This window comes from Ahaetulla prasina, chromosome 1, assembly GCF_028640845.1.
Source record: "Ahaetulla prasina isolate Xishuangbanna chromosome 1, ASM2864084v1, whole genome shotgun sequence".
NCBI classification, from domain to species: Eukaryota; Metazoa; Chordata; class Lepidosauria; order Squamata; family Colubridae; genus Ahaetulla; species Ahaetulla prasina.
The window spans coordinates 24,651,587-24,795,765 of NC_080539.1; the positions used below are offsets into that span (position 1 = coordinate 24,651,587).

Consider the following 144,179-nt stretch of genomic DNA (forward strand, 5'->3'; position numbering starts at 1 on the left):
CAAGAAATGTACCCCATTGGCTGTCATACTCCCAGGGGCGGGGTGGTGGTGGTCTTAGCTAACTTTGTAGGTTTGCTGGCTGATGTAATCTTCCCAGGTGCCATGTGGTGAGTTTCGGTTGCTAGATGGGTCCTAATATGCCCTGGAGACCATGTCTTTTGTGTTGCGAATGAGCTGGTTCAGGCCTTAATGGCCCATTAACAAAGGCTGAGTTTCTGCCTCACTTTTAGAGGAAATATTCTGCCCTTTTAATATTTCCTAAAGTATTTCACTTTTCCAGGAGAGGGGTGGGTGCTAACTTCCTACAACAACATGTGGCAAATTACCAGCCAGAACAAAATTGTCAAATCGTTTTGACAGGTGGGTAGACTGACAGGTTTAGCCATATCTCAAAAGTTGCTCCTAATAAGCAAGTTTTGACTGTTCCCACTCTGCTTATGCAAACCTGTTCAGCTTTAAATAAATTTGTGAACTTCCTTGACACTTCTAGGGATCGCTACTTTGAGATTTCTTGTCTTAAGCCTCTTACGATGTCTGCAAAAGATGGGAGATGTAAATTGAATCAGAAAGTGCCTTTTAGATCATGTTTTTTCTTTTTTTTTTCTAGGATGAAAAACCAAAGCACCCAGTCACAGAACGTCAAGGTTAGGGAGGGGAACCAAGATTATCTAGTCCACCCTTCTGCCAAATGAACTAATCCACTTTACAATTGTTTGTTTTTAATTCTAGTTTCCTCATTTTCCTTCATTACATTTCCTAGCCTTTCGTTTTGTGGAGAGTTATTGTTATTTCCCCTTTTCCAGACCAGGTTTTCCTAATTTCTTTCAAGTTCTAGATTTGCCCTTGTGCTAGCTTCTAAATTTAACAATCAAAATAAAATAGAAAAGGGGAAACAAAATTTCAAAAAAGCAAGGATAGTAAGGCTTTTTTATTGCTATTCCAAAAACAGTACAAGGTTTGCTTTTGGGAGCAGCTGACTACAGACTGGCACATCAGTAATAGTTTACATATCGTTTTGAGCCCTTTGTGTAAGACGTGAGATCACAAGTGTGGTATGAGTTTTATGACCACAGATAAACAGGAAACACAGGTGTAATATACTTTTATGGTCAAAGAGACTTAGGAAATTTTTTTGTCTGTTATGTCCCTAATCAGGAAAGATCTTCCTGGCCAGGCAGAGGTGCTAAGTTCCCAAGACTTCTAAAAGTTGAGAGGCTCCACCGCCAGATTCCTGCCTGTCAGTGATTTATTGCCTTTAAGAAAACTTTGTATTTTATGAGTGCAGACGGGTTTCTCTGACTCTAGATCAGAAGGCTGTTAAGAGGGGGAGTGGGGCAGATCAAAAGCTTTTAAAACTTTTATCAGTCTTTTTCAGACTTCCTTTTCCAGACTTGTCCTTTATTTTTCCCAAGAAAATACGGTCACTGTATCTACTATGACCCGCATTGCAATTTCTGGAATTTCAAATACACAGGAATGTGCACAACCACGTCCATCATTTTTCAATATGCAATAATTTAGAACACAATGGGATTTTCTTGTTTTATCCCTCCGAGCAATATTGGAATTCAACATCGAGCTGAATATTCGTTTTGTCAACATCTTCCTCCCCGCTGAGGTCAACGATCATTTCCAACCCCCCCACCCAGGCGGCCTCTCTAGGCTTAAATCTCGTTTCCCTTCGCTCTTTAGCTCCACCCCACGTGGCCCCGCCTCCTGGTTGCCAAAGCAGCGAGGCAGCGGCCAAAGGCTGGAGGGGGTGGTTCCTTCCTTTGGCCCCGCCCACTCAATCCATTCTAGCCGAGGCAGTTGGAGCCTGGCCTTCGCGGAGGAGGAGGCGCCGCCGTGTCGCGGAGGTCGGGAGTGGAGCGTCCTCGGTGGTGAAATGTAAGAGGGAGAGAGAGAAAGTAGAAAGCCGGTCAGGAAACGGTCGAGAAATGAGAAGAAAATCTCCTTTTCGGTTGCTGCTTTTAGAAGGAGGCTGCCCTTTTAATATTTCCTAAAGTATTTCACTTTTCCAGGAGAGGGGTGGGTGCTAACTTCCTACAACAACATGTGGCAAATTACCAGCCAGAACAAAATTGTCAAATCGTTTTGACAGGTGGGTAGACTGACAGGTTTAGCCATATCTCAAAAGTTGCTCCTAATAAGCAAGTTTTGACTGTTCCCACTCTGCTTATGCAAACCTGTTCAGCTTTAAATAAATTTGTGAACTTCCTTGACACTTCTAGGGATCGCTACTTTGAGATTTCTTGTCTTAAGCCTCTTACGATGTCTGCAAAAGATGGGAGATGTAAATTGAATCAGAAAGTGCCTTTTAGATCATGTTTTTTCTTTTTTTTTTCTAGGATGAAAAACCAAAGCACCCAGTCACAGAACGTCAAGGTTAGGGAGGGGAACCAAGATTATCTAGTCCACCCTTCTGCCAAATGAACTAATCCACTTTACAATTGTTTGTTTTTAATTCTAGTTTCCTCATTTTCCTTCATTACATTTCCTAGCCTTTCGTTTTGTGGAGAGTTATTGTTATTTCCCCTTTTCCAGACCAGGTTTTCCTAATTTCTTTCAAGTTCTAGATTTGCCCTTGTGCTAGCTTCTAAATTTAACAATCAAAATAAAATAGAAAAGGGGAAACAAAATTTCAAAAAAGCAAGGATAGTAAGGCTTTTTTATTGCTATTCCAAAAACAGTACAAGGTTTGCTTTTGGGAGCAGCTGACTACAGACTGGCACATCAGTAATAGTTTACATATCGTTTTGAGCCCTTTGTGTAAGACGTGAGATCACAAGTGTGGTATGAGTTTTATGACCACAGATAAACAGGAAACACAGGTGTAATATATTTTTATGGTCAGAGAGACTTAGGAAATTTTTTTGTCTGTTATGTCCCTAATCAGGAAAGATCTTCCTGGCCAGGCAGAGGTGCTAAGTTCCCAAGACTTCTAAAAGTTGAGAGGCTCCACCGCCAGATTCCTGCCTGTCAGTGATTTATTGCCTTTAAGAAAACTTTGTATTTTATGAGTGCAGACGGGTTTCTCTGACTCTAGATCAGAAGGCTGTTAAGAGGGGGAGTGAGGCAGATCAAAAGCTTTTAAAACTTTTATCAGTCTTTTTCAGACTTCCTTTTCCAGACTTGTCCTTTATTTTTCCCAAGAAAATACGGTCACTGTATCTACTATGACCCGCATTGCAATTTCTGGAATTTCAAATACACAGGAATGTGCACAACCACGTCCATCATTTTTCAATATGCAATAATTTAGAACACAATGGGATTTTCTTGTTTTATCCCTCCGAGCAATATTGGAATTCAACATCGAGCTGAATATTCGTTTTGTCAACATCTTCCTCCCCGCTGAGGTCAACGATCATTTCCAACCCCCCCACCCAGGCGGCCTCTCTAGGCTTAAATCTCGTTTCCCTTCGCTCTTTAGCTCCACCCCACGTGGCCCCGCCTCCTGGTTGCCAAAGCAGCGAGGCAGCGGCCAAAGGCTGGAGGGGGTGGTTCCTTCCTTTGGCCCCGCCCACTCAATCCATTCTAGCCGAGGCAGTTGGAGCCTGGCCTTCGCGGGAGGAGGAGGCGCCGCTGTGTCGCGGAGGTCGGGAGTGGAGCGTTCTCGGTGGTGAAATGTAAGAGGGAGAGAGAGAAAGTAGAAAGCCGGTCAGGAAACGGTCGAGAAATGAGAAGAAAATCTCCTTTTCGGTTGCTGCTTTTAGAAGGAGGCTGCACTTTTTTTTTTTGGGTAGTTGGGTATCTAAGGAATGGGGTGTGGAGGAAGATATGGGAAGCTGAATGCGATAGAAGCCACGGGCTATGTAAAAGTCCTGTTGAACTCGGGAGAATATACTTTCAGAGTAAACATATTTCGAAGAGAGGATGATATGACACTTCCTTGAGGTTTGGCTTGGCTTTTTTCGCAGCCCCAGCTATTTTTCTCCAATCTGTTGCTCTCCAGGTATGTTGAGTTACAGTCCAGCTGCTGCAGCGTGCCGTTGCAGACGGACGAGCGTTGTAGTTCAGCTCACCAGGAAGGCTGAGGAAGTTTATTCTCTTGCAAATGTTTCTCCTTTTCTTAGAAAACAAAAACACACTTCTTGACTGTGTGTGTGAGAGAGAGGGTCAAATAGCAAAGGCGGGGAAAGCCCCGCAAGCAAAAAGACATGATAAGGCTATGTGGTGATAAAGGTTATTATTATTATTATTTTATGAAAGCTGAAATGTTGAAAAACATGATGCTTTTGTGAACAAACAGGGCTTGCAAGTAAATTTATTTATACTTCCAGCCTTACGTGGTGTGGTTCTACAGATGGGCAGGGTCTATCCGAAAGCCAAGCTAGCTAGGAAAGCTTGTGGCAGCTGGAGAACACCAGGCTGGGAAGGGTTGGTTGGTATGCACTGCCTTCCAGCTGATGTCATCTCTGGTAACCGACAGGAAGATCCCTAAGATCCCGTGCAAGCCTAGCTTCTGTTTACTGTGCTGGTGATCGAGTTGAGACATTTTTTTTTGCAACCCTGTTCATTTGCGTGATGCTTCCTAGTACAGTGAAAAAAATACCTTTTGAAAGTTTTTTCTGGATTGACGATTAGTTGGGTTGTAGGTAAAACTGTATCATATTTTATGTTAGGATTAATAGTAAAAATGCTAGCTTTCTTAAATCCCTCAGCTGCTTTCTTATCTCCTCCTGCATCCAGCCTAAGCTCCTTCTAGATTTCAAAATCTTTATGGCTCTAAGCCCATTTTACCTTGTTCATTTCTTCTGCAGTTCAAAGGTTTCCCTTCTCTCAGGAGATTTGCCTTTTCCAGCATTACTGCCACTGGGCTTGGAATTGTCCCTACAAAGAGTTGTATCATACTACTGCTCTCATTGTTCTCAGAATTAATGTTTTCCACGATGTTTTTAACATGATATGCATCTTATTTCCAATGTAAACCTGTAATTAAACCCCACCCCATCTCCAATATACAGAGATGAAACAAATTGTTGTGGTTAGGGACCAGGGAAAACTGAGGTTCAGAGTCCATCCTTAGCCATGGAAACGTATTGGGTGACTCTGAGCTAATCATAGTCCTGCAGCCCAACCTACCCCATAGGATTGTGGAGATAAAATCTAATTCGCAGGATTGTGGCGATAAAATGGAGAGAGAGCTTGGTGTAAGCCCCCTAGAGCTCTTGGATGAAATGTGGGATATAAATCTAACAAAATAATTTTTTTTAAAATTTATGTAACCTCATTTTCCTTTGTTTTTTATATAGGACAAACATTTTGGGGACTTTGGATTTTGAGGAACAAATTTTGCTCCATGAATTACCCCCCAGCGAAACTAAATGACCCAAAGAGTTTCCTTGTGAATGAAATGAAGGACTTAACATTTTTGCAACGCTTCTTCATTTTGCCATTTAAAATTCTCATTCCTCAAAAAACAAAACAAAACCCTGAAACCCAGATCAAATGGGTCCCTTTTTGGAGGGAGCTTTTTAGGGCCTCAAAATAGCTAGTGGAACCTGCAGTTATCAATTAAATGCTATTGCTACATGATTGCTCTACCTTAATTATAATGTATAGATTAATATTTCAAACTGTGTTCTCCAAATTGCCCCAAATCCATTGTCATTATATGATTGGTCACATCTCATGTCAGCTCTAGGCACTTTGACCAATTGGTAAATAGTGGACATTCATATCCAAAATACATGGGAAATAGTATGTTGGGAGAGATACGTTCACCTCCTATGTCCTTCTTAGTTTCTTAAAATAATATAAAGTGATTTGTATTTTTTTTTCTGGGATATCATCTGGGATATTATCACCAGTTTGCAGTTGAATACTATACATTTCAAACAGATATGTATTAAATACCATGGTGTAATTTAATATGTAGGTTGCTGTCAGACTTGTGAAGTAACACAAGTCTTTTCTTCCCATTTTCTATCTGACATAAATAAGGAACAAGAGGAAATTGCTTAAATTTCAGCATTCTCCCGAACTGTGCTGTTACTTAGAAATATAACACAATAACAGAGATGAAAGGGACCTTGAAGGTCTTTCAGTCCAACCCTTGCTTAAGCAGGAAACCCTATACCACTTCAAACAAATGGTCGTCCAATATCTTCTTTAAAATCTCCAGTGTTGGAGCATTCACAACTTCTGGAGGCAATTTGTTCCATTAATCAACAATTTGATTAATTGTTCGTTAGAAAATTTCTCCTTAGTTCTAGGTTGCTTCTCTCCTTGATTAAATTCCGTTCATTGCTTCTTGTCCTGCCTTCAGGTGCTTTGGAGAATAGGTTGTTCCCCTCTTCTTTGTGGCAACACCTAAGATATCAGAACACTGCTATCATGTCACCCCCTAGACCTTCTTTTCAATAAACTAGACATACCCAGTTCTTGAAATTGTTCTTCATATGTTTTATCTCCAATCCCCTAATCATCTTTGTTGCTCTCCTCTGCACTCCCTCTAGAGTCTCAACATTGTTTTCATATTGTGGCTACCAAAACTGGACGCATTATTCCAAGTGTGGTTTTACTAAAGCATTATATAGTAGTACTAACACTTCGCATAATCTTGATTCTATCCCTCTGTTAATGCTTGATTCTATCCCTCTAAGATTGCATTGGGTTTTTTTGGCAGCTGCAGCATATTGCTGGCTCATGTTTAAGTGATTGTCCTCTAGGACTCCAAGTTCCTTTTCATAGTTACTACTACTTAGCCAGGTACTACTTATTCTGTAACTATGTATTGGGTTTTTTTGCCTAAATGTAGAACCATACTTTTCTCACCATTGAATTTCATTTTGTTAGATAGGACCCAGTGTTCCAATGTGACAAGATTCTTCTGTATCTTGATCCTATCTTCTGGAGTGCTGGCTATTCTTGCCAGCTTTATATCGCCTGCAAATTTGATGAGTTCTCCTTCTAAATCATTAATGAAGATATTGAAGAGTACTGGGCATAAGCCAGAGCCTTGGGGTACCCCACTGCATACTTTCTTCCATGTAAATGCAGTTTCATTGAGGACTACCCGTTGAGTGTGGTTGGTCAACCAGTTATGAATCCATCTGGTGGTGATGCTGTCTAACTCATATTTTTCTATGTTATTGAGTAGTAGGTTGTGATCTACTTTATCTGCTTTCTCAAATCCTTACTGAAGTTCAAGTAAATTATATCTATAGCATTTTGCCTGTCTGCTAATTTTGTCACTTGTCAAAAGTTTTGTCTGGCATGATCTGTTTTTGACAAATCCATGTTGGCTTCAAGTTATGACTTTGTTTGCCTCCTGGTGTTTGCAGATTAATGTCAGGCTGATAGGTCTGTAGTTTCCTTGATCTATTTTTTCCTTCCTTTTTTAAAAGATGGGAACTACATCAGCCTTTTTCCAATCCTCTGGTAGTTTCCTGGTGCTCCAGGATCAGATATAGTTCAGTGGTTCTGAGGTCATATCTGCCAGTTTCTTCAGAACCTTGGGGTGTGTAATCTATCTGGTCCTAGTGATTTGAACTCATCTAGAGTGGATGGATGTTTTGGTGTTTTCTTGTTTATTCCAAGTAATCAGTTTAGAAAACAATATTATATTAGCTCCAGTTGAGATCCAAATTGATCTTTGAGATAATCTCAACTGGCTTTGCAATGATTTTGTTGGAAGAAGTTGCATGGGTAACAGGAAATATACACGTTCCATGAATCAGCTTGACTTGTACATTCTTCTTGGGTGTAATGAGATCTTGATAAAAATGTAGCCAGTGTTGCATGGTGACTTGTGATAATCAATAATGTAATTGCCCAGAAGAAACAATCCACAGAGATGGTTTTATGGTAAATGTATGTTGTTTCCTAAAGCTCTAGAATATTGTGATGTCATACAACTTAATAGACTTGGTGCAAAACAGAACATTGAAGCATCAAAGATCTTCACTGTTTACCATGTACATACAAGTATGAGAATGTTTTTTTCTTTTTAAAAAATGCAGCATTTTTAAAGGTCTGGTTTAGGTAGCTGGATTCTCAAACTTATGGAAATTATCCATTTTTAAAATGACACAATCTTTCAGACAATAGGGGGAGAGTTATGTTAATTTGTGGTAGTACTTTTTCAGACTAACACATTTTATTAAAAGGAATAAACTTTCATAACTGTAGCTCACATCATTGAATGAAAACTTAATACCCTGTAATAAAATTTTTAACTGAAAACACAACGTCTTTTGATTTATGACATTTTAGATAATCTAATCAAGGTATTAAATGAGCTTTTTCCAATTTTCTGTCTCCAAATGCATTGGGGCTGCTACCATCTTCTTAAAATAGCCAGGGCTCTCTAAGGATAATGGTAGTTGTAGTACATCTACCATTAGGAAGCTCAGTTGGGGAAAGATATGTTAGAGAAATATGACTTCCTAGATAACTTGGCTTGTTAGTCTCACAACAAAAACAACAAATAACTTACTGCTGTTGCATGACTAGCACAATTATTTTTGTAGAAACTTTCACGCATCATAATCTATGATGCGTGAACATTTATGCCACCAGTTTGCTACACAGGGACAACACAAGTTTCTAGGTACCCATGATATTCTATATAATATATTACCTGTAGAACCCCCAATTTTTGTTTTAACATTTCTTTTTAAAATTAGATGAGCAAAATTTGGGCATCAAATCTTTGAGGTAAAACAGCTGGAATATCACTTTACTGTTTGTATTTTTTGTATTAGAATACAAATACCACCACCCCCCCACTTAAAAATTTGGCATTCCTGTCCTTGTATACAGTCATACACAGCACGGCATCCTTCTCACCTTAAAGCTATTTTTAATATGTTATTTTTGCTACTAGACAATTTCTTCCATTTTTGTTTGTGATATTTTGGTTGAAATGTTAAGGAATAAATGGTAACAAAATCTTACAATATGGAATACATATGGTCAGAATGCTAAGTAATTATTTCATTATTTAGGTGACTCCAGGTCAGTGGTGAGATTCAAGTAATTTAACAACCGGTTCTCTGCCCTAATGATTTCTTCCAACAACCAGTTTGCCAAACTGCTCAGAAAATTAATAACTGGTTCTCCTGAAGAGATGCGAACTGGCTGAATCCCACCACTGCTCCAGGTCATATATTAACCCTCTCTTCTGATGTTGTGTTTTTTTTTAACCAAAATTACAATCTTCTTTAGACCAACATGTTCCATCCTCATTTTACTAGGGTTTTTTTTTTTTGCTACCTTAATTTTTTTAAAAAGATACTTTATGATCCCACCTAAGCCCTACTAAAACTTTCTTGGTTGTTGAAAAGTTGTATCATACAGCACTATTTTTTGAATTAACATACCTCAATGGACTAATGTAAAGAATGAATCCAAATTTTAATTACTCCTATGGGATGGAAATTTAACAAAGTTGTGGCCACTTCAGTGCTGCTGCAGCACTGCTGTGATTATGTGATTGCCATTTCTGGCACTCCCAGTTTCCCACAAGGAAGGTTAATGGGGAAGCCTGCAGGAAGTCAGAAGTCATTCTGGCACCCACTGCTTTTTTAACTGTTTGTGGTAATTCTGTTTCTCTGTTTAGGTAAGGAAATATCTCTAAAATGATGACCTAGTGGGTCACAGATTGTTTAATGTCTTCTGATTTGTTTACCTCTCATCTGTTCCTTTAGTTATTTCTGTTTGTAAAAGTTATATAGATATAGCTTATATAGCTGAATATTTTCTATATATCTTTTTCTTTCTTTGTGCCTTTTCCCATTCCCCACAAAAGGACACACATGTACATTTGTATTTCCCAATTGTGTCAGTTTTGGAAGGCAATTTTCTTTTTGCTTCTTAACTGCCACTTAGCTGCCATATTTTAGCTGGGGAAGTTGGGAGGGGGTTATTGTTGGAGTGGTAGAAAGTTAGTCATAATAACATTCCATATTCAAGGACTTTTGCCTGTGTCTTATGTAGACTGCCTGAAGACTGTATCCAATTGAGTGTGAAGAGTTGATTGGACAATGTGATGAACTTGTGGGTGTGGGGCAGGGCTGTGAACTGTCAACCAGGGTGGAAAACCTGTAAGCTTTCAGTTTCGGGTTTTCCCAGCTGTGCCAACATGACATCTCTAATAAATTGGAACTTTGAGGAACCTCAAGCCTCAGAGCTTTATTTCGTTGGGGGTGTTCCTTGGAACCCTGACAACCTGTGGAAGTCCTTTGGTTCACTAGAGCACCTACAGACTTTTTTTTGAGTATAAATATGTTTATACTACTTAACCATCATTGTGGGCTCCTGAGTTTTGTTACTGATAATATATCACATACCTCACTTTCCTTGAGGATTCTGAAGAGCTCCAGTGCAGTGGTTACTAGAGTAGGTTTTCTTTAGAAGAAGATATTGGAAGTTTACAGAGTCCTGAAATATTTGGTATACTTAAGAATTTATGGGTAACAGGTACAGACCAGCACATTCAGTTCTTTGTCTCTCATTTTCTGATGCAGCTATTAAACAAGCCCAAAGCTCTGGACAGCTATTACCTCAAGGCAACTTGCACATACGTGGATAGGACAACCTCCACAACTTTCACATATGTGGATAGGACACCCTTAACAATGGGAATGTTGATACTGCATAATGTAATGGGAGATGAATGGTACATCTGCTCCATATACATCAGTTAAATAAGTAAACTATTGAAGATTGTAAGTGAGGTAAACAGTTTTGGACAAAGTTGTGTGCAGTCCCAAATTAAAGATAGTGTAATTTTGACACCTGAAATGTTATATTTGTAATTGCTTGGTGGCACTGACATGAAATATAAGTTAGAGGAGAATTACTTAGCTCATTAAATTTATCATATAAAGCCCCTAAGGATTTCTGTTAGACAGATAATTAACGGACATGTTTTGGAGCCCTAAATACTTTTAAGATCTGATTTTTGCTTTACAGGTTAATGGAGAATACAGGATAAATCTTAGTTTAAGGCAGGTTTCCTTGAATTCACATTGAATTTAATAGAATTTACTTTCTAGTGAGCTGAATGGTAGAACTGTATTCCAGTTTTGAGTTTAAAACATTACAAAGGGCCTTAAATTATTCTCCTGATTACCTATTAGAGAGCACAGCGGTTAAAATGGTTTTTGAGGGGGCGGGGGAAAGGGGAAAAAATACTTGTCGTTATGTGTAATTAATACTACCAATTGATCAGAGAAAGAGGTGCTATACTATATATGTGATAGTTAAAAATAATCCGAGGTTTCTTTTCAAATGGAATCACATTGTCTTGATGTAACAACCAAGACACTGGATAATGTAAATAAGGAAAAAGCTCTTTATATTGTTTCATCAGCGTTTCATAGCTTTCAATTACTGTCTTGGTTGATACCTTTGGCTTGGCTATGAGGTGAGAATTGTGTTTCCTATCCTGCTGCAGTTTGTAAGAATACCAGTGATAACCGCACAGTTTTCATTATTTGACTTGAGGCTGCTGGGAGTAAGCAGCATCTGAGAACCACAAGTTCTGATGAAGCTGTTGTTCCAGCTAGCCCGGTATTATTTGCTTTAAATGCAGGACCAGCTAGCCCAGTATTCTCTGCTTATTTATCAATTGGCTTTTGACAAGTGTCATAGAATTGGTCTAGTAAATTCTAATGGTGCAAATAAATTTCCCTTCCATATTGAGACATTGTAATCGTTCATCAATTCCTACTGCAGTTTCCATCTTTTATGATAATTTATGATCTTGCATGATGTAGCCCATGTATGCTCATATCCTCTGGAGCCTCAGCTCTATGAGGAACAAAAAAGCTCCAGAGGATATGAGTATATATGGAGTGTATTATGTTGAGTGTTCACATTCCTAGGGTGGAGGACTTGATTGTCAATGCTGGCTGGGGAATTCTGGGAGTTAAAGTCTACCCATCTTAAAATTGTCAAAGATGTATTAGTTCATTCAGTCATATTTCTGTTAAATGTGGAATATGATTGAAATCCTCAAAGAACAGGTTTAGCTAAATTGCCTTATATTGGAAAAGTTTGTGTGGCAAAGCAAGCATAATAGCCTTAGCAATGAATAAACAGTATGCTTATTCATGCCGCAGTGGTTATATCTGCCTGCTTTTCTTGAAGTTAGGCACAGCTAAGAAATCATGGACAGCTCAATGGATAGTTATCAATTAGGGAATCTGGCATCTTTTGAGAACAAGTCATAGTTTTTTATTCTCATAAAACACTAAAGAAATGGTGTTTGTTAGCTTCCATGGTTTGTTAGCTGCATCTTCTTGGAAGAAGAATTGATGCTGTCAGTTAAAGCAACCAGCATTGACATGCCCCTTGTTAGCCATATTACATTTTGTGTGTGTGTTCTGCAGTTAGTTCACCTAGTTTAGGAAAATCAACAGAACATCCTAAAAAAAGCATATGTTAAGACCTTTGTACTTTTGTATCATTCTAAGAAAACTGCATAGACATGTCCACATAAGTTATAAATCTCAGGTGTGATTTTTTAACATTTTAGCTCTGTGTAATATTTTCACTAACTGGCTGTGGAGAATCAGAGTTTAGACAAGTGTCTTTTGCCCCGCTACCTGGAGTGATTGCTTTATAAGGCCATTTTTTTAATACTACAAGTATTAGTTTTGGTTTTTGAGAATTAGGAATATCGTGCCGAATATCTGACATTGCTGATTAGCATTTCTCAATAACGGAAAGCATCCATATTTTGAAAGCCAATTTCTATATTGCAGAAATAATGTTTAATCATTTATTTTAGTAGTTAATGCAACATTTGTGGGTTACTCTTCCAGGATGAGGCAGCCTTTTACATTGCCTGTATATTGCTTTTTCTTACTTCCTTAAAAACATTTATGGGATTTGTTGGATTTATTTAAAATGGTCTTTCTAACATTTTGTAAACCACTTTGAGCTCCTTGGGAGAAGAACAATATTGAAGTAATTATAAAAATGCCAGTGTCTATGTATAGGCAGGGCATTAAGAGTTTCTGAATAATTTCAGGTCACAGCATATTCTTAAAGGAGCTTTTGTAAACACTAGAGCAGGTGTTCAGATGATCACTATAGCAGCAGTCCCCAACCTTTCTGACTTGGCGGACCAGCACGGGGAAGAAGGGATGGTTGTGTGTGAGCTGCAGGCGTGTACAAATGGAACTGCACATGTGTATACTGTGTGGCCTGATTCTAAACAGGCTGAGGCCTGATAGTAGGCCACAGCCTAGGGATTGGGGACCCTTGCACTATAGTAATCAGAATCTGATTAGATGTAGTTTGCGCCAGCATGAATTTTCGAATGGTGTCCATGTTTTCCAACTAGGAACTTGCTGGTGGGAAACCTGTATCTTGCTAATGTTGTTTTGGGAGCATTTGCAAAGTACTGGCATGTGGATCCATGTTAGATAGACAGAAATGTGCTTTATACTTTATCTGCTTTTAACTGTTGATTAATCTTCTGCTTCATAAGAGCAGGCAAGGTAAAATGTTTGAGTCCTGTGACCTCATCTATGTTGTAGTGGCTTGAGGCTGCGTAGAACTCACTAGTAGCGCTTGAAAGAACATCTTTTCTAGCCATGTTAGCCACTATATTTAGAGGTAGGTGTTTCAAATGAACTGAGCATTCCTGCCTGCCCAAAATACAGTAGCTGTTTTCAAATATCACACGAAGCCTTAATGTAATATGCTTGGGTTTTGGCTTAACACAAACTATGAACCAAATTCTTGTTTTTTAAACCATCATTTATAACTTATTGTTATATGGGCACCAAATCATAACTTACTGTTATGAATGAACTGAAGCAAGCTATGATTTAGTATTGCTATTGTAGTACAGCTTGTGTAGCTCTCAGGTTGGATGCAACCCTTTCTATGCAATGATGGAAGCTTGCTGTCAATAAAAACTTCTGGCAAGGATTCAGGATGTCAACCTTTGTGTTGACTTCAATGCACAATCATGGTGATGGCATAGCCATATTTCTCCCACACAAAGTTTTTTTTTGCTGGTGCATCTTAAAGCCAGTGGTGGGATTCAAGTAATTTAACAACCAGTTCTCTGCCCTAATGATTTCTACCAACAACCAGTTTGCCAAACTGCTCAGAAAGTTAACAACCGGTTCTCCTGAAGTGGTACGAACTGGCTGAATCCCACCACTACTTAAAGCTTTATTCCATTTATATTCTCCAGTGGCAGCTGATATTTCAGTCATTTTGCTGTTTAACCAGGGTTCAGGATTTGTAGAAGAAACTTGCCAGAGGAGAATGTTTTTAATCTATGAATTTGTTTTATAGGTTGAACAGGAGAAAAGGGTTTGTAGTATTAACAAAGTCTGGTCATTTGCTGCTACCATGTACAGATCTAGGCTCAGACTCCCTGGCAACATAACTGGTTACACTGAGACTACTATCTCAGGTAGTTAAACCTTGTGTTTATCAACATTATCTGTACTGTGTCCTAGGCCAGATGGTATACTGCTATTTACAATGGGAACTTTAGTTCTGGGTCTTATCAGCAACAGGAAGCTATCTTTACAAGATCATTAGAGACAGATTTCCCAAAGACAGATGTTTGAAGTGAACGCTTATTCCAACTTCATGAGGTTAGCATGAGGCATATATATTTGCTGATGAAAAACTGAATGCAATAAAAACTACATATTTGCCATAGTCCTTTTAGAAGGATTTATGGTAGACAGTAAGTGGGCCAGGCTATCATATCCTTGCTTGCTGGACTACATCTGCTGGAAGGTAGAGGGAGATGCAGGAATGGATCCATCAGTCCAGACCCAGCATCCAACCTGTGGTCCTGGACTGCTGGTAATGCTGATAATGATTATCTCACAAGATAATAAAATATAAAAATAAATTACATTTGTTATTTACATACATAATATATAACTATATATATATACTATATACAGAATTCCACTTCACTCAATGAAGCCCAGGCAAGCCAAAGGTTGGACAATCATGTTTTAAAGTATGGCATGGATGACCTATACAGTGTACATGGATAGGCTAAATAGGGAGTAGGAAGTTTATTGTTTAGAGTGTTTATTTTTTAGTAATTTATATGACTGACCATCTCACAAGAGTGATTCTGGATGGCATATACTGTAGATCCTAAAATAAAAACTATAATATAAAACCAAAGATTCCTCAGATTAAAACAGTAAACCTCAGTCACAGCAAGAAAGCACATCAACAGCAGTGGAGCTAACCTGCTTTCTTGGAGAAACATCTAGGCCAGGGGTGTCAAACTATTTCATTGAGGGCTGCATCAGGGTTATATTTGACCTTGGGCTGGGCTGGGCTGGGCTGGGTGTGGTCAGGGTGGGTATGGCCAGCTTGACATCATTCGTGTCGGGCGCCTGTGGTGGTCCAAGTGCTCTGCCACCACTCCGTTTTCGCTGGCAGAGGACTGCAGGAGGCCGTCCCAGCTGAAAATGGACCTGGGGAGCCCATTTTTGCTGGCAGTGGCACCACGATCCTTCACTCTTTCCAGGGCAGCCCCTTGGGCCGGTCTAAGCACCCCATGGGCTGGATCTGGCCCCTGGACCTTGAGTTTGACACCCCTGATCTAGGCAGTCAGAGTTTTGTGAAAGGTTAACAGGATTGGCGTCATCTGGATTTCTTAGTAGATGCTGTTCTTTAGGGCAGGTGTTGCCAGTGAGAAGGCACAGCTCTGGAGTCCCGCAAGATGACACTGTTCAATAGAAGAGACCCCAAGTGTGCCTTCTTAGTAGATCTGGCAATGCAAGCAGAAACAATAGGAGGGAGGCAGTCCTGCAAATAGCCTGGCCCTGTGCCATCTAGGATTTAATAGGTAAGAACCAGAACCTTGAGGCACACCTGGAAGCCTCCTGGGAGCCAGTGCAGCCTGTGAAGCAGCACTTTATATGTGTGTAATAAGAAACACCAAATACCGATCATGTTGCTGCAGTCTGAACCAGCTGCAGCCACGCTCTTCAAGGGCAGCCTGATATAGAGTGCATTATACAGTACTCCTAACAGGACATGAGCAAGGCATGAGTCATCATGTGCAATGCCTCTTGGTTCAAGAATAGGCCCTGTTGGTGTAGAAAAAAAATTTGTGCAAGTATCCTTCTTGCCATGGCTGCCACCTACTGTTTTGCATAGAAGCTATGAATCCAGGAAGACACCCCCCCAAACTACACACCAATTTTGACTGGGGAAGTACAGTCAAAAACCCGAGAAGAGTTAAAGAGACTCTTTGGAGTCTGGGGATGGATCTAGGATTGAACAGAAACCTGTCCCCCTCCACCCTTCCCACCTAAGATTCTCACAGCCTCCAGGAATTCAGGAAGTACTTGCACAGCATCACTTGTTCAACCCAGGGTGGAGATGTACAAATGGGTATCATCTGCATAGTGTTGATATCACACCCCATGCTGACCTCACCCAGCGGCTTCATCTAGATGCTAAATAGGAGCAATGAGATGGTAGAGCTGTAAGGCATCCCCACAAAGCTGTAGTAAGCCAGCTATTAAGTAGCATAATTTGTGAAGTTGGTCATCACTTTAGATTACAGTGTGATTTGGACTTTACATAATACCAACAGTCCTCACTTAATGACCACTTAGCATAATGATTTGAAGTTAACGATGGCCCTGAACAAATGGTACTTATGACGAGTCCTGAAAAGTTGAGGCTTGCCTCCGTAGCCCTATGGTCGTGTGATTGTGATTTGGGTGCTTGGCAATCTGTTTGCCCTTACAATGGTTGCAGCGTTCCACAATTGTAAGCAAAGTCAATGGAAAAGCTAGTAGGAAAGGTCACAAGTGGCTCCTCCTCTCGTTGCCTTTTCTCTCAAGAGAGCTCTGCTATGGTGTATGAGATCCCAGGAATCTTGTAATCTGTAGCGCATGGCCGCAGCACCTGCCCAGCCATGTTTGCACCGGGCTGCAGCACTTACCTGTGCATTCACCTGTACTCTGTGGCACTCATCTTCCCATCCCCCTGCACTCACGTTGTAGCACCTACCTGCTGCCCAGCCTACATTCTGTAGCACTCGCTCATCTGCTAGCCTGCTTGTGAATCTCCTAAGGAAAAGCTTGCCTTGACCGGGGCTTGCGGTTTCCTGCTGGTTTCCCCATTGGCTTTGCTTGTTAAAAGCTGGCAGGAAGTATCAAGTTGTGGTCATGTGAAGTCCTCGCTTAATGAACCGTGACCCTTGTTTAACATCAGTGAGGACTGCTAGGATGGCTGTCACTAAGCAATGTTGTCACGTGACATTGTGCTTAACAATGGAATGGAAATTTTGGTCCCGATTACCCTTGTTAAGTGAGAACTACCTGTATATTGCATTTTGTTAACTGGGATTTAAGGTTAAGGATTTAATAGTTTTCTTGGGCACGGTGGCCTCAAATTCGGTTAAGAAACCTAGCTTTTGTAATTTTGGAAGAGACCAGGAGAACTAATAACTCTTTTTTCTTCACGCATCTTTCCTTTGCAAGCTGTTAACCTCCTGATTCATGATGCCATTTTGTACTTTCATGAATGCTCTGAAGAATTCTTACTGACAAAAATAGGAGAAATTTGCTAGCTTTGGTAAAGAAAGCAAAAGTTTTGTACAGAGATTTGTAACTGCAACTAATGAGTTGGATTTGGTCTGTTTAAATTAGCATTGTTTCCCCGTATATTTCAGGAGGTTTGGGAAGACTTTTCTAGTGCTGTATTTAATGATTTTCCTAAGAGGACATTCTAGAGATTAACTTCGTGACTGTGCTTGCCATGGAGAGATATTTTTTGTTTGATATTAGTAGTCTTGCTTCTTTTATGGAAATGCATTCTTCTAGGTACATGGAGAAACTGTTGTGATAAATATCAGCAGGTCCTTCTAGCTGAAATGTTTTGAAGCAGCCACAGAGAAGGAGATTGCTTAATGCATTGACAGGAAGTATTAAAACGTACATTGACTTGGATTTACATGGAACTGTTTTTACTCCACTACTGCTAATGTAGAGTTGCTTGTAACTGTTTAAAAAATATGTCGGCGTAACTCCTGTTCCAATCAAACAACATGCCTATAAAGGCTCTGGTTGGGGCATAAAGTTGATAAGCTTGCAAAGAGCCTTATTCAATTCTGTCCACTAAAAAGCTCCTTCGATTAAGTCTCATAAAAGGGCTTAAAAATAAATGAGTGTGAAGCAGAAGGGTCTTGGAAGGTCGTGTTTATGTTAGTGGGATCACTTTGCCCAAAACAGTGAGATGTTTGGACATCATTGCTGCCTTGTCATATATGAGCTCTTAATTTCTTCTGAGTGGAGGAGGGGATGTTTGGTATATATTTATTATATTTTATTTAGTCAATTTTGAGGTTACCCAACTCCATAATGCCTCTGGGTCCTTCACAGTTAACAATGTAAAAGCTCATTCAGCCAATTCCTTATTTAATGACTATGTTGGTTAGTGACTGTTCACAAATATAACAGTAATATATGGTAGTAAATGGTAGTCATTTTGTGTGTATTGGTGAATGGTCATTAACCAACATAGTCATTAAATAAGGAATGGTTTAATGGGCTTTTCCCCCCCAACCAATATGTGCACTATCCTGTGCCTGATAGTTTTATTTTTAGACAAATTTTCATGGATAAAATGAGGGGAAGCAACTTCAAACTTTCAAGATGCTATGACTGTAGCTGTTACTATAAAAGTAGTCCTATATGGCATTAGTTTCTTAGTTTGCTCTACTGGCTGGTCTGACAGCCTCCCAGTCCAGAAATGCATATAACTGGCACAGCAGATGAACCTGTGCAAAGGTCCGCTGGCCACAGCTGTCTTATCTTTAAGCAGGAGCTGTGAATCCAAGATGACCCTAGATTGTACATTAGTCTTGCATGGAGAAATGCAACCCCATTAAAGACTAAAGATGGGATATTTGTCCCCATAACCAGGGGAACCAAGCATCTGAGTCTTGTGAGGTTTGACCCACGGTGACGCAGTGGTTAGAGTGCTGTACTGCAGGCATCTTCTGCTGCCTGCTGCCTGCCTGCAAATTGGCAGTTCAAATCTCACCAGCTCAAGGTTGACTCAGCCTTCCATCCTTCCGAGGTGGGTAAAACGAGGACCTAAATTGTTGGGGGCAATAGGCTGACTCTGTAAACCAGTTAGAGAGGGCTGTAAAGCACTGTGAAGCAGTATATAAGTCTAAGTGCTATTGCTATTGAGGCTGGGTGTTTCTCTCCCCATTCAGTCCTGCATAACCAGGACTTCAGCAGCGTCGCTTGGTTAACTGGAGTTAAGAATTATAATTGAGTATTGTCAGTATGCTGATCCCAAACTGATGGCTTTCACCCAGTGGTTTTATGTAGATGTTAAGCAAAAGGGGGAAGAGAGTTGAGTTTTGCGCCATCCCACAAGTGAGAGGCTCTTACTCATCAACACTGATCGAAACTGGCCAGAGAAAGGAAGTTAACCACCGCAAAACAGTAAAACCGCTCCTAAACCCTGAAACACGTCCAATTGGATACTGCGGTCAATGGTACTGAAGACTTGTTACCTCAAGGATGCACTTCTGCCATCCTAACTTGACCACAGATCATCGGCAATGTTGTCTCTGTACTCATCCCTGACCTGAACCCCAAGTGCATTGGGTATTTATTTATTTATTTATTTTATTTATTAAATTTGTTCTCCGAAGAACTCAGCGGTTCACAATAATAAAACCACAATACATATGATACAGATTAAAAAGTATAAAAACTAATTCAATATATGGCCTAAAAATTTTTAAATACAATTAAACCCCATTAAAGCCCCAATTTAAAACTACATTAAAGCTAGTCCTGCACGTCAAAACAACAACGTCTTCAGCTCGCGGAAGGTCCTGAGGTTAGGGAGTTGACGGAGCCCGGAGGTAGCTCATTCCAGAGTGCAGGAGCACCCACAGAAGGGCCTCCCTGGAGGTTGCCAGCCGACATTGTCTGGCTGACGGTATCTCAAGGAGGCCCTCTCTGTGAGAGCGCACTGGTCTGGAGGCTACTGGTGGCAGTAGGCGTCCTGTAGATATCCCGGTCCTAAGCCATGGAGCGCTTTAAAGGTGATAACAAGCACCTTGAATTGGACCCGAAGACCACTGAGCCAGTGCAGACTGCGCAGGAGAGGTGTCACATGGGAGCCACGAGGTGCTCCTCTATCACCAGCAGCCGCATTCTGGACCAGTTGAAGCCTCCGGTACCCTTCAAGGAGCCCCATGTAGAGAGCATTACAGTAGTCCAGGCGGGATGTAACAAGGGCATGAGTGACTGTGCACAAGGAAGCCCGATCCAGAAAGGCGAACTGGCGATCAGGCTAACCTGATAAAGCCCCTGGCGACGGGCCATCATATGTTCTTCTAAAGACAGCCGACATCCAGGAGGACGCCCAGATTGCAGCCCTCTCGTGGGGCCAAGACTCCCCCAACAGGTCAGCGATGGAGTTAGCTGACTGTATTGGGCTGCCGGCATCCACAGCCACTCGGTCTTGGTGGGATTGAGCCTGAGTCTGTTTCTCCCCATCCAGACCTGCACGGCCTCCAGACACTGGGACATCACTTCAACAGCCTCGCTAGTGGTTAGGTGGAAATATACAGCTGTGTATCATCAGCGATAGATGACAACTCACCCCAAAACCACGGATGATCTCACCCAGCGGTTCATATAGATGTTGAACAGAAGAGTGCACCACATAGGAGGCGCCTCTGGGCTGATCTCTGCCTCCTGTATCCTACATTCTTCCATAATGAAATCAGAACAATGTATGTTGTGATGCAGTGTATTTTTCACCCATAGCTGGTCAGATCCAGGTCACCTTATCTTCAATAAGAGGTTTCATTATCTAACTTCAGATCAGATATATTACAATAGGATGGTGTTTAAAAAAGGAGTTTCTTCATTCAGAGAAGGCCTGGGCAATCCTGATGCAACAACTTTGTACTTAATGTTGTTATATGTCCTGGTATAATCTAAATGCTTCAGGCAAAAAATTGTGGTATATAGGAAATGGTTTGCCCATAGCTGTGGCTTTGTGGGTGTGTATGTGCTTTAAGTGTCATTAGGAAGAAGAGTGCTATTAGAAACGGGACCCAGTCTTAATCTTTATTTTTGCTTAATGTGGTAGGTGACTCCCATCCGTTGAGCTCACATGTTTGCTTGCTATTTGTTGATAATAAAATTTGTTAATTTATGTATATAATTCACAAACTGCCAACTTCTCAAAACACGCTGCAAAGAAAAACAACAATTAAATTCATCATCAACTAACAAAGAGTACTATCACACTCAGCAGAATAAAAAATCTGTCAGCTTAACCATCTTTTTGACTTTGTGAGAATGATGCTGTTGTTCAATGCTCATCAAATTTGCAGATGACACCAAGCTGGCAGGAAGTATCAAGTTGTGGTCATGTGAAGTCCTCGCTTAATGAACCGTGACCCTTGTTTAACATCAGTGAGGACTGCTAGGATGGCTGTCACTAAGCAATGTTGTCACGTGACATTGTGCTTAACAATGGAATGGAAATTTTGGTCCCAATTACCCTTGTTAAGTGAGAACTACCTGTATATTGCATTTTGTTAACTGGGATTTAAGGTTAAGGATTTAATAGTTTTCTTGGGCATGGTGGCCTCAAATTCGGTTAAGAAACCTAGCTTTTGTAATTTTGGAAGAGACCAGGAGAACTAATAACTCTTTTTTCTTCACGCATCTTTCCTTTGCAAGCTGTTAACCTCCTGATTCATGGTGCCATTTTGTACTTTCATGAATGCTCTGAAGAATTCTTACTGACAAAAATAGGAGAAATTGCTGCAGTCATTTATGTATGCTAGCTTTGGTAAAGAAAGCAAAAGTTTTGTACAGAGATTTGTAACTGCAACTAATGAGTTGGATTTGGTCTGTTTAAATTAGCATTGTTTCCCCATATATTTCAGGAGGTCTGGGAAGACTTTTCTAGTGCTGTATTTAATGATTTTCCTAAGAGGACATTCTAGAGATTAACTTCGTGACTGTGCTTGCCATGGAGAGATATTTTTTGTTTGATATTAGTAGTCTTGCTTCTTTTATGGAAATGCATTCTTCTAGGTACATGGAAAAACTGTTGTGATAAATATCAGCAGGTCCTTCTAGCTGAAATGTTTTGAAGCAGCCACAGAGAAGGAGATTGCTTAATGCATTGACAGGAAGTATTAAAACGTACATTGACTTGGATTTACATGGAACTGTTTTTACTCCACTACTGCTAATGTAGAGTTGCTTGTAACTGTTTAAAAAATATGTCGGCGTAACTCCTGTTCCAATCAAACAACATGCCTATAAAGGCTCTGGTTGGGGCATAAAGTTGATAAGCTTGCAAAGAGCCTTATTCAATTCTGTCCACTAAAAAGCTCCTTCGATTAAGTCTCATAAAAGGGCTTAAAAATAAATGAGCGTGAAGCAGAAGGGTCTTGGAAGGTCGTGTTTATGTTAGTGGGATCACTTTGCCCAAAACAGTGAGATGTTTGGACATCATTGCTGCCTTGTCATATATGAGCTCTTAATTTCTTCTGAGTGGAGGAGGGGATGTTTGGTATATATTTATTATATTTTGTTTAGTCAATTTTGAGGTTACCCAACTCCATAATGCCTCTGGGTCCTTCACAGTTAACAATGTAAAAGCTCATTCAACCAATTCCTTATTTAATGACTATGTTGGTTAGTGACTGTTCACAAATATAACAGTAATATATGGTAGTAAATGGTAGTCATTTTGTGTGTATTGGTGAATGGTCATTAACCAACATAGTCATTAAATAAGGAATGGTTTAATGGGCTTTTCCCCCCCAATCAATATGTGCACTATCCTGTGCCTGATAGTTTTATTTTTAGACAAATTTTCATGGATAAAATGAGGGGAAGCAACTTCAAACTTTCAAGATGCTATGACTGTAGCTGTTACTATAAAAGTAGTCCTATATGGCATTAGTTTCTTAGTTTGCTCTACTGGCTGGTCTGACAGCCTCCCAGTCCAGAAATGCATATAACTGGCACAGCAGATGAACCTGTGCAAAGGTCCGCTGGCCACAGCTGTCTTATCTTTAAGCAGGAGCTGTGAATCCAAGATGACCCTAGATTGTACATTAGTCTTGCATGGAGAAATGCAACCCCATTAAAGACTAAAGATGGGATATTTGTCCCCATAACCAGGGGAACCAAGCATCTGAGTCTTGTGAGGTTTGACCCACGGTGACGCAGTGGTTAGAGTGCTGTACTGCAGGCATCTTCTGCTGCCTGCTGCCTGCCTGCAAATTGGCAGTTCAAATCTCACCAGCTCAAGGTTGACTCAGCCTTCCATCCTTCCGAGGTGGGTAAAACGAGGACCTAAATTGTTGGGGGCAATAGGCTGACTCTGTAAACCAGTTAGAGAGGACTGTAAAGCACTGTGAAGCAGTATATAAGTCTAAGTGCTATTGCTATTGAGGCTGGGTGTTTCTCTCCCCATTCAGTCCTGCATAACCAGGACTTCAGCAGCGTCGCTTGGTTAACTGGAGTTAAGAATTATAATTGAGTATTGTCAGCATACTGACAATACCTGATCCCAAACTGATGGCTTTCACCCAGTGGTTTTATGTAGATGTTAAGCAAAAGGGGGAAGAGAGTTGAGTTTTGCGCCATCCCACAAGTGAGAGGCTCTTACTCATCAACACTGATCGAAACTGGCCAGAGAAAGGAAGTTAACCACCGCAAAACAGTAAAACCGCTCCTAAACCCTGAAACATGTCCAATTGGATACTGCGGTCAATGGTACTGAAGACTTGTTACCTCAAGGATGCACTTCTGCCATCCTAACTTGACCACAGATCATCGGCAATGTTGTCTCTGTACTCATCCCTGACCTGAACCCCAAGTGCATTGGGTATTTATTTATTTATTTATTTTATTTATTAAATTTGTATACCGCCCTTCTCCCGAAGAACTCAGGGCGGTTCACAGCCAATAAAACCACAATACATATGATACAGATTAAAAAAAGTATAAAAAACTAATTCAATATATGGCCTAAAAATTTTAAATACAATTAAAAAACGCATTTAAAAGCCCCAATTTAAAACTACATTAAAGCTAGTCCTGCACGTCGAAACAACAACGTCTTCAGCTCGCTGCGGAAGGTCCTGAGGTTAGGGAGTTGACGGAGCCCCGGAGGTAGCTCATTCCAGAGTGCAGGAGCACCCACAGAGAAGGCCCTCCCCCTGGAGGTTGCCAGCCAACATTGTCTGGCTGACGGTATCCGAAGGAGGCCCTCTCTGTGAGAGTGCACTGGTCGATGGGAGGCTACCGGTGGCAGTAGGCGGTCCTGTAGATATCCCGGTCCTAAGCCATGGAGCGCTTCAAAGGTGATAACAAGCACCTTGAATTGGACCCGGAAGATCACTGGGAGCCAGTGCAAACTGCGCAGGATAGGTGTCACATGGGAGCCACGAGGTGCTCCCTCTATCACCCGCGCAGCTGCATTCTGGACCAGTTGAAGCCTCCGGGTACCCTTAAAGGGGAGCCCCATGTAGAGAGCATTACAGTAGTCCAGGCGGGATGTAACAAGGGCATGAGTGACTGTGCACAAGGAAGCCCGATCCAGAAAGGGGCGCAACTGGCGTATCAGGCGAACCTGATAAAAAGCCCCCCTGGCAACGGCCGTCATATGTTCTTCTAAAGACAGCCGTACATCCAAGAGGACGCCCAAATTGCGAGCCCTCTCCGTGGGGGTCAAGGACTCGCCCCCAACGGTCAGCGATGGAGTTAGCTGACTGTATTGGGCTGCTGGCATCCACAGCCACTCGGTCTTGGTGGGATTGAGCCTGAGTCTGTTTCTCTCCATCCAGACCCGTACGGCCTCCAGACACTGGGACATCACTTCAACAGCCTCGTTGGGGTGGTTAGGGGTGGAAATATACAGCTGTGTATCATCAGTGTATAGATGACAACTCACCCCAAAACCACGGATGACCTCACCCAACGGCTTCATATAGATGTTGAACAGAAGAGGTGAGAGAACCGACCCTTGCGGCACCCCACATAGGAGGCGCCTCTGGGCTGATCTCTGCCCTCCTGTATCCTACATTCTTCCATAATGAAATCAGAACAATGTATGTTGTGATGCAGTGTATTTTTCCACCCATAGCTGGTCAGATCCAGGTCACCTTATCTTCAATAAGATGGTTTCATTATCTAACTTCAGATCAGATATATTACAATAGGATGGTGTTTAAAAAAAAGGAGTTTCTTCATTCAGCTCTATTCTTTTCAATGCTTTGCCCAGAAGGCCTGGGCAATCCTGATGCAACAACTTTGTACTTAATGTTGTTATATGTCCCTGGACCTTACAATATATAATCTAAATGCTTCAGGCAAAAAAAATTGTGGTATATAGGAAATGGCTTGCCCATAGCTGTGGCTTTTTGTGGGTGTGTATGTGCTTTGCTTAAGTGTCATTAGGAAGAAGAGTGCTATTAGAAACGGGACCCAGTCTTAATCTTTATTTTTGCTTAATGTGGTAGGTGACTCCCATCCGTTGAGCTCACATGTTTGCTTGCTATTTGTTGATAATAAAATTTGTTAATTTATGTATATAATTCACAAACTGCCAACTTCTCAAAACTTGAGGCAGTGTACGCTGCAAAGAAAAACAACAATTAAATTCATCATCAACTAACAAAGCCCGAGTACTATCACACTCAGCAGAATAAAAAAAATCTGTCAGCTTAACCATCTTTTTTGACTTTGTGAGAATGATGCTGTTGTTCAATGCTCTTCTATTGACCTTGGAGCTATTGGCAGCGGCAGCTGTACAGACACCCCCCCCCCCCCCCAGTGACCACAAAGCCAGTGCCATCAAATTCTTTTGGTAGATGCTCTTTGTTTGCTAGGTCTGTACAAAACACTGCTTCTGCACTGTTGTTGATTCTGTCACTACCATCCAGGTTCTAGCAGAAATCACATGGTAACAATCTTCAAATCTTCCACTTTTTTCTATCTACTACATGCTTCCCTTTACCATCTGCATTGTTCTTCAGTTGTGATAGGGCCCATTCTTCTGCTTTTATCACCTTTAATACAGTTGCATAGAAGCAAATGGAAGAAAATCTGCAATTTGAGAATGACACGTTGGTACATTTTCAGGTGCCAGAATTAACACTCCAGGATGGCTGGACTGGCTAGCCAGTGGCCATTTAGTTTTGTCCAAACCATAGTTTATGGCACGGTTCATATGTGTGAACTAGATCACTTATCCAAAATTTATAGCTAAGGTAAACTTGTTTGCATTATATTGAGTCCAGTCACTATTGAGGTATGTGAAAACTGAGCTGATTTTAACTCTTTGATCTAGTTCCTACGTTTTGTTAAACCATGGTTTGATTAAACATTCATCAAGTAAACACAATTGGCTGAGTGCATACATTACACCTTAAATTTATTGGCAGAATTATCATAATATGGTAAGCCAGTATCAAACGAACTGCATTATAGATTAATAATGTGCTATGTGAAGCTGCTCTATGATTGCATAACCATGTGATGTTAAATCAGGATTTAACGTTACATGTATGACTTCTGGAAGTAAAGCCTTGAGATTGTAAATCATGTGGTCTGACTCTGTTTTTACTGCAGAGTTAGAAAGAAAATTCTTGCTGTGTTCTTGATTTAACACTAGTCATGGTTTAGCACAAAGTCTTGTTTGTTAACTAAGCCATTTATTTTTGGCTTTGTTAGCAAGTGACTAAGAGAGCCAGTTTGATGTAGTGGTTAAGGCAGGGGTGTCAAAGTGGCGGCCCGTGGACGAGATGCGTCATGCTCAGGCCACCTCCACCCCAGTTCTGTGAAGGGGGAAGAAAAATCATGAAACGTCACATGACAGCAATGTGACACTGCTAATTTGACACCTGTGGCTTAAGGAATCAAGCTAGAAACTGGGAGACCATGAGTTCCTGTGCATGTTAAACGAGACGGGCGCGAACCCTGGGACCTCCGGGTTGAGCGCCGAAAATCCCCTCGATATGGGGGTCCTGATTGGACCATAGCTGCCCTGCAGGGGCAGCGAAGAAAGAGGGAGCCGCTGGAGCGAACAGGGAAGTTGCAAATTCCCTGCAGCTCCGGCTTTTTTCCCTCGACCCAGCGAGGTGGACTGCAGCCATGACAAGCTGCCAAAGTCAGGACGGTCACTCAAAAGCGTGCAGGAGGTTGAAGCGGTGAACTGGACTGGACATTAAATTCGGGTGAGTGAACACCAACTCACGAGAGGCACTTAAATGATTTCTGCAACAAGATCTTTAAAAAAATTAGGAACAGCGGCTAAATTGAAAAAGATTGTATCGCAATTGGAAGGAAGGAAGAAATGGAAACAATACCTAAAACCTGACAAGAACTTGGCTTGGAAACGAAATCTAGAGCCTTCAAATAGTAGAACCTTTAATTAAAAATGGAATGTTGGACAATCTTGGAAGTTTTTAATAATTGATTAAGGACTATAAACAAGAAAGAAAATCAAGGTGGATTTAAAATGGGACTTAAAGGGAGTACCTCTGAGCTCCTCTATTTTTTACAGATTTGGATTAATCAAGATATTAAATTGAAATTGTTCTTTTAAATTGGTTAAAAAGGGGGGAAAAATTGAAACAATTGAGGCGTGGCTCTATCCAAAAGAAACAAAATATTAACTATGTTGTTAACTATGAACTGCAACTGTGGACTAAAGAGTGACATCTAAAGGTGGAAGTGTAACTAACAAGCATTTGGTCATCATTGAAGTCTATATGGCTAAGACAAGAAACTGTGAGAATTTTAAAGGAGGCTTTTATCAACAAGCTGTTTGACCTTTAAATGAATAAGACTTACAACTTCAAAGAACAAGGCAGAGAACAACTGATAATAAGAGAAATACACAAACGACTTTTAAGCAAAGAACACAAGAAACAACTATATGGCTGGAATAATAAGAAAAAAAAGAATAAGAGCTGCTTCTTGAAGTATCAGCGAATAAAGAATTTATGATGTTGAACCGTATACTTAAAAGAATATACAGAGGCTATAGGAGTGATATAAGAAGGGTGGGGGGAAGAGGAAAGGAGAGTTAATAGATAATTTAAGAAAATAAGGAATTATTAAGTGTATACAATTAAACTGTAATGATCTGAGATTAATACTTCTAAGAGAATATATAAGCCTGGATGAAACTGTCTATCTAGACCCGTTCCAGTCCGGTTTCCGGCCCGGTTACAGCACGGAGACGGCTTTGGTCGCGTTGGTGGATGATCTCTGGAGGGCCAGGGATAGTGGTTGTTCCTCTGCCCTGGTCCTATTAGACCTCTCAGCGGCTTTCGATACCATCGACCATGGTATCCTGCTGCGCCGGTTGGAGGGTTTGGGAGTGGGAGGCACCGTTTATCGGTGGTTCTCCTCCTATCTCTCTGACCGTCGCAGTCGGTGTTGACAGGGGGCAGAGGTCGGCCCCGAGGCGCCTCACTTGTGGGTGCCGCAGGGTCGATCCTCTCGCCTACTGTTTAACATCTACATGAAGCCGCTGGGTGAGATCATCAGTGGTTTCGTGTGAAGTACCAGCTGTATGCGGATGACACCCAGCTGTACTTTTCTACACCGGACCACCCCAACGGTTATCAAGTGCTGTCCCGTGTCTGGAGGCCGACGGGTCTGGATGGGGAGAAACAGGCTCAAGCTCAATCCCGCCAAGACAGAGTGGCTGTGGATGCCGCATCCCGCACAGTCAGCTAAATCCGCGGCTGACCATCGGTGGCGAGTCAGTGGCCCCGATGGAGAGGGTCCGCAACTTAGGCGTCCTCCTGGATGAACGGCTGTCTCTAGAAGATCATTTGACGGCCGCTCCAGGAGAGCGTTCTACCAGGTTCGCCTGGTACGCCAGTTGCGCCTTTCTGGACCGGGATGCCCTATGCACGGTCACCACGCACTCGTGACGCCTCGCCTGGATTACTGCAATGCTCTCTACATGGGGCTCCCTTGAAGGGCATCCGAGGCTACAGTTAGTCCAGAATGCGGCTGCGCTGGTGATAGATGGAGCCTCGTGGCTCCGCATGACACCCATCCTGCGCAGACTGCACTGGCTACCTGTGGCCTTCCGGTGCGCTTCAAGGTTTTGGTGACCACCTTTAAAGCGCTCCATGGCATTGGGCCGGGTTATTTACGGGACCGCCTACTGCTACCGAATACCTCTCACCGACCCGTGCGCTCTCATAGAGAGGGTCTCCTCAGGGTGCCGTCAGCGAGGCAATGTCGTCTGGCGACGCCCAGGGGAAGGGCCTTCTCTGTGGGGGCTCCCACCCTCTGGAACGAACTACCCCCCCGGACTTCGTCAGCTTCCCGGCCTTCGGCCCCTCCGCCCCGGGCTTAAAACATACCTATTTAATTGTGCAGGACTGAGCTAGATTTTAAATTTATGGGTTTTAATTGGGTTTTATTTTTTATATTTTAATAACGGGCTTATAGAATAAGTTTTTTAATTGTTTTTATATTGTATTTATGTGTTTATGTGTTTTTTAAGTGCCTGTAAACCGCCCTGAGTCCTTCGGGAGATAGGGCGGTATATAAATATGATTAAATAAATAAATAAATAAAATAAAATAAGCATAAATATGAAACTTTTTGTAATAAGAGAAATTTTGGCTCCTTTTCACTTTGGTTTTTGCTTATTAAGAATATTATTATTATTATTTATTATTATTTATTAAATTTTTATACCGCCCTTCTCCCGAAGGACTCAGGGCGGTGTACAGCCAAAAGATAAAAACATAAGAAATATACAATTAAAACAACAATTTAAAACCGAGCATATTAGAAAAAGGCCAAATAAAAGATTTAAAATTTAAAAATATTAAAAATATTAAAAATATTAAAAATATTAAAAATATTAAAAATATTAAAAATATTAAAAATATTAAGCCAGTCCCGCTTGAATAAATAAATGCGTTTTCTGCTCACGGCGAAAGGTCCGAAGATCAGGCAATTGACGCAATCCAGGGGGAAGTTCGTTCAGGCGTGAGCTCCCACAGAGAAGGCCCTTCCTGGGGGCCACCAGCCGACATTGTTTGGTGGACGGCACCCTGAGAAGACCCTCTCTGTGTGAGCGTACGGGTCGGTGGGAGGCATGAGGTAACAGCAGGCGGTCCCGTAAGTACCCGGGCCCTAAGCCATGGAGCGCTTTGAAGGTGGTAACTAAAACCTTAAAGCGCACCCGAAAGACCACAGGAAGCCAGTGCAAGCCGCGCAGGATCGGTGTTATATGGGAGCAACGAGTTGCTCCCACTATTACCCGCGCAGCTGCATTCTGGACTAGCTGCAGCCTCCGGGTGCACTTCAAGGGCAGCCCCATGTAGAGAGCATTGCAATAATCCAAACGGGAAGTGACAAGAGCGTGAGTGACCGTGCATAAGGCATCCCGGTCAAGGAAGGGGCGCAACTGGCGAACCAAGCGTACTTGGTAAAAAGCCCTCCTGGAGACGGCCGCCAAGTGATCGTCAAACGACAGCCGCCCATCCAGGAGGACGCCCAAGTTGCGCACCCTTTCCGTTGGGGCCAATAACTCGCCCCCGACAGCCAGCTGCGGCTGCAGCTGGCTGTACCGGGGTGCCGGCATCCACAGCCACTCTGTCTTGGAGGGATTGAGCTTGAGTCTGTTTCTCCCCATCCAGACCCGTACAGCCTCCAAACACCGGGACAGCACTTCGACAGCTTCGCTGGGGTGGTCCGGGGTGGAAAAGTACAGCTGCGTATCATCAGCGTACAGATGGTAACTCACCCCGAAACCACTGATGACCTCACCCAACGGCTTCATATAGATGTTGAACAGGAGAGGCGAGAGAATCGACCCCTGAATAGATAACTTTAAACAAGGTTGAAATATTAAAGAGATGAGAACTAAATATATAAGAAATTTTTTTGAAATATTAAAGAGTGAGAATTAAATGAATGAGAGATTTCTTGAAATGTCAGCTGACACTATTTTGTTTTTTCTTTTTTGTTACTGTTCTTTCTTCATTGATAAAATTAAGAATAATTATCTTTATGTTTAATGAACTGTATGAGTAGAAATTATTGAAATACAAGAATATAAGATTTTAAAGCAAGAAATTTTAAAATGTAACAAGAAAGGAATTAACACAGATTGAGATTGAAATACTAAGGAGGTGAGAATTAAATACATAAGAGATTTCTTTTTCTCTTTCTTTTAATACTAAGATGAGAATTAAATATATGAGAGATTTTTTGAAATAAGGAATGCTAGTTGTATTACCTTGTTTTTTATTTTTTGTTATGGTTTTTTTCCCTTTTTTTTTGATAGTAGAAGGTAGAGATGTGAAAGGGGGCAAAGAGTGGGGGGGACTAGATTTGATTTAAGAGTTAAATTCAGGGTAGAGGGGTAGAAAGAATTTTATGTTAATGGTATGCAAATAATGAAATTTAAAGAGGGTAGGGGAAATATATTGGATAAAATATACATTGAGGGTGGTGGGAAATGGAATTGGGGTTGACTATGTACCTGATTGATGTTTTGTTCAAAAAAAAATGCTGTATGTGGTTTGTTCTAAAAAAATTTAAAAAATTTAAAAAAGTCACCTTCTCTCACAAAAAGAAGGTCTGCCTTTATATTTTTTAAAATCAGACATGCCCCTTCTTTTGAGTACCTGGTGTCAAGATTGGCATTATTTTATGACTTGTGTGGACTACAAAATCTGTGCTGTCCAATTATGGCCCCCTTGCGTATGTGAATCTTTCTATACATTAGGAAGAGTATTAGAGGCTGGACTTTGCTGGACAATAGATGATGGACATGCCTTTCTCCTTGTAGCAGTTACATGGTAGCCTTGCTTCCTATGGAACCTCACAGGTGTTAAGTATTGCTTTTCTCCACTGTGCTGGTCAGAGAATCCAAGGCATAGGCATGGGTTTCTCAACTCTTCTTCGGTACTGATTCTGTTCATTCCTGGACTCAAGACTATACGGTCACTAAGGTGGGGTTGGAATCTCTTCCCAGCACAATGAGAACAAGTGTATCAGGTAAGACCAGTGCCCCTTCAGCATTGTGCTGGTCAGAGAATCCAAGGCATGGGACATACCAAAGCCAGCAGTCCTAAGGGAGGGTAGCAGTTCAGTCCTGAGTCCTCCCCCCCCCTTCCATATGCACCTTTGGAGCACCCTCCTGCCGAAGGCTGCTTCTGCCGAGGTGAAGATGTCCTTGTAGTGTCTTATGAATGGAGAGGGAGAGGACCAAGTTTCTGCCCTACATATTTCCTTGATAGAGGCTTGTGTATTCCATGTCGCCGTCATGGCTGCACTTCTGGTTGAATGGGCTTCATTCGCTTGGGTGGCGGTAGGGCTTGGTTCTCGTAAGTCTTGGTGATACATGCCCTAAGCCATCAACCTATGGTTGATGGTGTCACCCTGTTACTCAGCGTGGATGGTTGGAATGATACAAGGTTTCTGTCCTTCTAATCGAGGCAGTTCTCATGTAGATATGGAGGGCCCTCCTCCTGTCCAAGGTGTGCCATTTCTTTGTCAGTGTGTGCGTTGGGCTTGGGCAGAAGTCCAGCAAAATTAATTGCATCCTGTGGAACGACAAATTCACCTTGGGGAGGAAGGAGGGATCCAACCGCAGGACCACCCTGTTTGGGTGGAATATGCAAAGGTCGTCTCTTATGGAGAGGGCCACCAGTTCGGATATTTGTCTGGCTGAAGTGATGGCCACTAAGAAGGTCACTTTGAGGGTGAGAAACCTTAGGATGCTCGATTTCAGCGGCTCAAATGGCTCTGAAGTGAGTTTTTAGCTCCAATGTTTATTTTTGTGACTTGTATATGATCTCTTGATAGGATTCTGTGTGTTTTATTGGGTGGGTCTCCTTAGTAGAAAAAAGACTCCTTTCCATTGAGTTCAGGTGGTAGCAATATGAGAGACACTTGCTACTATCTTTTTGTGCATATTTTTTAAAATTTGAATTAGGACTGCAACTCTAGGATTTCCTAGTGATCTCATCTGTATGCTCACTTAATCCCAACTTGTTTAGCTTGTTGGGATTTGCCAAGTTCTTTCTGTATTTAGAGGGATGTGTAGTGGGTAAGACGCTGAGCTTGTCGATCGAAAGGTCGGCAGTTCAGCTGTTCGAATCCCTAGTGCCGCATAACGGGTGAGCTCCCGTTACTTGTCCCAGCTTCTGCCAACCTAGCAGTTCGAAAGCACATAAAAAAATGCAAGTTGAAAAATAGGGACCACCTTTGGTGCGAAGGTAACAGCGTTCCGTGCGCCTTTGGCATTGAGTCATGCCGGCCAAATGACCACGGAGATGACAGTGCTGGCTCTTCGGCTTTGAAATGGAGATGAGCACCGCTCCCTAGAATCCGGAACGACTAGCACGTATGTGCGAGGGAAACCTTTACCTTTTTTTTTTAATTGAAAAAGTTTTAACGAACAAAAACATTTTCCCCCTTTTCCCCCCTTCCCTTCCGGCTTCCCGGTCAATCACAAGGTATTGTTATACATAAACCAAACATAGAATAAAATTTTCCCTTCTAATCCAATTAACCTCATCCAAGTCTTTTCATTTCCTAACCCCCCCATTATATAAAATACATCCTAATTATTCAAAGGCAATCTGATATCTCTTAATCTGATATGTTTTGTAAATAATCAATCCATTTTTTAAATAATCAATCCATTTTTTCCATTCAATTAAATATCTTTCCTGCGTATTGTCTTTCAAAAAGGCTGAGATTTTAGCCATCTCAGCCAAGTTAGTAACTTTCAATATCCATTCTTCTATTGTAGGTATTTTTCTTCCAATGTTGTCCAATCAACAGCCTTGCTGCTGTTATTAAGTTCAAAATCAATTTAATCTCAGTCACTGTACAATCCGTTATAATTTCCAAAAGGAAAAATTGCAGGAACTTTATCTTCTTCTTCAGGACATTTTGAATAATCCACCAAATTCTTATCCAAAAGGCCTTAATTTTCTTGCAAGTCCACCAAATATGAAAATATGTAGTGTCATCACAGTCACATCTCCAACATTTCGCTTGGATATCAGGATACATACATGATAATTTTTTGGGATCTAAGTGCCATCTATAAAACATCTTATAAAAATTTTCCCTTAGATTCTGTGCTTGTGTAAACTTAACATTTCTAACCCAGATTTTCTCCCATGTTACCAAAACCTTTACCTTTTTATAGAGAGGGAATATATAACTGGCCTTGCATGTTTCCAAGCTATGGCTTGTATAACAATAGTTTATGAAATAAATCACAGTTCCTAACCTATTAAAACCAAACCAAACAAATCATATTTTGGCTTCAGCAGTGTATGTACCCAGACAATTTGTCTTTATGAATGATAGTGATACTGTTTTTGGTCTTATTCTGTCTAACATTCAACTACAATACAGTACCTACATTCAACAGAAACAGGACAACTTCCTGCTTTTTAATCTGCATTAATGAATTCATGAGCTTCTACCAAACTAAATGTTTATTCTGACAAGCCAAACAATATGATGCCAGGGAATACAGTTAGGTCACTATGTGAAAATTGGGGTTAACCTCTTCCCCACCAAAATCTGAAACACTGCACCATATGGATTTAACATTGGTCTACCTCACAAGCTGCCTATAAGGACTGGTAAAAGTTGCCTATGAAGTGGACATACATATATTCACGTCACTAGTGGGTACAGTATCTCACATTAGACATCATTTTAGCTTTAAAAAGATTCCTGCCAGGACAAATGTAACATTTTAAATCATAGTACAATTTGCATTCTGAAAAATGACATTTTCTACCATTTGAAAGCTATGATAATGATACACAGGGTAGAGCTAAAGCAGCATTTTATAGTAGCTTAAATTCAACCACTAGGTTTTTTTCCTTGCCCAATTAAAAAACAGGTTTTCCCTGTTAATTTCTTATTTAGACTCTACCTTCCGCTTTGTGTCACTAATTAGAATACAAAAGATTGTTTTGATCAAATTCCAGCTGCATACAACAAATGCTCATGAATAAAAGGAAGTGAAACAATTTTCATTTCACTTAGTAGACAAAAACTGAAGTAACTCAAAATATATTAGTTTGTTGATATTGAATTTAAACACATAAAATCCGCATTACTGCCAGTTATCTACAACTTCCCGTTTTCTCAGTAGAATACCATCTTTCCTGTGTTTTGATAGCTGCTTAAGAGTTTTGTATGGATTTTGTGTTTTGCTTTGAGCAATCCAAACCCATCCCTGGGGAGTTGGTGAACCTGGTTATGCACTCCAGATCAGCGGTGCCCAGGCGCCAAGAATGTCTCGTAGGGGATTTCCTTGAGCTACCGCTTCCCATGATCCTTGGAATGTAAGGCTCACTTTGGCTTAGCTGGGTGGTCCCTCCTACGGTTTTCAGAAAAATGGTTCTGGGAAGGACTTTGACTCCCTTCTGTCGAAGTATGGGCCCCTTCGTGTTAAGGGAGCTCCGTTTTGGATCAAAAAGGTGATCCCAGAGGACCTACTGCCCCTCCAGCAGGTACGAGCACCTTCTCCTTACTCTACTTCCTGCTTTGCTTTCTCTAAAATACACTAGTAATCTCTACTCTTTTAATTGTCCCCTTCACGCTCACTTTTCTTTTGCTCGGTTTCCGTTCCTAATAAATACAAAGTTCCACGTTTGGCTTCCCCCTCTTGCTTTCTCTAACCTAGCAGTAGGCAGAGGCTAAAGGTTGCTCAAAGAGGCGGAATCAGACTATTCTCAATGTCGGGGGAAACGGCAGTCAGGATTGGGAGAAATCCTCTGGCTTGCCGTAGGACCGAGTCTGCAAAGCTTAACGAGCCACGCCTCCTATCGCTGTGCTCAAGCTTTTCGACTCGGTCCTTGCAAGGACCAGACGCGTCGTGCCTTGTTTCCCATTGGATTTGACAGTTGTATTTACAGTTAGATTTCTCCAGACTGTTGGTCTTTCTGTGGTTAAGAAATGCACAGAGGAAGCAAGATCCAGCTGTGATTGGGAGAAGGGCCCTCTCACTCACACATATGCAGGCATACACATATTTCCCATGGTTTTCCATGATTTAAAATTAAAATTTAGAGGTACTCATCTTCTTTCCAACCAGCCTTTGAGCTCAACACTCAAAACCCCTTTAAAACCTAGTTCCACATGGCCAAGGTCCAGGAAAACTTACCCACAGACTCAGTGGGTCTGCTGCTAGCAAGGGAGGCTTACCTGGGCCAGGTCCATTGGTTAGGTTAGCTTGGAGTCCCATCTGCGGGGCCAAATTGTTGGAAGAAAATGTCCATCTGGGTTCAGTTCCAAGTAAGGAAAAAGACACTGGAAACATGGAGACTGCTTGGAAAAATGGTTTAATGGTGGTCAGGTTCACATGGCTTGAGTTCCTGAATAGAAAAGGGCGAGGTGCTGTGCGTGCCCTGGCTTTATGCTCTCTCTAAGCTTGAACTTCCCGGGGCACAGGAAGAGTGTCCTGATTGGTTGTCAGACTCTCAGGGGGTGGGGGTCTTAACTAGCCTTGCTGGCTGATATAATCTTCCCAGGTGTCATGTGGTGAGTTTTTGTTGCTAGATGGGTCCTATTGTGTTGCAGATGATGGTCCCATTGACAAAGGTGGGAAGAATGAGTTTCTGTCTCTGGCCCATTGACAAAGGTGGGTGGGGGGAGGCAAGAAGTTGCAGAGAGCTGCTTTGTCTTTAAAACATGTTTCTCCATTTCTCATCCAGGGAAATATAATATTCTGCCTTTTTTAATATTTTCTAAAATATTTCATTCTTCTAGGAGAGGGATGGGTGCTAACTTCCTACACTTGGAAGGAGCTATTCCTTTCCTTGAGTGAGGGGCTGTCTGGTTTAATTATAGAATAACCAGAATTTAACTGAAGTAAGTCAAGTGGACCTTTTGGGGCTTCTGAACTGGCTTCTGAGTAAAACTGACCCCTCACAAAAAAATTTGTGAGCTTGCTTGTTTTCTTGCAAACGTTTCATTACCCTAATTAGGCAACATCATCAATGCTAGTAAAGAGTGCTGAGATGTCAGTTTATATTCTGGTGTTTTGTCTGTGCCTGTAGGAGGGGATGGTCTTAGAGATTCTTTGGTTGGGCTGTTACTGATGGATCTTTGGCAGTTTCTTGATTGTTTACTTGATTGTTGGTCTGAAGTTAACCTTGAATTTAATCTATGCTGATCTGGGTGCTGATTATCAGTGGAGAAGTGCTGGAGCCTTTTTGTTATTTGTTGGGCTGGTGGATTATCTCTTTTGCATATTCTGTAGATGGTTAATGTTTATGTGTCTATTGCAGGCTGATTTGTCAGAGTTCCAGGCTTTTAGAAATTCCCTGGCAATTTTTGCTGCTAGTCATATGTATGCATTGTGAGATGACTCATCTGACCTTTCATATAGTTTTTCCCTATTGCAATTACTTCCTTAATTAAATGTAGCAACAGCTGTCTTAACTTTCACTTCTTTCTTCCTGATGCTTTGGCATCATGTCACTATGAAATCTTTATCGTAACAATAATTGTCAAAAAGCCAGAACATTTGAGGGTTTAGGAAATAATAGGCTAGAATTCTAGTTGATAGTAGTTGCTACTACCATAATTTTACTGGGCAGTTTACTTATTACGCCCTCTTAATATTTCCACAATTTATATCTAGATTGCAAAATTTCTCTTTGCTCTTGTCTTTTGTCTTTGATGTAAATGCAGAGAGTATGTCAATGGGTGCAAGAACTTAGGTCCGAAATATAATAGCTGCTGATGTTGGCCTCCTTCCAAAGCTGCTTGTTGCTGTTATACTGTTGGAAGAAATATCCATCTGGGTTCAGTTCCAAGTGGGGACAAAGACACTGGAAACATGGAGACTGCTTGGAAAGATGGTTTAATGGTGACCAGGATCACATGGCTTGAGATCCTGAACAGAAAAAGGGGCGAGATCCTGTGTGCTCCCTGGCTTTATGCTTTTTCTGAGCTTTGAACTTTCTGGGGCACAGGAAGAGTATCCTGATTGGCTGTCAGACTCCCAGGGGGTGGGGGTCTTAGCTAGCCTTGTAGGTTGTCTCTCAAGCTTGCCTGAGCCTTGCCATGTGGTGAGTTTCTGTTCTATTGTGTTGCAAAAGATGGTCATTGACAAAGGTGGGGGGGATTGAGTGAGCTTGGCTGAAGCCTTAATTGCCCATTGACAAAGGTGGGGAGAATGAGTGAGCTTAGCTGAGGCTTTTAATGGCCCATTGACAAAGGTGGGGTGGAGTCAGGAAGTTGCAGGGAGCTCCTTTGTCTTTAAAACATGTTTCTCCATTTCTCATCCAGGGAAATATATTCTGCCTTTTTAAATATTTTCTAAAATATTTCATTCTTCTAGGAGGGGGGTGGGTGCTAAATTCCTACAATACAAAGGGATTGGGTATATTTCTGTCATCAAAGTCTTATTGAGAGTGATTTAAATTTATTTATTTTATGCCAATTATGGGTGATGCAATCAAAGAGATTTTATCTACAAAGCTATGAGACCTACTCAAAGTTATGAGTCCTTGAATTACAATCATATAAGAGCTTGCCATTACAATTGCAAGTCGTAATGTTCATAAAACAGGTTGGCCCTGTGGTCTATTCAATTTTACAACTTTTTTGCAGTGATTGTTAAGCAGACCCATTGTTCACTGAGGCGCAGTTTTGGCAAAAATTAGGAATAAGTGTGCAAGTAAGAAACGTGACCATGGGATGCTGCAGAAGACTGTAAATGTGACCATGTTGCTGAGCACCCAATATATGATCACATAACCATGGTGGGTGGGGACGGACGACCTTGGAACTTTGGATCTGGGTCTTCTACTTTCTCAGGCAGGTCATAATGTTGAATGGTCGCTAAGTGGCCAGTCGTAACTTGAAGACTACCTTTACTTCAATGCCATTTTCTTGCATTTGGAATTGTTTCTAAACTCATTGTGGGGTGCATGGAGCAGGCGTGATATTGCTGTTGTATTAGCACCAGGAAACCTAAGGAAGCAACTATTGCTTTGTTATTGCCATATTGACCAGGATATCTTCGGGACCGCCTTCTGCTACCACATGCCTCTCACCGACCGGTACGCTCCCATAGAGAGGGTCTCCTCAGGGTGCTGTCAGCCAAACAGTGTCGGCTGGCGACCCCCAGGGGGAGAGCCTTCTTGGTGGGGGCACCTACCCTCTGGAACGAGCTTCCCCCAGGACTTCGACAACTTCCTGACCTCCAGACTTTTCGCCGCGAGCTGAAGACGTACCTATTCTTCCAAGCAGGACTGGCTTAATAGGGGGTTTTAATTCGTTTTTAAATGGGGTTTATTTTTATATTATGTATTTTACATTTAAATTTAGGCCATATGGAATAAGTTTTTTAAATAGTTTTTATTGTAATATATTGTATTGTTTTACTTGGCTGTTCACCGCCCTGAGTCCTTCGGGAGAAGGGCGGTATAAAAATTAAAATATTATTATTATTATTATTATTATTATTATTATTATTATTATTATTATTATTATTATTATTATTATTATTATTATTATTATTATTATTGCTTGGCAGCTGTTCTTCATAGGCAGTGTTTGGCCAATAATCCAGTGACAGAATTCTATTGAAACTCTGTTTAAAGCAGCGGTTCTCAACCTGTGGGTTGCGACCCCATTGGGGGTCGAATGACGATTTGCCAGGGGTCGCCTAAGACCATCGGAAATATGGGAAGTATACTTGCAAGTCGAAGAATCGCGCTCCAATGGTTGACTCCACAAGCCAGCTGCAGGCTCTTCAAATCGCTAGCCGAATTCGGCTTCAGGCGCGATGAATTAAAAAAGAGAGAAATCTTTGCTCTGATGTCCCCCTCTCAAGCCAGCTGCAATCACTCCCAATCGCTAGCCTAATCTGGCTTCAGATGCGATAAACTTAATAGGGGAGGAGTCTCTGCTTTAATGCCTCTGTCCTCAAGGCAATCACAAGCAGTTCAGATCGCTAGCCAATACGGCTTCAGGCGCAATCAATTCAAAAAAACAGTTTGCTGCTTTTTTCCCCTTTCTGCGGCTGCTGAGGCGCGCTGAGATCGCTGCGATACAGTTGGGGGTCGCCACATCGTGGGGAATTGTATTAAAGGGGTCGCAGCACTATAAAGGTTGAGAACCACTGGTTTAAAGGGACAGCACGAAATGGGATAGGAGGGGAAGGCAGGTAAACCTATGAGCAAAATTGAGATATCCTAGCCTTCTTTGACTTAAAAGAGAGAAGTACGCTCAAATCTTAGGTGACTTGTGAAGTAGACAACTGGACTATTGTCAGCCCAGGAGACCATCTTTATCTTTGGATCTTCAGGGCTGCCACACTTAGTGCTGGGGGAAATGGGGGGGGGGCGGTTTGCATAGAGCGGTGGAGATATTTAGCCATAATACATTCCTTTCTTTGAGAGTCAAGGATATTCGGCCCTGCACCTGGAGTGGCGTGACTGGGAGGCATCTCCAGTTGAGATGGTGCAATGATTGGACCATGTGTGGACCATGTGATGGGATTTGGACTTTTGTTTGGGTGGGGAAACCTGGAAGCTTTTAGATTCGGGTTTTCCCAGATGTGCCGATATGACATCTCTAATAAAATGAAACTTTGAGGAACTTCTAGCCTCGGAGTCTTCTTTCATTGGGGGTGTTACTTGGAACCCTGACAACTATAGTTTTAAAAATATCACACAGGTGCAACCCTCTTATGAAAAGTTGGCAATATTATCATAGTATTGTTATATGAGACAGGCTAGTATAGTCCTCGATTTATGACGATTGAGCCCAAAATTTCTGTTGCTAAGCAAGACACTTGTTAAATGAGTTTTACCCCATTTTATGACCTTTCTTGCCACAGTTGTTAAGTGAACCACTGCAGTTGTTAAGTTAGTAACACGGTTGTTAAGTGAATCTGGTTTCCCTTTGCTTGTCAGAAGGTTGCAAAGGGTGAGATTACGTGACCCTGGGACACTGCAACCGTCATAAATATGAATCAGTTGCCAAGAATCTGAATTTCGATCATGTGACCATGGGGATGCTGCAGCGTCATAAGTGACAAAAAAGGTCATAAATCACTTCTTTCAATCCCATTGTAACTTCGAATGGTCACTAAAGGAACTGTTGTAAGTCGAGGATTATCTGTATTTCCAATTAGCTCAGATTTGTAGCCAGTCTGATGAATTGATAGGTTTGGGGAGACTTGAACAAGGGACTTGTGAATTTGTAGCTCAGACTCTGATCCTTTACTAATTTATGAGATTTGCATTGTCCTTGCTTCCAAAAAACAGCATTTGGATACTGACCACACATTGGTTTTGTTTATATTTGGAAAAAATATTTTGGAGCACAGGAGTGCTATGGCTGTTTCTTCTGTGCACAACTTTTAAAAAATTGGGAAACTCATCTTTCCCTAGGATAATGCAGCTGCCTTCAGCTGCATATAAATGAAAAATATAAATATAAATAAAAAAAATATATTTTTCCTCTGGTTGGTTTGATTTCAGTAGGTAAATTTTATTTAACTGTAGGAAGTTAGCACCCATCGCTTTCTTAGGAAAATAAGATATTTTAGGAAATATTAAAAGGGCAGAATATTGCCCCAAAAAGGGAGACAGAAACTCAGCCGCCCCCACCTTTATCAATGGGCCATTAAGGCCTGAGCCAGCTCATCTGCAACACAAAAGGCCAGGACATAATAGGACCCATCTAGCAACAGAAACTCACCACATGGCACCTGAGAAGATTACATCACCCAGCAAACCTACAAAGTTAGCTAAGACCCTCCCACCGCCCCTGGGAGTATGACAGCCAATGGGATACATTTCTTGCGCAGGAACAGGAAACTAAGGTGGGGCCCAACAGAGGACATAAAACCAGGGCACTCTCAGCATCTCGGCCCTTTTTCTTTCTTCACCCAACATTAAGGCATGTAATCCTGTCCACCATTATAACCATCTTTCCAAACAGTGTCTTTTTTCCCCACTTGGAACTGAACCCTGAAGGATATTTCTTCCAACACAACAACAACAATAACAAAAAAGCCTGATCAGGAAAAGTCCATTAAGGGTTATCAGAGTAATGTATCTATTTTAACCTTCATCAATTAAACTATATATTTATTTTACATTTAGAAATCTTGATTTTTAATCTCTTCAAATAAAGTCCTAGAATTTCTTTTCATTTTTTTCCTTCATTCTCATAAAATTCTTCAAACCTTTAAAAATTCTCTTATCAATCCTATATAAGAAAGTTATTCGGGTCAGTCTTTTGATTTGTTATTTGTTTGCCCCTTTTCTATTCCATTTTGTTATTGTAGTTATGTTTAAATCCATTTTCAGATCAGTCTTAGTCTTGTCCAGTAAAAGTTGTTCCTTTTCCATAACTTCTAATTATAGTCTGTCTATAAAGCCAGACATTATTAAAATTAACTTCTGTGCCCATATCATTCAATACACCCAACTTGTAAATATTTTGCTCCATTCTGTATTAATAAATTTAACTATTCATCTTTTTCAATTATAATCCTTAGTTCTTTCTGGTTCCCTCTAGTAATAAGTCTTATCATGTTATTTAAAAGAATTCAAAACATCAGCATTTTCCCATGGGGAGGATTCTTATAATTAATTCCAAATTTAGAATCCTTCTGAATTTCCATGATGAAGTTTTAAGGTTTTGTTTATAGATAAGAGATGGGATATGGGAAGAAGATCGTAGTTGTATTTTAAGGGAAAGTGATATCTTACTAAAATTGTTTGTACTTGTGATGAAGTTGGTTGTTAATAAAATGACTATAAAAAAGAAAGAGATGGCTGAAATTATTCCACTTTCCTTTTATTAAAGGGTATTTTTTTATTGGTTGGAAAAGTGTTTTTTATAAGAGAATTAACTGTGTAAGTAGATGAGGGTGTACAGATTGGCCCTTTAGAAGCCTTATAAAATGCCACAACAATCTCAAATGAAATTACTTTAGAAGGCGCACGTTTTGATTGTTTTGTTTTGGGATTTAAAACAAATACATTTTAACTGAGAAAAATATATTCCCCCAGATATATTTCCCGTATATTCCCCCATTACTTGAGAACAGCTGAGCTTTAGATCCCTTGTGTGTGTGTCTGTATGATAATAAGGAGGTGTAGTACCTCTTTGCTCCTAATGAGTCTGATCCATTTTTGTCATGCTGTAAAATGAGATCATTTACCAGATTCACCTTTGTAAAAGGAGAATTGGACTCTTTAAATCCCAGAAAAAAATATTCTGTGCCTTGGTTGTCTAGCTCAGGGGTCTCCAACCTTGGCAACTTCAAAACTTGTGGACTTTAACTCCCAGAGTTCCTCAGCCAGCTGGGAGTTGAAGTCCACAAGTCTTAAAATTGCCAAGGTTGGAGACCCCTGGTCTAGCTTCTTGCTTTCTTTGCCGTCACTTGATGTTTTGTGACCTTTTTCCCTTTTGTGGAGTGGAGTGGGCATGGCCTGCATGTGAAGCATCTGGCCGCCAGTTTGACACCCCTGATCTAAGGCAGGTCTCAACCTTGGCAACTTTAAGACTTGTGGACTTCAACTCCCAGATTCTGGGAGTTGAAGTCCACAAGTCTTAAAGTTGCCAAGGTTGGGGACCCCTGTTCTAGCTTTTTGCTTTCTAAGGTCTTATTTCAAGGCAAGAAAACTGGCTTCTTTCATCCTGTTGACTGACTTTCATGTGAAAAATTCACAGCTATCATGTGGGCTGCATGTTGCAACTGGTTTTGCCTGAATGGACAGCCTGAAGACATGCCGCACTGCCCGCAGTCAGGAACCCGAGCATACTCCAATGCTGGCTACAGCTCCTTCCCATCTCCCACAACTTCAGAGCAGAGTTGCAAAGCCTGCGGGGTGCCTTTCGGCAGCTCCTTCCTTAAGGTGAGTGATGAGATCCTTCGGGACTAGTTATTGTACGGAGGGCTCTTTTTAGCCTTATTTTAGTGTATGTAGCACTCAGCACTCCTATGATTTAAAACCCTTACATCGGGAGGGTGGAACAGATCAAGCTGCAAAGTAGAAACGTCAGGGGCTTCTTTTTAAAGAAATGTTTGAGCTGCATCTCATAAGATTTAAAGATTAAATTTAAATCAGAGATTTGGGCACGGGTGAGCTTCAAAAATTTTAGCAAAGGGTTCTCTGCCCGGTTGCTGGGTGGGCATGGTCATGGTGGGTGTGGCCTAGTTGGCCTCCTGCACGGTAGGGGGAGGGTGGTTTTGCCATCCCTGGGCTCTGGAGACTTTCCTCGAGCCTCCAGGAGGGTGAAAACAGCCTCCTCTGGAGGGCCTCTACTTCCAGTAGGCCCGTTTTTCTCCTTCCCTGAGCCTCTGTGCACGCCCTGCACTTAGTTGCATCCAAAACAGGCCACGTGGGGACTCCTGGGAGGGGCGGGGTGGAGTGGGCAGGGCCAGCCAATAGTGGGATTTGGGGGTTCTCCAAACTGCACAGAATCTTAGCTAGAGGTTCTTGTGAACCTCCAGTAGCCCACCCCTGGATTTGGGACTCCCAAATTGTAATCTGAGTTGGTCATGCTGATTGGCACTGATGGGAATAGTTCACAGGGATAGAAGACACAATTCCTATTGTTGCTTTAATGTTGGTATGTGTAGTTTCATGGAAGTTAAAAGCATAAAATCCTAGAGTTGAAAAACACAGCAGAGAACATATAGTCCAAGATCCTGCCCAGGGCAGATCTCCAAAATATTTTGGGCAGATGCCTACCTAGCTTCTGTTTGAAGACTTCCAGGAAATTCTTCCTAATACCTAAATCGACTTCATGCACTTTTCAGGGACGGACCACCCTTTTCAGACCAATAGCCATGCTTAGCCACTGAGTAGCGTAGGCAGGCCAGAGGGAAGACTAAATTTGACTTAATTTATATTGAACGCTAAATTAAATATTGCTAATAATTTGATTGACTGATCATTCATTTTTGACTCCTAACGACCACATAGATAGATCTTCTCCATAACCTGTTATTTCAAGTCTCCCAATGCTGTACTCCTCATCACTTAACTGAGTCCATCCACTTTCTTGCTGCTCATCCTCTTCTTCTCTTTCCTTCCACCTTTCACATGTTTAATAACTTTCCCTCCTGTCACAGTAATAATTAAACCGGTGGCAACTTTGTAAGTGTTTTTGAGGCTTGACATGCTGGTCTGAAATCCCAAGATTAGGTGCTCCTACTCTGTTTATAAGGTGTGGCAGTTTTCATAATGCCAGAAGAGAAAGCTTTGGGTTTAGAAAAAGTTCCTGAGATATACTAATTAATATACTAATACCTTGGAATTCTAGTCCAAGTTCACAGACCCTCCTTTTATCCTGCTCTAGGAAAAAATTAAAGCAAAAAAAAAAAAGTGTGTTCTAGATATACCGCCTCAGACATATAGAACAAGTTTCAACTGTTCCATATGATTTCAAAATACCTCAACTAAAAAAATAGCCATACAGCTCTAAAATAGAAAAGGTTTTAGAGGGAATTACTTTTAAGACCATGCTGCCAAGTGCCCAGCTTCAAAATTAGAGACAAAACTAGGGAATGCAATCATTACATATTGGATTCCAAACAGATTCCAGCACATTCAGTTCAAGATGATCCTGCAGATTTATTTTTTTCTCTACTTGAAAACAATGCTGAATTTCAGAGTATCTGCAGAATGAGGGATCCTTGGTGCTCTCTGAGCTTGGCTGTTTTCTTGTAGACACTTCATTACCTAGCACTGATGATGTTACCTAGTATGGGTAATGAAACGTCTGCAAGAAAACAGCCAAGCTCAGAGAGCACCAAGGACCCCTCACTTCAACCCTGAGTACAAATATTCTCCTTTATTGATATCTGTAGTATCAGTGATGGGTTTCAAATTTTTTTTACTACCGGTTCTGTGGGCGTGGCTTGGTGGGCGTGGCAGGGGAAGGATACTGTAAAATCTCCATTCCCTCCCCAGTCCAGGGGAAGGTTACTGCAAAATCCCCATTTCCTCCCGATCAGCTGGGCCTTGGGAAGCAGAGAATAGATGGGGGTGGGGCCAGTTAGAATTTTTACTACTGGTTCTCTGAACTACTTAAAATTTCCGCTACCAGTTCGCCAGAACTGGTCAGAACCTGCTGAAACCCATCTCTGTGTAGAATGCCATGTAGTAAGAAGGACTGGAGAGAGAGTCCATGATTGGATTCTTAATTAGTTGCTTCGTGTAAAAATCATTTGGGATGAACTGCTGTCAGTGGTATAGCCAACCAGTTGAGATTTTATATCAACCCCATTTCAGCACCTTCTGGATTTACTGAGACTGCCGTTCCCAGAATTCTTCCACCTTTCCTCCAAGGATTAGAGTTGCAGTCCTAATTTCTCTGAAGAGTGCAAAGTTTTGGGAAGAGGTTATGTGGAACTAAATCAGCCTTTCCCCTGATGAAAGAGTTACTGATTCCAATTGGAACAAAAGTAAGATGCGATGTATGTTACTGAATTCCCTGTGATATTGCAGGGATGGGCAGGCAGCTGCTAAAGTTTTAGATTACAGCTTTCATCTTACTTTATCTCTAAGAAAACAGGCAGTGTGGATAAAAATGGAAATGCAAACAACATAGAGGGCTCTTAGGTTGCCTATTCCCTCTTGATGGGTCAGTGTTAATCTATATTACAATAGAGGCGTATATCACAGTAAATAAGCGCTGCTATTTCAAAACCCAAACAAGATGTATTGTGATCTTCTTCCAAAGGGAACCAAACCCAGATAAATTCTGCAAACCCCACATTCTATCTATTTATGCACCCTCTCTTCCAAGCTGTAATGAACGTTTGGTCATACTGGCTATTAAATTTATTTGCTGTCCATCTCATGATATGAGCCGAGTCTGAGCTGAGCTACAACTGAGACAAACTAACTTTGTGTCTGAGAAGAGAAAGCACGAGGGCTCCCCTGTTGCTGTTGTGAGGTTAGACCTACAGCAGCAGTCGTTCTCAAACGTTTTGTCTTGGGGCCCCTTTACCAGGGGTGAAATGTAAAATGTGCTACTACTGGTTCTTTGGGTGTGGCTTGATGGGGGGTAATGTGACGGGGTGGGTGCGGCCAACTTTTTTTTTACTTTTAAAAGCATTTTTTCTACAATCTCTTCGGCTGAAGAGGTTGTAAAAAAATGCTTTTAAAAGCCTGTGATAATCAGGCAACTCAGCTGGGATCGCCAGAGAAAAAAATGCTTTTAAAGGTTCTGATGATCCTAGCTGAGTTGCCTGATCGCCAGAACCTTTTAAAAGCATTTTTTTTACAACCTCTTCGGCACACAGTCAAGGCACCCAGTGCCAGAGGCAGCAAAACAACCCCAAAACATCATTGAACGTCCACTATATTTCACTGTAGGTACTGTGTTCTTTTCTTTGTAGGCCTCATTCCGTTTTTGGTAAACAGTAGAATGATGTGCTTTACCAAAAAGCTCTATCTTGATCTCATCTGTCCACAAGACGTTTTCCCAGAAGGATTTAGGCTTACTCAAGTACATTTTGGCAAACTGTAGTCTTGCTTTTTTATGTCTCTGTGTCAGCAGTGGGGTCCTCCTGGGTCTCCTGCCGTAGCGTTTCATTTCATTTACATGTCGACGGATAGTTCGCACTGACATTGATGCTCCCTGAGCCTGCAGGACAGCTTGAATTTCTTTGGAACTTGTTTGGGGCTGCTTATTCACCATCCAGACTATCCTGCGTTGCAATCTTTCATCAATTTTTCTCTTCCGTCCACGCCCAGGGAGATTAGCTACAGTGCCATGGGTTGCAAACTTTTTGATAATGTTGTACACTGTGGACAAAGGCAAATATAGATCTCTGGAGATGGACTTGTAGCCTTGAGATTGTTGATATTTTTCCACAATTTTGGTTCTCAAGTCTCAGACAGTTCTCTTCTCCTCTTTCTGTTGTCCATGCTTAGTGTGGCACACACAGACACACAATGCAAAGACTAAGTGAACTTCTTTCCTTTTTATCTGCTTTCAGGTGTGATTTTTATATTGCCCACACCTGTTACTTGCCCCAGGTGAATTTAAAGGAGCATCACATGCTTGAAACAATCTTATTTATCCACAATTTTGAAAGGGTGCCACTAATTTTGTCCAGCCCATTTTTGGAGTTTTGTGTGACATTATGTCCAATTTGCTTTTTTTCCTGCCTTTTTTTGTTTTGTTCCAATACACACAAGGGGAATAAACATGTGTATAGGGCCGCGGTGTGGCTCAGGCTGTAAGAAGCCTGTTATTAAAACACAGCTGCCTGCAATTACTGCAGGTTCTAGTCCCACTAGGTCCAAGCTTGACTCAGCCTTCCATCCTTTATAAGGTAGGTAAAATGAGGACCCAGATTGTTGTGGGGGCAATAAGTTGACTGTCAGCCTCCACTCCAATTTTCGTATACTTTTGTACAATTTATATCAGTAGATAGAATGTGAAATGTTTATTTCTGTATTATAAAACAGTTAAGGAAATGAGATGTATCATAGCACCATACAGGGTAAGGGAAAGGGGCCTATTAAGAGTGTCGGCTGACATAACAGTGTGGGAGGGGTGATTAACGGCTGAGTGTTAGAGCACAGGCTTTTCCAACAGAAACTGCATTCCTAAGATGATTGACAACTAGAGACCTGTGGAAGAAGATTACCACGAGGGGCCGAGAAGGAGCTGGCATTGGACCAGACCAGCCTGACCTCCTGAAGGAGGAGGGACAATTGGGGGGATATGATATGTTAGCCATATTTTGTCTCAGATCCAACTTTACTAAGCTGCTATCAAGACTGTAACTAGTAAAAGTACTTTTCTTTATTGCAAATGAAGTCAAGGTGATTTCTTTCCTAGTTATAATCAGAGGCAGTCTGACATTAAGTTGGATCTCACCAGCATGTCAACCAACCAGGATTGCAACCGCAATACCGAGGTGGGAGATAGAAAAAATGTGATGGAAGGCCAGCTGCCGGCTGAGCCGGGGGAGGCGTCTGGAGGAATTTCTGTTGACACTTTTTACCCTGAGCTGGAAGATTGCAGAGCTCGGTGGATAGAGCAATTAAAGCTGGAAGAGAAAAGTTGGAAACCAGACACAGAAGAGCTTCCCTTTGGAGTGACAAAAAGGAAAAAAAAGGGGAAGGAAAGACTTTCGGATTGGAAGGAGGAGCAAGAGATAAGGGACCAGCTCCAGTTGGAGACGGCCTTGCGCCTTTTCCGTGAAGTGAAAGAAAGACAAGCAGCTCGCCAAAGGTATGAATCCTCTATTCGGTCCTCCAGGTGGGAGGGAGAAGAGGAGGAAGATAATACAAAGGGGCTAGCTGGAGGAGATTCCCAGGGCGGAGAAATTTCTGAAGTCCCAGAGCCGGGAACCCTCTTCCCAGAGGCAACTGAATTGGATGGGGGTCGCACGCCACCTGCTGATCAAGCAAGGCTGCGAGGGAAGGAAAAGCCAAAATTCCCCCCATATCAGAGAAATTTGATGGAAATGCTAAGGAGCTGGTACTGTTCCTGGCGATAGTGAATGACCACATGTTAGACTGGGGGGAAGATTATTGGTCACAGGCGGCACAAGTTAGAGCTGTGACCCACAACTTGACCGGAAGAGCAGCTGTATGGTTTGTGTCACTATATACCAACCACTCCCCCTTACTGCAAAACTACGAGCATTTTATTACTGCACTGAGAAGGAGGTTTGAGGACCCCCTGGCAGAGCAGAAGGCCAAAGGTCGAATGAAAACCATCAGGCAAGGGAGGAGACCGGTGGCTGATTACAGCCAAGAGTTCAGTGATTTAGTTCCCTTGATGAGAGGGTGGTCGGAGGTGACCCTTGTGGATATTTACAAAAACGGTCTGAATGGAGATCTCTATGAACTGTGTCGGGCACGAGCCTCTCCAACCACGTTGTACGGCTGGTACACCCTGGCAGCGGAGATGGAAATCGAACTAGTGAAGGACCGTGGCAGAAGGCAGCACACTGGAAGACCGTACCCGGCCCATTCTCCTGGAGGCCCTTCTAGGGACGCCCCTAGACCGGAGGGAGGGAGACAACGTTCGACTGCGTGCTACAGATGCGGGAAGGAAGGCCACCGAGCAGCCGACTGTCGGGTGAAGTTGGTGCCAAGCACGACCTCTGGTGGTGAAAAGGAACCAGTGAAACCAGCTGCTAAGGCGCGAAAGCCGGCAAAAGTGGGGGAGGGCATTGCCAAGAAGGGCACGCCCATCAAGGAGGATTGCGAAGCGTCGACCGATACTGATGACAGCAAAACCACGTCAGAGTCCGATGAAGACCTTCTGGTGAGTTGGACACGGGGCCCCTTGGACATTCCAGTCAACCTGTATGTACCCTCTTCGGGTAATAAGGGGGAAATGCTAGCACTACTAGATTCTGGATGTACTAGATGCATGATCAGTCCCGAACTAGTAGAAAAAATGGAACTAAAATTGAGAACCCTAAGTAGGCCCATAGCGTTTGCCCATTTGGATGGCTGTGGCAGGGGGAGGACCCGCCCATTTCGTAACAGAACCCATAGAAATGATAATAGGAGACCACCGCGAGATTCTGAACTTCATAGTAGCCCTAGAATGGACCAACCCTTGTTGCTAGGCCTGTCATGGTTGCGAAAATGGAACCCCCATATTAACTGGAGAACGGGAGTCTTACGTTTCCGCTCAAAAACATTAAAAGGGGAAAAGGGGGAACCCAAGGAGGGATCTACCGTGGCCATGTTCCAAGATACGTTGGGGGCAATGATCGAACGGATAGACGGGGAGGAGAGGATACCTAAGGAATACTGGGACTTGCGAGAAGTCTTTAGTGAGAAAGCATCAGACGTACTTCCTCCCCATAGGCCTATTGACTGTGCCATAGACATCCTTCCGGGGGTAAAGCTTCCAAAACCAAAAGCTTATCCCATGACCCAAAAGGAATTGGGGGAGCTACGCAAATTCATAGACAAAAACCTAGAGCGGGGCTTTATCCAACCGGCTAGGCCTCGCGTGGCTGCGCCAGTGATGTTCCGGGAAAAGAAAGATGGCTCCTTTCGTCTGATAGTTGACTATAGGAATCTAAATGCGGTGTGCGCCGAAAACATATACCCCATGCCGCTCATGAAAGATATGTTAGCACATTTAGCGAAGGGAAAGTTCTTCACCAAATTGGACCTGCGAGAAGCTTACTAGAGTTCGTATAAAGGAGGGGGATGAATGGAAAACCGCTTTCAACTGTCCACTAGGATGTTTCCAGTTTCGAGTACTGCCCTTTGGACTGCAGGGGGCGCCCGCAGTTTTTATGCAACTAATAAATGAAATACTCCATCAGCATTTGTTCAAAGGGGTTCTTGTCTACCTTGACGACATACTTATCTATACAGAAACAATGGAAGAACATATTAAACTAGTAAGAGCTGTTCTCAAAAGGTTATTATCTGCAGAACTGTATTGCAAGCTATCCAAATGTGATTTCCATCAAACTAAAATAGACTACTTAGGGTATCGCATTTCAGCTGATGGATTAGAAATGGATCCAGAAAAAGTGAAAGCTGTCTTGGAATGGGCCCCCACGCACATAAACAGCTGCAAAGCTTTTTAGGATTTGCAAATTTTTATCGTCAATTCATCCCCTCCTTTGCTCAGATTGCTTTACCAATAACCAACCTCTTGAAAACTAAAGGAGACACAAAACCCAAACCATCATTACCTCTCGAATGGACAATGGAATGTCAAGCAGCGTTTGAAAAGTTGAAACGACTGTTTGCCGCTGAACCTATTTTAAAACACCCCGACATGGATGTTCCTTTTGTGATACAAGCGGATGCCAGTGATGTAGCAGTCGGAGCCGTTTTACTCCAAAACAATGTTGATGGTAAACTACAACCTTGTGCTTTCACTTCTCGAAAATTGACTGAAACTGAAAGACGGTGGGCTATTTGGGAAAAAGAAGCATTTGCAGTTCATTGGGCCCTACGCACATGGAGACAATTCTTAGAGGGTTCAAATCATCCTTTTGAAGTTTGGACTGATCACAAAAATCTAGAAGCCCTGAAAACTCCTAGAAAACTTTCACCTAAACAAGCCCGCTGGGCTCAATATTTTAACCGCTTTAATTTCACTCTACATTACATTCCTGGGGGGGAAATTTTTTTAGCGGATGCTCTCTCACGTTTGCGCCAATACAATTGCACTCGCTCCGACGTGGTTCGGCCAATACTTCCCGTTCAATAGTTAGCAGCCCTGGCTATAACTCGAAGCCACTCCAAAGCCGAACCATCACTCCCAGATGAACTGACCAAGTCGTTTAAAGAAGCTTTAAACTCCGATGACTGGTACTTGGCGCATTCCCATGAATGCACGCTCCGTGATGGACTAGCTTGGACTGGAACGAAACTATATGTTCCTCTATCACTCAGAGAAACCATCCTACAACGATGCCATGATGCCAAAATGGCAGGACATTTTGGATTTGTAAAAACCTTGCATCTTCTTAAAAGACAATTTTGGTGGCCAAGTCTTAAGAAAGACATCCAAGCATATGTAGCAAGTTGCCCTGTTTGCGCATCATCCAAAAGGCCTCCAGGAAAACCTCCTGGGCTACTTCAAACGGTAGCCAGGCCAGGAACCCCATGGAAAGAAATATCCATGGATTTCATAGTGGAACTACCTGAAAGTTCAGGCAATACTGTTATATGGGTTGTGACTGACCTTTTCTCCAAACAAGTCCATTTTATTCCATGTTCAAAAATACCCTCCTCAAAGACTCTAGCAAAGTTGTTTGTACAACACATTTATAGACTACACGGAGTTCCTGAGCACATCATTTCAGATCGAGGAGTTCAATTCACTTCTCAATTTTGGAAAGAATTTTTACGACTCATTGGCTCCGCCCAAGGATTAAGCTCCTCTCATCATCCCCAAACTAATGGAAGTTGTGAACGCTCAAATTCTGTACTAGAACAATATCTACGATGTTATGTTAACTACCAGCAAGACAATTGGGCAGACCTCTTACCTTTTGCTGAAGTTGCCTACAACAACTCAATTCATAGTAGCACGGGATTTACTCCTTTTAAAATAGCTTCAGGTCAAGATTTTGTTCCTATCTCTGAACTTCCAAAGGAAGAAACCACTGTTTCCTCTTTGTCAGAATGGATAGATCAAATACAAAGCACATGGAAAATGACTCGCAAGGCGATCGACGACGCTCACCGTGCACATAAAAAACAAGCGGATAAAAAAAGGTCCCCTGAGAACAAATACCAAGTGGGCGATAAAGTTTATCTTTCCACCAAATATTTACAAACCACTCAGAAATCTAAGAAACTTGGACCCAAATATGTGGGACCTTTCCCCATAGTAAAAATCATCAACCCCGTGACAGTACAACTAGAATTACCAAAAACACTTAGGAGAATTCACCCCGTTTTCCATGTGAGCTTGCTAAAACCAGAACACACGTCTACTTTCCGTACTAACCATACACCCCCTCCTATACCAATTCTCATAGAGGGCGAACAACATTTTGAAATAAAAGAAATATTAGATTCAAGAAAACATAGAAATAAAATTCAATATCTCATTGCTTGGAAACACTTCCCTTTATCCCAAGCTGAATGGGTGAACAAAGAAGATGTTCGTGCTTCGGAAAAGATAGCACAATTCTATAAAAAATATCCTGACAAACCCTAACTTCTCTTTTTTCTTTCTAGGACTGACGTCCTTGTTGCAGGAGGGCCGAATGTCAGCCTCCACTCCAATCTTCGTATACTTTTGTACAATTTATATCAGTAGATAGAATGTGAAATGTTTATTTCTGTATTATAAAACAGTTAAGGAAATGAGATGTATCATAGCACCATACAGGGTAAGGGAAAGGGGCCTATTAAGAGTGTCGGCTGACATAACAGTGTGGGAGGGGTGATTAACGGCTGAGTGTTAGAGCACAGGCTTTTCCAACAGAAACTGCATTCCTAAGATGATTGACAACTAGAGACCTGTGGAAGAAGATTACCACGAGGGGCCGAGAAGGAGCTGGCATTGGACCAGACCAGCCTGACCTCCTGAAGGAGGAGGGACAATTGGGGGGATATGATATGTTAGCCATATTTTGTCTCAGATCCAACTTTACTAAGCTGCTATCAAGACTGTAACTAGTAAAAGTACTTTTCTTTATTGCAAATGAAGTCAAGGTGATTTCTTTCCTAGTTATAATCAGAGGCAGTCTGACATTGACTTTGTAAATATACAAATAGAATGAGACTATTGCATTACACACTGTAAGTTGCCCTGAGTCTTCGGAGAAGGGCGGGATATAAATGTAAACAAAAAAAAAAACATGTGTTACTGCAATACTTTTCTGTGAGAAATACTTGATTTTCTGGAAAAATTTCTGGGGTGCCAACACTTTCGGCCATGACTGTACTAGTCCACAGGGTGAATTAGAAGCCCAGCTGATACTTTATCCTCACTTCTGCACTTTGTAGCAAAAAGTTCCTAGTGCCTTATGCTTTGCTGATCAAATTTGTCTTCTTTGTGAACTTCTGGGCAGACAGCTCTTTCTTTGGAAAATCTTGAGCTCAAATGATGGTGGGAGATTGCTCCGATCGGTGAAAGAGACATAGTTCCATCTCCTTAGGTAAGAGGTACTCACTTAGCAAGAGTATTGTCCATAAAAATACATTCAGAGGTTGAGCAATGGAATTACCTCAGGCACCTATTCTTTTATTGCCTTGGTGTCCCAAAAGGCAGAAGCAGAAGCTGGATTTTCTAGCTATCCTTGACTTGTTTACTGAATTCTTATGCATCTGACCTCTCCAGAATCACCAGGATCCTGTGGAACAAGACATAATCCACATTCTTCTCCCAAGAGATATGTATGTATTTCAACAAGGAGTTTTCCCAACTGTTTTCTCCCTTTTCTGGGAAATCCTTCCAAGAAGTGGCAGGAATCCAAGTTTTTAGTTTCTCAGCAAAAGTTTCTGACCTGCTCCATGTTCCCAGACAAAATGTGGTGAGGAAAAGGGGGAGGTGAATGTCTGAATGGGCATATGGCCTTTTGCTCACACCGCCCCCCCTCCCAACACACACAAAGAATTGGGACTGACTTCAGCAACTGACAGCATTGGGCAACTGCCAGGAGCGCCAGTCCCAGTGCCTTATTGCAGCCTCTTGTTTGTTTCTTGGATTTATGGCCTGCTATTTGTTCAGGACCTCAAGATTGTGCACTTAGCATTCCTTTCTCCATTTTCTTCACCACAACCCTAAATAGATTGGTATGAGAGACAGTGGTCACCTAGCGAACCTTTGTAACTATGAACTTCTGGGTTTGCCTGAAGCCAGGACAGGTAGTCCTCAACTTACAACAATGGAGCTCAAAATTTGTGTTGGTAAGTGAGGCATTTGTGAAGTGAGTTTTGCCTTATTTTATGACTTTTCTTGCCACTGTTGCTAAGTGAATCATTGCAGTTGTTAAATTAGTAATATGTCTGTTTAAGTGAATCTGGTTTCCCTGTTGACTTTGCTTGTCAGAAGGTCACAAAAGGGGATCACATGATTCTGGGACGCTGCAGCTATCATAAGTGCGAGTCTGTAAATCAAGTGCCACTGTGGCTCAGACTGCTGAGACAGTCTGTTATTAACACAGCTGCCTGCAATTACTGCAGGTTCTAGTCCCACCAGGCCCAAGGTTGACTCAGCCTTCCATCCTTTATAAGGTAGGTAAAATGAGGACCCAGATTGTTGGGGTAATAAGTTGACTTTGTATATAATATACAAATGGATGAAGACTATTGCTTGACATAGTGTAAGCCACCCTGAGTCTTCGGAGAAGGGCGGGATATAAATGCAAATAAAAAAAAAAGTGACCATGGAGATATTGCAATGGCTGTAAGTGTTCATAAGTCATTTTTTTCAATGACTGTAAATGTTCATAAGTCATTTTTTTCAGTGCTGTTGTAACTTCGAAGGGTCACTAAGCAAACTGTTGTAAGTTGAGGACTACCTGTTGTTGTTTTTTTTAGTTGTAAAGTCGTGTGTGACCCATGGACATCATTCCTCCCGGCCTTCCTGTCCTCTACCATCCTCTGAAGTCCATTTAAGCTCATGCCTACTGCTTCAGTGACTCCATCCAGCCACCTCATTCTCTGTCATCCCCTTCTTCTTTTGCCCTCAATCTTTCCCAGCATTAGGCTCTTCTCCAGAGAGTCCTTCCTTCTCATTAGGTGGCCAAAGTATTTCAGTTTCATCTTCCAGGATCTGGCCTTCTAAAGAGCAGTCAGGGTTGATCTCCTCTAGGACTGACCTATTTGATCACCTTGCAGTCCAAGGACTCGCAGGAGTCTTCTCCAGCACCAGAGTTCAAAGGCCTCAATTCTTTGGCGCTCAGCCTTTCTTATGGTCCAACTTCCACAGCCATACTTTGCAACTGGGAAAACCATAGCTTTGACTATACGCACTTTTGTTGACAGGGTGATGTCTCATCTGTACAATATCTTAACTACTGTGCCCCATAGCTTTTCTTGCCTGCTTTCTAGTCAGCATCAGGCCCGCTAGATCTTGATGCTGCCACCCAGAACAGAAGCCTCCCATAAATGGATTACTTGGACTAAATAAGCCCTTGGTATAATCCAGTTGGGCTCCTAAAGTCACCATTTAAGTTTCCTGCAGCTGTACGTTTAGAATAGAATAGAATAGAATTTTATTGGCCAAGTGTGATTGGACACACAAGGAATTTGTCTTGGTGCATATGCTCTCAGTGTACATAAAAGAAAAGATACGTTCATCAAGGTACAACATTTACAACACAATTGATGATCAATATATCAATATAAATCATAAGGATTGCCAGCAACAAGTTATAGTCATACAGTCATAAGTGGAAAGAGATTGGTGATGGGAACTATGAAACGATTAATAGTAGTGCAGATTCAGTAAATAGTCTGACAGTGTTGATGGAATTATTTGTTTAGCAGAGTGATGGCCTTCGGGAAAAAACTGTTCTTGTGTCTAGTTGTTCTGGTGTGCAGTGCTCTATAGCGTCGTTTTGAGGGTAGGAGTTGAAACAGTTTATGTCCAGGATGCGAGGGATCTGCAAATATTTACTTGTTTACTGAATTCTTATGCATCTGACCTCTCCAGAACCACCAGGATCCTGTGGAACAAGACATAATCCACATTCTTCTCCCAAGAGATATGTATGTATTTCAACAAGGAGTTTTCCCAACTGTTTTCTCCTTTTCTGGAAAAATTTCTGGGGTGCCAACACTTTCGGCCATGACTGTATTAGTCCACAGGGTGAATTAGAAGCCCAGCTGATACTTTATCCTCACTTCTGCACTTTGTAGCAAAAAGTTCCTAGTGTCTTATGCTTTGCTGATCAAATTTGTCTTCTTTGTGAACTTCTGGGCAGACAGCTCTTTCTTTGGAAAATCAACACTAATCTTGAGCTCAAATGATGGTGGGAGATTGCTCCGATGGGTGAAAGAGACATAGTTCCATCTCCTTAGGTAAGAGGTACTCACTTAGCAAGAGTATTGTCCATAAAAATACATTCAGAGGTTGAGCAATGGAATTACCTCAGGCACCTATTCTTTTATTGCCTTGGTGTCCCAAAAGGCAGAAGCAGAAGCTGGATTTTCTAGCTATCCTTGACTTGTTTACTGAATTCTTATGCATCTGACCTCTCCAGAACCACCAGGATCCTGTGGAACAAGACATAATCCACATTCTTCTCCCAAGAGATATGTATGTATTTCAACAAGGAGTTTTCCCAACTGTTTTCTCCCTTTTCTGGGAAATCCTTCCAAGAAGTGGCAGGAATCCAAGTTTTTAGTTTCTCAGCAAAAGTTTCTGACCTGCTCCATGTTCCCAGACAAAATGTGGTGAGGAAAAGGGGGAGGTGAATGTCTGAATGGGCATATGGCCTTTTGCTCACACCGCCCCCCCCTCCCAACACACAGAAAGAATTGGGACTGACTTCAGCAACTGACAGCATTGGGCAACTGCCAGGAGTGCCAGTCCCAGTGCCTTATTGCAGCCTCTTGTTTGTTTCTTGGATTTATGGCCTGCTATTTGTTCAGGACCTCAAGATTGTGCACTTAGCATTCCTTTCTCCATTTTCTTCACCACAACCCTAAATAGATTGGTATGAGAGACAGTGGTCACCTAGCGAACCTTTGTAACTATGAACTTCTGGGTTTGCCTGAAGCCAGGACAGGTAGTCCTCAATTTACAACAATGGAGCTCAAAATTTGTGTTGGTAAGTGAGGCATTTGTGAAGTGAGTTTTGCCTCATTTTACGACTTTTCTTGCCACTGTTGCTAAGTGAATCATTGCAGTTGTTAAATTAGTAATATGTCTGTTTAAGTGAATCTGGTTTCCCCGTTGACTTTGCTTGTCAGAAGGTCACAAAAGGGGATCACATGATTCTGGGACGCTGCAGCTATCATAAGTGCGAGTCTGTAAATCAAGTGCCACTGTGGCTCAGACTGCTGAGACAGTCTGTTATTAACACAGCTGCCTGCAATTACTGCAGGTTCTAGTCCCACTAGGTCCAAGGTTGACTCAGCCTTCCATCCTTTATAAGGTAGGTAAAATGAGGACCCAGATTGTTGTGGGGGCAATAAGTTGACTTTGTAAATATACAAATAGAATGAGACTATTGCATTATACACTGTAAGTTGCCCTGAGTCTTCGGAGAAGGGCGGGATATAAATGTAAACAAAAAAAAAAAACATGTGTTACTGCAATACTTTTCTGTGAGAAATACTTGATTTTCTGGAAAAATTTCTGGGGTGCCAACACTTTCGGCCATGACTGTATTAGTCCACAGGGTGAATTAGAAGCCCAGCTGATACTTTATCCTCACTTCTGCACTTTGTAGCAAAAAGTTCCTAGTGTCTTATGCTTTGCTGATCAAATTTGTCTTCTTTGTGAACTTCTGGGTTTGCCTGAAGCCAGGACAGGTAGTCCTCAATTTACAACAATGGAGCTCAAAATTTGTGTTGGTAAGTGAGGCATTTGTGAAGTGAGTTTTGCCTCATTTTACGACTTTTCTTGCCACTGTTGCTAAGTGAATCATTGCAGTTGTTAAATTAGTAATATGTCTGTTTAAGTGAATCTGGTTTCCCCGTTGACTTTGCTTGTCAGAAGGTCACAAAAGGGGATCACATGATTCTGGGACGCTGCAGCTATCATAAGTGCGAGTCTGTAAATCAAGTGCCACTGTGGCTCAGACTGCTGAGACAGTCTGTTATTAACACAGCTGCCTGCAATTACTGCAGGTTCTAGTCCCACCAGGCCCAAGGTTGACTCAGCCTTCCATCCTTTATAAGGTAGGTAAAATGAGGACCCAGATTGTTGGGGTAATAAGTTGACTTTGTATATAATATACAAATGGATGAAGACTATTGCTTGACATAGTGTAAGCCGCCCTGAGTCTTCGGAGAAGGGCGGGATATAAATGCAAATAAAAAAAAAAGTGACCATGGAGATATTGCAATGGCTGTAAGTGTTCATAAGTCATTTTTTCAATGACTGTAAATGTTCATAAGTCATTTTTTCAATGACTGTAAATGTTCATAAGTCATTTTTTCAATGACTGTAAATGTTCATAAGTCATTTTTTCAATGACTGTAAATGTTCATAAGTCATTTTTTCAATGACTGTAAATGTTCATAAGTCATTTTTTCAATGACTGTAAATGTTCATAAGTCATTTTTTCAATGACTGTAAATGTTCATAAGTCATTTTTTCAATGACTGTAAATGTTCATAAGTCATTTTTTCAATGACTGTAAATGTTCATAAGTCATTTTTTCAATGACTGTAAATGTTCATAAGTCATTTTTTCAATGACTGTAAATGTTCATAAGTCATTTTTTCAATGACTGTAAATGTTCATAAGTCATTTTTTCAGTGCTGTTGTAACTCAAGGGTCACTAAGCAAACTGTTGTAAGTTGAGGACTACCTGTTGTTGTTTTTTTTAGTTGTAAAGTCGTGTGTGACCCATGGACATCATTCCTCCCGGCCTTCCTGTCCTCTACCATCCTCTGGAGTCCATTTAAGCTCATGCCTACTGCTTCAGTGACTCCATCCAGCCACCTCATTCTCTGTCATCCCCTTCTTCTTTTGCCCTCAATCTTTCCCAGCATTAGGCTCTTCTCCAGAGAGTCCTTCCTTCTCATTAGGTGGCCAAAGTATTTCAGTTTCATCTTCCAGGATCTGGTCTTCCAAAGAGCACTCAGTGTTGATCTCCTCTAGGACTGACCTATTTGATCACCTTGCAGTCCAAGGACTCGCAGGAGTCTTCTCCAGCACCAGAGTTCAAAGGCCTCAATTCTTTGGCGCTCAGCCTTTCTTATGGTCCAACTTCCACAGCCATACTTTGCAACTGGGAAAACCATAGCCTTGACTATACGCACTTTTGTTGACAGGGTGATGTCTCATCTGTACAATATCTTAACTACTGTGCCCCATAGCTTTTCTTGCCTGCTTTCTAGTCAGCATCAGGCCCGCTAGATCTTGATGCTGCCACCCAGAACAGAAGCCTCCCATAAATGGATTACTTGGACTAAATAAGCCCTTGGTATAATCCAGTTGGGCTCCTAAAGTCACCATTTAAGTTTCCTGCAGCTGTATGTTTAGAATAGAATAGAACAGAATTTTATTGGCCAAGTGTGATTGGACACACAAGGAATTTGTCTTGGTGCATATGCTCTCAGTGTACATAAAAGAAAAGATACGTTCATCAAGGTACAACATTTACAACACAATTGATGATCAATATATCAATATAAATCATAAGGATTGCCAGCAACAAGTTATAGTCATACAGTCATAAGTGGAAAGAGATTGGTGATGGGAACTATGAAACGATTAATAGTAGTGCAGATTCAGTAAATAGTCCGACAGTGTTGAGGGAATTATTTGTTTAGCAGAGTGATGGCCTTCGGGAAAAAACTGTTCTTGTGTCTAGTTGTTCTGGTGTGCAGTGCTCTATAGCGTCGTTTTGAGGGTAGGAGTTGAAACAGTTTATGTCCAGGATGCGAGGGATCTGCAAATATTTACATGTTACATTTGTCAGTGACATTAACTGTCAGTTTTTTATGCATGACTCATAGCCTGAAGTAGTCAGTAACTCCAAGAGTGCTATGAACTTAAATTTAGATTTGGTCTGCTTTAATGAACTGAAGAAGCTTGGACCTATTGAAAAAGATGGGGACTGGAACAACTCTGGAGGAGGTAAACCTACGATAAGCAAGACTGAATTACGCTAGAAGTGTACTGTCGTTTGGAACTGACTTGCTTATTTCCTTATATTAACTGTGTCAAGCCAAGATCTGTAATGGAATCTTCCCTCTCAGCAGTTTGCCTTTTCAAAATTTGGAAGAAGTGGACCAAGAAGACTTGAGAGATGTTGTGACTAAACTGTTGGGAGAATTTCTTGGGAGAGGTGTTGATTTTATGAATTGGGATGTGGATCGAGTTTATAGAGTTAATTCACAATATGCACGCACGCATGCAGTTCCTAGAGAGGTTCATGTCAAATTTGTGAAAAGAGAGACGAGAGATGAAATTTTAGAAAACATAGGAGTAGGGCACTGACTTATAGGGGCAGGGAGATAGCTATTCTGAGGCAGATTCCCAGACAGGTACGTGAAATGAGAAAGAAATATTATTTTTATCAAAATTTGTTCCAGTTTGCAAAGGTTAAAAGGAAGGTGAATCTTTTTTTCTTCTGGATGTGAGCTTTTAATTTTTAAAAGCTTCCCTGGGAGAGAAGTTTTAAATCTTCAAAAGCCACATGTTTATTCTAAGGAGTGCCTACTCTACACTCCTTAGCTTGAATAGGTTTAAAGCAGTGGTGAAATGTAAAATTTGTTACTACCAGTTCTGTGGGTATGGTTTGGTGGTGGTGGTGGGTAATGTGACTAGGTGGACTTGGCTAACTTTTTTTTTTAACTTTTAAAAGCGTTTTTTCTACAACCTCTTCAGCCGAAGAGGTTGTGAAAAAATGCTTTTAAAAGGCTCTGACGATCAGGCAACTCAGCTGGGATTATCAGAGTTTTAAGCGTTTTCTACAACCTCTTCAGCCGAAGAGGTTGTGAAAAAATGCTTTTAAAAGGCTCTGACGATGATTGGACGACTTCCGGTATCCGGTGGCAACGGACGTCTGGAAGGCTTCTCCTGCCTCCAGTGTCCGAATCCGGCCGCCGCCCGGGCCCTTAGGGGCCAGGTGTTCGAAGGACACCTGCCGCACGGACGGCTCGCCAGGGGTCTCCCAGCCGATATACAGGACTGGGGGACCGATGCTGGCGCGCCCTAGGCTCGGCGGGGTTCGAGGCCACAGGCCGCGCCATTATTTTGGTCGCCGCCTGGGCCGCTGTGCTCGTGACACCGGGCTTTGGATTTATAATTGCAGCAGCCTGGTGGTGAACAGGAACGGAGAAGAATTGAGGAATGAAGAAGGAAGGGATATCGGCAATGTGAGTGGAGTATTCCGGAGTGCGGGGGGGTTTTTTCTCCCCTGCGACTGGAAGGAGTACGAATCACTTTGGAGAGAGGAGAACTTAAAATAACAAGATTACCGGTTTTGTGGAGCTCTGGAGAGAAGAGGTGATGGAGAAATTTAGGAGGGAGGGTTTGAGGCCCCCCCTCCCTCTGGGGAACAATGGTGGCGTCCAGCTTCCGCCTTCACTATGAGAATCTTGATGACATCACTTCCCTTCGGCTTCCTGGTTGACTAACTGTACTCTGGACTCGTTGCTCCTGTGAGTGCCCCCTGGTGGATCCGGAGGAAATTATAAGGATACTGTGCTTGCCTGAGGATTTTAAAATTTTTTTTTAAATGGCAAAAGGTCAGAGACCAACTGCTGGAGAAATGGAGAGAATTCTGGAAAAGTTATCTAATATGGACAAGAAACTGGATGAAATAAGAGCAGAAATTGTGACTATCCAAAAGGATTTAAAGGATACTCAACAAGTCTCAGCAGAAAATAAGCAGAAAGTGGAAGGTCTGGAGGGTGAGATGCGGGCAGTGCAGAAAAGAGGGGAGACGACAAGCAATGCTGTGCTTGGACTACAGATGGATAAAATGTCTTATTTCCTTAGGTTTCAAAATTTGGAAGAAGTGGACCAAGAAGACTTGAGAGATGTTGTGACTAAACTGTTGGGAGAATTTCTTGGGAGAGGTGTTGATTTTATGAATTGGGATGTGGATCGAGTTTATAGAGTTAATTCACAATATGCACGCACGCATGCAGTTCCTAGAGAGGTTCATGTCAAATTTGTGAAAAGAGAGACGAGAGATGAAATTCTTAGAAAACATAGGAGTGGGGCACTGACTTATAGGGGCAGGGAGATAGCCATTCTGAGGCAGATTCCCAGACAGGTACGTGAAATGAGAAAGAAATATTATTTTTTATCAAGCAAATTGTACCAGAAGGGAGTGGGCTTCAGATGGCTGATGCCAGAGGGATTGATGATTTTCCGGGAGGGCATTACGAAAAAAATTAGTACAATTGCGGAGGCTGCGGCCTACGTGGAGGAACACAAAGCCCTCCTGGATTTAGATGACCCAGGAATTGAAGAAGGGGAGGTTATAGACCATGGGGCGGAGGCGGCTGCCGCTGTTGCGACCCTGGAGTTGGGTCAGGTTGAACCCAGAGTTCTGAGATCCAAAACTAGGAAGTGACAAAGATATTTGGTATTGTGTTGGCTTTCCTTATTCTCTTTCGTATGATATTCTGATTATTTTTGACCCTTCCTTATTGTGTAAGATTGAAACTTAGCTACTCAGATCACCTGCTTGCCATATGGCTGTTGTATGTGTTTAAAATTTTGAGTAAAATTCTTATCATGTATAAGAAAAATGAAAATTTACCATACCTGATATGTATTTGCATAAATTTTTTTTGACCAATAAAAACTTTTTTATAAAAAAAAAAAAAAAAAAAAAAGGCTCTGACGATCAGGCAACTCAGCTGGGATTATCAGAGCCTTTTAAAAGCGTTTTTTCTACAACCTCTTCGGCCGAAGAGGTTGTAGAAAAAATGCTTTTAAAAGGCTCTGATGATCCCAGCTGAGCCGCGCGATCATCAGAGGCTTTTTTTTACTTTTAAAAACATTTTTTTGGCCAAGAAAAAATGCTTTTAAAAGTAAAAAATAAACCCTGATGATCGTGTGGCTCAGCTGGGCATGGGGGCGGGGAGAGGGATTTTTGCTACCGGTTCTCCAAACCACCCGCCATTGCTACTGGATCACGTGATCCAGTTCGAACCGAGAGCATTTCACCCCTGGTTTAAAGTAGTTTTTTTAAAGCTTGGCAACATTATGTTGGCAAGGGAATTCTGGGAGATAAAGTCCAGTTCAGCCCAGAAGACTCTGATCTGGGGTTATTGTCTCATTGGGGGCATATAAGCCTGTATTATCAATAGGATACTGTAGTTAAATTGGATTAATACTGCCATGGCATATATATCTTGAGTGGACAAATGGACTTTGAAATTTGAAAAAGACTGCTTTAAAGCATTACTTTTGGCTCTAAAATATGGATTATTTAAGGTGAGTTCAGTGTAAAAGTGTATAAGTCATGCCATTAGTCATTAGTTGTGGCATAGCTATAATTTAACATATGATGGGGTTAGCACAATAAAGCCTATGTTCTTTCTGTATCTTGGGGTTAATCTTAAATTAGGAACTCATAACAGTTGATCTATTTTAATTTTGTAGTTTTCATGTGTGACAGAAAGCAAAAATAAAGGAGAGGTATAATTCCTTCCTGCTTTTAGACAAGCCCGGATGTGTTGCAAACCTCTAAAGGAGGTGTTTTCCCCTTTGTTTATCTGCCACTTTTGTTGATGCATCTACATAGCCGGTCTTGATAGCAGATGCCAGAAGGGAAATAATTCACACTGATGACAGGATTTATCTTTATTTATCAGCTTTAATTTCTTCATAAGAGATGATAACAAGGATTGGTATGGCTATGAACATAATTTAATAAGATTAAGTTAGCTTGGACTCTTCTGGAGCAAAGATTATGCATGGCATGAGTCCTGTTTGAACTGACAAGGAACATAATTTTCTCATTTGTCATGAGAAGAGGTTCAAGCAGAAAGATTTTGCTTTGCTTGTTCTTTAGCCAAAGCAGTGATGCCCTGATGAAGATGCCTTGCTCAGGGAAACTTGTGGGATAACAACACTTCCTTTGGTTAATTTCCCATGTACTTAAATTGGGAAACAATTGACCCAAAGTGACCAGAACTTTCTGAGATGGGAAAGACATAATTACTATACGTTTTTCAGGCTATGTTTGTTTTGGAAGCATTTTTTAATTATTTGTTAAATTTATTTACCGCCTGTCTCGCTGTGGGGCTACTCTAGGCACCTTGCAACAATAAAACTGGAGAAATGAAAAGGAGTATGGACATAACAGTAGCAAAGCAATGGAACAATAGAATAAACACTAAAAAGAAAACAATGAGAACACAGCTAAGTGAGAATAAAAGATGAGCAGGAGGGGAAGCTGGGAGTGAGGGGGTAGGTGGGGTTTGCCATCAATCTAGTAGCCATCTTCAATGTGGTATTCCCCCATTTAGGTCCTGAGTGGGGAATTTTTTTTTATTGGGAAATGCTTTTATGGATGTAGGGAAACAACACTTTTTGATTACTTTGTGCTCCTGATGAATCAAGTGCTTAATTTCGTTTCATGAGAAACAAAGCGACTTTCGGGACCGCCTTCTGTTACCACATGCCTCCCACCGGCCGGTACGCTCCCATAGAGAGGGTCTTCTCAGGGTGCCGTCAGCCAAACAGTGTAGGCTGGCGACCCCCAGGGGGAGAGCCTTCTCTGTGGGCGCACCTACCCTCTGGAACGAGCTTCCCCCAGGACTTCGACAACTTCCTGACCTCCGGACCTTTCGCCGCGAGCTGAAGACATATCTATTCTTTCGAGCAGGACTGGCTTAAATAGGGTTTTTAAATATGGATTTTATTGGGGTTTATTTTTTATATTTTGTATGGTATTTTAAATTTAGGCTATTTTGAATAAGTTTTTTAAAATGTGTTTTATTGTAATATATTGTATTATTTTATTTGCCTGTTCACCGCCCTGAGTCCTTCGGGAGAAGGGCGGTATACAAATTAAATTATTATTATTATTATTATTATTATTATTATTATTATTATTATTATTATTATTATTATTATTATTATTATTATTATTATTATTATTATTATTATTATACCCACAAAGCTCTCTGGCATTGCCTTGCACTAGAAATAAAGCCACACTTCGGCAGTTGAAAAATTTGCAAGAGTTCAAATTCGGCAAAGAGTTCTAGACTGCATGAGACTTTTGCATACGTGTTATACCTATGATCACCCTTGAAACTTTGTATGTGAGGCACCGAGTGGAAAGTTGTAATAGGCATGTGCCCTGTACATTATGTGAGGTAGAGCAGGGGGTCTCCAAACTTGGCAACTTGGCTGGGTGAGGAATTCTGGGAATTGAAGTTCACAAGTCTTAAAGTTGCCAAGTTTGGCGACCCCTGAGGTGGAGGGTGGGCCAATGGTAGAATAAGCGCCTAAGGAAAGAATTTGATGGAAGGCAGACAGCAAGACACCAGAAAGAGAAGCTGGAGAGAGTTTATGCAAAATAGCAGGAATGTGCCTAATGAATTTAATGAGCTATAATAATTAAATAAAAATAGCATAACGTAAAATAACAAAAGTAAGAGGATAAGTAATATTGCCAGGCTCTGAAAGTATTCTTGAGAAGACAAAGGGGCATCATGGTAGTAAGTGTAGATACTTTTATGGACACTGCAAGTTTGTTTGCCGCTCTTAAAAAACAACAACCAGTAATGGAATCCCACGTATTAACTGAATTCCAACCCATATATAGTGATAAATATGTCTCAGTCAATAGCAGCCTGCTAGTTAGTTTTTTCAGTGTAAGTGTTCCATTGCTGTTTCTGTCTCAGCACAGGTCTTCTGTCTATTGCCCTGCTATGCTGCCTCCTGCCTCATCCTTTTGGTTTTTCTCTATGTTCTCTCTCCTCATTCCTCTGCTTGCCCTTCAAGCTACGCATAATCAAGACAGTTCTGAGAGCTATACAATTTGAGTAGAGTTTACTTCACTTTTGATTTAGTTGTGCATTTCTGCAGTTGGATCTAATATTGGTGTTCGCTTGTGAGGTGCTAAATGTTCCATAAGGATATATTTTCAGATAGCAGCAGCAAGCAACCAATGTTTACCGACTATCAGAGTAGCTAGACTGGAATATTGAGCAGGCCTCCCCGCACCCTTCTTGCCTCACAGAAGGTGGGTGCTGTGAAACTGGCTTCTCATGACTTAAATCATGCCAAACCAGAATGTGGGAATCTGATGTTTCTTTTCTCTCTCCCTCTCTCTCTCTCTCCCTCTCTCTCTCCCTCTCTCTCTCTCTCTCTCTCTCTCTCTCTCTCTCTCTCTGGATTGATGGGAAGATGGTTAGCTTGCCTGCGTGTTTCTGATGATTCACAGGCCGCATGCTCTCGATATTCACAAGGATGGTGTCACAAGAGAATGCAGGCATGTATTCTGTGCTGTGGTTTTTCTCCTCAAAGGTTTTCCCCCTGACGTTCTTTCTCCTCCCCCTCTTGAGCAGCGCGTCTGCCTGGATTGCAAAAAGAACTTCTGCCCTTCCTGTTCGCACCAGCCCGAGAGTGGTCTCTGCCTCTGCCACCTCTGTGAGCGATTCCGAGCTACAGCTTTTCAGCGGGAAGAACTCATCAAAATGAAAGTGAAGGACTTGCGAGATTATCTGGAACTCCGGGAGATCTCCACGGAGATGTGCCGTGAAAAAGATGAGCTGGTGTGCTTGATCATCAGTCAGCAGCCCTTGGATCCCCAAAGGGAGAGGGCACCCCGGGTTCCTCACCCAGCACCAGTTTCTGTTGCCCAGGAGGAGTGTACAATGACGCCAGATTCACGGGATTATTCTCCTGAGCAAATTCCCACCAATCCTGCCTTACAGACTGAGGAGCATCCACAGGTACGGATGCGTTTGCTACTCTGGTCCAGGTACCAGGATACTTATTTACATGTCTTAGCTCAAGGTCCTGTTGGCTGCTGTTGTCCGATGTGATGATGTTGCTTGAGGATGGAGTTTGAAAAAAAGGGCTTCTATAATGTAGTGGGAGAGGAAAATAGGCTGCAATAGGATTCAGACTTACTGTATATACCACTTTACAGTGCTTTGCAGCCCTCTCTTATGTGGTTTACAGGGTCAGCATATTGTCCCCAACAATTTGGGTCCTCATTTTACCCAGCTTGGAAGGATGGAAGGCTGAGTCAACCTTCAGCCTGGTGAGATTTGATCTGCCAAACTGCTGGCAGCCAGTGATCAGCAGATCAGTGAAGTAGCCTGCAGTACTGCACTTTAACCACCATGCTACTATGGCTCAACATAGATAGCTGGAATGTGTACTTTTTGTGCAGAACTCCCAGGTTCAGTCTCTTGCCATTTTCAATTAAAAAAAGGGTAATTTATAAGAGGCATTTGCTGTAACACTGGAATACTTTAGATATTTTAGATAGCTTTGCTGGCTGAGGGATTCTGGGAGTTGAAGTCCACAAGTCTTAAAAGTTTCCAAGGTTGGAGACCCCTGCTTTAGATCAGGGGTGTCAAACTGGTGGCCAGGTGCTTCACATGCAGGCCATGCCCACTCCACTCCACGAAAGGGAAAAAGGTCACAAAACATCAAGTGACGGCAATGTGTTTGACACACATGCTTTAGATAGTTTTCTTAATTTTGAAATGCTCTTAAAATTGGTCTTCAACTTAGCCAGGTTTCTCTGATCCCTGTTGGCCTAGCCATTACCTCTCTCCTGTTTTTAGAGCTGAGGGACTGGGAAAGGCTCTGCTGTGTCTACTTTTCATTTTAAAAGAATTAGTAATGGCAGAGATATGGGAAGTCTAGCACTTCAGTATTGGGTGGAGTCTGCCTCTCCCCCACCCCATCCTGCTCTTAATTATACCTCCTAAGGTGTGTTTTTTTTACACTTCTAAGAGAAAATAATGCAAAATCATCTCCCATCCTGGGAATGAGATGCAAGCAGGTTTGAGAAGCTTATGAAGAAATTATGTTTCCGACAAGTGTTTAGTCTTAACAGAGTATATTTGTGTTTGTGTCATCTGCGCAAAATTGCTTCCCCCCTCCGTAAAATATCTGTCCAGTTTTTATGGGTTTATTATTATGAAGGCCTATTGCCAACAGGAGAGAAGCTTGCATTGAGTTTAGAACTTCCCTACAGAAGACTTTTAACTTCCCTTTTACTTTTCCAGAGAGTAGATTACATAAAAGTTAATCTTCCCAGGCCAAGTGCAGGAAGGGAATTACAACTTTTATGATTTTCATTTGCCCAGGTCATGTCAAAGTTTTCCCACATTCTGCAACTCCTCTCATCCTCCCAATTTTGATTAAAACGACTTTCTTCTGTTCTAACCTTGTTTGACTTCACGGTGGCTTGAAGGACACGCACGTGGCTGGATGCTTTCAGTCGAGGGAATCCTAAATAGGCAGGCCTTCATTCTTTTCAGACCTTGGTGTGGGAAGTGCATGCCTAACCTTCCAGAGAAGAGAGGGCATTTGTGGGGCTGTGGTATTGTGCCATAAAAAAAAATACCTTGCATTCTCCATGATGTCACGTTGTGTCACAATGGAAGGCAGCAGAGCAGAGCCAGGTCTTCATAGCACGTCTCTTGCTAGCTCCCTACAGCTCCATCATGACTGTCCTGGCTCTGCTTCCTTGGAGATACCACCCAAGGGCTTTCCTACGTGAGCCAAGGCAGTCCTAACAGGGCTTAGCCAACAACAAGGTGAGGATCTTAACCTAAAGCAAAATTCCTTGTCCGGTTTGGAAGTGCTGAGGATTGTCTGCCTTCTCACTATTGCCTGCGCATTTTCTTGGGCTCTTGATGATCCTTTGAGTCAGCCAAGTGAAAGCCAGCTGAATGAATGCCTCTCTCCCCAGCCTCCTCCCCAAATTTTCTGAACAGTTCAGTTACACTTTTTCTTCCTAGGCAAACGGGCATGTGCTGCCGAGCCAGGACGATATGGCAGAAGTTGAGAGTGCAGTGCAAAACCTGCCTGAGGAAGAGACGCAGGTAAGAGAAGGTCCCGGCCTGCTTTCCAGGGATGAGAGGCCGAAAAGGGGAAAGCTGTATCTTGCAATGGCTGATACAGTCTGAGTCAACATTCCAGTGCTAACCGTGGTATCAGAAATGGGTGAAATCCCTTATGTGCAGAGAATGCTATGGAAATAACTATATGCTTTGAAATGAAAAGAAGTGCAATTCTGTTAGGAATAAGTGCAATCTATTAGGAGCTGGAAGACTGATAAAAGAATATTTGTAGCTCAGGGTTGAACTGGGGGGTCCTTGGTGCTCTCTGAGCTTGGTTGCTTTCTTGCAGACATTTCATTACCAGACTAGGTAACAACATCAGTGCCGTCATGGAGCTGGAAGAGGTAGGATCTGCTCCTGATTCTCTTATGTGACTTGAAAAAAACACCCCTGAGCAGCTTAATTCCAGCAGCAGGATCAGCTACGAAGCACTTAAATTGCCCTCTTCAGACATGGTAATCCCAGTACTCCCCTGCATTCTTGCTCCCCATTTACTGAACCCCAACAATGGAGCATATTCTGTGCTGCTCTGATTTCAACATGCTAGGCGAGATGTATGTCCATTTACAGACACAGCCCTTGGTAAAAATAGTACTTTTTAAAGCCAATATTGACCCTCAAACCAAGTCAAATTTTACCATGTAATATAATAACATGTTTTTTTTTTGTTATTGATTTATTTATCAATTTCTACACCACTCAATTCCAAAACAATTTGCGGGTGGGGGGGATTTCACAAAGTTAAAAGAAACAATATTACATAAAATAACATCCATACATAAAACGTTAACCATCTGAGGGAACAACAACACATCCTTGCAGTCCAATCCCCCTCACAACCCTTACTTAAAGGCACACACACCCATCACCTGAAACAGAGGCCTGGGGGAAAAGTCTTTTTTTTTTTAAAAAAGAAGTTGGGAAAGGTACTGGCGCATACAAATCTTCAGAGGGATGCTGTTCTAAATGGCAGGAGCAGTGACAAAAAAGCCCTGGGTCCCATTAGATCAGTGATGATTAACCTTTTTGGTGCTGAGTGCCCAAAGTGTGCGCACACGCATGGGAATGCATGTGTACGTGCCCCAACCCCCAAAATGCAATACGAGTGCCCCCGCGCATGCACACACATTCCCTGTGCATGCGACTTCCGTGCATGCACCCCGGCCCCCATTTTGGCTTCCAGGTTGGCGCAGGAGGCTTTTCAGGCCCAAAACAGGGCCGGGGTGGTGGTGGCGGCGGCTTGCGATTTCCACAGTTTCTCTACACACACACACACACACACACACACACACACACACACACACATCCCAGCGCATCCTAGCTTTCTCCTGTATTCCTGTCACGGAGAGGCACCTGTGGAGGGTGGAACCTACAGAGGTCAGGGAAGGCCCCACCCACATGCATGCACAACAGAGACCTGAAGACCAGCTGGCTGGCAGGAGGCGCGCGCACATGGGCAGTGCAGCTGGGCTGGGGCAATGGCTGGCATGCCCACAGAGAGGGCTCTGGGTGCCACCTGTGGCATGCGGGCCATAGGTTCGCCATCATGGCATTAGATGATGTGGCACTATCTAAAGGCAGTCCTCGACCTAAGACCACAATTGAGCCCAACATTTATGTTGTTAAGTGAAACATTTTTAAGTGACTTTTACAACCTTTCTTGCCACAGTTGTTATGTGAATCAGAGGTCTCCAACCTTGGCAACTTTAAGACTTGTGGACTCAACTCCCAGAGTTCCTCAGCCAGCTGGCTGAGGAACTCTGGGAGTTAAAGTCCACAAGTCTTGAAGTTGCCAAGGTTGGAGACCCCTGATGTGAATCATTGGAGTTGTTAATTTAGTAACATTTAATTTAGTAACATGGTTGTTAAGAGAACTTGGCTTCCCCCCATTGACTTTGCTTGTCAGAAAGTCACAAAAGGGGATCACTTGACCCCCGGGACACTGCAACCGCCATAAATGGATGAATCAGTTGCCAAGCGACTGAATTTTGATCATGTGATCATGGGGATGCGGCCATGGTCGTGTGAAAAAATGGTCATACGTCTCTTTTGTTCAGTGCCATTGTAACTTCAAACAGTCATTAAATGAACTGTTGTAAGTTAAGGACTACCTGTATTGGGAGTTGTTAATTTTGTTGGGACATGCAGGATGGGACGTCCTTATGGGTGATGGGCAAGCCCTCATTTGTGGATATTGAGCACAACGAAGAGATTGTTGCTATGGCTTACTGTTGTGGCTTTATTATTGTTGTTATTATTTCTGTTGTAGCTTTTAATTGTTTTTTTTTTTTAATTCAAAAAATTGTGTTTAATTCTGGTCTTGGTTGCTTGACTTCATCCCTGTGGTGAATGTTTCGTTTGTTCTATTTCAGTCCACTGATTCAGAAGATAACCTAGTTACGGGACGGAGGGCATCGCTCTCTGACCTGACAAGCGTGAGAGATATTGATGCCCTCTCGGTAAGGCAGTTGAAAGAGATCCTGGCTCGCAACTTTGTTAACTACAAGGGCTGTTGTGAGAAATGGGAGCTAATGGAGAGAGTGACCCGCCTTTACAAAGAGAAGGACCTCCAGCAGCTGGGTATGAAATGCCTTCCTTCACTGTTTTTGATTTGTATATATATATTAATGACAGTTAGGTGGGATTAGTTGGAGTTTAAAATTACATAAAATTATGGAGAAAGCAGTTCCTTTGGTTGATTTGTGTTCATTGACATGGAGAGAGCATTGGCATCGTAACAGCTCAATAGCTGTGTTGATACAACATGCTTAACCAGGTCAAGCAACCTGGCGGATGCTTTTGTACGTCTGCTAGACAGATTTAAATCTGATAAGCTTGGTTAACCTTCAATAGGTTTTCATGCCGTATAATTTAACTTAATAATTTAAATATAGTGGAAAATCAGAAGAAGAATTCATTGTTTGGGTTCAGGATGTGGCCTGAATGTAACCAGTGCTTCTTTGGGCTCTTGCAATATTTCACTCTGTTGCCTCTTAACCAAACAGAACGGTAAAGGTTTGTTTCTCCTTTGACAGTCACAAATACAATAATAACCGGTGTTCTCCTTCTCCCAAGTAACATTTTTCACCTTTTATCCAATCCAGGGGTCTCCAATCTTAGTAACTTTAAGGTTTGTGGACTTCAACTCCCAGAGTTCCTCAGCCAGCAAAGCAAAGCTGGCTGAGGAACTCTGGGAATTGAAGTACACAAACCTTAAAGTTAACTAAGGTTGGAGACCCCTGCCTTAAGAAGTGGAAAATGGAAAGGTAGAAAGTAGGGTGATGGTTGGAGTGTAAGACGGCAGCCCATTAATTTTCCTTTCATCCTGTGGCAAATATCTCAAACTCATGGTTTTTTTTTCTTTTCTCATTCAGTTTCAGATACTGATGATCAAACTGGTAAGCATGTTCTTTTTCATCTTCTCAACATTGTAGGCTGAAACTATTTAAACAGGAACACTTACTGTCTTCCAGGAAAATTGGTAGTCTTAAATCAATGTAATTTGGTTTCTTTATTTGAGCCAATAAATATATGTATGCTTTAGTGTTTCTGCTGCTAACACACACACACACACAGTCATATGTAGATGCATTTTATGTACATTAATATTGTGTACTTTTGTATTAGGAGAATGGAAAACCATAGACAAAGTATTTCATGAAAGCTCCAGAAATTACTTTAGATGGGTCACTTTTTCTCTGCCTGTGGAGCAGTTCAAAATTATATGACAAATGCACAGCAATTAGTATAATAGCATTTTAGACAGACGAAAAACAAAACAAATGCATGGTACTCTTAGCATTACTGAATTAATCCATTTTCTAAGTTCACACAGTGCATTGAGTCGTAGATTAAAAGGTTGGTTTTCCATAACAAAGCAAGTCTCAAAAAAATCAAACTCTATGAACTGTAGATCAATGGAACAGGCTGCCATAGGAAGTAATGAGTTCTAGAGGTCATCAAACAGAGGCTGAAGGATCATCTGTCAGGAATGCAGAGGTAGCTCTTATATTAGGCTGAGGATTGAAGTAAATTTCCATTATACATGATTTTATGAACTTTATCAAAATCAACTCTAATGGAGCTTAGTATGCTGCATGAGTTCATCTATAGTAGAGATGGTTAAGCATGTCTTTTATAAGCGCACATGCTTCTCAGTTTCCTGGGTATATGGCCTTGTTCAAGAACCGTGCCATATAGTCTTGAAACCGTTACAGAATGTGGAGATAGCAATAGCACTTAGACTTAGACTTCATAGTGCTTTACTGCCCTCTCTAAGCAGTTTACAGAGTCAGCCTATTGCCCCCAACAATCTGGGTCCTCATTTTACCTAACTTGGAAGGATGGAAAGCTGAGTCAACTTTGAGCCTGGTGAGATTCAAACTGCCAGATTGCAGGCAGTCGGCAGTCAGCAGAAGTAGACAGCAGTACTGCATTCTAACTACTGTGCCACCACGGAGATAGTCTCAAAAGAGAAATACATGGAAAAGGAGAGGCATTGTGTATCTGTGTGTCATGCATATTCCTACCCACTTTTGTTCTGAAGGGGGAAAGACATGCTGAGGAGCAGGGGTGCACCTAGGAGAAAATAACTGGAAAATAAAGAAAGCAGGCTTCTGAGTTGGTAGCATGCAGTCTTTCCTAAAGCAGTAGGTAGAGACAGAGGATCAGCATCACAAGCAGGGTACACTTTATTACTGTTTTGTAATTGTTTTTGATGTTCTAAGTCAAGTGTTAGTTTCAATTTTATTGAGGGCCACATCAGGGCTGTGGTTGACCTTGGGTGGGGGGGAGCAGGTGGGCGTGGGTGGGTGTGGCCAGCTTGACGCCACTCCCCAGACTGCTGGCCTGATGTTTCCTCTTCGCACTGGGTAGACCGGGTCGAAGCCATGCTGGCCCGATGTTTCCTCTCCACATTGGGTAGACCGGGCTGAAGCAACATGGCTACACCAGGCCGAAGTGATGCGGGACGGCCCTGTGGGCCGGATCTGACCACATCATGGGCCGGATCCAGCCTGCGGGCCTTGAGTTTGACACCCCTGTTCTAAGTGAATCAAACCCAGTCATTCCTTATTTCTTTTGCTTCCTGCCAGAAATTTTAAGTTTACCATGCTAAAAAAAAACCCTTTTCTCTTCTTGTCATTCTAGCGCCATCTGGTAATGCCACCCTCCCCGGTTCTGAAGAAAATCTCTGCAAAATCTGCATGGACTCCGTCATTGACTGTGTCCTATTGGAGTGTGGCCACATGGTGACTTGCACGAAGTGTGGAAAACGTATGAATGAGTGTCCCATCTGCCGGCAATACGTGATAAGAGCTGTCCACGTTTTCAGGACTTAAGCAGCACAGGAAGCAGGACTAATGTTCTTCCATTGTGACAGTGAGCACCAGTCCCAAAGCTACTCAGTCCCCATTCTTAAGAAGTCCACAGAGGATAGGTGAGATGAAGGATGGAGGGCTGCGAAGACTTGAGCTGTGATTGGCTGCCTACCCTGACTAATACTGTGCATTATACCACAGTGCCTGGAGAGCTGGACATCCTCAGTAGATCTAGAAAGCAACATGCCTTTTCTTTCTTTGTCTGCTTTCGACGGGGCATAAAGGAACTCTTGATGTTTCCAAGACATTGAGGCTCTTACCCTCTGGAGTAAATAAACAAGGCGATCTAAAGAGGAAGAGAGATTTGCTTCTCTCAATTCTCCTTTCTCTTTGACTAAATCCTTGAAGGGGAGAGTATATATTCCTCTCTCTTTTTTTTTGATATGTATTTTTTTTTTAAAGAAAAAACTTTTTATTAGCTAGCCTTGCGGGTCAGGCTGAAAGTTGTCTCTTCTATTGCCTTGGATTCTTGTATAGAGTAAACCTGTGTCCTACCGCAGTGGCCATGATGACCTGATGAAGGGGGGCTGCGGGTGAGGAGAGGATTTACAATGATGGAGATGAAATTTTACCAGATTTGTAGCGAATGAGTATCTCAGGGATACTTTCTATGTTTCTGTTTGTTTATAATTTTGTCATGATCAAAATGTGGTGGCCTTTAAGACAATTAAGTTGCATTATAATTGATTTGTTTTGTATTATCATTAGGGAAAACTCGTACATTTGTTCTGGATTTTGCTTATGGAATTAGCATTTGGGACAATAAGGAGGAACCAGTTGTATTTTTAAAGGCCACTGCCAGATCATAAATTACATTACCTAAAATTCATTAGGGCCTATCCTTGACAAAGGATCCACTTTATTTCACTCTTTCGTTAGCATTTGTTGCCTTTCTGCTATAGTATTTCATACTGAGATGAGTCCAGATTGCTTTCTGTAGAAGTTCAACTACTTGATTTTTTGAAGTACGTATTTTGCCTTTAAATGCCAAGCGTTGGCATTTCATTTGCTTTTGTTGTAAAAAAAAAAACTTCGGTTCTTTATAATAACTCTTCAGTGAAGTGCGGAAGTGAAGAAATTGGATACATGGGGTCAGAATGGGTCTTTTCATTAGTAAAGGAAGGCTGCTGAAGATGGTCTTTTGCCATGTTCTTCTCAAACCATTTTTTGAGTGACTACGCAAATGTGTTAGCTATCGGACTGCAGTCCATGAATCCCCATGAATCTTGGACTGAATCCTACTTTTACAACTGACAAGAGAGGACTGTTTTAGGAAGAACCATGGAAAAAAGGTAATCAGTAATTCTAAAAAAATGGTTTGGAAGAAATCCAGAACCATTTAGTTGTTTACATACTATCTTCTTCCAAGGGCATTTCAAAAAGAGTTTTTCTCTCCATGTTGTATAAAAGCCTTAAGAAACGTGACACTTTCATATCAGCTGCTTCCTTCACTGTTGTGTCTTAATTCCCAGTCAGCCCAAGTGCTTTCTTAAATTTTGGCTGTTTCCCAAATTGTTAAATGCCTTGCAAGTTGAAGATGCCTTAGTTTGCCTTAAGCCAATAGTACACAATCTGTGATCCGTATCTTCCAGATGTTTTGTGCTGCAGTTCTTTTTAGCCTTAGCAGCAAGGGAATTGCATTTCAGAACATAGGAAGAACACTATCCCTGCCTTAAGTCCTGAGGTGTGTGTAAAATAAGAGTAACAGGCAATTTGTTTATAGGTTGCATCGACAGGTAGATAATTTTTATTGTGGAAAGGTTGCATCACAAATCTTTCCTCCTCCTATTGAATTTCACAGGTGTTCAAAAGAAAGGGTTTTTTGTTTTTTTAGAAATCAGTTTGCACATGCAGTATATATTACCTTTTCCTTCATTATGGTTTCCAAAGATTTAGCTTCAAAATTGCACTATTGGGCCTGGCAATATCCCAAATGCCTGGCACATTATCCTTGGTCCTTGTTTAACTTCTGTCTCCTGCTTTTTTGTAAATGCTTTTGATAACAATTTGAGAGATATAATCCCTACATGTATATCTGTAACCTCTTCAATCAATATCAGTTTGTGAATAGTAAAAAAAGCTTTTTTGGGGGGTGGGGTGGAGGCTTCGATGCATTTCTAAACAACATGGATTGGCTGTGTATAAAGCCAATATGGGAAACAATTTGTAACCCATTTCTTTGGGATGGTGGGTAACAGAGGGGGAAAAGAATTTTTTTTTCCATGTAGGAAAAATTAAAACTTCAGTTAATGTTAGAAATCTTATTTGAGTCACTGCTGTTTGGCTCTTAAATTTCCTTTTTCCCCTCTTAGGAAGGACTTTTAAAAAAACTTTACATTCCAATAGGGGACACGTTAATGAATAAAGGGACATATATATATAGTGAACATTGTGAACATCAGATGTTGATCATGCATCAAAAAAAATTGCTGGTACGGGTAATAGTGGGGAAAGAAGAGGTAGCAAACCTGAAGAAAATAAATACCCAAGTCTATCTTGTAAGTTCAATGTGAACAAGTTAGACAAGGCTTCTTTTCCCAAAGAATAGAATAGAATTTTATTGGCCAAGTGTGATTGGACACACAAGGAATTTGTCTTGGTGCATATGCTCTCAGTGTACATAAAAGAAAAGATACGTTCATCAAGGTACAACATTTACAACACAATTGATGATCAATATATCAATATAAATCATAGCGTTGGGCTATTCCAGGGGTGTCAAACTTGATTACATTGAGGGCTGCATCAGGGATGTTTTTGACTTTGGGGGGCCGGAATGGCCATGGCCAGCTCGACATCACTCCTGTTGGGGGCATCTGTGGTGTCCCAAGCGCTCTGCCAGCAAAAACAGGCTCCCGAGCTCCATTTTGGGCTGCCACTGCCTCCTGCAACCCTTTGCTAGTGAGAACTGTGCTCGGGAGCTCTGAGCTGTTTTCACTGGCAGAGGGTTGCAGGAGGTCCTGGCAGCCAAAAAATGGAGCTCGGGAGCCCGTTTTTGCCGGCAGAAGCACTGCGGGCCAGTCCATTGTTTCCAGGATGGCCCCGTGGGCCAGATCTAAGTCTCCCCCCCCCCCAGGCTGGATCCCGCCCCCAGGCCTTGAGTTTGACACCCTTGGGCTATTCTGATCTTCCCCATGAAAATGGGGATGAAAAAAAGAAGAAGTTGGGATGGCAATAATGTAGCAAGTAGCTTGTTCCTTTCTTTCTTGGTATCACTTGTGTAATGAAGTTCCCGCTGCCACCGTATTTTGATTCAAAAATTGGTATTTTCCATGACTGTGATTTGAATTTTGGTGAAGCGAAACCTTCTCCATAGTGATGCTGCTTTGTGACTGATAAGACTGCTGCTGCTGCACTAAGCTATGGAGGATTTGTTATTCTGCCAGAAAATTAATATAGCAATGTATGCTTGTCTGAACAGTGGGAAAGTTAATTTTGACTGTGAGAAACTGTGTTTCAACAGGTCTCACTAGCACAGAGTCCTGCTTTATAATTTTATAATAAAATGGAAATGTGTTATTAAATTATGCTCCTCTTTTCTTTTTAAACAAAGAATGTTTCAGGTGTAATATGAGTTACTTGATATTTGGCAAAATATTGTTTAGACTAATAATGAAAACTGGAAACCTATCCTTTTGTTTGATCATGTCTTGATGGCAAGAGCCCGTTGTTTCTGCAGTGTACATGAAACTCCCAAGGAGCATCCTTCCTCTATTAGCAAAGAGCAGTTTAAAATTTCCTTTGGCCATTTTTCCTGCAGGTTGGTTATTGTAAAACCTCACTCTTGTGGCCCTCTGTTGAAAAACTAAAGCTTGTTTTGAGTTTCATTATATCTGACAGAATGCTCAAAATGCTATGGAATGAAATGCTCCATTTTGTTCTAAATTTTGGGGGGGGGGGGAAATCATCAGTGTTTGATTTTCAGTTCAGAAAATTTCACAACTCCTGCAAAACATTTTCATTTTAATTCAGTATGTAGGACTGGTGAATGTGAACTTCCATGAAACTTCCATGACACATGGGCTTCCATTCATTGATTTTTGTGGTACTCATGGGAGTTCCGGAAAACAAACCCCCATTGGAAGATTGGTATCGTATCTGCCTTTAGTCTTCGCCTCTTTAGGTTGAACATGCCCAGGTCCTGCAAACATTCTTCATAGGATTTAGCCTCCAGACCATTATCTCAGTTGCTTTTCTCTGCGTCCTTCTTGGATCATGACAGAACTCACTGCAGTATTTCACGTGTGGTCTCACCAATGCAGCATCGAATACAGCACTCATCTTCAGTGATTTTGACACTGTACCTCTGAGGATGCAGCCCAAGTTTGCACTGGTGCTTTCGGTAGCAAAACACACACTGCTGTTGGCTCATGTTTAACCTGTTGTCTACCACAGGGGTCTCCAGCCTTGGCAACTTTAAAGATTTGTGGACTTCAACTCCCAGAATTAGCCAGCTGCAAAGCCAGCAAAGGTTGCAAAGTTTGGAGACCCTTGGTTTACCAGGACTCTGGGATCCTTCTCACAAGTACTACTGCTGAACCAGGTACCAGCTATATTGTACCTAAGCACATTTTCCCTAAGTGTAGAACCAAAAACAGATAGCCCTCACTTAACCATTTGTTCAGTGACCATTTGAAGTTATGATTGTGCCAAACAAATTACCATTCAAAGGTCCAACTTGTCCTTCAAATTAGGACTAGTACAGTGTCTCTGGAATGACCAAAATTCAGCCTCTTGGCAGCCCAGCTGCACTTATGATGGCAACATAGGCTTTAACTCCTTTTGGGTGTCCTGCACTCTGCTACCCCCCACAAGGTGTCACAAAAGGGCCAGCAGCTGTCTCTGCCAAGCGTGCCACATTAGCAGGAGGAGGGAGAAGACAGTGAAGGTCAGCTGGGAATGGTGAGGACAGGTAGCAGCAGAGTGCAGAATGGCCAAACGCAGAGATGACAGAGAGAGGTGGGGAGTTGAAGGAGAGGTGAGCTTGGTAGGGCAGCAGAGACTCTATCTGCAGAATGAAGCTCACTGAACCCAGCTGGGGAAGAAGCGGCGGGATGGAGCCTGCAGTTCACACATGGCAAGAGAAGTGTGAGGTTCTTGCCTAACAAGCACAACTGGGACTGCCACAACTACCATCGTTAAGTGGTGTAGACACATGCTATTTCACCCAACAACAGCTTTGCTCAGTGATGGAAATTCTGATTAGGTTCATTAACCAGGATCAATCTTGGGGGTGTCAAACTTGTGGTGTCACGTTATGTGTCGTATCACAACTTTTTTCCTTTGCTAAACCGGGGGTGGGCGTGGCCAGCACATGATGCATCCGGCCCACGAGTTTGGCACCCCTGGTTGGTCTATAGATCTTGGCATTGAACTGCAGTTCGCTGGATAGGGTCCTATGTTCAAGTCTATCCGTATCCTTATGAATCTTGAAGCTGTCTTGAGATTTAGAAATCTCCACCAGCTTTGTGTCACCTAAAATTTGATAAGCATCCCTTCTGTCATTTTATCTAAGTCAGGGGTGTCCAAACGTCCACAAGTCTTAAAGTTGCCAAGTTTGGACACCCTTGATCTAAGTCATTTATGGAAATACTGAGCATTAGACCCAGGACAGAATCTTGAGGTACCCCACTGGATACCACATTCCAGATTGTCATAGTACTGTTAAAGATCATATAGCAGGTATGGTCGTTCTACCCTGAAAATGAGACCATCCATCCATTAAAACATTCTATCCAAAATAAGCAGCTTTTCACTTCAAACAAAACATAATAGATAAATGCATGCTAGTAACTTCTCTAAAAACTCCCAGACACAAGGATAAAATAAAATGTCAAGTAGTGAAGGGCTGAGAAATAGAAACGAAATAGAAACACATGGTTATGTAGTGCCAAATTGATCTTTAAAAAGTTATATACAAAATTTTTGCACATTATGATTTATGGCACACGATATGCGGAGTCCTTAGTTTCTCTAAGCTTGATTGTTTTCTTGCAGATGTTTCATTAACCAACTAGATAACATCAGTGCTATTACTGAGTGAAAATTAGGAAAAGGAGCCTCCAGATAAGGTTTATCTTCCTATTCATTAAAAAAACCCCTACACATTAAACCCAGTGGAAATATTCATTTTTTCATTAGGTACTTGATTCATTCCAGATGGTGCTCATTTAATGGATGCAGTTAAGAAGTCTCTAAATTTAATCATTTTCCCCACTGGGAATTTGCTTACAGCAGATAATCTAGCATGGAGTCACCAGTCTTCTCTTTCGGATGCATTCCCAAATCCACTCAGGGGAGACATGCTTAGCAGCTGGGTTGTCTTCCATCCTCTCCATCACATGTGTTGCTGAAGTGGCATCATACTCTTGAACCAGGTCTCCATCATAGGCTACGAAATAACGCTTGAGTTTCCTGAAACCCTCCACGGAAGGGGGAAGGTAAAGCTTAACCCCAGTGAATATGTCCAGTAGCATCTGCTGTTTTGAGGTAGGAAACACAAGAGGATGATGAATAGTCAACAAGAATTATGTTTTTAAAAGGTTCAGAAGGAATTCAGAAGGAAACAGGGCTATGGCAATCTGTGGTAACAGCGTTCATTAAGAGAAACATACTTCAGCATTTAGGGGCTGTTAAAAATTATTAACCAGGTCTGTGGAAGATTCTGGAACTACATTTCCTGAAAATGCTAAACTTGGTTAGAATTAATCTAGGGCTTTATTCTTGCTTTGCATGCTGTGGGAGCGCAGACTATAAGGTAGTCCTTGACTTATGACCACAATTGAGGCCAAAATTTCTGTGATTAAGCAAGACAGTTACCATATTTTTCGGACTATAAGACAAACTTTTTTGTCTCCCATAAGGGAGTGAAAATGTTTTTGTCTTATAGACTGAACATTGCTGAAGCCCCACTCACCCGCCAGCCATTTTTTTTTTTTTTGGCCTCTGCATGCCCTGTTTTTGGGCCTTTTTTCGGCCTTTTTGAGGCTTTTTCTGGCCTGTTTTGGGGGCTTTTTTGGCTGGTTTCTGAGGGCTTCTTTTGGCCTGTTTTTGAGGCTTTGGGGGCCTGTTTTTGAGACTTTTTTCGGCCCATTTTTGGGGCTTTTTTCAGCCTGTTTTCTCTGGAAAAATTTTTTAGAGGCCAAAGCCTCAGAAATGGGCCGAAGAAGCCTCAAAAACAGGCTAAAAAAACACTGGAAAAGGCCTGAAAAAAGGTAGGCCAAAAACTTTTTTTGTTGTTTTTCTCTTCTAAATTTAGGTGTGTCTTATAGTCAGGTAAGTCTTATGGTCCGAAAAATACGGGTGAGTGAGTTTTGTCCCATTTTATGATCTTACTTCCCACAATTGTTAAGCAAATCACTGCAGTTGTTAATAACACTGTTAAATGACTTTGCTTCTTAGGTGGTCACAAAAAGTGGTCACATGACTGCAGGGCATTGCAACCGTCATAAATGCATGCCAGTAGCCAAGTGACTGAATTTTGATCACATGACCGAGGGAATGCTGCAGTGGTCCTGTGAAAAACAGTTATAATTCACTTTTTTCACTGCCACTGTAACTTCAAGCGGTCACTAAACGAATGGTATTAGTACCATAGCTACCTGTATTTGGTTAAATGTGCTGCGTGCACCCAGAAAATAAATTATTTTAATGAGATGATGAAGTTTATGTGTGAATGCAGTTAGTGACAAAACGTAATTCTGTAGCTACTTAGGAAACAGAATTTTAAAAAAAGTAGAATAATTCAAGAACCTTGCTTTACTTTAAGAGAAGGAAATTCAAGGAAACAGTAAACGAGAACCCAATTTGTAATGCATTAATGACCTGTGACAGCCACTAGGGAAAAAATAAACAGCTCCCACCCCCATCAGATGGAGAAACCACCCTTCTGGCAATTATACTCAATATTGCAAATGTGTTCACCGGATGCTTGCTAAAATGTGAAATGGTTGCATCCAGTCTTTTCTTCCTCTCTTCCCACATCCCAGACAATTTTTTTATAGACAGGGGTGAGGGGATGCATTCATACAGGAGTGCAAAACTACCAAAATTCAAATTAATTGACCAACCGGGTTTTTTGTGCTTTCTTTGTTTTGTTTAAGTGAAAAGCTTTTAGAATTTGTGAATAAGAGTAGAACAGTCTGGTTTACTGCAGTCATTTAATGGCTAAATCTGAGATGGTGTTTTGAGAGTATGTTACGAGGTCTCAGATAGGGCCTGGTGTCCTCACTGCCTTCCATTGAACAAAAGAGAAGTGCTAACTCTCCAATTCAGCTTCTCTGTAAGGAAAACAATAATTGTGCTGAAGAACTCATAGTTTTGTGATGGGCACAGGGAGTGCTTGAAAAATCCAACCGTCTCCTTGTCAAGTTCATATGTAGTTCAATATTGTTTCTAACAAGGAGGAAGGTGAAGTTGCCAAAAAGATGCTTCTGGAAGCATTCAGCTCTGTTCTCAGCATACCCTAAATTGGTGATTGGCAACCAATTATCTTTTAATGGAGAAATGCAATTCAATTACAATAGCCAAATGCTGATCAGAAAATACTGTCCAACTCCCCTCTAGAACAATTCCAATTTCTGTAGTGCAGACTACATTTCTTGAAGAAATAGCTGAAGTTAAAGAGAACTTTGAAAATCCAGACTGGCTATTCTGTGAAAGTCCTCAACTTACAACCATTTGTTCAGCAACTGTTTGAAATTACAATGATACTGAATGAAGGGACTTGTACCCAAAGTTGCATCTGTTGCTGCTCCCCCATGGTAAAAATCCAGATGCTTGGCTGTCTGCCCACCCACACTGTGACTGTAGGGACGCTGCAACCCTCCTCTCCCACCTATCTCTTTCCCCATCTCACCCACCCACCCATGCATGCAAAGGTGCTGCAACCCTGTAGGCCTGCTCTCCACCTCATCACACCCAGGAGGCCCAAGCTTGCTCCCCTCCCACCAGGTCTAGGAGGCCTTAATTGGTTACAATTCCACAGTGTGCAAAATTGTCCCACTTAGCTTTGCAGTTTTTCTACAGCTGCTGACAGGCGCACCCAACCTATTTGGCAGGGCTACCTTCCCACCAAGGTGGCCCTGCCCCAGTTTTTAAGCAGGCACTATTCTTGCAATTATTTGGAAGGCGGCTTCTCAAAATCACATAATAGGCACCCTGGGACTGGTGGGGAGCAGCCACGGAAGGTTTCCACATGCTGATGAATCCTGAAGTCTGTGTGTGCCAGGCTCCCAGTGCCTACTCCAATCCCCTCAGACACCAACATACTCCTTACATCAGACTCTCTACTTACCGACCTGAGAGACTGCTTATGACCACGATTGGCAGTACCAAGATTGTGGTTGTTGAGCAGAATGGTTACATGACAACTCACTTAATGACTGTTTTGCTCAGCAACTTGAGATTCTGATCCCAATTGTGACATCAAGTTGAGGACTACTTGTAGTATGAAATGCTTGGGAACTGGAACAGACTCGAGTAACATTTACTTGGGGTATGAAATTTAGTTTTCCATCCTTATAAAAAGCTTAGAATGTACATTATAGATGATGAGGAGGTTCACAGAATTTTCTAATTTGTTTGCACTGAGATTCTTACCTTTCTTTTGTCCTCCTCCATCTCGGGTGCTTTTCTTTTTTCTCCTCGCTTTCCCTCAGTTTTCTTCAGTGGAGATTTATCTACCAGTTTGCTGGCTAATGAGAAAAAAACCGACATTTCTACATCAATCCTAAGGAGATGGCAAAAAGCAATGGATTCATATAAGAAAGACTATCCTGCCTATGCAACTATAGACAGAGGACACCTTCAGACAGGGTCTGCAGCCATTCCTGCTGACTGATGTTTATATTTGAAAATAATGAAGCTTTTCGTCCTGATTTTATAGCTTGCTTCATCGTAAGATTCAAAGTTGGTAACAGGTAATTGTTTCTGCAATGACTGGAATGCTGTATGTACCTTCTCACACTGACCACTGAACCATCTTTTATATTATACTCAAGAGCATTTTGAACATTGGTAGCACAAATCAGAACAGAACTTGATTCAGTTTCTAATGGACCAAAGTTGCCCATAAGAAGTTAATTTTCATTGCTGAAGACAGGGAATGGCCCAAAAACATTTGAAAGCTTTCAAAATATATAATGGTAATTAGCCCCACCTACCTACCAAATAGTAGTAAAACAATACTTTTATACTGTTATAAAATATAATTGATTTAATAGATTACCTAAGCACTTGGCAATGTAAATAGGACCCCTGAAAAAACATGTTTAAATTGGAAAGAAGGTGTTGCAGTGTTTAAATCACAGTGCAGGAAATCACTGTGTACATGGGGTACACAGCAATTATTCCAAAAATTCTTGTCCTCACAACCATAATCCTCTCTCTCTACAGAACAAGATCTTACTGGAAGAAATTAACTGTGGGGGGCGGGGGGAAGTAAAAATGGATCCCTAGAGACTTTTTAATATCTTTTCTCCACTGCTCACCTTCAGGCTTCTTGGCTTTCGCAGGGGATTTCCTGGAATGCTGTTTTGCAGCCTTCAAAGGGGAAGATAATTTGGGCTGGCCCTCAGTTTCTCCACTGCTGCCCGCTGTGGAGTTCTCCTCTTCTGCTGCAACTACCAAGAAGTCCATTTTTTCTTTAGATAATTGGTACAGCTCCTGCATGAAAGCCAGAAAGTTCCATGAAGTGGGGGGGAACTTTGTAGCAAGTCCTTCTATAACTTCTCACTTCTGCCTACAAGATACAATTCAGATTCTTCTGGAACAATAGGCAGCTGGTAAATGATTTCCAATGAAACATCTGGGTAACAAATGGCACAGATTCCAGCTTCATGTGGATGAGAGAAATCTGGGGTTATCTAAAGCTTCAATTTGCTGTCTTTTTCTCAGTGTGTACATACTAACTTTTTAGTTACTATTCACTATTTTCTCTGGAAGTAGAATTTAGATGCTTTCACTCAAGCCAGCCTCTTCCAGATAGATGGGTTTGAATTATTCTGACTGAAGGTTGGACAAAAGCTGATCTACAAGGTCAGATATGAATCAGACTGACCTACCAACTCTGGATCCCATTACCCCATGATGTCACCCATATGCCTTTCAAAGAATTCACCAGTGCAACATAGGGAGCAAAGGTCTTTCTCATATGAGGAACCAGAAACCTACCGAGAGTCCCATTCCTACATTTCATGGCTAAGAACACTAAACAATGCTTCCTTTCCTATTCCTATTTTTCTGCTTATACCTATTGCTATCCATAGCATGGCCACTGAAAAATGAAGGTATCTTATAGCTATCTTGACCAAGTAAGAGATTCAGGAGATGGGGATACTTTTTCAAAAGGTACTCTGAGATAATGGGGTAGAATAGTTCTCAATGACAAGATGTAAACCACATCTTTTATATACATATACATACATACATACAATTTACATTTATATCCCGCCCTTCTCCGAAGACTCAGGGCGGCTTACAATGTGTAAGGCAATAGTCTCATTCTATTTGTATATTTACAAAGTCAACTTATTGCCCCCCCAACAATCTGGGTCCTCATTTTACCTACCTTATAAAGGATGGAAGGCTGAGTCAACCTTGGGCCTGGTGGGACTCGAGCCTGCAGTAATTGCAAGCAGCTGTGTTTTAATAACAGGCTATCTTACAGCCTGAGCCACCACGGCCCTATAGAGGGGCCATTTAGAGGGGTGTGTGTATACACACATACTCATATACCATGTTTTCCCCAAAATAAGCCCTCCCTGGATAATAAGCCCTCCCCCAGAAATAAACCCTCCCCTGAAAATAATACGTCCCTTGAAAATAAGCCCTCCCCGAAAATATTTAAACACATGCAGAGCCGGTCCCAGCCATTTCCTCTGGTTAGGATTAGGGAGACAGAGCTGGAAATCAGGTAAGACAGCAAAAGGAGCCCCGTCTTGCTCCATGCACCCCAAAATAATAAGACCGCACTGAAAATAAGGCCAAGCGCTTATTTCAGGGTTCAAAAAATATAAGACGGTCTTATTTTCGGGGAAATACGGTATACACACACACACACACACACATACTGTGTTTGTGTGTGTGTGTATATATACACACACACACGCACACACACATGTATGTATGTGTGTATGTGTATGAAATGGCTCAGACTGGTAAGACAGTCTGTTATTAACACAGCTGCTTGCAATTACTGCAGGTTCTAGTCCCACCAGGCCCAAGGTTGACTCAGCCTTCCATCCTTTATAAGGTAGGTAAAATGAGGACCCAGATTGTTGGGGGCAATAAGTTAACTTTGTATATAAATATACAAATAGCATGAAGACTATTGCTAACATAGTGTAAGCTGCCCTGAGTCTTCGGAGAAGGGCGGGATATAAATGTAAATTAAAAAAAAATGCTGGGAATGGTATTTCATAGATACAGATCTCAGTATAGCATGTTCAGAATATATAGGTGGCTATATCCGTAAAACAAGTGACTCACCCTGAGTTGTGGGAGGGTGGTGGAGGTAGTCCAATCTTTGTCATCCCGGATACGAGTACACCGGGGGAAGCGGATTGAGATCCCATCAGCTGTGTGGGCCTCTGCTTTAGAGAATTCAGCGCCTGTGATCTCCCAGACTGGTGCTGCCTAAGACAAATGGTGACGATTGGAAAAAAAATCCTCCTTGCCAATGAACCAAGAGATGGAGTACAGTGAGTGATGTGCCGTCCTTGGTGCTCTCTGAGCTTGATCGTTTACTTACAGGTGTTTCATTACCCACCTAGATAACATCACTGATATCACCTAATGGGATATTGAAATGTTTGCAAGCAAATAACCAAGCTCAGAAAGCATCAAGGTCTCAACAGCAAGACAGTTTTGCATGGGAAACACCCACTCCCATGAGACATTTTACCTTTGGGTCTGGAACAATGAAATCCGGATAATAATTCTTATTAATCTTTAACCAGTCTGGAATTTTACTGGGATCCTAAACAATGGAAGAAAAAGAGGCATCCATCAATTTAGCTTATTACTATGGGATGGGAAATACTTTAATAATGGAATAAAGGAATAAATGGTTCCCCAACTTCTAAGAAAATTGCACTGCAGTTTTCAAAGCTTTGACATAGAAGCTGTCCACAAGCGAGCATTTAATACCTGAATAATTCCAAAGAGATTAAAGACCTAGTATAGAACAAGGTAGACTGAATACGGCTGCCATCCTCCAGAAAGTTTGAACCAAGAGTCTGTTCAAGCATCCCAGAAACTTGGCTGATTAGCAAACTCCTGAAGTTATTTCAGATTAGAATAAAGTAGTCCTCGACTTACAGCCATTCATGTAGTGACTGTTTGAAGTTACAACAGCAATTAAAAAAGCAACTTACATCCAGTTCTTACACTTACAATTGTAGCAGCATCCCCTCAGTCATGTGATCAAAATTTAGATGCAAACTTCCCAGCCAGCTTTTGACAAGCACCATCAATGGGAAAAGCGGATTCACTTTAACAACTGCAGTGATTCATTTTGTGGTGGCAAAATCAGGTGTGGCACATTTAAGAACTGCCTTGCTTAGATAACAGAAAGTCTGGTCCCAATTGTGATTTTAAGTCTATGAAAAAGATTATTCTAGCTTTCTTCCAAATTAGCTACTAATATCTGGCTTTCATGAGGCAGTAACAATGAAGCAGTAAAATTTGAGACAGATATTTTGGGATGTTCAGTAGTCTAGACCAGGGGTCTCCAACTCTTAGCAACTTTAAGACTTGTGGACTTCAGCTCCCAGCTGACTGAGAGATTCTGAGAGTTGAAATCCACAAGTCTTACAAGTTGGAGACCCCTAGTCTAGAAGGTAGGGCCAATAAAATAATAGTTTCAAGCTTTCTAACACCATCAAGATTTTGGTTAACTGGGTTCACACACTATGCTGGAACTAGGCCCACCTATAATGGTCTAATCATGGTTTGCTGGTGTCACAATAATAGAACTTCTTATTGTCAAAGACCACGATTTACAAATTGCTATACCTGAACAACATATTAAACAAAAACCAAATAATAGATTATTTCAACAGGACTTTGGTGGTGGTTGTGATTGTGGGAGACAATTACTACATAACTTCAATTGCTTTATGGTACATGGAGTTCTATAATAGGGACAATATACAAACACTGCAAGTAAGTTTTAACTTAGTATAGGTAAGTACATTATTGTAGGCCAGGCCCTATCTTAACCCAGCATTATTCTGAGATACTAGAGAGATGAAATGATTAGAAGAATAATTCAGTTTCAATGTAACAACAAATAGAAATGAGAAGGAGCAACCCTGTCTTCTGCACCTCTTCCCTATTTATTCCACTTTGCACAAACCTGAGTTGTTATTAATTAGGACCAAGTTATAGTAAAACGGCATTTAATATTCCTTTAAATGCAGTGATATAGAGAAAAGAGCATGGTCCCTCTATGAACTTTAAAAACCCAGATCTGGATGATCTTCCGAATGTACTATCTGTGCACATGGTCAAATGAGGAAAAGAAACTGGATCTCGATCTTTAGCATTAAACTCAATCAGAGAGAAGTTTAATGCTAAAAAAGTTAGTTTTAGCTTCAATGTTTCAAGTTATAGCAAAAACGTTGTCATTTCCTTGCAAGATAAGAATCACAGGGGCCCTTTTTCATCTGGTGAGCCACAAGACCTTCTACACACAAACCTTGCTGATTTTCACCATGTCCAATTCCTTCTGCAGCCGGGCAAGTGTGGCATCATCATGTCCACCAGCACATTTGGTCACCGTGCACCACTTCTGGCTGTCGGGATCATAGCAACCCATGAGAAAGATGGACATCATCCCACCTATCGCAGTGAGAAGAGACAAAAATGGCAATCTGGTGGAGGAAGGGAATACATCTAATTTTATCTTCTTTAATCTCTTCTCATGACCACACTCAGAGACTGCAATTAACACAATTTTGTTGCGGGTATTTCCTGAGCCTTGGTTAAAAGGTTGAGAAAGACTGTCTGAGGCTCTGAAAAGCCAGAGCTTCACACAAAGGATTAAGTTAGAAGTAGGTTTATAATGAGACAGATTCCTAATCAAATCAGTTCTTTATGCAGCGAGGACCAGACTCTTAATATTTGTTATGAAAATGAAATAATCAATCATGTGCTCTGCATGTAGAACTTCCCATGTTCCACTCCCAAACAACTTCAATAGGCTAGAGCAGTGTTTTTCAACCTTGGCAACTTTTAAGATGTGGGGACTTCAATTCCCCACTTGGCTGGCTGGAGAATTCTGGGAATTAAAGTCCTCACATCTTAAAGTTCCCGAGGTTGAGAAAACACTGGGATAGAGATTCCAAACTGAAATTCTGGAGAACTATAGTTAGTGACTCAATTACTATACCGCCTCAGTATAAATACGAGTAGTTCTGCTCTTTATTGATCTGGATGCAGAACATTCCAAGTTCAAACATCTTTGAACTTGGAATGGCCGTGGTATTCCAACCAACCGTGGTAGCTCAGGCTGGTAAGAAGCCTGTTATTAGAACACAGCAGCCTGCAATTACTGCAGGTTCAAGCCCGGCCCAAGGTTGACTCAGCCTTCCATCCTTTATAAGGTAGGTAAAATGAGGATCCAGATTGTTGGGGGGGCAATAAGTTGACTTTGTAAATATACAAATAGAATGAGACTATTGCCTTATACACTGTAAGCCGCCCTGAGTCTTCGGAGAAGGGCGGGATATAAATGTAAATAAAAAAAATCTTGGGAAGCATCTCAAAACTCCCATCTAACACTTCGGAGAACTATAGTTAGTGACTCAATTACTATACTGCCTCAGTATAAATACGAGTAGTTCTGCTCTTTATTGATCTGGATGCAGAACATTCCAAGTTCAAACATCTTGGGAAGCATCTCAAAACTCCCATCTAACACTTCGGAGAACTACAGCAGGTCAGTGCGAACTAGAAAGAATTAAGAGTTTGGATTTCTTAAAAAATACCCACCTTTGCTCCCCTGGCCATAGAAGGCACCCAAAACCACCAGGTCTGCTGTGTCTGCCATTGCTCCCTCATTCAGATAGTCCTTCTTCACTTTGAGCCAATGGCGTTTTCCTGGTTCATAAATACTCTATTCAAGACAAAAGCAGAATGGGAATGATACAGATTCCAAGGAGAGTGAAACCAGTCTCACTCTCTTTAGTGCAGATCCTACCTTTGGAGATAAAGAGCTGCAGGTGGTCTTTAATTAGTATGGACATTCCAAAAGGTAAAGGAGAAGACAGATCGGAGGGCAACTCTTGATTTCAGCTAAATTACACTCAACACGGTCCTCATAATTACAATTTTACTGATTCCCTTATCCGTCACAATAAAAATTACAATTCAGCAGCAACTTTTACAGGAACTCTGGGAGGGTTTTTGACAGCATCATGCAATCCTTGAGTCTCAAACTGCATAATTCTTCTCTAACTCTAGTGACAATATAAGTTCTCGCCCATTTTATATTCTTTCTAATCTAATAATTCTTATGGTTAATATACTGAGAGATACGCATGAGCAACTAATTCATTTTTTTAAAAAAAATCTGTGTCAATATATTTCACCCCGCAAAAATAGCTTTAAAATCATAATACCATGACTTCTTCAACATCTTTTCTACTCAATTCTAGAGGTCCGCTTATCTGCAATAAGGAATTGGTGACTTAACACCATTAATTTTACAGCCTTTTCTGACTCCGAGTTCCACAAAAACAGCCTTGATAGAGTCAAGGTAAAGAACGAAAGTTCCTTCTCCAGAACAGATTCATTTAATCATTCTGGGATTAAATGCTTTTTATATTTGGAGATTTGGAAGGAATGCTGAAGAGGACAGTCAAGATCAGGGGTGTCAAACTCGATTTCACTGAGGGCCGGATCAGGGTTCTGTTTGATCTCAGGAGTGGGCATGGGCAGGGTGGGTGTGGCCAGCTCAACATCACTTGTGTTGGGGGCACTTGTGGTGGCCCAAGCGCTCTGCCAGCGAAAACAGGCTCTCAAGCTCTGTTTTCAGCTGCGACGGCTTCCTGCAACCCTCTGCCAGTGAAAACGAAGCTCAGGAGGGCCACGGGAGGATGGATCTATCAAGGCTTTATAGTCTTTAATACTTTTTTAAAAAAAAATTTTTTTTGGGGGGGGGGCGATATTTCTGAAGTCAAAACTGCTTTCCAGTTATGTCTTTTGAGCTGCGGTGGCGCAGTGGTTAGAGTGCAGAATTGCAGGCTACTTCTGCTGATTGCCGGCTACCTGCAATTTGGAAGTTCAAATCTCACCAGGCTCAAGGTTGACTCAGCCTTTCCTTCTTCTGAGGTGGGTAAAATGAGGACCCAGATTATTGCGGGCAAGAGGCTGACTCTGTAAACTGCTTAGAGAGGGCTGTAAAGCACTGTGAAGCGATATATAAGTCTAAGTGCTATTGCTAGTGCTATTTTCAATTTGACAGACTTTGTAGTCTGATGGCATAAATGGGCGGGGAAAAACAGCCGCTTGCATACCTTCACATCTTTCAGCACCAATCCCTCCAGCCCTTCCCGAATGACTCGGTTGATCATGTTGGCGAGGTCTGAAGCTTTCTGGAAAAGAAGGAAAAGAGAAAGTTGCAAAGGCAGGACTTAGATTAGCAACCCCACTGGATATTTAAACATTTCCGAAGGTCTTATCCAGATGATTTAATTGGCCTGTTGTCCACATTTATTTCAGATAATAAGCCAGCCAGCCAACTCACATTTCATTTTGCTTGAAAATTCCTGGTCTACCTAAGGCATTCTACCTCTTATGACCTATGTTTGGTGCACGTACCTTTCATGAATTGTAAAGCTAGAAGGGTTAGCATCTCATTAAAGCCTACTTATCTTTTTCAGACCAGACCAGAAAATCAATTCAATAGAAACATTAGAACTATATCTGATTGAAATTGGCTGTAACAAGAACCTTGCAACCTTGATTGTTCTGTACTTCTCCTCTTTCTCAGACCTTCTCCTCCTTCTCAGTGAACCAGAGAAGAGCCTGTTTAAGTCACTTCTGAATATGACCTTGCTTCTTGAGACTGAAATATTGCTTCATCTCTCTTTGCATAGGTGATGGTTTTTGTCAAGATTGCTTTTGTACATTTGACACTATTATCTATTAATCCAGATGGATTGGAAGATGAAAGCAGTTATATATAACATAGGGCTCCAGGATGGGGAATCGAGAAAGAACACTTCACATCTAGTCTAGCCCCTGGGTGTGTGTGTGCTGTTTTTATTGCTTGTTGTGAGTGTGATCTAGAATCATTGTATGAGATGGGCGGCCATATACATGTAACTTTTACAAATGAATGAATGGCATCAGGATAGGAAAGAGGACATAACATTTTTTTGAGACACAGAAAGTGGCTCATTCATGTATGGAAGATTCAAAGAACTTCCCGCTGTACATTTTTAAGCTTCTCCAAGTCTCATTCTTGCCATCCAAAATGGTACCTACTGTGACATGCTTCATCTCTGAAAAGAGAATTCGATTGGGAATTTCCACCATGTTATCGTGGAGAAATTTGCGACGCTCGCGCAGAGGCCTAAAGGAAACAGAAAATGGGCAAATCACCAGAAGGAAAACATGGCTGAGAAAAAGTTCCTTTAATGGTTCTAATGTCAAACAGATTCTGCACTTTGGGGCATACTTTGCTGAGCACTGTTATACTTTGTGGAGAATCAGTTTAAACATAGAGGGTGCGCATAATCCAGCATAGAATTTTATGGAGCAGAGAACTCACTTTTGGCAACCAAAAAGTGTAGCCCACTTCTTTGCTCAGATCCAGGCCAATACAAGAAACAATGCTAGCTACAAAGGGCCCTTCTAGGCCCACCTTACTGGAGAGGGGGATTAGCACTCGTTATGCACCTACCTGTCCATCAGACTGACGTCATTGAAGTAGATGCAGTCAAAGACAAAAAGGCAAACATTGGCATCCTGGAAAGCAGCTTTCTGCAAATGGGATAGCAAAAAAAAAAAGAAAGAAAGAAAGAAAAGAAAGAAAGAAAGGGAAAGGGAAAGAAAGAAAAGAAAAGCTGGACTGCATGATGTCATTTTGTGAGCAGCAACAACCAAGGATATTTTGCTATTCTGAAGAAGGACAAAGTCTAAACTAGGGATAGATAACTTGTAGCCCACCCATGCACCCTTTTGCAGGTTATTTTTGTTTGCATTTTTATAAAAACAGTCACTGAATTGGAGAGGGAAAACTGATTTTCTCCTTTTAAAATATACCCATCCCCACTCCTCCTATGGTATGAAACTATGATGCTGAAATCTGGCCTTTTTATCAGTTAGAAATCTCTAACTTTTAACCAAATTAATTCCAGTTCTAGTATTATAAGGGGGGGGGGGGAAGCCACTCTCTACTTATTCTATACAACATCTTCTAGAATAAATCTATAGTCTTTGCTAATTTGGGATGAGAATTCTCTCTGAAGAAATATGTTGGGAGAAATCTGGGCTCCATTCCCTCCCCATTAGCTAAAAGGGGCTGTTACCTTTTCATTATTGCATTCTTTCTCTTAAATACAGGCTGTTCACTCCCTGCTCTATAAAAGAAGTCTGCTATAAATTGTACCAATGGTTCTCAACCTGTGACCTGTGGACCCCTAGGGAGGCTGCAAAGAGGTCACAGGGGTCTGCAAAGGTTGAAGGAATATTATGATTTAAATTTTGAGTTAAGTCCCAGTGACCCGTGGCCGTGGTCTGTGGCCACAAAAGGGGGTCCATGGTGAAGAAAAGGCTGAGAACCACTGAATGACATCATCTCTTTGGTGATGGAAGAGACCTTCTGAAGTACCTTATGCACTCCCAGCGTCCCAAAAGGCAGAGGCTTCCCTATCTTGGTATCGATCAGAAGAACTTCAGCGTCCAAGATCATACTGTGTCCTCCTGGAAAGGCCTTGGGGATGAAGTCCTTGAAATGAGCCACCTGATGAAATGCAAGCAAGCAAATACGTTCTGTGAATTTTTCAGCCCATCTGCTGGCCCAAGAACTATCAGCTGGCATTAAAAGTAGACAGAGAGATTTGACTTGCCCAGTGTTTTTCAACCTCAGAGCTTAAAATGTGTGGACTTCAACTCTCAGAAGGACTAGATCAAATAGGACAAACCCACTGGCCGAGCAGTAGTTAAATGCAGTATTGTAGGCAGCTTCTGCCCACAGTCTGGAGTTCAATCCTGACAAGGCTCAGGTTTCTATCCTTTTGAGGTCAGTAAAATGAGGACCCAGATTGTTGCGGGCAATATGCAAATAATGCTTACATTGTAAACTGCCCAGAGTGTGCTGTAAAGTGCTAGGGGGATGGCATATAGATCTTCATGCTATTGCAATAAAAATGCTGCTTTCCTTCCTTTTATCCCCCCACTCTTTTTTTCCTTTCTTTTGCAATCCTTGTTTTTATTTTATTATATTTTATTTGTCAGATTTTGATACTGCCCATCTCACTCGTAGAAACTTTTTTTTATTTTTTTTGCAAAAATAAAAAAGCCACCTGGGAGACGACTGTAGTATAAAAAGAAAGGTGAAACCAATGCTTTAAAAAAAGTTATGCACATTTATGTTAAGGGGAAAAAATTACTGCTCACAATTAAACACAAAAGTGGAAACTGTGAGGTCAACGTTTCATTTGCAATACTTTAAATCAAGTATAAACTTAGAACTATCAGAACTCCTTGTTTTCCCTGACCAAATTACAAAGCATGTCACCTCAAACTATAGTTCCGGTACTATTGGATTTCACTGTGGCTGAGATTAAGATTAAACCAAACATATGGCTTGATGTCCACACAAGAGTCAGAAACCCGTACTTCCCCCCCAGAGGCAGCCCATCCACTCCGCTAACCTTGTGAGGGAGAACAGGTTTCAGACTGCGGCTGAAATAGCAGAAATGATCTCCCTTTTTGTGCACTTGGACACGCTCTCCATCATACTTAATTTCTGCATACATGCCATTGGGACACTTTTTCATGGCATACTCAATCGATTTACACGCTTCAGCCTCACAGAATAGGAAAGAGACAGGGGGGGAAAAAATTCCAGTTAGCTTATTAACAACCAGCTGCCTTCTGGCAAATTAGACATGACTCCATTCACAACAACCTTTCAAAGTAAACATCTCTCAGATGTTCTGGTCTAGAATTCCCTGGCCAGCATGGTCATGGACTGGTGCATAAACAGGTTCTTGCCTGCATGGAAACCAGGCGTATACTAATGTTTCATAGCCTTGGCAACTTTTAAGACATGTGTCCTTCAACTCCTAGCATCCTGGCTGGGGAATTCTGGGAGTTGAAGTCTACATGCCTTAAATAAAGACTGAACGTAACAGGATGACACAGGTAGGCAAAGAGGTTGTTCCAGAGCCTGTGGCTGCAGCTGAGAAAAACCACATCTCTGCAGACCCCAGCTGTACCTTACCAGCATGGGCTGAACCGGGGTCATCAGGGCTGCCTGGACACTAAGAATTTTCTTCATGCCTGGCTGAGAGTCTTGCTGGTTCTTCAGCACTCGCTCCACCACATCATGGAGGTTACGGGATGCTTTGAAAGCCTCATAAGCATTGGGGTCTAATGCATCAAGTCTGGGTAGGAAAAGAGCAGGATGATTACTATTTTTAGAAAGAGGTGTGTGTGGGTATAGCTCAGTCGTGAAATCCTACTGGTTTGCACCAGTATGGGCAAACTGGTAGTAAAAAAAGCTACCAGTTGGTCCAAACTAGTATTTCCAACGATTAGCTGTGCCGTGCAATTTATATTAGCTAGAAAGCAAGAAATCGTGCTAAATAGCACAGCACAGCAGAGCTGTTCCCCCCCACACTGTTCTACTTACCTTCAAACGGCTCCTTTCCCATGCAAAGCACACGTTTGATGCGCACCATGCATGCATGTGCATGCAGCATGCATCTGGTGTGCACTGCGCCTGCAGCGTGCATCTGGCATACACCACACGCCTGGTATGCACCACGCATCTGTGGGCAAAAAACCAGTGGCGACCAGTGGAGGATTTCACCACTGGTGTAGCTGGAAAAGGATTGGGGAACCTCAAGGTCAAGTCCTTGGAAGCTCATAAGGTGACTTTGGGCCAGTAATTTTCTTCCTATCCCAAAGGGATGCTATTGTGGGGAGAAAAAATAGGAGGACTTGCTGTACGGGCTTAGGAGGAAGGGCAGGATTTGAATCTAAAGAACAGATATACCCACAAACGTAAAGAAAATGACTGCTTCTAGATTCAACCAGTTTGGTGAAGACAAATTTCTCCAAGTTGCATCTCTCTAAATATATTGAATTTACTTTCCAGTTACTAGCGATATTGACAAGGGCTGATGGGAAGTTTAGTTCAACAGCATCTGGAAATATTATTAGGGTGAATGTTTAGTTGGAGTGACGATTTATGGTAGAGCAACAGAATCTTTATGAGAGGGACTCCTTGAGTGAGAGCCATCCCCTCAAGGCACCTTCAAATCATCCCGTTTTAGTACCTTTGCCCTTTAAAGAAAAGTAATAATCACTCTTTTAATAACACAAAACTCTGCATGGTCACCATGGAGTCTGGGAAGTCACTGGATCATACCTGAAAGGAACACCTTTCTTCCATAGTGACTGACAATCAGAGTTCAAAGGGTCTTGGAAATAATTAGTAAAGGTTCCCCTTGCATATATGTGCTAGTCGTTCCCGACTCTGGGAGCGGTGCTCATCTCTGTTTCAAAGTCGAAGAGCCAGCGCTGTCCAAAGACCTGGTCATGGCCGGCATGATTAAATGCCAAAGGCGCATGGAACACTGTTACCTCTATATAGGTGGTCTCTATTTTTCTACTTGCATTTTTTACGTGCTTTCGAACTGTTAGGTTGGTAGAAGCTCGGACAAGTAAGGGGAGCTCACCCCATTATGCGGCACTAGGGATTTGAACTGCTGAACTGCCGACTTTTGATCGACAGGGTCAGCGTCTTAGCCACTGAGCCACCAAGCTTCCCAGAGAACTAACTAGACCTAATTAATTAATTAATTGGAACTAATTAGTAGATCTATCTAATTATATAATCTCCTTACTATTACCGCTAACATGTTCTGCTTTTAGATTTCTGATATTCTCAACCTGATCTCAGCTTACACGTGCTTTGCGCCAGCATTCATTTTCAAGTCGTGTTTAATCAGTCGAATGATGCACTTCAGGTCATTAGCGGTGCACCTGAAAATAAAGAGGGATACAAATGCAAAATGCCTACGTGAATACACAGCTAAGAAGCCGGGCCTCTAGTTTTGTGTATATTTATGTTACCGCCGAAATAGGTCCTCCACTGCAGGGAATAGGAGCAGAACCTGCTAGGCTTTGGAAGCATTAAGCAATCACTGAGCAGATACCTGAGCAGGCTTACCTGCTCCAATCTGACCCCCAACCCAACTTCAAAATTCATAAATATATCCTTTTTCTACCTGGATGCAACTTCTTGCAGTAAGTTCTGCTGCTCCTCTTCTTTGGAAAGTTTGGACAGCTGCGTCAGGAACTCATCTACTTCCTGGATTGTCAAAAGGCTCTTGGCAGCAGGAGGGCAAGACCTGCTTTGCTCAAAGAAGATCCGCACCGTTTCCGAAACGTCACCCTGGTTTAAGATACAAAAGGAAACAGTTACAAAGGGGGCTATTACGGGCAGAGGAGTGTTTGGCTTATAGGTGTAATAACTTGTAATTATAAATGACATTAATAAATTAATTCCAATCAGGAAAGCCTCAGGAATCTTTTGACATCAGCCCATTCGAAGTGCAAACCAATAGGGAAGTTCAACCTGCGATCTGCAAAAGCAATGGATGCAATCCTAGAGCATCTACATAAATTGCCAGTAAATTGTATGTATAGGTAGTTCTTGATTTACTGTTTTGCCGAAAACCATGTTTTCTTCTGGTTTCTGGCAAAAAAACGCCCCATAGGAAACATTGGGTTTCCTTAACAACTACAGCATTTGCTTAACAATGGTCGCAAAGAAAGGCTGTAAACTTGGATCTGGTCAGGTGACTCACTTCTTGACTGTCAAGACTTATGACTCTAATTGTGGTGCTCAACCTCTTAGAGAAAGAGGCATGCTATGTAGAGGGATACTGTCCACCAAAAATCTGACTCCTTTCTGCTTACCTTCTCAAGATCTCGGACCATGTCTTCCTGGCTGCAGTTGAATATCCTACTGAAGAGCTTCACGATCTGCTTGTCATTCAAGTTGTAAACACTTTTAATGACTCCAGGCAAGAGTAGCTTGATGGTTAGGTAGAGATCACCTCGAAAGCCATCTGGAAGAGGTACAGATGTTTGCAATAGGTCAGCAGAAACAGGGTTACTGTTTTTCAGACCAACAGCTGACTTAGCCTCCACCACCTCTGTTCTAGGCTGCATTAGATGAGAAGAATAATGCTAACCATTAGGGATAATAGATACATCTTTCCCCAAGTCATCATCTGCTAGGTGCTCTTCTGCCTTTCTTAGCATTGTGCTATTTCACTGCTTTTATCAATGAGATCCTGCCACTCCTGTCCTAATTATAATATAACTAGCTGGATGCCTGTGCTTTTCTATGAAACTATGTGTCAGGCTGCCTCTGATTATAACTAGGAAAGAATACACCTTGACTTCATTTGCAAATAAAGAAAAGTACTTTTACTAATTACAATCTTGATAGCAGCAGTGCTAAGTTGGATCTGAGACAAAATATGGCTAACATCTCATATCCCCCCATTTGTCCCTCCTCCCTCAGGAGGTCAGGCTGGTCTGGTCCAATGCCAGCTCCTTCTCGGCCCCCGTGGTAATCTTCCTCCGCCGGTCTCTAGCTGTCAATCATCTCAGGAATGCAGTATCTGTTGGAAAAGCCCGCGCTCTTAACATTCAGCCGTTAATCACCCCTCCCCCACTGTTATGTCAGCCGACACTCTTAAAGGCCCCTTTCCCTTACCCTGTATGGGCAATGATACATTTTATATCCTTAACTATTTTACATTACAGAAAGAAGCATTTTACATTCTAACTACTGAATATAAATTGTACAAAAATTATGCGAAGATTGGAGTGGAGGCTGACACTATGTGATCAGGCTTGATAAATTGACACTTAAAGCCTGAAACTTAATGTAGAATGTGTAATTCTGTAGCATCAGAGCGTGTTAATATAAGGCAACTAGCAGTTGGAGCAGAGGGGGAGGGAGAGTAGAATGTGCCAGCCTGCAGGCCAGATGAGTCACGCGCTGGCCATGCCCACGCCTGGTGTAGCGAAGGGGTAGCATCAGAGCGTGCGAATATAAGGCAACTGGCAGTTGGGACAGAGTTCCTTTCAGGTGGGGAGGGAGAGTACAACGTCTAACTCCTTAGCATCAGAGTGTGTTAATATAAGGCAACTGGCAGTTGGGACAGAGTTCCTTTCAGGTGGGGAGGGGGAGTAGAATGCCTAACTCCTTAGCATCAGAGCATTTTAATATAATACTGTATATGAAATACTAATGATCTGATGGTCATTTTGAAAAATCCTTTCTTAGCGAGCACCTAGAAGCCAAGAGGAACATATGTGCCAAATTTCAAGTTTGTAGGCTGTACCTTTCTGGAGATTTGGTGATGAGTGGTATTTGGCTTTTATATATATATATATATATATATATAAATATATAAATATATAAATATATAAATATATATATATATATATGTATATATATATATATATATATATATATATATATATGATTAATACATACACACAATAAATTGCTATTAAATTATAATAAATATTATGTTTATCCCAGATTTGTTTCTATCCAGACCCACAAATAAAAACAAAGAGAAAGAAATTGTACCTCCACTGGTTCCCTTCTGTAAGAAGTTCTGAATTATCTGAGTTTTTACATTATAACTGGATTCGTCAGACACCATTGCACACAGCTTTCTGAATTCCCGCAGCAAACAATCTTTATGTTTTGGATCACTCTTCTCGGTGGACAAGCTGGGCTTGTGAGAAGAGCCAGAGCTGGCCGTTTCTTCAGGAGTGCCCGACTTTGCTGAACAGAGAAAGAGTTTGAGGGCAAACAGAAATGTCCTAACTTTATTCATCTACTATTTCCATATGTTTATTTTATACGTGTTGATCAACTCAAGGTAGCAAACATATCTAATTTACTTCTTCTTATTTTTCCCACAATAACAACCACCTGTTAGGTTGATAAAGGTTCCCCCACACGTGTGCTACTCGTTTCCGGCTCTAGGGGTGGTGCTCATCTCTGTTTCTAAGCCGAAGAGCCAGCACTCTCCGAAGATGTTTCCGTGGTCATGTGGCCGGCATGACTAAACAATGAAGGTGCACAGAGCGCTGTTACCTTCCCACCAAAGGTGGTCCCTATTTTTCTGCTTGCATTTTTTTACGTGGTTTCGAATGGCTAGATTGGCAGAAGGTCAGCAGTTCAGTGGTTTGAATCCCTAGCGCCGTATAATGGAGTGAGCTCCCGTTACTTGTCCCAACTTCTGCCAACCTAGCAGTTCGAAAGCACGTCAGGTGGGGTAGGCTGAGAGAAACTGACTCACGCCAAATGACCCAACTGGGTTTCATACTTAATTGAGGCCTAGAATTCACAATCTCCTGATTTCTAGGCTAACAGTTTAACCGCTGCACCCAATTGGCTCTCTTAATGCTTGTAAGATGATACTCCCAAATGCCACACATCTGATAAAATAATTAGATGAATAAGAATAGAAGTAAGGTATATCAAAACTCTGTGGTAGAAGGAAAGATGGAATGGCAGAGACTGACTGTTGCATTTCATCTTTTGGCAGACAGCACAGAATAAGAAGCTAAACCTTTTGGAGGAAAAAGAGAAGAGGCTGTTGCTTTCACCTCAAAGGGCTGATTCTAATTTTGTACATATCTGCAAACCTATTTGTTGACAGCAAAGACCCACATCCTTACCAGTTTAAAGACCCATTAGAAATTACAAAAGGCTCCACCCTATACTTTAAGGAGATGAATGCATTTTCAGCGGTAACAGTTCAGTTGCTGAAATTCTGGGAAGTCTATCCCCTTCCATTCAACAAATGTTGCTAAAAAAACACCTCTGGTGCTGGAAAAGGATTTATTTTCAGTTTCAAAGAACCTGACTCTGGCTCTTTGTCCTCCTGCTGCATTCAAACAAAGTCAGATTGTGTGTAGGCTGATGGAGGCTCCCACCTTTATTTCTTATGCTGTTTAAAAAAGTCAAGAGGGAGCAGCTAGCTGGCCACCATAAAAACGGCTGGGATACTGAAATAGCCCTCAGTCTGCAGATCAAACAGCCACTAGATCACTAGGGAAGCAATGATCTGTGGTTAGTGCAAGCATGGTTGAGCATTTCATGAGAGCAAAACAAGGTAGTCCTCGACTTAAAACAGTTCATTTAGTGACCGTTCAAAGTTACGGCACTGAAAAAAGTGACTTAATGACCATTTTTCACACTTATGACGTTTGCAGCATCCCCATGGTCACGTGATTTACATTCAGATGCTTAACAACTGGTTCATATTTATGAAAATTGCAGTGTCCCATGGGATCCCCTTTTGCGAACTTCTGTCAAGCAGAGTGAATGGGAATGCCAGATTCACTTACGTACTTTTCGGACACATTCCTCCCCAAAGAGAGTGGAAATGTTGGTACATCTTATACACCGAATACAGACATTTTTGGCCTCTCAAAACCCCGCCCCGTGCGTCCCGTTTTTGTGAAAAACAGACCCGTTTTTCCCCCCAAAAATGGAATGCGCAGAGGGTTTGGGGAGCCTGCAGAGTACTCCTGGGGGCTGGGAAGGGCAAAAACGTGACGTGTGGGGGGTTTAGGAAGCCAAAAATGGGCCCATTTTTCACAAAAATGGGGGCATTTTTGCCCTTCCCAGCCCCCAGGAGCACTCTGCAGGCCTCCCAAACCTTCTGCATGCTCCGTTTTTGCAAAAAATGGGCCCATTTTTGGCCTCCCAAACCCCCTGTGCATCCCATTTTTGCCCTCCCCAGCTCCCAAGAGCACTCTGCAGGCCTCTCAAACCCACTGCGCATCCCATTTTTGTGAAAAACGGGACACACGGAGGGTTTGGGAGACCTGTAGAGTGCTCCTGGGGGCTGGGGAGGGCAAACACTTTTTTTTTTCTTGTTTACCTCTTTGAAATCTTTGTGCGTCTTATACTGCAGTGCGTCTTATAGTCCGAAAAATACAGTAACAACCGTGTTACTAATTTAACAACTGCAGTGATTCATTGAACAAAAATGACAAGAAAAGCCATGAAAAGGGGCAAAACGCACTTAATAAATTCCTCACTTAGCAACATAAATTCTGGGCTCAACTGTGATTGTGTATTTTTTTTTATTAAAAAAAACCTTCTGACAGCAGAGATACATTTTGCTATTTGACTATAATTCCAAACACAGAATTGTAACATCATAATTTTCACTCTCCAATCTCATCCTGAACTTTGGGACAAGAATGGCCTTTATTTTTCTCAGCTTCATAAAGTTTGTATGTTTGCAGGACACACTGTGCCTAGTTATCATGAGCATGTACCTTTAGTTTTATCCTGCCCAGTACAGTTTTTCAACCAGAGCCAGTGGCTTTCTTTCTTCTAGTTAGCATTAATTGAAATTTGAAACAGTTGTGCTTCATCTACTTCCTTCTTCAGAAATTAAAAACTGGTAATAGGTTGCTGAATTTAGCAAGGACATAGCTTAATTTTTTTTTTTTTGCTTGCACTGCTACCTTAAGTCAAAATGAAATGTCAGCAATATGCTGCAAGAAAGTAAAAGTTCTCACCAACCTGTAAAACCTGAAAATTTCCTTGGTGAAGGATTTGAAGACACCAGAGGCATTTTCTTGGGTGATGTTATTTGTCCACTAGGAGAAATCTTTGCCTGGATAACAGCTTTTTTCTTTGGAGTGTTTGCAGGTTTGGAAGAAAGGTCTGTGAACAGAGAGGGGATTATTCATTATTCTGTGTCCTGAACAATATAGATGTTTGAAAAGTTCTAACAGTTACCCACTTCTTTTTTCAAGGCTAAAGATGCTCTTTTATCAGGCAGTCTTCAAACTTCTGATAATTCTCATTGCCATTTTCCAAACCTGTCCTATTGTGCAGTTTAACAGAATCAGTCATACAATTTGACTCTAACAGCCTCAAAATGTCCAGAATTTATTCTATATTTCCACTGAGATCATGCAAACTTCCTAATACATTAAAAAAGTTTACAGGAGGAATGTCAAACTTGTGGCCCACGGGCCGGAGGCGTCATGCACTGGCCACTCTCACCCCCAATTTAATGAAAGGGAAAAAAGTCGCGATATGTCACGTGACAATGTGACGCCTTGAGTTTGACACTCCTGGTCTACAGTACTACAAGATAAATTTGAGATAAATGTGTTACTTAGCAGCAAGTGTCTATTGGTAAAAGTAATAGAAGATCAGTTCATATTTTTGTAATCAGACTTTGGGGATACTGTTATACTGATTGAATGTCAATACACCCAATTCCCTCGCATCCTGGACATAAACTGTTTCAACTCCTACCCTCAAAACGACGCTATAGAGCACTGCACACCAGAACAACTAGACACAAGAACAGTTTTTTCCCGAAGGCCATCACTCTGCTAAACAAATAATTCCCTCAACACTGTCAGACTATTTACTGAATCTGCACTACTATTAATCGTTTCATAGTTCCCACCACCAATCTCTTTCCACTTATGACTGTATGACTATAACTTGTTGCTGGCAATCCTTATGATTTATATTGATATATTGATCATCAATTGTGTTGTAAATGTTGTACCTTGATGAACGTATCTTTTCTTTTATGTACACTAAGAGCATATGCACCAAGACAAATTCCTTGTGTGTCCAATCACACTTGGCCAATAAAATTCTATTCTATTCTATTCTATTCTATTCTTAACAAAACATTTGCTAAGTGGATAAGAATGGTGATCACAATTCCACCCCTTCCTGTCTGCAGTACCTTGTCTGTCTTTGATCTAAAAAATAAACGCATAATAAAGAGGCCAGATCTAATTAGTGTTTGCTTGGGAAATCAATAGAAAATTCCATATTTTTCCTAGACTGGAAAGTAAAAAAAAAAATCACACATGAAAGCAACGAAAAGTCACTTCCATATTATTGCTACCATAAAAAAAAGGCAATATGGATTTCATTCAATCATCAGGAAGGGAGGTCAACTCAAGAGAGTTTTTTATAACTGCAACTATCGCTACAACCTCCGTGATGCCCATCTCACCCGAGATGTGCTGATTGATCATCTCCTTTTCAGCCTCTTGCAGTTCCTCCCAGCCTTCCAGGTCTGTGATATCTTCGATCTTCTTTGTCGTGGCCCGAGCCCTTTCCAGTTTCTCAAATATGCACTTGACATGATACCATTCCTTCATGTCCCCACCAGATTCAGTGAAGGGATTGGGCACCACTTTCCCAATGCGCACCATCCCTTTGAGAATCTTCTCTTTGCACTTTTTGCAGCCAGCAGTGCCTCGCTTGGCGTAGTCCACACAGTACCGCTGTTCTGCCATCTCAGAGGCAGTGCAGAAGGGTGTCAGACGGCAAACATGCAAAGCTGCTGGAAGGGGAAAGCTGGAGATGCCAGATTGGTGGTACCGGAGGCCAGTCAAAGGCAAGGCGCCCTTATTCAGGAAACTGAGAACACCGGTCTGACGGTGAGGTGTCTTCTTCGGCAGCCAGGCCAATTTTTCACTTCTGCTATGGCTCCTGGCTGCTTTCAGAAAAGCTCTGAGAGAAAGAAGCATGTAATTCCCTTTGTTGAATCAGATGCTGCGAAAAAGAAATTATTATTATGCTTTGGCCACAAAATCTGCCAAATGTTTAGGCTGGATTTGGCATTTTATCCATTTATCAATTCCTTTCCCAAGGACCTCAAGGGATAGCAAAGTGTTGTTTGAATTATTATTAGGGGGAAGACAATGGTTATTGCAACTGAACCACAGAGAGAAGAGCTACACGGGTCAGTTGCAAGAGCACTAAACAGCCCCCAACCCCCAAGACCATGTAATCGGGGGAGGGGACAGGTAAATAACCCAAATAGACCCCCTTGAACATTAGGGTTTTATCCCCTTGAAGGATAGCCATCCAGCTTAGAGGAGGAGAGCCAGGGGTCCCTAACCTTGGCAACTTTAAGCCTGGTGGACTTCAGCTCCCAGAATTACCCAGCCAGCTTTGCTTGCTGGGGTATTCTGGGAGTTGAAGTCCTCCAGGGTTAAAGTTGCCAAGGTTGGGGACCCCTGACCTAGGTACAGGTCACCTGCGACTTACAGCAGTTTGTTTAGCGACTGTTCAAAGTTACAACAGTGCTGAAAAACGTGGCTTATGGCTGCTTTTGATCATCCCTGTGATCAAAATTCAGACCGTGCATAAGAGCACAAGCGTGCCTACCATTCCTGTCCTATTGTTTCCCTCCATTATATCCAACTAATATAGTTATTACATACTTATCCTTATATATATGCTTATATATTGTATAGTTATTTCATGCTTATGCTTATATATACTGTTGTGACAAAATAAAAAAATAAATAAACCAGTTCATATTTACGACGGTTGCAGCATCCTGGGGGGGTGGGTGTCACATGATCCCCTTTCGCGACCTTCTGACAAACAACGTCAAGGGGGGAAGCCAGATCCGCTTAACAACTATATGTCAGTAACCGGGTTACTCACTTATCCACTGCGGTGCCTCACTTAACAACTGGGGCAGGAAAGGGGCAAAGCTCACTTAACCAACGTCTCACTTAGCAACAGAAAACGGGGGCTCCATTGTGGTCGCAACTCGAGGACTACCTCTATTGGCAATAACATTAATATTACCGGATTAAAAGGGGGCGTCGCGGACCATCCTCGCGCGCCCACCGACCATTTCTCCCCCGGATTCCCCCCTCCGGCACGTCTGTTCTCCCCACTCTGGGTTAGCCTCCTCACCGGGGCCCTCGCAGCTCGCTGGGAGAAGGCAAAAAAGAAAGGCGAGACGCGGGAGAAAGGCAGCCGCCTTACCCGAAGAGAGAGCCAGCATGAACGGGAACAAAAGCCGCTCAGCTTCCCCAATTCCGGCCGCGCTCGCTCCTCCCAGCGGCAGCTTTAATTCCCACGTGGCCTGGGCCTGGAAGGAGAAGGAAGGGGCGGAGTAAACGATTTAAGAGGCGTGTCGACCGGACGCCGCGCCTCCCTCCGAAGAGTTGTTGAGGGACGTAGCCACGCCCCATCGTGTTCGCCTTTCCCCCGCCCACCTTTTTCTTGGACCATTCAGCGGGGATGGCGGCGGCGGCGGCGGCGGCGGCCTCTTTCGATCCAGGCCACGCCTTCCGCCTGCGAACAAAAAGCCAGGGAACGCTCGGCGGTATGACGTCACCAGCCTTCTCCCGCGTCTGCTCAGTGATCTCAGGCTGTTGCCGTCTATTCCAGGGGTCTCCAACCTTGGTCCCTTTAAGACTTGTGGACTTCAACTCCCAGAGTCCCTCAGCCAGCAAAGCTGGCTGAGGAACTCTGGGAGTTGAAGTCCTCAAGTCTTAAAGGTTGGAGACCCCTGGTCTATTCAGTAAACTGTGATTAAGCAAGTTGTAGGTTAGTGTAATCATGTGTAAAATCAGCCAGTTTATTTCATTTCGGCTTCTTAGTACGTATGTTTAGCAATGTAGTCTTTATTTACTCCACATTATTTATTATTTATTTATTTATTTATTAATCAATCAATCATGCTGTTAGTGGTATTTTAAATTGTTTTAAATAAAAACGAGGTTTTGTTTTCGGCTGTGTTTCAGTCCGTGCAAAGAACTATTCTTTACAACAAGAATAAAGGCACCCATTTGCACGTATTGGAGAATGTATCATGTCTTTGCACGCAGGAGCCAATTTTTGACAGAGCAAATGAAGGAAGATGTGGGGAATTTTATTTCATCTGGGTCTGTATCTCACCAGGCATGTTATTAATGGAAAGAATCTCTGGCAATAAAATTTTCTCTCCAAGAAATAGCTTGAAATAGAAGAGAGACTTTTCTGTCCGGTGTAAATATAATGAACATCTGTTAGCATTCACTAATAACTAATTGATAACTAACTGAATATTTGCAGTCAAGACCATAACAGTATGAACATTTTTCTTTTTAATGGGAACTTCTGCCACTTAATTACATTGCACAGTACTCTTTTAGCACTCTGTGCATGCTCAAGAGCATATCCTGTAACATGCATACCCTGTAACAATTTCCAAGACGACTTACTTACTTATTTATTTATTTATTTAGTCACAACAGTATATAGAATAGAATAGAATAGAATTTTTATTGGCCAAGTGTGATTGGACACACAAGGAATTTGTCTTGGTGCATATGCTCTCAGTGTACATAAAAGAAAAGATACGTTCATTAAGGTACAACATTTACAACACAATTGATGGTCAATATATCAATATAAATCATAAGGATTGCCAGCAACAAGTTATAGTCATACAGTCATAAGTGGAAAGAGATTGGTGATGGGAACTATGAAACGATTAATAGTAGTGCAGATTCAGTAAATAGTCTGACAGTGTTGAGGGAATTATTTGTTTAGCAGAGTGATGGCCTTCGGGAAAAAACTGTTCTTGTGTCTAGTTGTTCTGGTGTGCAGTGCTCTATAGCGTCGTTTTGAGGGTAGTAGTTAAAACAGTTTATGTCCAGGATGCGAGGGGTCTGTAAATATTTTCACGGCCCTCTTCTTGATTCGTGCAGTATACAGGTCCTCAATGGAAGGCAGGTTGGAAGCAATTATTTTTTCTGCAGTTCTAATTATCCTCTGAAGTCTGTGTTTTTCTTGTTGGGTTGCAGAACCGAACCAGACAGTTATAGAGGTGCAAATGACAGACTCAATAATTCCTCTGTAGAATTGGATCAGCAGCTCCTTGGGCAGTTTGAGCTTACTGAGTATATAAGCATAAGCATGAAAATAACTATATAGTATATAAGCATATATACCTTAAAAAGCATTGTGAGTTTTAAATTATCTTTATATATTAAAAGAGAAATGCATTGTCATAATTATGCCCCACCCACCCACGTGTACACTATGTTAATGAAGAACATTGCTTTCGTGAGTTACAGGTAGTCCTTGACTTAACGACTATTTGTTTAGTGACCATTCAAAGTTATAGTGGCATTGAAAAAAGTGGCATATGATCAGCTTTCACACTTAGGACCGTTAGAGCATCCCCATGGTCACATGGTCAGAATTCAGGCACTTGGCAATTGGCATATATTTATGACAGTTGCACTGTCCTAGGTCATTTGATCACCATTTGTAAACTTTCCAGCCAGCTTCTGACAAGCAAAGTCAGTGGGAGAAGCCAGATTCATTTAATGATCCCATGATTCACTTAACAACTGTAGTGATTTGCTTCACAAATGTGGCAAAAAGATCGTAAAACAGGGCAAAATTCACTTAGCAACTGCCTTGCATAGCAACATAAATTTTGGGGTCAGTTGTGGTAAATGGGGGCTAACTCTAGTTTGCAGTATTTATACCTCGATACTAAGAGTTGTCTTGGTGAGATGGGTGGCATAGAAGTTTAATAAATATAATAGCATGAACTTGTTATGGTTATTTGTAAGGGCTTTTTCTAAATAGATATCTTGCAGCTTTTTCTAATTTCCCCTCAGAGTAGAAATATTTTAAAGGTTTATTGTTTTATCTAGCAGTAAACACCCAGAGGTATGTTTAATGTTTATATAATAAATGTTTTTATTATTTAAATGTATGTTTAAATGTTTATATAATAAACATGCAGACAGAAATTAAAGGACTTTGGACAATCATGGGAGGAAATATACAGGCTGATGAAGTACAGTAACTAAAATTAATTAGCAACATGAACACAAAATTGGTCCTTAATCATTTGGGGGAGAGGGAAGGGCTGCCTTTGGTAAGGCAAAAGTCAGAATGGGCACAGCTTGATCCTATATACTGGTGTGATTGAAATTTTCTTTCTGCAATGGGGTGGGGACAGACTGGGGTTTTTTTTCTGTTGGTTTTTAAAAGAGTGCTAAACCTTTGTGAAGCCTTAAGCCCATCAGGTTTTGTGTATCTCACACGGGGTGAAATGTTCCCGGTTCGGACCGGATCAATTGACCCGGCGTAGATCTCAATTGGCTCCTTGGTTCTCTGAGGAGCTGAGACAGATGAAACGCCGGAGAAGACGCCTAGAGAGTATCTGGAGGTCCAGCCGTTCCGAAGCTGATCGGACACTAGTTAGGTCTTTTTCGAAAGCCTACCTAGTGGCACTGAGGGTTGCGAAACGTTCCTACGTTTCCACCCTCATTGCGTCGGCAGATAACCGCCAGGCTGCCCTGTTTTGGGTGACCCGTTCCCTTCTACACCAGGGGGGACGGGATGACCCTTGCAGGACGTGCTGAGGAGTTTAGTGGTTATCTATACGATAAAATCGCTCGCCTTCGGGATAGTTTGGACCAAGATTGTGATGATCCGGATGAGATGACTGAGACACGTCTTGTTGATGTTGTTTGGGATGAGTTTGATTCTGTGGTTCCCGAGGACATGGACAGGCTGCTGGGGAGGTTACATGCCACTACATGTTTACTGGACCTGTGTCCCTCCTGGCTGGTGCTGGCCACTCAGGAGGTGACACGAGGCTGGCTCCAGGGAATTATAAATGCTTCTTTGTTGGAGGGTCTTTCCGCCGCCTTGAAAGAGGCGGTGGTGAGACCCTCCTCAAGAAGCCTTCCTGGACCCAGCTATTTTGGGTAATTATCGTCTAGTTCCAACCTTCGCTTTGTGGCGAAGGTTGTAGAGAGTGTGGTGGCATGGCAGCTTCCCAGTACCTGGATGAAGCTGTCTATCTAGACCTGCTCCAGTCCGGCTTCCGGTCCGGTATAGTACGGAGACAGCTTTGGTCGCGTTGGTGGATGACCTCTGGAGGGCCAGGGATAGGGGTTGTTCCTATGCCCTGGTCCTGTTAGATCTTTCATCGGCTTTTGATACCATCGACCATGGTATCCTGCTGCGCCGGTTGGAGAGTTTGGGAGTGGGAGGCACCGTTTATCGGTGATTCTCTTCCTATCTCTCTGACCGGTCGCAGACAGTGTTGACAGGGGGGCAGAGATCGACCGCGAGGCGCCTTACTTGTGGGGTGCCTCAGGGGTCGATTCTCTCGCCTCTCCTGTTCAACATCTATATGAAGCCGTTGTGCGAGGTCATCAGTGGCTTCGGGGTGAGTTATCAGCTGTACGCTGATGACACTCAGCTGTACTTTTCCACCCCGGGCCACCCCAACGAAGCTGTCGAAGTGTTGTCCCGCTGCCTGGAGGCCGTACGGGTCTGGATGGGGAGAAACAGACTCAGACTCAATCCATCCAAGACGGAGTGGCTGTGGATGCCGGCACCCCAGTACAGTCAGCTGCAACCGCGGCTGTCTGTTGGGGGCGAGTCACTGGCCCCAACAGAGAGGGTACGCAACTTGGGCGTTCTCCTGGATGGACGGCTGTCGTTTGAAGATCATCTGGCGGCCGTCTCCAGGAGAGCCTTTTACCAGGTTCACCTGGTTCGCCAGTTGCGCCCCTTTCTGGACCGGGATGCCTTATGCACAGTCACTCATGCTCGCCACTGCCTGGATTATTGCAATGCTCTCTACATGGGGCTACCCCTGAAGTGCACTCGGAGACTCCAGTTAGTCCAGAATGCAGCTGCGTTGGTGATTGAGGGAGCTCCACGTTGCTCCCGGGTAACACCACTCCTGCGCAGTCTGCACTGGCTACCTGTGGTCTTCGGTGCGCTCAAGGTTCTGGTTACCACCTTTAAAGCGCCCATGGCTTAGGGCCCGGTACTTACGGGACCGCCTGCTGTTACCTTATGCCTCCCACCGACCAGACGCCTCACAGAGAGGGTCTTCTCAGGGTGCCGTCCGCCAAGCAATGCCGGCTGGCGGCCCCAGGAAGGGCCTTCTGTTGGAGCACCTACCTCTGGAACGAACTTCCCCCCGGTTTGCACCAATTATCTGACCTTCGGACCTTTCGCCGGGAATTAAAAACTTATTTATTTATCCAAGCGGGACTGGCTTGATTTTTAAATTTCCAAATTTTAATTTTTTAATTTTATATGGGGTATTTTAGGTTGGGTCAATTGACGGTTTTAATTTGGCCATTATTGAATATGTATTTTAAATTGATATTTTAATTGTGTATATTTAAATTGTTTTAACTTTGGCTGTAGACCGCCCTGAGTCCTTCGGGAGAAGGGCGGTATAAAAATTTAAATAAATAAATAATAAAATAAAATAAATAAATCCAATAGTGATGGCAGCGGGTGGTTCAGAGAACCGGTAGCAAAAATCCCTGCCCCCCCCATTCCCAGCTGAACCGCATGATCATCAGAGGTTGTTTTTTTTACTTTTAAAAGCATTTTTTCTTCCACCGAAAAAATGCTTTTAAAAGCAAAAAAAAAAGCCTCTGATGATCGCACAGCTCAACTGGGATTTTCAGAACCTTTTAGAAGCATTTTTTCTACAGCCTCTTTGGCCGAAGAGGTTGTAGAAAAAATGCTTTTAAAAGTAAAAAAAAAGTTGGCCATGCTCACCCAGTCACATTACCCCCCTACCCACCAAGTCGCACTCACAGAACCGATAGTAACAAATTTTACATTTCACCTCTGATTTCACCTCAAAATGGGAAACAGCTCTGCCAACTTTAGCCCTTCTGAGGATAGGACGTGAGGCTATACAAGATGTTGTGCAAATTGCCCCCAAGGCAATTTGCTTCTTACATTATTGATCACAAAATATTATTTTATCTTTGCCTCTCTTTTTATCTTCTTTGACTTTCTTTCTTGGATTAGTACGTAGATTGTGCACCATCTTGGCCAAGGAAAGGAATGTGGGAAGTGATGAATTATTAACCAATAAAACACCTTGATATTGCTGTATGGAAATATTGTTGGATGTTCTGTAATCTGGTGCTATCAAGATCTTTTGCAGTATAACACCAAGCGAGGATGAGTAATGTCTAGGATTCTGACAGCTTTAATTGAAAAGCTCTCTATGGTAGTATTCATATATCATGCAGTTGAAAAAGCTCAGTTTAGTTTATGTAGTTTAAAGCACAGGTCCCCAACCCCCAGTCCAAGGCCTGGTGTTGAGAACTGGGACGTGCAAGCAGTCGGTGAGTGCAAGCGTGCAAAGCTGCATTTGCACAAGTGGCATGTGTGTGTGCTAAATCAGGGGTCTCCAACCTTGGTAACTTTAAGCCTGGTAGACTTCAACTCCCAGAATCCCCCAGCCAGCAAAGCTGGCTGGGGAATTCTGGGAATTGAAGTCCACCAGGCTTAAAGTTGCCAAGGTTGAAGACCCCTGTGCTAAACCTTCCTCTCTTCCCTTTCCTGCCGCCAGTCCGCAGAGCCAGACAGGTTGGGGACCGCTGGTTTAAAGCACAGGTATTCTTTCATGAAGATGATTAGAAAAAAAGCTCATTGTACAATCTATTTAGTTTCTGAAGGTAATGTGTAGGAGACACTGACGCTCTGATTAAACAAAGCTAGGTAAGGTCTCTGAGCCGCGGTGCGGCTCAGGCTGTAAGAAGCCTGTTATTAAACACAGCTGCCTGCAATTACTGCAGGTTCTAGTCCCACCAGGCCCAAGGTTGACTCAGCCTTCCATCCTTTATAAGGTAGTAAAATGAGGATCCAGATTGTTGGGGGGGCAATAAGTTGACTTTGTATATAAATATACAAATAGAATGAGACTATTGCCTTACACAATGTAAGCCGCCCTGAGTCTTCGGAGAAGGGCGGGATATAAATGTGAATAAAAAAAAAAATTTGAGAGCAACATTCATAGATATATTAAGAGCATCTGCAGGACAGCATAAAGCTAGATAAACTAAATTGAATCTTGATTATTATTTAAATTTGTTAGCCACCCAATTCCAGTGATTAGTAGCAATAGCAGTTAAACTTATATACCACTTTACAGTGCTTTAAAGCCCTCTCTAAGTGGTTTACAGAGTTAGCATATTGCCCCCAACAATCTGGGTCCTCATTTTACCTACCTCGGAAGCAGGGGTGAGTTCTACTTACCTTTACTACCAGTTCGCAACCCGTAATAAAATGCGCAGAAGCCCCTTGATGACGTCGGGGCGGGTGGGCGGAGCCTCCCACCAGTTTTACTACCGGTTCTATAGAACCGGACAGAACCGGGAGCAACCCACCACTGCTCAGAAAGATGGAAGGCTGAGTCAACCTTGCGCCTGGTGAGATTTGATCTGCCAAACTGCTGGCAGCCGGTGATCAGCAGAAGTAGCCTGCAGTACTGCACTCTAACCACTGCGCCACCAGTAGACCTATTTTCCATATCATGAGCAAAACAACTATGTTGGATTAACATGTGGGATATGAAATGGATATGATACGGAGTTTTCCTCTCAGCTATATATTACATTCATTTTTAGAAGATTTTAGAAGAAAACTTCCTATACTACCATCTCTTACAATCCTAGATAACACAGTATTAACAGTAGAGTCCTTCAAGTTTCTAGGTTCTATCATATCTCAAGACTTAAAATCTACAACTAACATCAAAAACATCATCAAAAAAGATCAACAAAGAATGTTCTTTCTGCCAAAACTCAGAAAGCTCAAACTGCTCAAAGAGCTGCTGGTTCAGTTCTACAGAGGAATTATTGAGTCTATCATCTGCACCTCTATAACTCTCTGGTTTGGCTCTGCAACTAAACAAGACAAACACAGACTTCAACAGATAATTAGAACTGCAGAAAAAATAATTGCTACCAACCTGCCTTCCATCGAGGATCTGTATAATGCACGAGTCAAAAAGAGGGCTGTGAAAATATCTACAAATCCCTCACATCCTGGACATGAATTGTTTCAACTTCTACCCTCAAAATGACACTGTAGGGCACTGCATACCAAAATAACTAGACACAAGAACATTTTTTCCCTGAATGCCATCATTTTGCTTAACAACTAATTCCCACAACACTGTCAAAGAATTTACTTAGACTATATTACTATTATTCTTCTCTTCCTTACTAGTATCTATTTCTTCCCACTTATTACTATAAACATGTTGCTTGTATCTTTCAATTATGTTGTTTTTATTTGTTTCCTAGTATGATTTGATAGCTTATTAGTAACCTTGACTATCACTAAGTGTTGTATCTTTTTATTCTTGATGAATGTAATTTATTCTCCTTATGTACACTGAGAGTATATACACCTAAGACAAATTCCTTGTGTGTCCAATCACACTTAGCCAATAAAAATTCCATTCCATTCCATTCCATTCCATTCCATTCCATTCCATTCCATTCCATTCCATTCTATTCTATTCTATTCTATTCTATTCTATTCTATTCTATTCTATTCTATTCTATTTTTAGTAGTGTGAAGTTTATATTTCCACATATTGCGTGAATCTTGAAACAAGTTAAAGGTTTTTCCTCATACCCCTGATCATGTGTTTTCATCTAATCTTCAAAGTGGGAGGAAAAGATGCCAACTGGAAATTCACTGCCCTGTAACTGGCTTGCAACAAACAGAAACAATGGAGAAGCCAGTATAACAATTTCAAATTGCAGTCATGTGATATAAATTCGAAAAAAAAAATAATAATCTTGAAATGTCTTTGAATGTTAGTATAGTCATGTGATGTCTTGCGTAATATCCCACAGCAATTTGCTTAATGACTCGAGCAGAAGTGAGGTGGTTCTATAAGTCCGTTGTGATCACATGATGTTTTGCTTTGCAAGGCTTTGGTGACTTGCTTAACAGCTGAATGGAAAGTGATGCCATAAGTCTGTCATGGTCATGTGATTTCCCACTTAGCAACTTTAGTCACTAAGTGAGGACTACCTTTAATGGCTGGGGAGGTATCTGGCTATTGCAGTACTGTAGCCATGTCTGCCCACATGCAGAATACTCGTTGTCAGATCTGGTGCCTCTGAGCCATCAACCCACCCTTCCTTTCCCTTCTGCAGATAACTTTTCAGCAGCTGGGAAAAATGGGCAGCCCATCTCCACCCTCCAGGGAATGGAAAGGACTGGCTCAGTGGTGAAATCTGAACCGGTTTACTACCGGTTCGCTGGCTGCGCATGCATACTGTGTGGGAATAGGTTGTAAAAAAAAATGCTTTTAAAAGTAAAAAAAAGGGCTCTGACAACCAGGCAGCTCAGCTGTGATCTTCAAAGCCTTTTTTTTACCTTTTAAAAGCATTCTTTAAAAGAAGCAACAAGCAGGCAAGCGGGCGATTGGGTGGGTGTGGGCAGGGGAGGGGAGGGCAGGGATTGTTGCTACTGGTTCTCCAAACCACCCACTGCCATTGCTACTGGATTGGCCGATCCGGTCCAAACCGAGAGCTTTTCACCCCTGGACTGGCTCCATTAGGCTGTACTCCATCTGCAGGTAAGGGGGCTGCCTCGGGATGTAGTATGGGAAACAGGACACCTGTATAAGGAGGAGCAGGCTATGAGTGTCTCCTCCAGGACAGTTGCTGCTAGAGGAGCTTCCAATGAAAAATTGCAACCTAAAGTAACCAGTCCCTTAATTTGTGTATGTGTACTCGTGTTCAAAAGGAGCTATCGGTCTTGAAGAAAGTCTTTCATGAAGTTGACATTCTCCCTACTGCTGAAAAATGGCCACTAGAGGGAGCTCAGTTTCCTATGATAATTAAAGTATGAACCGTCACTAAGGCCTTTCAGAGTAATTTTTATTAAATAGGCGGCCATATAAATTTGATAAAAAGGGCATAGAGGCCCACAGCTTGGGGGAAAGAGGCCAACTGCAGCCCTGCAGGATTTCCCATTTCTCTCAGGCTCCAATTCCATGTAACGCCAAACATTTGGCTAACTAGGCAGTGTTTCTCAAACTTGCCTATTTTAAGACGTGTAGACTTCAAATCAGGGGTGAAATGCTACTGGTTTGCACTGGTTTGAGCGAACCGGTAGTGATAAAAGCTACCGGTTCCTCCAAACTGGTATTTCTGACGATCAGTTGTGCTGCGTGATTTACATTAGCTGGAAAACAGGAAATCCTGCTTTCTAGAGAATCTAAATCGTATGGCACAGCTGTTTCCCACCCATCTTTCTACTTACCTTGTTAAGCCTCCTTTTTCCACGTGAAGCACGCGCTTGGAGTGCACTGTGCGTGCGCGTGCAGCGTGCATTTAGTGTGCACTGCGCATGTATGCGCAACATGAATTTGGTGTGCATTGTGCGTGCATGCATAGCGTGTTTTTGGTGCGCACTGCGAATACATGTGCGTTTGGTGCACAGTGCACATGCTCAGACAGCAAACAGCAATCTGTGGAGGATTTCACCACTGCTTCAAATCCCCGGTTTCTTTCACCAGCCAGCATGCTGGGAGTTGAAGTCCACATGTCTTAAAATGGATTTTTTAAAAATGGACTTAAAATACAGCTCGGGGAAGGTTTCTTCATTTTCCATTGGAAAATACTATGACGCCCCCTACAACTGGGTCAGATCAAGAAAGCAAGAATATATACAAACGTCAGTGAGGTATCTTTAGTGCTAGAATGGTGGTAAATGCAAAATATTAGGAGCTGCAAAAGGCATTTCCAATTCCTCATTAGTTTTTTAAGTCACCATCTCTCAGAATATTTTGAATATTTTGAGATAATTCTCAATTTACAACTGGTGGCTTAAGCAACCATTTCAAGTTACAGTGGACCCCCTGAGGGTACTTATGACCCAGTTCTGATAACTGACAACCCCCCTCCCCAATCATGTGATCACACATTGGGTGCTTAGCAATCAGCCCTATTCTGACCTCATGATATATGGATCTATAATATCACTGATCAATCATCATTAAACTCTTACCATTTTAATATTTTCTTATAGTATTAAGTCTATTGCTGTATTGCAGATACACGCTCCAGGGATTGACTAGCGTATAGTGCAAATGCAAATGAAGGTGGTTTTAATTCAACCAGATGCTGGTTGTAGAGATAACGTGATGGAATGATTCAATTATGGATTAATAATGTTAAATGAAATGGTCTTTTATGGTACAGACAGCTGTTGATTACTGACAATCACATCTCAGTAATGGAGGATGTCAGACGAGCTAGCACAAGCCGCAAGCTTTGAAAATCAGATAGTTCCAGGACTAAATTAGTTGCCTGAGCATTCAAGGGGCAGTGAAATGAGTGGTTACAGCTATTAGCAGAGATAGGATTCAGCCACTTCTGTCCAGTTCGGGCGAACAGGAGGTCCTGCCCACCTGCCCAGATGTAATGCGCTAGCACTGCGCATGTGCGGAAGGCCTTGTGCATCCGCAGAGGAGGCATGTGTGCTGACATTTGCGAACTGGTAGTGGAGGTAAGTGAACCCCACCTCTGGCTATTAGCATAAATAGTGCAAACTGGTAGATAGCATAGGTCATGGCTGGAGGATCCTGGGACTCTTAAGTACGCACATTAAAATTGCTAAGGTTGAGAAATGATGTAGGGAATGTTGGGGACATGTCAGTCAATATACATTACTGAACAATAGTAACATCCATACAGACATTTATTTTGGCTTCTTAGCAACCTAAGTTTTAATATTCTGAAGCTAGAATCTTTAGATTCACTAATCAATTGTGTGACTTTGAAATATCCCATTTTTGAATCCCCATTGTCACCTAGATACAGAATGCTGAACCTAAAATCCTCATTTTTATAAGCTTTGTTTCTCTTCTCTCAAATTTGTCTTTTCATTTAACTATCAATAGCACTGCTTCTTTTGCTGCTTCCATGATCTCAGTGGCAAAGGAATTTTTATGTGCTTTTAGCTCCATTATAATGAAAAATTATTCATGCTAAAATGCAAAATGCAGCTCTTGTATCTTGGGGATTTTCACAGCACAAGCGTGGGAAGATTTTTTATAGCTAAAGACAAAGCACAAAGAGGCTACATTTATATGCCTGGTCATCATGATCTCTCACTCCACAATTTTCTAATAGTGAAATTTGTTAGTTATTAACTGCAAAGTTTCAATTTATGTATTTTAGCTTGTGGTACAGAAAACCCTCTTTCAAACTAAACTTGAGTCTTGATGGCTCCATGGATGCATCTAGGCTGACAACAATATAGAAATATTTTGACTATTGTTTTTTCTAAGATTTTCACCACCCCCAATTTCCCAGTCTAGTCTACAGACTTTGAATCTCCCATGTCTGTTGGATTCAGTACTGTGGTTTTTGAGATCAGCCAGGTTTGGCTAGGTGCTGCCATCTAAATTTTTTAAAACAGTGAATGAACGGGTTGTTTATGTATTGTTGGAAGAAATGTCCATCTGGGTTCAGTTCCAAGTGGGGAAAAAGACACCGGAAACATGGAGACTGCTTGGAAAGATGGTTTAATGGTGGACAGGATCACATGGTTTGAGATCCTGAGCAGAAAAAGGCCGAGATGCTGAGACTCCCTGGGTTTTATACCCTCTTTGACTTTGAACTTTCTGGGGCACTTGATTGGTTGCTGTCAGAAGTCATAGCTAGCATTGCTGGCTGATGTAATCTTCCCAGATGCCATGTGGGGAGTTTCTGTTGCTAGATGGGTCCTATTGTGTTGCAGATGACGGCCCATTGACAAAGGTGGGGGAAATGAGTGAGTTTGGCTGAGGCCTTAATGGCCAATTGACAAAGGTGGAGGTGGGGCAGGAGCTGCAGGGAGCTGCTTTGTCCTTAAAACATGTGTCTCCATTTCTCATCCAGGGAAATATATTCTGCCTTTTTAATATTTTCTAAAATATTTCATTCTTCTAGGAGGGGGGTTGGGTGCTAACTTCCTACAATGGTATACAGTGGATTGTGCCATTCTGGAAAATGGGTTCAGTGCTCAAGTTAACATATGGTGATTATCCACAGCATGGCCACAGTGTCAATGGGTCTATATTTATATGCATTTTTGCTCCTTTATTTTACTTTTAAAAATTTCCTCAATAATAGTGCTCTCCAGATTTATTTCCTGACCACCACCCTGGCCTTCATTAGCCAAGGAGGCTGCTGCCTGTCATATTATAGAAGCTGGTGGGGGGATACCCTGCAAAATGAAATATGCCTGGCGTTTCTAATATCATTAATTTTTAAAGTCCCGTCTTTCTCTTTCAAGGCATCCATTGTTATTAGTATTAAATGGTCCACCCAGAATTACTAAAAGTAAGAAATCTCATCCATGTAGACACATGAGAGATTTTACAAGCTATTCCAGAGACCTCTCTGCTACCATTAAACGGACAACTTTGCAAACTGATATTAATAATGTGCTCAATAGTTAATTGCTGTTCAGGGTAGGAGACAGAGCAGCAAGTGATGAAAAATAGCTGCTTCTTTTAAGCATTATATTATTTCATTCAAAGATGCACACGCACAAATCCACAGCTGAGGTAAAATGCTGAGGGAATGCCAAATGAGCATGAAGGATTTATTTTGCGTCGAAGAAAGAATTAGCATCAGGGGGAAGAACTCCTTCCTTTCTTGAAGCTACTCTAGTGTGGTTCTCCCGATTCAAGTCAGGTCCTGGAATGCTGTAAGCTGGGGCTTCCCAAACTTGGCAACTTTAAGATGCGTGGACTCCCAGAATTCTCCAATTTGCACAGTTCTGGGAATTAGTCCATGTCTTAAAATGGCCAAGTTTAGGAACCCTTGCTGTAATCCGCTGTGTAGATTTGCATCCAGGTACTTGTAGGATCACTGGTTTAAAAGACCATTTACCCCTCCAAATGCACACATCCTAGAACAGGAGTCTCCAACCTTGGTCCCTTTAAGACTTGTGGACTTCAACTCCCAGAGTCCCTCAGCCAGCAAAGCTGGCTGAGGAACTCTGGAAGTTGAAGTCCACATGTCTTAAAGGGACCAAAGTTGGAGACTCCTGACCTAGAAGATACTCTCTCTCTCTTTCTCTCCCCCTCCCTCCCTCCTTCTCCAATGTTCTTTTAATGTTCTTCAGAGAACATTAAAAAAACATTGCTGAGTTGGACCAGAAGTCCATTCATTCATGCATCCCATTTCCCATCCAGCTGCATATTGTCACTGTACTGTTCATATGCTATAAATTTTAGCATCCATGTTGTTTTTCTTCTTTAAGGGACACTGAATATCTCAACATTCATTTGAGCCCTTTGTAAGCCGTTTTTCTTAGTAGGGACCAAATGCTTCCTCTGAATTGCATCTCATATGATAAGAATAGTAAGGCTTTCAAAGTTTATTTTTAAGGTGCACAAAGGCTCTGCTTACTTATTTTTAGGACTGTCATAATTGTGTTTTAGGTGGCTGTATGACCTTACCATCCACCCTTCCTCTCCAAAAGACTATCTTCTATCCCAAGATGGGGACCCCCTAGGTGTAAAAATGGCTAATTAAAACAAACACAGTAGCATTTCTCCTCTTGTGGGGAATATAACTGCTTATTGTGCAGGGATTTTTCTTATTAACAATTTCTTTTAAGCCAAGTTGAAATATAGGAAAGCTTTCAGACTATTTGTGTAAAAAACAACAACAACAACCCCTGGTTGTGCTAGATTGTGTTAAGCTACAATGGAAGCTTTCTAATTAATTGAAGCAGCCGTGGAGATAATGGGTTTATGGAAATAGAGGGTTCCTGCAGGAAGAGACTGTGAGCTACAAAAGCATTAGCCTTAATGGGATTTTCTTGCCTTTCCTTCCCACAACTTGCACTTTATTGCAGTTTGTAAATGTTTTTATTCTTCCCCAAGTCTGCTTGTGGCTGTAAAACTAAGTCTAACTCTTAAACGAAGTCTTGCGAAGGGAGATTGAGGGAGCTTGGTATGTTTAGCTTTACGAATAAGTGGTTGGAGGAAACGTAATCACCCTCTTCACACACAGAGGCAAGACTTGTTCTCTATCATGCCAGAACGCAGGACATGGAATAATCATTTCACTTGATAGAGAAGCATCTTCAGGTTGATTGTCAGGAGAAACAGCCTAACAGTTTAGGGAAGTTGGACACAAACATGATACTGTTGGAAGAAATGTCTATATGATTTCAGTTCCAAGTGGGGAGAAAAACACTGGAAACACAGAGATCGGCTTGAAAAGATGGTTTAATGGTGGATAGGACCACATGGTTTTGAGGTCCTGGGCAAAGAAAGCCAGAGATGCTGAGAGTTTTATGCCCTTTATTGGGCTTTGAATTTGAGCTTGTGTTCCGATTGGTTGTCAGACTCCCATGGGGCCATGCAGGGGTAACTTTGTAGGTTGTCTTTTGAGTCCCAAGCTTGGTTGACTGTTGCTGGGTGATGATGTAATGAAAGGGCTTTGGGCAATTCCTACTATGGCTCTGCCTGAAGGGGGTAGATCTTTGTTATGTAGAATAGACTGGCCCAGGCCTTAATCGCTCATTGATAAGGGTGGGGTGGGTGGGGGTGGGTGGGGGCTGAGTTTCTGCCTCCCTTTTAGGGAAAATATTCTGCCCTTTTAATATGTCCTAAAATATCTCATTTTGCTAGGAGATGGATGGGTGCTAACTTCCTACAATACCAATAGAAAAGCATATTTGTACTTCATGGTTGAACTGTGTGGTCCTTGGTGCTCTCTGGTTGTTTGCTTGCAGATGTTTTATCTAACTAGGTTACATCAGTAGTGAAATCCAATTTTTTTTACTACTGGTTCTGTGGGTGTGGCTTGGTGGGCGTGGCAGGGGAAGGATACTGCAAAACCCCCATTCCCGCCCCACTCCTGAAGGAAGGATATTGCAAAATCTCCATTCCCACCCCACTCTGGGGCCAGCCAGAGGTGGTATTGGCTGGTTCTCCGAACTGCTCAAAATTTCCGCTACCGGTTCTCCAGAACCTGTCAGAACCTGCTGGATTTCATCACTGGGTTACCTCATCTCTGCTATTCCATCAACACTACCTTGATGAAGGCATCTTTTCTTTTATGTACACTGAGAGCATATGTACCAAGACAAATTCCTTGTGTGTCCAATCACACTTGGCCAATAAAATTCTATTCTATTATATTCTATTCTACTGACAGGGCAAACCAGTTGCATATAAACACAGATTTAAGCCCCACTTCATTCCAGCACTGATGATTTTACCTAGTTGAATGATGAAATATCTGCAAGAAAGCAACCAAGACTAGAGCACACTAAGGACTCCACACAGACATGATAATTTTACTGTTTGACCGAAAAATGCTCTTTATGTAAAGAAGTGATGGGCTTCCCTTCATTTGATGTGTCAAGGTAGAAGTCAAGTAATCATCTGTTGGGACAGTTTAAGCTTAGATTCTTATTCTGAGTAGGGGACTGAATTCAGTGGGCTGCTCCATTCCAATTCTAGGATTCAACAGGTTTTCCCCCCACTTGCATCTAGAATAGAATAGAATAACAAAGTTGGAAGGGACCTTGGTGGTCTTCTAGTCTAACCCCCTGCATAGGCAGGAAATCCTACACCACTTCAGAACCAATCTCTTCTTAAAAACTTCCCGTGTTGGAACATTCACAATTTCTGGAGGCAAGTTGTTCCACTGATTAATTGTTCTAACTGTCAGGAAATTTCTCCTTAGTTCTAAGTTGCATCTCTCCTTGATTAGTTTCCACCCATTGCTTTTTGTTCTACCCTCAGGTGGTTTGGAGAATAGTTTGACTCCCTCTTCTTTGTGGGAACCCCTAAGATATTGGAACACTTCCATCATGTCTCCCTTAGTCCTTCTTTTCCAGCAACCATTCATTATTTTTTATCCTTGAGTCCCGTAATCATCTTTGTTACTCTTCTCTGTACTCTTTCTAGAGTCTCAACATCTTTTTTACATCGTGGTGACCAAAATTGGATGTGGTATTCCAAGTGTGGCCTTACCAAGGCATTATAAAGTGGTATTAACACTTCACATGATCTTGATTCTATCCCTCTGTTTATTTAGCCACAATATTTTCCACACTAGCCCTGGCCATCTCTTTATTTTTTGCTAAGTTATCCTATGTTGTCCATCTTGTCTTCAGTCTGCAAGGAAGGCAGGCTTGAGTCAAACTTAGTTGTTAAAGTTGTGTTTCCCCTCTTCAGCTGACAGCAGCTCATGGTAGTTCCAACATATGTAAAATCTATCATGTTTCACTGGTGACCAGTAGGGAATCATAGCAACCCAAAGTCTATTGGCCAATTTAGGCTGGTGTGTTTCCTTGAATGCCAGGAACTGGCATTTCTGCTATCCATTTTTTTTCTTTTTGTTTCTGCGCAAAAATAACTGGTACTCCAATATTAATATTTTTTTGTATGTGCAACAGAGCTTTGGTCACACCATCATAGCTTCCATCTTGACTTTTTTAAAATACAACCTGCGGACAGCCCCATTCAGCTGTTTGAACAGGGATTGTTGGATTTGAAAATGGTATTCTCCTACTTTGAAGGCAGCTCCCCAAATGCCATCATGACATCCTTCTCCTGAATGGAGGGTCGTCTCCTGCCAGTTGGCAACCTTCAGAAAGTGGGAAGACAGCAGCAATGTTAGAAGGTTTAACCCAGTGGTAGTCAACCTGGTCCCTACCGTCCACTAGTGGGCGTTCCAGCTTTCATGGTGGGCGGTAGGGGTTTTGTCCAATACTGAAGGACTTTCCTTTTTTTTAATTTAATTGACTTTTTTAAAAAAATCATATTATTTAAAAACATTTTCATTAGGTTTTCATAAAATTCCCTGTGACAATTTAAATTTCTGAAAATATACTATTTGTATCACACACACATAAGTTTATGTTACATAAGTGAAACTAAATGGCGTTATAGACGACCACAAACAAAAGAGCCTCGTCCCAGAATAGCTCGCACATCTCCCCCCACACCACCCAGTTGTAACAGACAAACAGAGTTGGTAGCCGGTGCCCCCTCAAACCCAATCCACGATGCGCGAGAGGCATGAGCAGACGATGATACACGGTGCATTACTGTGGAACCAGTTGGTGGTTAGAAAATTTTACTACTAACAGAGATACAATAGTGAGCGGTAGGTATAAAAAGGTTGACTACGCCTGGTTTAACCAATTCTCTGTACACCTAAAATCAGGAAAACACCATTTGGTAATAAGACAAATCAAAGATCGTATGTTGGGTGGGTATCAGTGGTGGGTTTCCAATTTTTTTAGTACCGGTTCTGTGGGTGTGGCTTGGTGGGTGTGGCATAGCTTCGTGGGCGTGGCTTGGCGGGGTTGGCAGAGGAAAGATACTGTAAAATCTCCATTCCCTCTCTAATTCAGGGGAAGGTTACTGCAAAATCCCCATTTCCTCCTTATATATGAATTTAGATTCTGAGCTGAGAACTGGGAGGCAGAGAATAGATGAGGGCAGGGCCAGTCAGAGGTAGTATTTACCGGTTCTCCGAACTACTCACATTTTCTGCTACCAGTTCTCCAGAACTGGTCAGAACCTGCTGAAACCTACCTCTGGTGGGTATCAACAATGGAAACAGCAACATTTAGAGTCTAATAGTTTTCCATTGGTTTAGGGACTGCATGAGAACAATTTAATGGAGCAGTGCAGAAATGCTCAATGAGAATCCGAGAAATCAGTCAGTGTTTGACTTACTTTCAGCTAAAGGCAAATAATATTTTTTAGCAAGTGACACACAACTTTATATAGTGGGTTAAAGAAGATAGGGTGGAACGTGAACCAGAATCTAAATTCATATATATGAATTATTATTTTGAAATTGAAGAGCTATTGATAAGCATAATGTAGCAAGCAGAAAGAGTGTAACAAATTGTACAGTTGTAAATAGTCTATGTTTATATAGATTGTATCATTCTTAAACTTTTTTTTCTTCTATATTCACACTCCTTATCATTTATTCCTCTTACATTCCAAATCATAATTATAGTCAACTTTAGATGGGTCCACACAGATATTGACCTCCAACGACTGTCATAGCTATGTATCCCTTGGGCTTTCATATGGTGCTTTTTAGTAGTAAAGAGAAGGTATAGGCTAGGTTACTGGTCTTAGCTACTGTTATCAGCCTTAACTACACTTATATCAACTACAGCATCACCGGGATAAGTTTGGGCACATGTTGGCCAGTATGCTACAAGTGCCACCAAAGGGCAGTTTTACTCAAATCAGACTGTAAGCCAATATAGTATTGTCGTCACCTTACTAATTCAGTGGGATATGCATTTTACTGGCACAAACTAAGGATGCGAACACAGGTATGTACTCAAGTAGCCCAAGAAGCAGGACTGTAGGATTTGTCTTCCCACCAAAACATTTTACTTATGCAGAAAAGCAAGCTGTGAGAATAGAACTTGATAATCCCTATGGTTGCATCCAAAATGTATCCCTAAAATCACAAGGTTGGAAAGGATTTAAGAGCCATGGTGGTGCAGTGGTTAGAGTGCAGTACTACAGGCTACTTCGATTGCCTGCTGGCTGCCTGCCTGCAATTTGGCAGTTCGAATCTCCCCAGGCTCAAGATTGACTCAGTCTTCCATCCTTCTGAAGTCAGTAAAATGAGGATCCAGATTGTTGGGGGCAATATGCTGACTCTGTAAATCACTTAGAGAGGGCTGTAGAGTAGTGAGAAGTCTTTTTTAAAAAAAATGTATGACACGTGTTAGCCAGGGATCACTGAAGTGGCTGGCTGCCTCTGTGAAAGGAAATTTATTCGGGTAGTGTTATCTTATCCATGGGATGCCTGAATGCCAATAGGCAATCATGGGAGGCTCCTTTCCTGTCCCTACGCAGGAATCGAGCCTCCCAGCTGCCTAACTTCAGTGGAGTACAGTCTCAACGTCTTACCATGTGAGCCATTGCGGCCCCCTGTAAAGCGGTAGATAGGTCTAAGTGCTATTGCTATTGCTATTTTGTAGGTCTTCAAGTCTTCTTCCTGCCCCTTGACCAATGGAAGAATTCTTAGACCACCAATATCTGTACAGCTTTTGCTTGGAAAAACCTCCAGTGACGAAACACCCACAACTTCAAGTGGCAGACTATTAGCAGTCAATAAATTCCTCTTTATTTTGAGTTTGGATCTCTTTCTGTCAAGCTTGCATGGCTCTTGTCCTGCCTTCAGGCATTACAGAGTGTAAATTCACACTCTCTTTCTTGTGACAGCCTTTCATGTATTGGAAGACTGCTATGATGACTCCATCAAAAGAAGATGGCCTTGATAGAGATATGCAGGAACTGGTTGACTAGGCAAAAGAAGGTGATGCATATTTCCATCAAAGTCATCTTCCTTATTCTCTACAAGACCTTAGCCTTCTCTTGGACTCAACATAACAAATTCCTTTAACTACTCTTCATAGGATTTAGCCTCCAAGCCCTTCACTGTGCCCTTCTCTGCACTCTTTCAATTTCCTTAGTATCTTTTCTGTAGTGTGACAACCCAAACAGGGCACAGTATTCCACTGTGGCTTGACCAGTGCAGCAAGGAGCAAAAGTGTCCCAAAGGTGCTTTTTCAGGAGACAACTGGACTTTCTTGTTTTTTCTTTTGAAGACATTTAGCTTTTCCTCCAAGAAGCTTCTTCAGCTCTGACAGGATAGTGGGGGAAATGGAAGGATTTATATTCCTTGCAGACAGCTGGTCATTTGCATCCTTTTAGAGGGCCGTTGAAGCACTTGAAGGTTTATCTGTGGGTCATGAACACCCTTTGAATGATGTGGGAGTAGGAATGGATTTCCAGAAGAAAAACTCCTGACTACAGGAACCAGGAGCACTACTCAGGTGACCCTGTGGACACAGATAAACCCCCAAGTGCTGAAGAAGCTTTTTGGATGAGAAGCGAAACATCTTCAAAACAAAAAACAAAGAAAGTCCAGTTGCCTTCTGAAGAAAACACCTTTGGGACAACCCTGACCTGGATTACTGAGAATCTCTACAGACATGGAGCGAAAGTATTTCTTCCCATGATCACAACATTAAATCGCTGATGATGCATCCCACAAAAGCTGAGGCAAAGATCTTCGTAAGTGGTGTTAGGTGTTATTAGGCTGTATTAGGCTTGCAAACCAGGGGAAAGTAATGGGAGATCTCTTGGTATCTATTGGCCCATAAACACCTTTGGTGCTTTTATTCAGATTTAATTTATTTTAAAAATATTTTTTCAATCATTAATGGAAATAAGAAGTTGGTCTACTTCTAAAGCAGAACATCAGCTTCTAGCATCATCAAGATTCCCATTGAATGCTCACAGGCAATGAAAATGGTGGTACCTTTGGAAAAATGTCCACCTTTCAGGAAGAACAAAGACCTAGGAGCCCACCATGACTGCCATTTAGTGGACAAGAACCAGAGGTGAGTTTCAGCAGGTTCTGACCAGTTCTGGAGCACCGGTAGTGGAAATTTTGAGTAGTTCGGAGAACCGGTAGTAAAAATTCTGACTGGCCCCGCCCCCATCTATTCTCTGCCTCCCAAGTCCCAGCTGATCAGGAGGAAATGGGGATTTTGCAGTATCCTTCCCCCAGGAGTGGGGTGGGAATGGAGATTTTACAGTATCCTTCCTCTACCATGCCCACCAAGCCACACCCACCAATCCATACCCACAGAACCAGTAGTAAAAATTTTTGAAACCCACCACTGACAAGAACCCCTCCTTCCTATGGTAGCCATTCAAAGTGTCCAAGGAAGTTCTTAAATTATAAAATGAGCTCACTAGTCCCAAAAGGTAGTTCTTAGTACAAGGACAAACTATGAGATAGATCAGGGCTCTCCAACCTTGGCAACTTTAAGACTTGTGGACTTCAACTCCCAGAATTCCTCAGCCAGCTTTGAAGTCCACAAGTCTTAAAGTTGTCAAGGTTGGAGACCCCTGAACTAGATGGCACCAAGTCTTCCAGTTAATCTCTTGAGCACTAGGGGCCACTACTGTTCTACTGAAAAACTCCAAAGCTCCAACTCGTGATAGCATCCTTTTTTTTTTTTTTTTAAAAAATCCATTTGTCCTGCATCTTCAGTGCACATGACACATTTATTTGCTACAGCAACCTTCTGATTTACAGCCGTAGAAAGCCTTGACTTCCAACTTTCAGTTTCTCAACAAACTCCAGTCATGAGAAACTTGGGATTGTTGCTGCTGTTATTTTAGATCTCACCAATAACTGATGTTCCATAGCTAAACGTAGCATGGAATAGTCTTTAGAAACTTAGAATTGGGGTTTTTTTTATTTTGGAGACTGGTGTGATCATTTCTATATATTACTTCAACTTCTCTATAAGGGCATAACATTTTCCAGTTCTAAACCTAGAGAGGAAACAGATAAACTGTCAGCTTCCGCATGTTTCATTGTACATAACAATATTTCATTGTGCTGGAATAATGATAATAAACTGTGGAATTTCATGCCTCAGATTTTGCCAATTGTAAGATAAGATGCCCAACATTACATTCGATTTCAGCTGGAAAAAAAAATCATTTTTTTATTTTGCAGTCCCTAAAAAAAATCTTCCTGGTGGATTTTTGTAATTGGATGAATGGCGATCAGGATGAGGGAAGAAAACACAAATGATATGATTGTCTGTATGTGGAGGGGAGAGTTTTGATTTATACAACTAGAATTCAGTCAGGACTATTGTCCACTAGGATATTTTATGAAAAGAAATCCCAATTTTTTGAAAACAGCATCTTAGAGTACACTAATCATCTCAGAGTTTCACACTATTTGAATCTTCACTGGACTCTTCAAATTCTTCAGCTGAAAGCATATCGGCACATTTCCAGTTTTCTGCAGCTAAAATGGCTAATTTTCACGATCAAATTCCACATTAATTCTCTGTGATCCTGATAAAGCTTTCCCCTTTAAATCCTCATAAGAAACATGTTGGACTCAAAAGGAAAAAAGAGTATTTTAGCACATTCCTGAAGTGCTGTTTTGAATTTCTTAATAGCAGGTTTACAGCTTGATATTTCTACATCTTAGACAATTTGTTTCTTTGTTGCTTAGACAAGGAACACAGCAGGAATTGGATATGTTTACTGTAATGAAAAGAAGGACTAGGGGTGACACAATAGCAGTGTTAAATATCTGAGGGGCTGCCGCAAAGAAGAGGGAGTCAACTTGTTCTCCAAGGCACCTGAAGGCAGGACAAGAAGCAATGGGTGGAAATTAATTAAGGAGAGAGGCAACCTAGAACTAAGCAGAAATTTCCTGACAGTTAGAACAATTCATCAGTGGAACAATTTGCCTCCAGAAGTTGTGAATGTTCCAACACTGGAGGTTTTTAAGAAGAGATTGGACAACCATGTGTCTAAAATGGAGGCCAGGGGTCTCCAACCTTGGTCCCCCCCCTTTTTTTTAAAAATGTATTTATTTCCTGCCCTTCTCCAAAGACTCAGGGCGGCTTACATTGTGTTAAGCAATAGTCTTCATCCATTTGTATATTATATACAAAGTCAACTTTTATTGCCCCCAACAATCTGGCTCCTCATTTTACCTACCTTATAAAGGATGGAAGGCTGAGTCAACCTTGGGCCTGGTGGGACTTGAACTTGCAGTAATTGCAAGCAGCTGTGTTAATAACAGACTGCTTAGTCTGTTGAGCCACCAGAGGCCCTTTTGCTGGCTGAGGGACTCTGGGAGTTAAAGTCCACAAGTCTTAAAGGGACCAAGATTGGAGACCCCTGGTATAGGCTTTTCTACTTGAATAGGAGATTGGACTAGAAGCTTCAGAATGGATCACTGTCTTATAAAATCATAAAACAAGTACCTTGAAAGTCCTGCATGGCCTAGGATCCAATTATTTGAGTGGCCACTTTCTCCCAAAAATATCTGCCTGGCTCCCACGCTCCCGCAGTGAGAGTATACTCAAATTTCCTCCTTTCAAACTTTGTCATTTTATGGGACCTTGAAAATGTGTTTTTTATGTAGTTGCCCCTGTTTTCTGGAATGATATCTCCCCCCCCAATATGTGACAGTTCCCAACTCTTATTGCCTTAACAAAAAAAAAATCTGTGGTCACTTGACTGTGATTTACAATATCTTTTGCTTTTTACTTCCAGTTTCCAGCAAAAAAAGCACCCATCGCAGACAATGAGCCTGTCAACATCCAGCTTGAATATCCAAATAAAAGTCCAGGATCATGTTACTGTTACTGTTACTTACTGTTTATTGAATACATAGCATGGTGGCCAGGTAAAACTAACTCTGATTTTCTCAGGCAACAGTTCACTGTATTAAACAATTTAGTTCCCAGCCAACCCCCAGGAATCCATGTGGACCATGTAAACAAGTTATCTTTGTTATGGGAACCATCTGCCTTCTTCTTCTGCACACCTGTTGATATGTCCTTGAAAAGTTGTCAGGCTCTCACGAGTTTCAGTGAACTGCAGAAGTTTCATTTCTCCAAGTAACCCATTTGTAATCAACATCTCCCCCTCCCTACTCTAATGACAAGTTGAAACCGAGATGCACATAGCTGCTAATGTTTCACTCTTGTCAGAGTCCCCCTTTGACAGAGATGAGCAGTACAGAAATGTGAATGATAGATAGGTAGATAGGTAGGTAGGTAGGTAGGAAGATAGATAGATAGGTAGATAGAACAAATGGTGGTGATTTTTTTAAATAACCGCTGCAGAAAATGTCATAAAATTGGGTCAGTCACATGATACTCACTTAATGACCTGCATGACTTACAACCATAATTCTGGGCTCCAATACAGTGTAAGTCAAAGACTACGTGTACAATGAAACTTTGGGAAAAGTGGATTTAATGTAATAGTACAACTAAAAGGTTCTTCAGACCTTCCCTGGACACTGTCGGCACCTCTCTAAGAGATGTGTACCTCATAATTTTGGAAACCCTAGTTTAGAACAAAACGGCAACCATGTATTCAGTGGTATGGTATTCCTAAACACGGAGGTTCCATAAGGCTGACCAGGGCATGAATAACTATTCATGGTCTTTCCTCTTTGAATTTGTCTTATCTCCTTTTCACATCATTGAATCCTACTGATCACCCCCCACCAGAAGCTCTATCCCAAGACAGTGATTCCTGGAAATGTTTTCTCCACGATTAGGAGAAATTGTGTTGATCCATCCAAAATGTCTGACCTCCTCACCCTCTTCTGGGAGGCGGGCAGTTACTGGCTGAATAGCTGATGGAGGCTTTCCAAACAATTCAGGGCTGCTCAGATTAATCAGCCAGTGTTGACACAGTTTGTCTCAGTTATGGGACAGAGAGCTCTTAAGGCTGCTGCTGTCACTTGTTTGTTGATATTGAGTAAGGAGGGACCCACCAGTGATCAAATGTCCTCAGGGAGACAACCTCTCTTCACACAATCACACCAGGACACAATCTATGCAGATATTTTAATGTTGCTATGGTGCAATCAAAGCTCTGCTTCGTTTTAATGTGTGATGTGTTTATGCAATTTTATGTTTGATCTCAATCCAAGCTAGAAACAGTGGCTTTAGCAGCAATCCCCAGTTCATTCAGAGCATATAGGTTACTATTTGTATTGGTTCTCTATTTCATAGATCCGTGATGGCGAACCTATGGCACGTGTGCCACAGGTGGCACGCAGAACCCTCTCTGTGGGCACGTGAGCCGTCGCCCCGCTCAGCTCCACCCCGCATATACGCGCACCTTCCACCGGCCAGCTGATTTTCAGGACTCTGCTGCACATGCGCGGGATTGGGGCGCATGCGGGAGACGCATGTGGATGCCCAGGGGGGGGGGGTCACACGCGCAGGGGTGCAGGGAGCGTGGGGGGTGCCATCTCCCGCGGTCCATTTTGGACCTAGCAGGCCTCCCTGCAGACTTCTGGGACTTGGCCCCAGGAGGCTGCAGGGAGGCCTGCTAGGCCCAAAATGGGGTGGTGGGATTGCAAGTATATGTATGTGGGGGCTGGGGGGGAGCATGGGAGGGTCACGCTCACATGCGCGGGGGGCATTCAGGGGTTGCACACGCGTTGCATTATGGGTGCAGGCACACACATGTGTTGTTGCGTGCGTGCACACTTTCAGCACGCGATTTTATTTTATTTTATTTATTTATAATTACATTTCTATACCGCACCATCTCCCGAAGGACTCAGGGCGGTGTACAGCCAATATTAAAATACACATACCACTATAATATAAATATAATAAATAAACACTATTTAAAAACAATTAAAAGCAAATATTTAGTGGCCGAATCACTAAAATGGTCAAAGACCGATTAAAACCCATTAAAATTTTGCTAAAATACGTTCTTAGGTTAGTCCCGCTCGATTAAATAATAAAGTCTTCAGTTCACGTTTGAAGGCCTGGAGGTCGGAGAGTTGGCGTAACCCCGGAGGTAGCTCGTTCCATAGGGCTGGTGCCGCCACAGAGAAGGCCCTCCCCCTGGGGGCCGCCAACCTACATTGTTTGGTCGACGGCACCCTGAGGAGGCCCGCTCTGTGGGAGCGCATAGGTTGTTGGGTGGCAATCGGTGGCAGAAGGCGGTCTCGCAAATACCCTGGTCCTAAGCCATGGAGCGCTTTAAAGGTGGTAACCAGCACCTTGAATTGCACCCGGAAGGCTACTGGCAGCCAGTGCAGACCGCGCAGGATGGGTGTTATATGGGAGCAACGCGGTGCCCCCTCTATCACCCGCGCGGCCGCATTCTGGACTAGCTGGAGCCTCCTGGTGCTCTTCAAGGGGACAAAAAGGTTAAAAAGGTTAGCCATCACTGTCATAGATGTAACTATCTAGAAAAGCCCGCCATGAAAGGAAAAAGGGGTGTAGAGGCGAGAGGAAAACAAGGACAACTTGTTACCAATTCTTAATGTTGGGCAGATTTTACCTCCTGGACTGCTAATGTGGTGCTAAAAGGGCTGATATGGAACTGAGGGCATCTGATCAGTTTATTTTACTCCTCAAATTTCTGAAAGAACTGCCCTGCTTTCTAACCCTCTATCGCCACAGCCTCAAGTACTGTATGGTGGAACATGCCTGGAAGGACTACCATGTCATGGCCTGGCTTGTCATCAGAGATTCTGGAAGTCTCCTCATCCTCTAATATGGCCTGAGAGAAATGATTTCTACAGAATCTGCTTTTTAGCCCACCCCTCTCAGTATTAACTGGCTTCCAAGATCTTAGCAGGAAATCTTTCCCAATAAGGATTTGAATTTGCCACCTTTGCATGCCAAGAATATGCTGCTCAGCAAGGGCCCATCCATGGTGCACCATCCATGGGGCAGCCTTGTTTCCCCAATCACCCAAACAATTTCCACATACCATACGTCTTTTCTTATCAAATAAACCAGTCTAGATAAACTATAGATGAGAAACATTTCCTATTCTGGACCAGCAGGTGGCAGGCTGACATCAAGAAGCATAATAGTTCAGGAGACTGAGATTTATTAACTTTTCCCAAAACAGGTTGGGAGAAACTAAAATGGGAAGAAAAAGGTGGAACAAAAGGAAACAGGTAAAAATCCTTTCTCAATAATTCTTTCTCTGTCCCATCCTGCAAACACTCCGTCAACAAAGATGATTAGGGGACTGGAGGATAAAACATATGAAGAACGGTTGCAGGAACTGGGTATGTCTAGTTTAACAAAAAGAAGGACTAGGGGAGACATGATAGCTGTGTTCCAATATCTCAGGGGCTGCCACAAAGAAGAGGGAGTCGGGCTGTCCTCCAAAGCACCTGAGGGTAGAACAAGAAGCAATGGGTGGAAACTGATCAAAGAAAGAAGCAACTTAGAACTAAGGAGAAATTTCCTGACAGTTAGAACAATTAATCAGTGGAACGACTTGCCTTCAGAAGTTGTGAATGCTCCAACACTGGAAATTTTTAAGAAAATGTTGGATAACCATCTGACTGAGATGGTGTAGGGTTTCCTGCCTGGGCAGGGGGTTGGACTAGAAGGCCTCCAAGGTCCCTTCCAACTCTGATGTTATGTTATGTTATGTTATGTTATGTTATGTTAACTACATTCAAGAATCTGAGAGAATCTGGTTGAGCTATAATATAAGATATATTTCCTAGCAAAAGAAATAGCTGGCCAGGGAGGGAACTGGAGGGGCGGTGGGCAGAGAAGAGGTGGTTGGTTAGTAAGAAAGAGGAGTACCAAGGTACTAACTTGGCTGTCTGATGAACTGAAAAATATATGCTTGTGCAAATGTGATGGTTAGTATTTTATCGGGCAAATTGTCTCTTATGGCACAGCTGCCTCTGACACTGTATTAGGTGATAATAGAATTCTAGGCAGAAGCCACAGGAGACCAGCTCTATGCATTTAATTTGTAAAACTGCCACCAACCACAAATCTCTGAGGAGTTTTCCTTGCGTTTCTCTCACCTTTCTCTCTCCCTGTCTCCCCTGCCCATGCACCTTGTATTTTATTTTAATTTTTTTGGTCCACAGAAAACAACAGGTTGGACGTATCTATTTGTTTTCACATGTAGACGAGGGCTGGCTAATAAGATTAATGTCTCAAGTTGTTTGTGGCAAATGGAACCTTGTTAAGTGGCCCATTATAAGAGAATTATACTTAGGTTAGAGAGAAAATGCATAGAAAACAAGAAGAGCAGGCCATGCTGGGGACATGGTGTTATTTCTGAGCAGTGAGGGAACTGGTAGCAGTGCCGGATTGGACAGACACCACGGCAGAAATATGTACAGTAACATGGACATAAAATATGTTTTTGAAAATGATGATGCTCTCATGAGGCCTTGTTTGAGAATATGGTCAAAATTGGTCAATCTCATGAAAATCGGGACTCTTGATTTAAAATACCCACATGCACACAGGGGTATTGGGGGCAGAGGTGGGTTTCAGCAGGTTCTGACCAGTTCTGGAGAACTGGTAGCAGAAATTTTGAGTAGTTCGGAGAACCAGTCGTAAAAATTCCGACTGGCCCCACCCCCAGCTATTCTCTGCCTCCTGAGTCCCACCTGATCAGGAGGAAATGGGGATTTTGCAGTAACCTTCCCCTGCCATGCCCACCAAGCCACACCCACAGAAACGGTAGTAAAAAACTTTCAAACCCACCACTGATTGGGGGGGTCAACGTTTAGGAGAACTGTCAGGGCTTTGCCTATCCTGGCTAATATGTTCCTGAACCTGGAGCACTGAACATATGAAATACAGGTAATCCTTGACCTACGACTGTAATGGAACCTGCCCATAATGGCAGCCACTTCTGAAATCATATCGTGTGACTGTGCAACAAGCTGTGCTTCCCTAATCCAAGCTCTGTGACTCTGAAGATCTTCAAAAGGAAAGTAGGGGGATGGGTGGGGCCTGATGGGGTGGGAAGTTACATTCCTATCAAATAGGCAACAAGTAGTTAAAATTGGAAATGCTATATCAAACCCTGCCCCAGTTAACAATGGTGTTCCCAAGGGTGAAATGCTCCCGGTTTGGATCGGATCACCTGATCCAGTAGCGATGGTGGCGGGTGGTTTGGAGAACCGGTAGCAAAAATCCCTGCTCCCCCTGCCCATGCCCAGCTGATCTGCATGATCATCAGAGGGTTTTTTTTTTTACTTTTAAAAGCTTTTTTTCTTTGGCTGAAAAATGCTTTCTTTAAAAAAAGCTCTGATGACTGCACACTCAGCTGGGATTGTCAGAACCCTTTAAAAGCTTTTTTTTTACAACCTCTTCAGTTGAAGAGGTTGTAGAAAAAATGCTTTTAAAAGTAAAAAAAAAAAAAAGCAGGCCACGCCCACCCAGTCACATTACCCCCCCCACCAAGCCACGCCCACAGAACCGGTAGTAACAAATTTTACATTTCACCACTAGGCGTTCCCCAAGGCAGCGTTCTAGGACCAAACTCTCTTTCTGCTTTATATAAATGACCTTTGTGATCATATTATAAGCCCGTGTCCTCTTTGCCGACAATGTAAAACTATTTAACACCACAAACAATTCTACTACCCTACAAAACGACCTAGATTATGTATCTGAATGGTCAAACAATTGGCAACTCCAAATCTCTGCTAACAAATGCTCAGTCCTGCATATTGGCAATAAAACTCAGAACATCAAAGACAAGCTGGGCGGAAACGATCTAAAAGATGACCCACACTCTGTCAAGGACCTAGGAGTACTCATTTCAAAAGATGTAAGCCCCAGAGCTCACTGTAACAACATTGCTAAAAAGGCATTAAGAGTTGTCAACCTTATTTTACAAAGTTTTCTCTCTGGTGATGCTATACGTCTAACTGGGGCAGGGGTCTCCAACCTTGGTCCCTTTAAGACTTGTGGACTTCAAAGCTGGCTGAGGAATTCTGGGAGTTGAAGTCCACAAGTCTTAAAGGGACCAAGGATGGAGACCCCTGAACTAGGGCATGCAAAACCTTTGCCAGACCTGTCCTTGAATACTGCTCACCTGGCTGGAACCCACACTATTTTGGACATGAATACATTAGCGACGGTCCAGAGCAGTGGTGGGATTCAGCCACTTCACACCACTTTGGGAGAACCGGTTGTTAAGTGTTAGATTCGGGCAATAACGAGGCAGGAGACCAGGATAGTGACAACAACTCTTTACTATATGGTGAACCCAGCAACCAGTGCCTGGGAAAACCTCTCCTTATATACAGTTTGGCCGGTGGCTTCAACCAATCAGCAACGTGCTTTTTTCCCGCCAAAACTTTTAAAGATACATTACACTCCTTCCCTCCCAGAAAACACTTTACCACTATTTACATAATATTTACATCTTATTTTTCGATGTAATCACGCAAGTAGACTGGGCGTCTCCTGACTCTTTCAGACCTGCGCAATTCATTCTCTGGGAGTGAGTCGAGCTGGCCGGAGGGACTGTTTGTTCCTCTCAGCTCCTCCTCTAGGCCAACCGGCCCTGGATTATTTGCAGAGTCTTCCCTGCTGTCTTCAGGATGAACCAGTTGGCGTCGCTGGACCTCCCGGCACTCAGATAAGTCCTGCGTTAGCCCCGGGTTTGAGTCAGCTATGGATTCCAACATTGAATAGTCAGGGCATGTTTCGTCTGATTCTGTATTAACTGTTATGCGTTTTCTTATCTGGTCTATGTGGCGCTTCCATACCCGGCCATCCCCCAACTCTATTAGATATGACTTTGGTCCTGTTATTTCTAGGATTGTTCCTGCTAACCAGGTCGGGCCCTCGCTGTAGTTGTGTGCCCACACTAGGTCGCCTGTTGCCATCTCTCTTGTTTTACCGTGTGCCCCTTTGTAACCGTCTGGTGTATAGTTTGGGTTTAAACGGTCTAGTGGGCACCTAAGCTTCCGACCCATTAGTAGCTCCGCCGGGCTGCGGCCAGTTGTGACACAGGGGCTTCTGTGTTGGACTGCTAGGACTGTATCGATTTTTGTTTGCCATACGCCTGGCTTGGTTCTGGACAATCCTTCCTTTGCGCTCGAGCGAAGCGTTCTGCAAGGCCGTTAAATCGCAGGGTGGAAAGGCGCCGAGAGGACATGCCGGATGCCCTCCTCTGCCAAGTACCCCTCAAACTGGGTTGCCGTGAATTGCGGGCCGTTATCGGAGACTAAAGTGTCGGGCAACCCATGGGTTACAAATAGGTGCCGTAGGACTGAGATCACGGCCTCGGCTGTCATGGATCTCATGAGAATGATTTCCAGCCATTTGGAGTAGGCATCGACTACTACCAGAAAGGTTTGGCCGTGGAAGGGGCCGGCAAAATCGATATGGATCCTAGACCAGGGGCCCTGGGGTCTCTCCCATTCCCGAATCGGGGCCGTTGGGGGTAGCGGTCTGGACTCCTGGCAGGCCTGGCATTTCCCTACCCTTTCAGCAATTTCTGAGTCCATTAAGGGCCACCACACATAGCTTCTTGCTAGACCCTTCATTCGCACGATCCCTGGGTGACCTTCGTGAAGGAGATCCAATACCTTTTTCCTCAATTTCTCCGGGATCACCACTCGATCCCCCCATAGCAGGCACCCCCCTTGGGCCGAGAGTTCCCCATGTTTTTTTACAAACTCTTTAAAAAGCGCTACTTGGCCTGGCCAACCTCTTTGTACCCAACCAATTACAGTTCTTATTGTAATGTCCTTATACGAAGCCGAGCCACCTCTTTGGATGTGACTGGGCCAGAGTCCAAAGAGTCAATTAGCAGAACTGGTATCCCGGGAGTGGGGTCTTCGATAGTCTCTGGTAACGGGCATCTGCTCAGGGCGTCTGCATGCCCTAATTCCTTTCCTGGCCGGTGTAGTAATTTGTAAGAATACGCTGCCAGGAAGATAGTCCATCGGGTCAGTCTTGGCGAAAGTGCCACGGGCGTTGGGCGGTCGCCTGCCAGCAGACCTAGCAAGGACTATGGTCCGTGATGATTTCAAAATCACGACCAAATACATATTCATGGAATTTCTTTACTCCTGAGACTATAGCCAAGGCTTCCTTATCAAGCTGGCTATAATTCCTTTCAGTTGATGACATGGTTCGGGAGTAGTATGCAATAGGGGCTTCTGTGCCATTTGGTAACCTGTGGCTGAGCACAGCCCCCACCCCATAGGGAGATGCATCGCAGCTTAACACTAATGGCAGCGTGCCATTGTATTGGATAAGGAGGCTATCACTCGTTAGGAGATTCTTTACCCCTTCGAATGCCCTAGCTTCCGCCTTTCCCCAAGACCATGCAGCCGTCTTTGCTAGTAATTTATGCAGCGGCTCGGCTACTGTTGCCTTATTCCTTAAGAATACCGCTGAGAAGTTGACCAGACCTAAGAATGCCTGTAACTCCGTTTTGTTCTTTGGAACCGGGGCCTTCCTGATGGCCCGTACCTTGCTCTCAGTGGGTGAATCCTTCCTGTCTATCCGGTAGCCCAGGAATTCCACAGACTCAACCCCGATCTGGCATTTGTTTAGTTTAACCGTGAGACCGGCAGACCGGAAAATGCCCAAAACTTTTCGCAGCCTCACCCCTAATTCCTCTAGGTTTTCAGCGGATACCAGTACATTGTCAAAGTATGGTACCACCCCTGCAATAGGCCCTGCAATAGCCGCTCCATCAGGTTCTGAAATAACCCTGGAGCCACACTAACCCCAAACTGTAATCGGGTACACTTAAAAGCCCCTCTGTGAGTCACAATTGTCTGCGCTTCGGCTGTGCTGCTATCTATGGGCAGCTGTTGATAGGCTTGGGCCAAGTCTAGCTTGGCAAAAACTTGCCCTTGCCCCATTGAGTGCAGTAAGTGCTGTACCACTGGGGACGGGGTAAGCACTCTTTGCAACGCTTTGTTAGCGTTGCCTTGTAGTCAGCGCAACCGGACCGACCCGTCCGGTTTGACTGGGGTGACTATAGGGGTCTCCCACTTAGCATGGTCAACTGGCACTAGAATTCCTGGTTTACTAGCTTGTCCAGTTCCCGGTCAATCCTGGGCTTTAGGGCGACGGGACCCTCCTAGCCTTTAGGCGGATAGGGCAACTTGGGGTCTAAGTTAAAAGAGATAGGGGTCCCTGTACTTGCCCAGGCAGTCTCTGAAAACGCCCCAAATTCTTTCACGAGTGCGTCTTTGAGGTCGACTTCGTTTCTGAAGATTCCAGTCACCCCATGCCCAATGCTCGAACCAGTCCAGTCCCAACAAGCTTGGCAGGGTCCCATCGACGATGGTGATGGGCAGAGTTTTCTTGTATTGTCCATACTCGACGTGGACGGACGTTACCCTCGAACAGGGATGCGATTCCCTGGTAGTCTTGTACCTTTAATTTCTGTGGTTGCAGCTTGCGCTTATGATGGCGGGTAAGGCTTTCACGAGAGTGTCCCAGGACATGATCGTGATCGATGAGCCGTGTCCACCTCCAATCGGCACGGCACCCCTCAATCTTTGCCTTTGTAAAGATTTTTTTCTAGGCGTGTTGATGCGTGACCCACTCTCACGACAGTCTGATTCAACCGCGCTTTTTAAACTGACCAATCACGGGCCGCTCGCTGCCCGCTCTGATTGGCCGGTTTGAATTTTTGGCGGGAAGGTTGGGGAGCTCGACAGACCTGTGCTAGGTGCCCTTCCTTCGCATCGCCGACAAGTTGCATCTTAAATCTGCATTGTTGTCGTTGGTGTTGCCCTCCGCAACTCGCAGTCACCCCGGTCTTCTTTCTCCGGCCTCCCGTGGAAGACTCCTTCCTCCTCCTCACCGTCCGATTCGGCCTGGACCTCTTCATTGTGGACGGGGTTGATTTCGCACCAGCTTGGTGCGACCTGCTTTTGTAGGGTTTCCGCGCTTGGGTAGACATCTCGTGAGCCCTGGCTTCATCCAAGGCGTTTGCCAGCGTTAGGTTGCTTTTAGACAGCAGCCGCCCGCAAACGGATGTCCCTGACCCGCGGATGAGTTGCTCCAGCAATGCCTCTCCAAGTCTCGGTACTCGCAATGTTTTGAGGCTTTCCTCAGGGCGCCATGTATGCGCTGATGGACTCGCCTCTTGCTGTGCGCTCCCGAATTCAACCGTTGCACATACTTGGATGGCATTGGTGCATAATGGGCTTTCAGTAAAGTCTGCAGAGTTTGCCACGGCACCGACTGTACCGGCGTTGGCTCAGCCAGGATTCTGCGGTGTCGAAAACTTCTGGACCGCAGTGGCTCAGGAAATAGGCTCGCTTCCTGTTGTCTGAAACTCCTTGAGTTCGTCGCCTCGAGGAAACACTCAAACGAGCCATGTATGACCCCATTTTCCTTGGCAGGGTCCCATCGACGATGGTGATGGGCAGAGTTTTCTTGTATTGTCCATACTCGACGTGGACGGACGTTACCCCTCAACAGGGATGCGATTCCCTGGTAGTCTTGTACCTTTAATTTCTGTGGTTGCAGTTTGCGCTGCGATGGCGGGTAAGGCTCTCACGAGAGTGTCCCAGGACATGATCGTGATCGATGAGCCGTGTCCACCTCCAATCGGCACGGCACCCCTTTTTGTAAAGATTTTTTTCTAGGCGTGTTGATGCGTGACCCACTCTCACGACAGTCTGATTCAACCGCGCCTTTTTAAACTGACCAATCACGGGCCGCGCGTTCCGCGCTCTGATTGGCGGTTTGAATTTTTGGCGGGAAGGTTGGGGAGCTCGACAGACCTGTGCTAGGTGCCCTTCCTTCGCATCGCCGACAAGTTGCATCTTAAATCTGCATTGTTGTCGTGGTGTTGCCCTCCGCAACTCGCGCAGTCGCCCGGTCGCCTTTTCTCCGCCTCCCGTGTGGAAGACTCCTTCCTCCTCCTCACCGTCCGATTCGGCCTGGACCTCTTCATTGTGGACGGGGTTGATTTCGCACCAGCTTGGTGCGACCTGCTTTTGTAGGGTTTCCGCGCTTGGGTAGACATCTCGTGAGCCCTGGCTTCGCCAAGGCGTTTGCCAGCGTTAGGTTGCTTTTAGACAGCAGCCGCCTCGCAAACGGATGTCCCTGACCCGCGGATGAGTTGCTCCAGCAATGCCTCGCCCAAGTCTCGGTACTCGCAATGTTTTGAGGCTTTCCTCAGGGCGGCCATGTATGCGCTGATGGACTCGCCTTCTTGCTGTCTGCGCCCCGACCAACCGCTGCACATACTTGGATGGCATTGGTGCATAATGGGCTTTCAGTAAAGTCTGCAGAGTTTGCCACGGCACCGACTGTACCGGCGTTGGCTCAGCCAGGATTCTGCGGTGTCGAAAACTTCTGGACCGCAGTGGCTCAGGAAATAGGCTCGCTTCCTGTTGTCTGAAACTCCTTGAGTTCGTTCGCCTCGAGGAAACACTCAAACGAGCCATGTATGACCCCATTTTCCTTAGCTGGGTCGAATGGCGCTGGCGTGTGTGTAGCCGGACATCGCTGCTTTCCGCCTTGTTTTGCTGGGTTCGCCTTCCTGGTGAGTTCAGCTCTTTTCCTGGCGCTCTTAGCCTCGAGATCCCACCTTCGTCGCCAGTGTTAGATTCGGGCAATAACGAGGCAGGAGACCAGGATAGTGACAACAGCTCTTTACTATATGGTGAACCCAGCAACCAGTGCCCGGGAAAACCTCTCCTTATATACAGTTTGGCCGGTGGCTTCAACCAATCAGCAACGTGCTTTTTTCCCGCCAAAACTTTTAAAGATACATTACATTAAGTTTCTGAGCAGTTTGGCAAACTGGTTGTTGGAAGAAATCATTAGGGCAGAGAACCGGTTGTTAAATTACTTGACTCCCACCACTGGTCCAGAGGTATTTTACAAGAAGAGTACTCAACTCCTCTGCTCGCAATAAAATTCCTTATACCACCAGGCTTGAAATTTTAGGCCTGGATAACCTTGAACTATGCCTTCTACGTTCTGACCTAAGTTTAGTACACAAGATTATCTACCATAACATCACACCTATTAATGACTACTTTAACTTCAACCGCAATAACACAAGGACTATCAATAGATACAAACTAAATGTAATCCGCTCTAATCTTGATTGCAGAAAATACGATTTCAGCAATAGAGTAGTAAATGTCTGGAACACTCTACCTAATCCTGTTGTTAGTTTCTCTAACCCCCATACCTTTTACCTTGAACTGTCTACCATGGACCTTACACGTTTCTTAAGAGGTCCCTAAGGGGTTGTGCATAAGTGCATCAGCATGCCTACCGTCCCTGTCCTACTCTCCCCATTTATATGTACTCATTTTATGTGTTTATGGCTATGTTTTGATTAAAGGTAAAGGTAAAGGTTCCCGCACACATACGTGCTAGTTGT

General features: G+C 42.5%; 2 protein-coding genes across 6 annotated transcripts; one reads left to right on the plus strand and one right to left on the minus strand.

The window, feature by feature from the left end:
• Positions 1 to 1,815: 1,815 nt before the first annotated feature.
• On the plus strand, positions 1,816 to 81,645 carry RFFL (ring finger and FYVE like domain containing E3 ubiquitin protein ligase). Of its 2 annotated transcripts, none has more exons than XM_058164465.1 (7): positions 1,816 to 1,887; positions 43,725 to 43,909; positions 67,649 to 68,035; positions 70,067 to 70,150; positions 72,541 to 72,748; positions 73,543 to 73,566; positions 75,317 to 81,645. In XM_058164465.1, the coding sequence occupies exons 2-7, from the start codon at positions 43,730 to 43,732 to the stop codon at positions 75,505 to 75,507; spliced, it is 1,074 nt and encodes a 357-aa protein (XP_058020448.1). In that variant the 5' UTR covers positions 1,816 to 1,887; positions 43,725 to 43,729; the 3' UTR covers positions 75,508 to 81,645. The 2 variants fall into 2 exon arrangements, with proteins under 2 accessions (XP_058020448.1, XP_058020449.1); XM_058164466.1 differs by lacking the exon at positions 1,816 to 1,887 and adding an exon at positions 3,556 to 3,629.
• A 143-nt stretch (positions 81,646 to 81,788) lies between these two features.
• LIG3 (DNA ligase 3) lies at positions 81,789 to 107,766 on the minus strand. 4 transcript variants are annotated; one of them, XM_058164461.1, is made up of 20 exons: positions 107,627 to 107,766; positions 105,849 to 106,393; positions 104,378 to 104,521; positions 101,411 to 101,611; positions 99,715 to 99,866; positions 99,021 to 99,187; positions 98,698 to 98,775; positions 97,007 to 97,169; positions 96,435 to 96,590; positions 95,390 to 95,521; positions 94,460 to 94,539; positions 94,042 to 94,129; positions 93,069 to 93,146; positions 91,543 to 91,666; positions 90,248 to 90,390; positions 88,451 to 88,525; positions 88,036 to 88,182; positions 86,037 to 86,211; positions 85,147 to 85,241; positions 81,789 to 82,025 (listed from the first exon to the last, which is right to left on the minus strand). In XM_058164461.1, exons 2-20 carry the CDS (start codon positions 106,366 to 106,368, stop codon positions 81,789 to 81,791), a joined length of 2,955 nt encoding a protein of 984 aa, XP_058020444.1. In that variant the 5' UTR covers positions 106,369 to 106,393; positions 107,627 to 107,766. The 4 variants fall into 4 exon arrangements, with proteins under 4 accessions (XP_058020444.1, XP_058020445.1, XP_058020443.1 ...); XM_058164462.1 differs by lacking the exon at positions 107,627 to 107,766 and adding an exon at positions 107,444 to 107,596 and having other exon boundaries at positions 81,789 to 82,022; XM_058164460.1 differs by lacking the exon at positions 107,627 to 107,766 and adding an exon at positions 107,444 to 107,596.
• Between the last annotated feature and the right edge of the window lie 36,413 nt (positions 107,767 to 144,179).

Bases quoted from the DNA above. Each gene is read 5' to 3' on its own strand.
- RFFL (XM_058164465.1), top strand. From the start codon at position 43,730: ATGTGGGCTGCATGTTGCAACTGGTTTTGCCTGAATGGACAGCCTGAA. The intron at 43,910-67,648 runs GTGAGTGATGAG...CCTCTTGAGCAG, and splicing joins TCGGCAGCTCCTTCCTTAAG to CGCGTCTGCCTGGATTGCAA. The intron at 68,036-70,066 runs GTACGGATGCGT...TTTTCTTCCTAG, and splicing joins AGACTGAGGAGCATCCACAG to GCAAACGGGCATGTGCTGCC.
- LIG3 (XM_058164461.1), bottom strand. From the start codon at position 106,368: ATGCTTCTTTCTCTCAGAGCTTTTCTGAAAGCAGCCAGGAGCCATAGC. The intron at 94,130-94,459 runs GTAGGTGCATAA...TGTTTCCTTTAG, and splicing joins GACGTCAGTCTGATGGACAG to GCCTCTGCGCGAGCGTCGCA. The intron at 88,526-90,247 runs GTTTGTGTGTAG...TCCATTGTTTAG, and splicing joins ACATGGTGAAAATCAGCAAG to GATCCCAGTAAAATTCCAGA.